A 128,968-nucleotide genomic window follows, 5' to 3' on the forward strand; every position below is an offset into this window, starting at 1 on the left:
TGATTTCCCGTGTCTGGTGTGGTTTCATGGAAATTCCCTTACAAAAGTTAGCTTACTGGGGGCGTGCCCTCGAAGGGGACTGTGGGACCCCAGACCCCCGGCCACCATGAAGTAAGCAGCTTTGCTCCTCCAGTGCTCCCTCCTGATGCCAGTGGTGAAAATAAATCAGGATTGGGTCCCTTTCCCCCAATGTTGAAGATTGAACACCCAAGAAATGATGAAGCAAGAGCAAAAAGTGTTATTTAAAAGATAGAATAGAGAGGGAGAGAGGGAGGGAGGGAGAGAGAGACAGAGAGAAAGAGATAGAGACAGAGAGACTTCTCCAGAGAGGAGGGAGTGGGGTGTCCTGCCCCTTTTATAGATTTTAGATTTCCTTTCTTCTCATGCCCCCTCCTCCTCTTCTCTTGCCTAGGTGACCAAAAGGTGGAGTGACCAAGAGTGGGAAAGGAGCCCTCCAGAGGTACAGGCAGGAAGGGAGTCACCCAGAAGGTATTTCATTAACTCCTTGCTGGAAGGAACAATTCCCGGGAGGCAGGTGACCTTGGCAACAGGTTGGAGGAAGGGGAAGTGCTCTGGAGGCATTAGCATTTTATTTCCTTTTGAATCAGCCCTCATCTTCCTGACCCAATCATTCATTATCTACACTGACTGTCCTTTGGACCTGGTCTCACTCCTATGATGTTCCGCCTGGCTACCAAACCCAAACATGATAGAACTGAACCAGGGAAACCTCTGAAACCATGAACCCAAATAAATCTTTCCTTCTTTTAAGTTGATGTTTCTCAGGTATTTTGTCACAGCAATGAAAGCTACCACACATGCTTCTTGAGCCACTATCTACCTGACCTAAACACCCCAGGCAACCAGGTGATCACTCAGGTATCCCAGATATACTAAAATTGTTCAAACTAGCCAATTCTAGGCCTGGCTCACCTGAGTTTCTTATGGAAAGCATCAAAAAAGGTCTTATTGTACTCTTCCATCTCCTGTATCCTGGAGGAGCCTAGTACTTCCTCATGTACTGAAAGAATGGACATTTTTTTTAAGCTGTCTGTTTTATCTCAACTCCCTAAGGTCTCCCTCCCAGTGACGGGAACAAAGCCCTTAAAGCTGTTCCAGGAATCAGCCCCAAACAGGGAGTAAAAGGGTAAATTGAGCCAGATAGCCAGATAGTGCTCAAACGGTAGGATTACCAGAAACTATTGACCAGAATCTACGCCCTGTTGTAAAACATTGTGAAACATGTTGTATGTTATCAGCAAATCCAGACCCCCTTTGAAATTTCCTGGCAGCTTTGTTCCCCTTTTCCCTTTCATGTGCGACCCCTCCCGATGTGTGGTTTCTGCCTTTATAAACCTACAAGATTTTCTGCTAGGGACTCGACTCCTCGAGTTGGGTCCCAGCGCGCTGGAATAAACACCTCTTGTGGTTTGCATCAAGTGATGCCTCCTGCGGTTGATTGGGGTTGCCGTCGATCCATGGGACAGAGTTGGGGTTTCCTTTTTGGCGGCCTTACAGTTGACAGCCCTGACCCTTCAGCTGGGCCTTGGCAGTTGTCTGGTGGGAGAGGGTGGGACATTTTCTGAACATGTATCCTATGAAGAGTCAGAAAGCGTGACTGACTGTCTAGTCCATGGATGACCTCAGTCGGTTTTGCCTCCAATCATCTTCTCCCATGCCCCAGGTCACCCTGCTTCTTTATTCTATAAATAGGCCTAAGCCCTGAGGCAGATTTGAGCCTCACCTTCTTGAGTATCTTCTGTTTTTTTCCTTTGGTGATGTTAGGATTGAATCCAGGGCCTCGCACAGGCTAGGCAAGTGCTCTACCACTGAGCTATACCCCAAGGTCTCCTTTATTTATTGTTATTTTCTATTTTGAGACAAGGTCTCACTAAACTGTTAAAGCTGGCCTCAAGCTTGTGATCTTCCTGCCTCAGCCTCCTGAGTAGCTGGGATCACAGTTGTGTGCTACCACATCCTGCTGGTCAGTATCTTGATCAAACTTTTTCTATTCCATGCATCGGTTTCAATGGCTGATAGGCTGCTACGTATTGGGCACAAACATCCAATCCATATTGCGCCCTGCACACTGGAGTTGCTGGGTCCCTCACCAGACTGGGCATCTCAGGGTCCTGTGCTTTTTCAGGGTCCTGTGCTTTTTCAGGGTCCTGTGCTTTTTGTGCCATAGGTAATATTCAGGCATTTTAGCTGTACGTAATGGGAGAAATAAGGAAATTACTGATACCACTGTTGACTGGTGACGAGTTATGCTCCCTCTAATGTTGAAGTTTGAACACTAGAGAAGTACATCAAAGCAAGCATATGAAGCAGGTTTCATTTAAAAGTAGTAATAATACAGACTTCTCCCGGGAGGGAGAAGGGGGCCATGACTGATGTTCTAAGGTCACCAAAGTGAGCACACCCTACATCTTTTATAGGTTAAAAGTCTCTTTTGTTCTCCAGTTCTCTCCCCCTTATCTCTCCTTCCCGCCTACTTGACTAGGCCTGGTTTTGCATAAAGTAAGAAGACATGGGCAGGGGGAGGGCCAAGGTGATTCAGGCAGGCAAGGGCCCAGGGGACATTAATTAGCAGCTCCATGCTTGCAGTCCTTGATGAAGGCAGGTAAATTTGGTGATCAATGGGCTCCGGAGATCCTTGACATTCCATTCTCCCAGGGGCAGCCTCCAACTTCCAGAGACCGAGGGCTTCATGGCTTCATTTCCTCCATTTGACCCAATCCCCTATTTCTACACTAACTACCTGTCCCCAATTCTGGCTTCATTACTACAACTCACCCATTATCAAACGGATAATTTGAATAGCTGTATAATTATTAAAGACACTCAATTTATACTTTTTCTTTTTTTTTTTGTACTAGAGCTTGGACCCAGAGGTGCTTAACCACCGAGTCACATTTCCAGTCCTTTTGAATATCTTATTTAGAGACAGAGTCTTATTGAGTTGCTTAGTACCTTACTGTTGCTAAGGCTGGCTTTGAACTCATGATTCTCCTGCCTCAGCCTCCCGAGCTGCTGGTGTTATAGGTATGTGCCACCATGCCCTGCTCAATTCATGATTTAAAACCTTTTAAAAAGGAAAAATTCTAGGCCAGATATTTCATTGGAAACTTCTACTAAATGTTTATTTATTTACTTTTTTGGTACAGGAGATTAAACCCAATGTCTAAACCACTAAGTCACATTCCCAGCCCTTTTTTATTTGTTTTATTTAGAAACAGGGTCTCACTAAGTTCTCGGGGCCTAACTAATTGCTGACGATGATCTGGAATTTGCAATCCTCCTGCCTCAGCCTCCTGAGTTACTGGGATTACAGGCATGCGCCCCTGTGCCCGGCTCTACCACATATCTAAAGAATCAACACCAATCACATACAATTTCTTCCACAACAGAAACACTAATTTTACGAAGATAGTATTGTAAGGCCCCCAAAAAGGAAACCCCAACTCTGTCCCATGGATCGACGGCAACCCCAATCAACCGCAGGAGGCGTCACTTGATGCAAACCGCAAGAGGCTTTTATTCCAGCGCGCTGGGACCCAACTTGAGGAGGAGTCGAGGAGTCGAGTCCCTAGCAGAAAATCTTGCAGGTTTATAAAGGCAGAGACCACACATCGGGGAGGGGTCGCACATGAAAGGGAAAAGGGGAACAAAGCTGCCCGGAAATTTCAAAGGGGGTCTGGGTTTGCTGATAACATACAACATGTTTCACAATGTTTTACAACAGGGTGTAGATTCTGGTGTCTTAACTGCCTGAATACTATCTTGCTCCAATTACTCTTTTACTCTCTGTTTGGGGCTGTTTCCTGGAACAGCCTTAAGGGCTTTGTTCCCATTACTGGGAGGGAAACCTTAGGGAGTTGAGATAAAACAGACAGCTTAAAAAAAAATGTCCATTCTTTCAGTATCATCCTAATGCCAGAACCAAAGTACAACAACCAAAAAGCTATAGACCAATAAGCATCTCTCATAAGTAGAGATGCAAAAATTCTTAACAAAATATTAACAAATAGAATTCAACAATATATATATTTTTAATTATATGCTATGACCAAGTAGAGTTGATCACAGGAATGTAAGACTGGTTTAACACATGAAAATCAGTCAGTGTAAATCCACCATATTAACATGAAGAATCACATCATGATGTCAATTGATGAGAATAAAACTTTTAGTAAAATTCAACATCCATTAATGATAAAAACTCACAAAAAACAAAAATAGCAGGGAACCTCTTCAACATGATAAAGAATATCTACAAAACAACCCTACAGATAACATTCTACCTCATAGTGAAAAACAATGATTTCCCTTTAAAATCAAGGTACAAGGAAAAGATGTTAGCTCTCATGAGTCCTTTTCAACATAGTGCTGAAGATCCTCTGCCGTGTAAAAGGCAAGAAAAGGAAACGAAAGGCACACAGATCACATAAGTCGGAAAGGAAGAAATGAGGGGCTGGCTGTGTGGTGCAGCGCTTGCCTACTGCTCGGTTGAATCCCAGCCCTGGGGGAAAGGAAATGAAACTCCCTGTTTGAAGAGGGTGTGATTGATTTTATATGTAGAAACTTTATTTCTATGTGCTAGCCATGAATCTGTAAATATCAAAACTAGAATACAAATCTAGCACAGGGCCACACACCTGTAATCCCAGCTACTCAGGAGGCCGAGGCAGGAGGATGGCAATTTTGAAGCCAGCCTCCGCAACTTGGTGAGTGGTCCATCTCATGCTTTTGAAAGAATGGACATTTTTTTAAGCTGTCTGTTTTATCTCAACTCCCTAAGGTTTCCCTCCCAGTGACGGGAACAAAGCCCTTAAAGCTGTTCCAGGAAACAGCCCCAAACAGAGAGTAAAAGAGTACTTGGAACAAGATAGTATTCGGGCAGTTAAGACACCAGAATCTACACCCTGTTGTAAAACATTGTGAAACATTTTGTCAGCAAACCCAGACCCCCTTTGAAATTTCCCGGCAGCTTTGTTCCCCCTTTTCCCCCTTTCATGTGCGACCCCTCCCGATGTGTGGTCTCTGCCTTTATAAACCTACAAGATTTTTTGCTCGGGACTCGACTCCTGGACTCCTGGACTCCTGCGTGAGTCACGAGTTGGGTCCCAGCGCCTGGAATAAACACCTCTTGCGGTTTGCATCAAGTGACGCCTCCTGCGGTTGATTGGGGTTGCCGTCGATCCATGGGACAGAGTTGGGGTTTCCTTTTTGGGGGCCTTACACTTTGAAAATAGCCCTGGCTGCTCTGCTCTGAGGCTTAATTTAAAAGAGACATGCTTTCTCTCTCCGTTCTCCCTCTTCCACTCTCTACAGGATCAGGGAGACAGGGTTACCTTTTCTTCCCCACTGCAGGCCTAGTTATCTGTCCTTGAACACACACCCACCACAGGAAAGGGCCAGCTATCTCCCCAATTCCCAGGTGAATCACAGTCCCCTACAGGGAACACAAGGACTGTACCCTTTGAATATCTTCTTTGAAAAAACCGTCATTCTCTCTGGGACAGGCAGAATCACAGCCTCTGGGACAGGAGTTTCCTGTGATTCTCATTTGCTAGCAAAGCAACAGAACTTCTTTTTCCTTTTTCTCTAAACCTCATTCTTATTATTGAATTGGCATGAATTGGCATAGGGTATAAGACCCTGTCTCAAAATAAATTAAAAGAACTGGGGATGTAGCTCGGTATAAAAGGAGCCCTGGGTTTAATTCCTATCACTACCCAAAGAAAGTGTTATGGTTTGGATGTGAGGTGTCCCCCAAAAGCTCACATGTGAGACAAGGCAAGAAGGTTCAGAGGAGCAATGATAGGGTTGTAAGAGTCTTAACCCAATCAGTCATTTAATCTGCTGCTGGGGATTAGCTGAGTGGCAATTGAAGTGGTGGGTGTGGCTGGAGGAGGTGGGAATTGGGATGTGGTTTGGGGTATATATTTGCATCTGGCCTGTGCAGTCTCTCACTCTGCTTCCTGATGTGATCTGCATCCCTCTGCCACACTCTTCTGCCATGATATTCAGGGTCACCTGGAACCCTGAGGAACAGAGCCAGTCTTCCGTGGACTAAGACCTCAGAAACGGTGAGCCCTCAGATAAAGTTTTCCTTCTTTCAAATTGTTCTGGTCAAATCCTTTGGTCACAGCAGCGAAAAAGCTGACTGAATCAGAAAGAAAGTTGGTTCTAGAAAAAAGAAAACAAAAACAAAAACACTTCACTCTTAAAATGCTTAAGTACAGGTGGACCTGGTGGCATGTACCCATAGTCCCAGTGAGGGGAGAGGACGAGACAGGAGGCTCACTTGAGCCGAGGAGTTGAAGGCTTTGTTTTGGTATACTGATCAGGTATCTGCGCTAAGTTTCGTCAATTTTGTGATCTCCCAGGAGACAGGAACCTTCAAGCAGCCTAAGGAAGGGTGAACTGGCTCAGTTGGAAATTGAAAAAGTCAAATATCCTGTGCTTATCAGTAGTGGGCTTGCACCTGTGAATAGGCATTGTGTTCCAACCTAGGCAACATAGCCACAACCATCTTTTAAAACAAACAAACAAAAAAAACCCTTAGGTACAAATCTAACAAAACATGTACAGGACTTGGATGCTAAAAACTATACAATATTAGCTGGGCACAGTGGTGCATAGTGTATTCCCAGTGACTGGGGAGGCTGAGGCAGGAGGATCGAAAGTTTAAAGCCTGTCTCAATATAAAAATATAAAGAGGGCTGGGGATGTGGCTTGGTGCTCAAGCACCCCTGGATTCAATCCCCGGTACAAAAACAAAACAAAACAACACTACAAAATACTGAGAAAAGAAATCAAAGATGAGTTAAATAAATGAAGACATACTACATTGATGGATGGAAAAACTTCATGTAATAAAAATGCCAATTCTTCCCAAATGGATGTATGGGTATAATGCAGTTCCTATCAAAATGCCAGCCAGATTAGACAGGGACAAGATCATTCTAAAATGTATGTAAAAAAGGCAAAGAAACTAAAATAGCTAAAGCAATTTTGGAAAAAAAAAAAAAAAGTAGGAGCAATCAGTTTACTTGATTTCAAAACTTATAATAAAGCTACAGGAATCAAGACTGTCTGGTATTGGTGGAGAAACAGATGCTTAGATCAACAGAACATAACACAGAACCTGAAATAAACCCACATAAGCATGCCCCACTGATTGAGTAAAAGTAATTCAACAGAAAAAATCACCTCTTCAACTGATGGTACCAGATACGTGTACATCCACAGGCAAAAAGAAAAAAAAATACGCACACACATCTTTGCCTGTGTCTCGTGCCTTAGGGAAAAATTCACTCAAAAGGATGGTGAAATTAAATGTAAAACGTAAGACTATAAAACTTTAAGAAGAAGACCTAAGGAGAAAAATCTTCAGAATCTAGAGCAAGGAAAGACTTGGAACCCAAAGCTCAGTTTGTGAAAGGAAAAATTAATTGGTGTGTTCATCTCCTGGGGCTCCCATAACCAAGTACCACCATCTGGATGGCTTCAAACAACAGCAATCTATTTTCTGGCTGTTTTGGAGTCTCACATCTGACATCAGGTGTCAGCAGGGTCACACTCCCTCTGAAGACTCTAGGAAGAGTCCTCTGCTTCTTGCAGTTCCTGGCAGTTGCTCAGAGTTCTAGGTTCCCCAGGCTTGCTGACATGGCTCCAATCTCTGCCTTTATCTCCCTTCTGGGTGTTTCTGTATCTTTGTGTCTCCTGAGTCTCTGTGTTCATAGACCGACAACATCCAAGGGATTAGGGCCCATCATAATCCTCTGACTTTCTCTTAACTTGATTATTCCTACAAAGACACTGCTTCCCAAATAAGGTCATATTCATAGGTACTGAAAGAATGGACATTTTTTTAAGCTGTCTGTCTTATCTCAACTCCCTAAGGTCTCCCTCCCAGTAATGGGAACGAAGTCCTTAAAGCTGTTCCAGGAAACAGCCCCAAACAGAGAGTAAAAGAGTAAATTGAGCCTGATAGGCAGATAGTGCTCAAACAGTAGGATTACCAGAAACTATTGACCAGAATCTACGCCCTGTTGTAAAACATTGTGAAACATGTTGTATGTTATCAGCAAACCCAGACCCCCTTTGAAATTTCCTGGCAGCTTTTTTCCCCATTTTTCCTTTTTTATCCCCCCCCCCCTTTTCCCCTTTCATGTGCGACCCCTCCCGATGTGTGGTTTCTGCCTTTATAAACCTACAAGATGTTCTGCTAGGGACTCGACTCCTCGAGTTGGGTCCCAGGGCGCTGGAATAAACACCTCTTGCGGTTTGCATCAAGTGACGCCTCCTGCGGTTGATTGGGGTTGCAGTCGATCCATGGGACAGAGTTGGGGTTTCCTTTTTGGGGGCCTTACAGTACCAGGGGTTAAGACTTCAACATATCTTTGAGGGGTCAGGGGGACACAATTCAATCCACAGTTAGACCTCTAAAACTTTTGATCTGTGAAATACCCTATTAAGAAAAAAGACAAGCTATGGAATAGGAGAAAAATCTTTGCAAGCTACATAATCAACAAAAGACTAGAACCTAAAATAAAGAACTCTCACAAATCAATGATAAAAAGTCCCAAACAATCCAATTAGAAAATGAGTAAAAATCATCAAGAGTTATACAGTTGGCAAACAAACACATCCAAAGGTGCTGTGATGATTAATTTTATGAGGACTGAAAGTTCAAGGCAAGACTGGGTGACTTAGGGAGCCACGTCTTGATGGATGGATGATGGATAGATGAGGCAGGGGAGGTAGTTCAATGGTAGTCAATGGTAGTGACTCTGGGTTCAGTCCCCAGCACTACAAAAACACACCCAAAGGATGGCCTCTAACCCAGAATGGCAATCCTGAGGGTAGGGATCTGAAACCACTTCCTCCCACGATAGGTAGCTCATGGGTTCGCACACAGGGTGACAAGGGCAATTATGCAATGATTCACCCTTTACGGCTCCAAGACAAGCTTCCAGGGGCCAGTTGACATTGTCCTTCAGTCCAGAATCCATCTGTCTAGGACGTAATGACAGATTCTTCCTCCAAGGCTCCAACTCCTATTACCCTATCATCATTAGCACAACAGCAGCACAAAGAATCTGATCCACGTCTGGCTCCCGCCGTGGAGGGCTGTCTCTCTGGTGTTCCCACCCTGAATCCCCACACTTGCCTGTTTCTGAAGTGGTTCACGCCCCGCTCCGGGGATCAGGGGCAATGATTTCTAAATTGCATGGGTTGGAGGGAAGTGGTGATGAGAAGGTTGACATATTCAGTTTAATTAATATTGAAGGCACAGGAGCCAAGCGAGGTGGTGCACACCTGTAATCCTAGAAGCTCAGGAGGCTGAGGCAGGAGGATCACATGTTCAAACCCAGCCTCAGCAATTTATTGAGGTCCTAAGCAAATCAGCGAGACTCTGTCTCTAAATAAAATATTAAAAAGGGGCTGGAGCTGTGGCTCAGTGGTTGAGTGCCCCTGGGTTTAATCCCTAATACAAAAAAAAAAAAAAAAAAAAATTGAAGAACAGCTAAATTTTGCCAACGTGTTACGTACAAATGAACAAAATGTATTAGTATTTTAATATAACATGACATGCTACTGTATGCTTTTTCTTTCTCTATTTTTTTGGTACTGGGGATTAAACCCAGGGGGGCTCTACCACTGAGCTACATCCCCAGCCATTTTTATTTTTTCTTTTCAGATAGGATCTTCCTAAATTTCTCAGGCTGGCTTTGAACTTGCAGTCCTCCTGCCTTAGTCTCCAGGTCACTGGGATAGTAGGAATGTCCCACAGTGCCTGGATTCCTTCTTTTTGTGCTGCTGAGGATCAAACCCAGGTTCTCATAATGCCAAGCACACACACTACCACTGTGCTACATCCCAAGATGCCATGTTAATATAATGTTAATATGTATATACACACATTAAAAGTTCAGGCTTTTAACTGTGATTAAACACATTGGAATTCATCTATGTGGAACATTTCAACCCTTCTGCCTCAAAGGAGGGTTGATTAGACGATTGAAGATAACATTCTTGGTAAACTCAGATCTCAAGGCAGAGATCTGAGTTGGAGATAACAAAGTTTTGAAGTCTACAAGCAGATTTGGAGACCCAAATGCTTAGTCCCCAGGAAGATATTTGCTTTGCGATATGGGAAGAATAGTTGGGACCAACACTGCTCTGCCCCTCCGTGATGACCACACCTTCCTCCTCCCAGGCAGAAGGCTGGTCATGCTGGGAGAAGCAGAGGGCCTTGGGTCAGGACTCTGAGGCTGAGTATTCTGGTGGGAGGCCTCTCTGGCCCTTTGCTGGCATTGCCTGGCAGTTCGTGTCTTGGCTGTCTCAGGTGGCAAGGGTGTTGTCCTGGCCACACAAGTCCCCTGCGTATTATCTAGGATGTACATTACCTGCTGGAACGCCGAGTCCTCATTGCCTGGTCCTCGGTTTTGCCCATTTTCAATCCATCCTTGTATACGGAGGAGCTGTGGTCAGGCCTGTCACCCTTCTGAGGTTGAAAACTTATCACATACACTTAGAGCCAGCAGATAACCCTGTCTTTTTTTTTTTTTTACTTTTTCTTTTTGGGTACTAGGGATTGAACACAGGGGTGCTAAATCACTGAGCCACATCCCCAGCCCTTTTTTATATTTTATTTTAAGATATGGTCTTGATAAGTTACTTAGGGCCTTGCTAAATTGCTGAAGCTGGCTTTGAACTTGCAAGCCTACTGCCTCAGTCTCCCAAGCCACTGGGATTACAGGCGTGGGCCACCGTGTCCAGCTTGTTCTGTTCTTTCTTAATAGCTTTTTTGGAAATAAAATTCATGTACTATACAATTGGCTATTTAAACTATTCAATGGCTTTTAGGATATTTGCATAGTCATGTGTCCATAGTCACAATTTTAGAACAATTTTACTATCCCCCAAAGAAGCCCTGTACCCCTTAGCCATCACCTCTCCATCTCCTAATCCTTCAGTCATAGGCAACTAATCTACTTTTTTTGGTACCTGGGATTGAACCCGGGGTGCTTAACCACTGAGTCACATCCCCAGCCCTTTTTTTGTATTTTATTTAGAGACAGGGTCTTGCTGAGTTGCTTAGAATCTGTCTAAGTTGCTGAGACTGGCTTTGAACTCACAATTCTCCTGTCTCAACCTCCCAAGCCACTGGGATTATAGGCTTGTGCCACTGTGCCCAGCACAACTAATCTACTTTGTCTCTATAAATAACTTATAATCTATGAACACTGGATGCTTCTTATTGTTTTCTGTGGTCCTAGGAATCAAAACCAAGGCCTTGCATATACTAGCAAGTGCTCTACTACTTAGGTATATCCTCAGCTCCTGGGATGCTTTTTAAACTTATTTAGAAATGCAGTTGATTTTTCTTTTTCCTTCTTTATTTCCTTCCTCCCTTTCACTCTCCCTCCCTCCTTCCTTCTTTTTTTTTTTTTTTTTTTTGTGGTGCTGGGGATTGAACCCAGGGCCTAACATATGCCAGGCACTGAGTTATATCCTCAGCTCAGAAATGCAATTGATTTTTGTATATAGATCTTATATCCTCCAACTGTGCTGAACTCGTTATAATAGTTTTTTAGTGACTTCCTTAGAATCAAATGGCCTGCTCCCTCTTTCCCCAGTACTGGGGATTGAACTCAGAGGTGTTCTACCACTGAGCTACATCCCTAGGACTTTTTGAGACACAGTATAAGTTGAGGGTGTTACTGAGGGTGTTGCTAAATTGACGCAGCCCTCAAACTTGCAACTCTCCTGCCTCAGCCTCCCCAGTAGCTGGGATTATAGGCATGTGCCATCACATCTGGCTTTTTTCGTCAGCTTTTTTGCTGCTGTGACTAAAAGACCTGACCAGAACAACTGTAGAGGAGGAAAAGTTTATTTGGGGGCTCATGATTTCCGAGGTCTTAGACCATAGAAGACTGGCTCCATTCCTCCGGGCTCAAGGCAAGGCTAAGCATCATGGCTAAAGGGTGTAGCAGAGGGAAGCAGCTCACACCAGGATCAGAAAACAGAGAATGCACTTGCCAGATATAAATATATACCCCATGGTTATGCCCCCAATGAATCACTTCCTCCAGCCACACCCCACCTGCCTCCAGTCACCACACAATTAATCCCATCAGAGATGGATTGACTGATTAGGTTAAGGCTATGACCCAATCACTTCTCCAGACCTTCTTGCACTGTCTTATAGGTGAGCTTTTGGGGAACACCACATCTAAACTGTAACTCTATCTTATCCTTTTCATGAGCACTCCATCAGTTCAAAATTCTGTCCTCAAATGTTTACTTACTACAACAGGCTTTTATGTGGTCTCCCATATTTCTTTTTCTTTTTCTTTTTTTCCCAAAAAGCATTCTATATTTTTATTCAAACTAAAAAGCTTCTTCTCAGCAAAAGAAACAATTAATTATGTGAAGAAAGAGCCTACAGATTGGGAGAAAATCTTCATCACATGTACCTCAGATAAAGCGTTAATCTCTGTGATATATAAGGAACTCAAAACACACACACACACACACACACACACAAAAACCCAGTCAACAAATGGGCTGAGGAACTGAACAGACACTTCACAGAAGAAATACAATCCATGAACAAACATATGCAAAAATGCTCAACATCAATTACAGAAATTCCCATATTTCAAAATTAACTCTAAATTCTCTAGATAGCACCAGATTTATTTTAGTTTATCCTACAAACTTTACTGAACATTTTCGATTGTTTCCTGCTCTATGATGAAACTTCTTCATACATGTAGTTCTATATAGAACTTATTTTGATTATTAATATAACTTATTTTGGTTGTTATTATTATCATTTTGATACTGGGGATTGAATCCAGGGGTGACTTACCACTGAGGTACATCCCCAACCCTTTTTATTTTTTATTTTGAAACAGGGTCTTACTAAGTCACTGAGACTGGCTTTGAATCTGGTATCCTTCCTCAACCTCCCAAGTAGTTGGGATTATAGGCATGTGCCATAGAGGCTGGCTAGAACTTTTTCTGATCCTGGACAGAATTCCTTAAGAGTGGGTAAAGAGAGCTTAAATCCTCCAATGTTCTGATATTCAAGGACCTTCATAGGTCCTATATCTTAATAAGCCCACATGACCCAGAATTTCCATAACAAGTCCTGCATTCATTTATGATAGTGGTTGAACCTTTACGGTCTTCTAGGGAGCATTTTGACAATAAAAACAGATCTTGTCTCTGTCCTTCGGCCTTTATAATGAAGTGGGGGGTGGGGCACGAAGACACAAGAAAACAAACCCATACTAATATAATTACAAAAGTGATCAGTGTGACGAGGATGTAAGTGAAAGAGAATTTAGCCAATATACCAACAATGTAGTCACGTGTAGTCAGGGGAGGTATCTTTTAGGAGGTGACATTTAAAAGCAGTTATTTGTCTACTTTGCAGAAAATTACTGGCATGGTTCAGAGGTGGAGGTGAGCCCAGGGGCAGGAATGTAGCCAGGTCGGTGACCAGATGCTCAAAAGGAACATCTTCATTTGAAACAAATCTGCAAAGGGGGATCCCAGTGCAGCCTGGAGCTTATTCTCCGCTCACAGCCTAGGGAAGTTACAGGAGAGTGAAGGGGGTGGGGGTGCTCAGTCGCCATTGTCATTCTTTGTGGTTGTCTCTGTTTCGTGTGAATGAGGTGTTCCTTAAGATTCCAGTCCCAGACAGCGATTCTTCTTACAGGGTATTGTCTGGGGTTTAGGTCAGGTTGACCATTGTTCTAGGTCAGAGTGACCACGGGGCAACGTGTTCTAAGGTGCCATTTTGTGTTTCAAAATGGCACTGCCTCAGTCAAGTCCTCCTTCACAGAGGCCAGTTCAGCAGCTTGGCAAGGCCCTAAGCAACTTAGTGAGACTCTGTCTCAAAATAGAAAATAAAAAGGGCTGGGTGGGGATGTGGCTCAGCGCTCCTGGGGTCATCCTTAGTAAACACAACAGCACCATCTTGCATATGTAGACTTTCTGTCTCCACTAGGTGCCTATGCCTGCAGGGAGTCCATTTGTCCATTTGATTGTTCAGACAGGGAATGGAGAGGCTGCTGGTTTCGCTTCATTCAGCAGTGCAGCCGCAGCGATGGTTTAGAGTTCTGAGGGAAGTCTGGAGGTAAACGGCACAGTGACTTGGGAATGCCAGGGTCAAGGCATTAAGCTGTGGTATGAACACAGTGGTCTGTTTGGTGCCTTGAGTATCCAGAGCCCTTGCTGCTCTGCCACTGTGACTTATTTTTAAAACAGACAGGTTTCTTTTTCTTCTCTCTCCTCCCTGTCCCTAATCTTGGGGGAAACAGAGTTACCTTTCTTCATCCTAGGCAGTTATCTGCCCTTGAACACTCACCCACCACAGTAATAAAGTAATTCAGACTTGGGGACTGCACCGGATCTCAGAAATGACCATCACCCAAATTAACAGGAGAATTACAGCTCTGGCCAGAGAACAGGTGGAATGTAGCCTTTGACTCACCTCTTCCAAAGTTCCGTCCCCCTTGACGGGCAGAATCACAGCTTCAGAAACGCAGGAGTCACCTGTTTCTCTTTTGGTTGTGAAGGAATAAAACTACTTTTTCCTTGTTCTCAAAACCCTGTTGTCGTTATTGGATTGGTGTCAGGGACAAGGGCAGAGCTTTTGGGAACAAAATGACTGTGGAGAGAGGCTGCTTCTTTTTATTTTGTGGTGCTGGGGAATGAACCTAGCTAGGCGTGTGCTAGGCAAGTGTTCCCGCACTGAGCTATACCTCTAGCCCCAAGAGGGGTCCACTTGAGAAACAGGGATTCTGGGAGGAGAGGAGACCCCTCTGCCCTTGTCGTTCTGCTGCTACTGAACTTCCAAGGAGAGAGTGTTGCCGAAAGCTCGGTCCTTGTCCCCAGTGCCAAGCCAATAACAAGGACATGGTTTTGAGAAAAAGGGAAAAAGTTTCATTGCTTTGCTAGCAAAGGAGAAACCCAGGGGACTCCTGTCCCAGAGGCTGTGGTTGTGCTCATCATGGGGAACGGGGGCTACGTTCCGCATGTTCTCTGTTGTAGTAATTCACTAGTGAATTTGGGAGATAGTCATTTCTGAGATCTTTGGGTGGATTACTTCATTCCTGTGGTGGTTGTGTGCTCAAGGACAGATAAGCCTGCCTAAAATGGGGAGGAAAGGTGATCCTGTTTTCACGAAAAGCAAGGAGGAGTCAATGAGAATAATTTTGGTCCAAATCAATTGGCTTTTATTTGATGCTAATCACACAAGTATTATAATTATCTTAACTCTAATCACACCAATATCACACATTACTTAATCACTAAATTAGATTACTCTCAGCCCCGAGGAAGCAAGGCTCACTCCTTACTGAGACCCGTTCCTAAGGTCCACTCCTATGCGACGTGTCTCAAGTCGAAGGGCAGCGACTCCCAGGGACCAGTCAGGAGAGCCCAGGAGATCTTGCTGGGGAGCTCCCTTCGGCCGGAGTCCTGACCAGCAAGGATGGTTGCAAGGCGAAGGAGGACAGCGAGTCAAGGCCAGCACGCCCAGCAGAGATGTCTTTGGCTGTGTAGTCAAAGCTGGATACACCCGGGCAACAACACTGTCCTGGAAGATGAGGGCGAGGCAGCTGCGAGGTCACCTCCATAGGAACTCACCTCCATAGGAACGTCGGTCACGGTCGGGACGACGGATGTTCCAGCAGGCCAACACGAGCAAGTCAGTGAGTCTCCTCCAGACTTGGTGCAGCACTGGCGTTATCGATGTCAGTTGGAGACTGGGCAAGGCTCGGTCATCAGTCATAAATCCTTCTTATCAAATTCTGCCAGCCGGTCTTGGTCAGGAGGAGTCAGTCATGTGTCTGTCTTACTTGGGACAATGTCAGTCTTATCTTGGGGTAACATTACATCATTACATCATCAAGCACACAGCACTCAAGTTCTTTTTTTTACAAGTTATACAGAATACACATCACACAAAATGTCACACATTTAATTTGCTCCTTACACCCTGAGATTAGGGAGGAGCAGGGACAGAGGAAGAGAAACATGTCCATTTTAAAAAATAAGTTGCAGTGGCAGAGCAGCAAGGGATACATAAAGTGGACCACTGTCACAAGAGGACAGTGACTGGCTGGAGCAGAAAGGAAAAAATAATTCTCCCTCTACCCTTTCTGAGATTTTAGTTGGGTTGGACCTCTATAACAAAAGATAGGATAACAGAAGAAAAACATAATTTTAAGAACACCTCATGAACACATGGTAGATAACCGAGAGAAATGAGTAAATCTCAAGAGCTGATCTCAAAAAGGTGGTTTTTAACTTCAGACTTAAATACTATTCTTTCCCAAAGAATGAAGGGTGTGGGGGAGACTGTCCACCCTCTATTATCAATGTCCAAACGCATTCTACTCTTCATAGTACAGAGGGAGACCCCCTTAGGAATGGAGATTTTATTTATGGATGTGCATCTCTCTCTCTAGTGGGCATGGAACCCAAGGGCACTTTGCCACCCAGCTATGTCCCCAGCCCTTTTTATTTTGAGGCAGGGTCTCACCCAGTTGCAGAGGCTGGCCTTGAACTTGTGATCCTCCTGCCTCAGCCTCCTGAGTAGCTGGGATTACAGGCGTGCACCACCATTCCTGACACAGAATCTCCGTTTGTATTGGAGATTTTTATAATTTTTATTTAACAAAGGTAATGGCCAGATCCCCAAACAGGAACAGGGTAAGCCAGCATTAAGAGGAAGTCCCCTTTGCTTGAATCCTTGTAAGTCAAGTCTCTGAAGCAGCTGTTTCCTCTTTCTTTATCCTTTTCCACCTGGATCTACTCATTGACCACACTGCAGAGTGGAGCCATCTGAACCTCTCCATTCTTGGGGTTACTGGATTCTTCGCTCAGATAAACTGAATTTTGTCTGAAGTTTCTCTTTTATCGGGGAGAATGTTTAATATGGGGTTCAGTGATCAAGGTTTCCTGGGAAGCAAGTTGGAAGCGGAGGGTCCTCACACCCTAGTGTTTGGTTGGCATGGTGAGAGGAAGGGTCAGAGGCCAGGGGGCTGGGGCTGGGATTGGGGGACCTCTCTGGAGGATACCTGAGATTGCTTCCCCTGGAAAACTAATTTTACCTGGAGAAGCCATCTGTGACCCTAAAGGGACTTCAGTAGTTTTTAACAAACCAGTTCTCTCCCCAGGCTATCGTGTACCTGGGAAGACACAGCAGAGCGCAGAAACAAAGGGTGACAGTGTGATGGAGGGTGGAAGAGGCTTTCTCACCAATTTTAATCTCCTCTAGTCCCAGTGAGCCAGGCAGACACCTGGAGAGGCTCCAGGTTGCGCTGGGTGTGCTCATTTAGGGTCAGGCCCTCCCTTTCCCTTGGGCCCTCCTTCCCACTTCCCCTTTTTGGTCCCACTACTGACCAGTCAGGCAGGCTGTAGTCACAGGAGCCTGGATGATGGCCATAAACCCCACGCCTCCTCCATTATCGAGGGTTAAGGAAAAATATGGAGTTAAGTTTAAGGAAGCCTTTCAGCAAGAAAGAGGTTCTAGAACCTAGCAGCATTCTGAACCAAAGTTGGCTTAGAATGCCCCACCCTGCTCAATGTGCAAGTTATATTTATAGCCAGAGATAAAAGGAAGTGACATCCACCAGCCACCTGATTCGCTGGGGCCATATTCACCTTGCATGGGCATGGTGTGGCAGCTGTGAGTGGCTGAAACTCGAAGGCCATGATTGGCGGTGTCAGGGAACCACGCCGGACACGGGAAATCACATAAGGGAGTTTATTAAGCAAACAGTGTCTCCCTGCAGGGTAAGAGAGGAAATGCGAGGAAAAGAGAAAGGAAAAGAAAGGGCACGCGCTAGAGAGAGTGGAAAGCCAGGAGGATAGAGAAAAGTGAGGAGGACAGACAGAAGGAAGGGAAAAGATGGCGGGGAAGCTATGGTAAACAGTTGAATTCCGCTGGGCTAACAGGGGACCAATATCTGAGAAGGATATTTGCAAGCTGACCGATGAACCAATAGCTAGCTAGGATGTTCCCAGATTGACAAGTGGTTGGGAGGCGGGGAAAATGGCTGCACCTGATGGGCGGGGGAGCAGCTTTACATTACAGGTGGAGACTCGGTTGCTTGGTTACATGAGTATACGCTCAGGTTAGATGATAAGCCCTTTATACATTACGATGTGTGGAGACTGCTTTGGGCAACACTCTGTAACCCAAGTGTAGAGACAGATCTAGGCCATACAACTTGGTATAAAAGAAGTGTGAATTGTGGCTTTGAGAGTGCTAGCTCCGGCACCTCTTCACCACCAGCACAGGAAAGCTGCCTCTGGACCAGGTCAGCACAGTCTTACCAGCATTCCCAGGTTAGGACTGTCTGAGCCTCCTCTCTATAAATCTGTAGCTGTGGGCGGGAGTGGGAGCACGAACCTCAGTCATATTGAAGGCCAATATATTACTACTCTTAAGTGTGAGAACCTTGAGTGGTCCCAGTTCAGTGACCCTTACACCACTGCAAGGGAGCAGGCTCCCTGACCAGTTCAGGGATGACCCCTGCAGTTACCAGAGAGAGGATCCTTGTTTACAAGGTGGACCATCAAGCTCATCCACTGTTTAACCTGTTTTCTGTTGCTATTAAAAATAAATAAATTAATTAAAAATGGAAAAATAAGAGAGACTAGCTAAAACAATCCTTAGCAAGAAGACTGAAGCAGGAGGCATCGTAACAGCAGACCTTAAGCTATACTTACAGAGCAATAGTAACAAAAACAGCATGTTATTGGCACCAAAATAGACATGTAGACCAATGGTACAGAATAAAAAACAGACAAACCTGCATAAATATGGTTATCTCATATAACCCAAGCAGACATTGGAGAAAAGATAGCCTATTCAACAAATGGTGCTGGGAGAATTGGAAATGAATATGTAGCAAAATGAAATTAAAGCTCTATCGCTCATCCTGTACAAAAATCAACTCAAAGTGGATCAGAGATTTAGGCACCAGAATATAGACCCTGTGCCTAACAGAAGAAAAAGTAGGCCTGAATCTTCATCATGTGGGCCTAGGACCTGACTTCCTTAACAAGACTCCTCAAGCAGAAGAAGTAGTTAAGAATCAATAAATGGGATGGATTCAGAAAAGCTTCTTCTCAGCAAAGGAAACAATCAGTAACGTGAAGAGAGCCTACAGATTGGGAGAAAATCTTTACCACATGTACCTCAGACAGAGCACTAATCTCCAGGATACATAAAGAACTCAAAAAACTTAACACCAAAAAAAGAAAAAACCAAAAACAAAAAAAAAAAAAACTCCACAAATAACCCAATCAATAAATGGGTAAGGAACTGAACAGACATTTCACAGAAGGAACACAAACCATCAACAAACATGAAAAAATGTTGATCTCTAGCAATCAGAGAAATGCAAATCAAAACTAAGATTTCATCTCACTCAGAATGGCAATTATCAAGAATACAAGCAATAATAAGTGTTGGCAAGTATGTGGGTAAAAAGGTATACTCATACATTGCTGCTGGGACTGCAGATTGGTGCAGCCACTCTGGAAAGCAGTATGGAGATTCCTCAGAAAACTTGGAATGGAACCACCATTTGACCCAGCTATCCCACTCCTCAACTTATACCCAAAAGACTTAAAATCAGCATACTACAGTGATACGGCCACATAAATGTTATAGCTGCTCAATTCACAATAGCTAGACTATGGAACCAACCTAGATGCCCTTCAACAGATGAATGGATAAAGAAAATGTGGTACATATACACAATGGAATATTACTCAGTCTTAAAGAATGAAATTGTGGCATTTGCAGGTAAATGGATGGAGCTGGAGAATATCATGCTAAGTGAAATAAGCCAATCCCCAAAACCCAAAGGCTGAATGTTCTTTCTGATAAACTGATGCTGATCCATTGGGGTGGGGGTAGGGAAGAATGAATGAACTTTGGATTGTGCAGAATGGAGTGAGTTGAAGGGAGGGGGTGTTGGGGTGGGAAAAATGGTGGAATGAGAGGGACGTTATTACCCTATATACATGTATGATTACACTACTGGTGTGACTCAGCACAATGTACAGCCAGATGAATGAGCTGTGCTCCATTTGCGTACAATGTGTCGAAATGCAGTCTAATGTCATGTATAACCAATTAGAACGAATTAAAAAAAAAAAAAAACAAACCTGAGGCTGCATATTAAAAAAAAAAAAAAAAAAAAAAAAAAAGCAGCAGCTTCTTTAGTTCGGTTTTAGAGGTTGAGAGCCCAAATAGGATGGTACAAATCCCTGGTCGAGTCACATCATGGAGGATTGTGTCATGGTCCATACACACGAGAGAGATCACACAGTGAGACAAAAGGGCCAGTCTGGCTTTTTTTTTTTTTTTTTTTTTTTTTGGTACCAGGGATTGAACCCAGAGGCATTAACCACGGAGTCACACCCCCTTTTTAATATGTTGTTAAGAGACAGAGTTTTCCTGAGTTGCTTAGGGTCTTGCCAAGTTGCTGAGACTGGCTTTGAACTCACAATCCTCCTGTGTCAGCCTCCAAAGGTGCTGGGATTACAGGCATGTGCCACTGTGCCCAGCAGTCTGACCTTTTTTTTTTTTAATTTATAGCCACCTGTTTTTTAAATAACCACATCTCTTGAGAACTATCCAGGGTCCTATGAGAATCCTTTCCCCTTAATCCCTTCCAGGTTAATGCTTCCAATGACCTAATGACTTCTGTGGAGGCCTTACCTCTTAAAGCTCCTCCTCCTGTGAGTTACATTGCTACACTGAGGACCAAGCTTCCAACACATAAATCTTTATAGGACACAAACCATAGTATTTGCCCACAGGTTAGCCAATGCAAAAAATGAGTCATGTGCTTTGGTATACACTGGAACCATACTGAATACTTTCTATTGTGCTGAAGAGTTCCATAATAAATGTAACTAATTGATAAGGACCTTGAATGTAGGTTTCCAGTTATGCCAAGGCCAGTTGGTGAAAATATTCCTTGGAAATACTTGGTTAATAATATACTACTGTCCTTTTTAGGTCTACCCCTCCCCCTAGGCCTTTGATGACTTCCTCCTTCCCCTCCTACATTACAAGGGTGTTCTTGCAGGAAGGGGATCCTTCCCTTGTTAGTAGTGATGTAGAGCAGAGGAGGCTGGACATCCCAGGAATTAGCAGGAAGCAGGTTTATTGGCTGCAGTGATCCAGGCTCGAGGCTTGTTCCTGAAAATTTCTCTGGACCCGAAGTCTGGAAATTCTTGGAACTTTATACCCAGTCATGGGGGTGGGGTGGGGTGGGACTTGGAGGTTTACATTTTAGCAGGAGTCTACATAAAAGTATACATATATTTTTGAGTTCACAGAAAGGGCTTTTTGTCCCATTTTTAAGAATAGTCAGAGGTTTTGTAAGTTTTACCACAAAAGCAGAAGCAACATCAAGTCTGTGGCCAAACGGCTTTTGCAAGACAGAGCAAATTAGTCCTCAGAAAAAAATAGGAAGTCCTAAAGACATTGAGTTTTTTTTTTTTTTTTCCAGAAATTTTTGCTAATATTCTGAATAATTACAGTAGGGTCTCTGGAGAAGTTTAATTAAGATTCTTTGGTGGAGGAGGAGGTGCCAGTACCATAGGACTCCAGGAACCCCAAGTTAAAAGAGATAAAGGTCAAGACTGTTAGTCAATTTGGATTTAATCAGTTTACCATGGGAAGAAAAATATATGTAGGCCCTCTGGTTCAATCTACAAAGTGGAGTGTGGTTGAAATCTGTTAAAAAAAAATTAACTATATATTTGAGTTTCTGGAGACACTTGTTTAGCAAGTTGGAGGGGAGCAGAATCAATGTGGATCAGTACTCATAGAATATCTTGGATTCCATTTTTCCAATTTTTTATTTTGAAGTTTCAGGTCTCCAGAAAAACTGGAAAAGATTATACAAAGAACAATCATATGTCCACAACTAGCTTCATCAATTGTTAATATTTTGCTAATTTACTTTCTTTCCATATGAAATATGTTTCTGAGACATCTGAAAGCAACTTGTAGCCATCAGGATTCTTTAAATGAATCAGAAGCATTCTCTTAAAGACATTTTTATAAGTCGTAGCAAAAAACTGAAAATTTTAATGATTTGATATTCCTCAATATATACAAAGTTCCCCAATTATCCCTGAAATCTCATAGATTTTTTTTTCCTCAACCCAGAGCTAGCTCAAAGGTCAGTTGATGGATTACTTCTGGTCTCCTTTTCCTGGACCAATTCCCTAGCTTTTTTTTTTTTTTTGTGGTGCTGGGCTTCGCCAATTTCCTCTGGGTTCTTGTCTTGCAAATTTTGAAGACTAAAATCCATGAAAGGCATAGAAGAATAAATGGAACATGATTTATTTAAGCAAGACGATACAGAATTCCTGCCATGCGGGAGGGGGGCCTGATATCAGAAAAACCATTTTGGTGTGTATACTAGTTTATGGTTCTGGGCAGAGCATGGAGCAAAGCTATATAAGATAGGTATTGTAAAGGCGTCCTGGCTACCATCTGGGTTCACTTCCATCCTTTCTGGGACCCATTCTCCTTCCAGCTGGGCTCACCCCCTTTGTTTTCTACCTCTGGGACAAAGGAGTTGGCTGGTGTTCCCACAGGTGAGCCTCAAGGTCTTCTACAGTTGAAATAGGCCTTGATGGTGCTCATGAATATGTCTAGCCTCCAGGTGTGGTTGAATGGGGCCTATTATCTTGACTGCCTGGTCATTTTACTATCTATTATTTTATTTTCATTCAGTAACTTTTTGAAAAGCTCACTCTAATTGTTTTACAGTGTTCCTCGGTCTGGGTTTGTCTGATATTTATCACCCACTTTGATTATCAGATTCACTTAAAACACCTTTTGGCAGGTATATATGTGATATTGATACTGCCATTTAATGGTGAGGAGTCCTACTTCCTCAGGTGTTGAAGTATAACGCCAGAGAAGCATGCCAAGGCAAGTGCAGAGTAGAAAGTAAGAAGCTTTATTAGAGAAAAGTAATAGCAGACTTCTCCCGGGTGGAAGAAGGGGACCCAAAGGCGGAATCCATTGGATTGAGCAAATCTTGTCCTTTTTATAGGTTTTATTCTCCCGTTCTTTCCCCCTTATCTCTTTCCTTGCCTAAGCGATTAGGCCCGGTTTTGCATAAAGTGAGATGGGATGGGCAGTGGGAGGGCCAAGGTGATTCAGGCAGGTAAGGACCCAGGGGGCATTAATTAGCATCTCCTTGCTTGTAGTCCCTGACAAGGGCAGGTGAATGGTTATCAATGGGCTCTGCAGGTCCTTGACATTCCATTCTCCCAGGGCAGTCTCCAACTTCCAGAGGCAGATGGCTTTCATGGACCCATTTCCTCCACCTGACTGATCCCCTATTTCTACACTAACTGCCTGTCCCCAATTCTGGCTTCAATATCAAAACTCAATTTAAAGCTGGTGGCCGTGGTACGTGGCTGTAATTTCAGTTATTCAGGAGGCTGAAGCAGGAGGATGATAGGAAGGTGGAAGCCAGCCTCAGCAATTTAGTGAGACCCTGTGTGAAAGTAAGAAAATAAAGGATTGGGAATTTAGCTCAGAGGTCAAGTGTTCCTCAGTTCAATTCCCAGTATTAAAAAAAAAAAGGGGGGGGGGTTTGATGGGGATGTAGCTCAGCGGTAAAGCACCCTTGAGTTAACTTGCCAATACCAGAAAAAACTAAACTATAAACAACCCCCCAAAACCAACTTGGACAATCAGAGCTCAAGAGTGTGGCCCTTTCTGATGCCAATTTATGTGATGTTTCTGGCCTGTGCAATCTTGAAGCCTTCCACTATTACCATAACTAGAGGTAAAATTTAAAACAGGGTTTGGGAGTGTGGGAAGAAAATTGGGCAACCTATTTGACGCTGGAGATAGTTTTGTTAGTGGTGGGGGAGCATCTGCTACTGGCATCTAGTGAATAGAGGCCAAGAATTTTGTCAAATGTCCTACAATTTAGAGGAGGACAATCATCCTCTAAAAGGAATTATCCAGCCCCAAATGTCGATGTGCCGTGGTGGAAACCCCAGGGGTTTTGCCAATGACAAGTAAGTATTCCAACCAGCAGACTCCGCAGGCTCAGCCTTCTTCCCATCCCTTTTTGTCACGCTCTGCTCTGAAACATCAAATACACAAATGAAAGCTAATCATTTCTCAATACTCACCTACTGGTTATATCTCTGTATTGAAATTAGCCCTCTAGTTGGCCTGTGAACATCCTGTGCCTGCCAAGTATGTCATCTGAGACCCGCACTTTAATTTATTTGAGTAGGCACATATCAATCTTTTTTGGGAAAAAAAAAGTGCCAGTAAAATCCCAAAGAGCACTGCTAACTTACAATTGTGCTGCAGTGTACAAAGTGCTTTCCAATAACGTGTCCTGTAATATGAGCTGACAACAATTTGGGAGGCGGTTTATTATGATGCGGCTGAGCTGTCGCACTCGAGGAACCAAGTCCGAACCAAGTCGGTCACTGGGCTCCAAGGCACCAGGCTAAGGGAGGGAAGAAGGGAGAGAAGAGCGCTAGACTGGATTCAGATCCGGATTCAGACTCTAATTCCTGCGCTCCGCCTCGCCAGAATAAAAACCCTCTGACGCTTCCTCTCTCCTTCCTCCTGCACACAACCAAGAAATTGCTCGAAAGGCATCTTAATTGAAACTGCAGTCAAATGGGTTCACGTGCAATCGTGGGAATTTTCGGCTCCTATCCTCGTGAGGAGATTTGGGTGAGTTCTGCAACAGGGGCTGGAAACAGATTTCTGGCCTTGTAGAAGCCACATTCCATCCCCACCCAACCTGGTCCAGGCTTAATAGATAAGGCAGTGGGGTGAGTTGTAACGCCGCTGGCACAGCCTCTCCGCAGTGCGGTGGTGGAGAAAGGCTGTCTTCAGGGAAGTCGCGGGAAGCAGATGCCCTTCTTTTAAAGGGCTCGCATTCTGCGGCCCTGAAGCGAGACGTCGGACCTAAGCTGTGGTGTACAGCTTTGTTCAGGGCTCACCTGAAGTGCGCGGCGGCGACACACGACCTTTCAAGCTGCATCCATCTTTCCGGAGTGCAAGCCTCGGAAGGACCGGCTGCTGACGTCCCAGGACAAAGCGGGCCGGTCATTTCTTTTCAAGCCCTCCTACTTTTCAGCCCTCCTACTGCGCGAAAACGAAAGGCTCCTTAGACTTCCTGCTTTCCGGAAGAAGCCGCGCCCCCGCGGGCTCCAAGGGTCTCTTTTCCGACCGCCGCCTATTCCCGCGTGCACCTGGTCTGCCGGCCGGCGCCCCGCCTTCCAGGTGAGCTCCGTCAGGCTCCGCCCCCCGCTCCGGCCCGGCCCCACCTCGCGCCTGCGTAGTGCGGCCGACGGCACGGGCGCCGGGGCGGCGCGGCCGTCGCAGTTCGGCGGCCGCAGTGCGCGTGCGCCGTGGCGGCCGGGGGGCGGGCGGCGGCCGCGGCGAGGAGCGGGGGCGGGGAGGCGCCGTCTGGCTCGGGCTGGGCCGGCGGGAGCGCGAGCAAGCCACGGCGGACCCGCGGGGCCCGCGGACGGCGGCCTCGGCGGCCGGCAGGTGAGGAGTGCGGGGCGGGCGTGGGCTGTGAGGGGAGCGGGAGCCGACGCAGCAGTGGCCGGGACTCAGGTGAGCGCGGCCCGCGGGCCCGGGGCGCATTGTCCGCGGGCGGTGCCCCTCAGCGCCCCCTGCTGGCCGGGCGCGGCGGGCTGGGCCTGGGGCGGGCGCGCGCTCCTTTGTTCGTTGCCCCCACCCGTCCCTGTCGCCCCCGCCAACATGGCGGCTGCCCCCGGCCCGGCCCGGTCCCCGGCCCCTTCGCGCGCGCTTTGTTCGGAGCTGGGCGGGGGGCGGGGGCGGCCGCCTGCGGCAGCGCGGGCGGGGGAGCGTTGCATAACCCCGGCCGGCTGGGGGAGGGGCGTGGCGCGACCCCCGCGGGCGGCTGGCTGGCTCTGGGGATGCGGGCTCGTCCCGGCCGCCCCTCGAGGCGGGGGTCGCGGCTGGCCGCTGCGGCGCCTTCCGGAGACTGCCCGCTCCGGAGACACCCCCGCCCGGTGCGTGGTGGCGGGGGGCGCGGTACCCCATCCTGCGTGACCTTGGGTGTGCGCGCAGGAATGCGCCCGGATGGTTGTGCGGGGCCGGGACTGCGCAGCGCGCGGGGTCGCGGTCCGCCGCGGCTTCCTGCACCGCTGGTGCGTCCTCAGCATCGGGGGCTTCGTCGGAGCCATGGCTTCAGTCCGCGTCGTTTCATGCGCATCTCGAAGTTTGTTTACGCAATTGTTTTTCTATTGATTTGCTGCTTATAATTTGTGAATTGCAGTCCGGGTGTTGGGGAGGATTTTCCATCCATGTTGAGTGTTTGTACCCTGGTAAAACGGTTCGTTTGGTTATTTAGCCTGTGCATCGGAACGCAGTACCAGGTACGTTTAAGTGTCTTGAAGGATTTCACCGTGTAACGTGACTTGAGCCAAAGACGAGACCCATTCCGAAATGCGAATGCCTCAGTAACTTTCTTATGTTCGAATTTTCTGGAAGGAACTGTATGCAGTCTGAAAGGATTGATGGAGAGTACAGTAATTGCTTTCAGCATAGCTTTTGTGAGGCGTTAAATATGGAACTTAAACTTAGGGGTTATACCTGGACATCGTGAGCACTCGTGAACACTCTTAGAGGTTGTGAAATTTTGGAAAGATGTGAAATGAGGCGGCTTCTGTCAGCCTCTCTCCCCCTCTTCAGCTTTAATGAGCAAACACCAAAAAAATTGTAACTAGTAATTTACAGAACGCTCATTATCAGATTTGATAATTACATATTCAGATTGCACAATATGTTTATGTCAGAATTGTGGGTAGTGGGTATTAGTTTCTTATGAGAAAGTGAAATTTATTTTTAATCTTTTAAATAGTAGTTAATGTTAAAATGATTTTGAAATGGATCATGCAAAAGGGTCAGTGTGTGCTTTCAATTTATCTCTTTATGCTTAATTAAAGAAAAACCTGTTTTCATCGATTTACAGAATTTCCCTGGTAAATCCACCTTCAATGTCCAAGGAAAATTGGTTCTAGGACTCCCTCAGATACCATAATCTGATGCTTAGTTTTCTTATATAAGTCTAGTGTTTACATGTAGTTCATGCATATTGCAATTCTTACATATATTTTAAATCACTTCTAGATTACTCGTAAAAACTAATACAGGGAAAATGCTATGTAAATAATTGTATTTAGGCAATAAGGACAAGAAGAAAAAGCATGTACAGGTTTAATACACACTTTCCCCCCCCAGGTATTTTCTGTTAGATTCCTTGAATCTCTGGATGTGCAGATAACTGGAAAACTGGACTGTTCTATTTTAGATGGTGCCTTTAATTGCCAATTCAGAACAAAATAACAGAATAGGATATCAATAACTTAAATTTGGAACCAGTGTTGCTTAAGGTGGCATTCTTTGTGAAGCTAGTTCTCCCAGATGCTATAGGAAAAAGAAGATTCCTTGATCAGTTGAATTTGGGAAACACTGGTATATTCTTTACTTCTTAGTGTCACAATTCATGTTACCATATTGGAGGCTCTGAGGAGCTCTGTCTTGTAGTGTTTTCCTTAGTAGGCCCCAGAACCCTTTGTTACCAGTGGGACATCTGTGAATACCCATGAAATCCAGTAGACGAATATTCCCTGGAACAGCCTTTGTGAAATGGGGGTCATGGTTATTATCAAAGAACAAATTTACAATAGTTTAAAAATCTTAATTGACTCTGTGATTCCAGAATCTGGCAACACTTCATTCTGTGGAATAGAACGTGTTCCCATAAGATGAGTAGAAGGAGCTGGTTTTATTTTATGGTCTGTTTCTTACTTCTGTTGCTCTGGCTGGTCATCAAATAATGATGAGGTTTTTGCTTACCCTCTTCATTTTGTGGGTAGTATCTTAAATTTGGCTCTTACATTGATGGGAAAGTTACAGGGTTTTTCTTGTACTAGGAATTGAACCCAGAGGTACTTTCCCACAGAGCTACATCCCCAGCCCTTCTTATTTATAAGGCAGAGTGTCACTAAGTTGCTTAGAGCTTGCTAAGGCTGGCTTTGAATTGATTATCCTCCTGCCTCAGCCTCCTGAGCTTCTGGGATTGCAGAGGTGCCGCGCCATGTACCTGCAGAGTTCCTGGTTTTTAGTTGGAGGAAGTTTAATTATAGTGTTTTTACTTTTCAATAGCTAATCAGATTGCACACACTGTTACAACTTCTTAATTTGTTAGAATCTTTTTTCTTTTTTTTTAAAAAAAAGTCTTACTGGTCCATGGTAGTACTGAATAGTAGGTTTCATGGTGGCACATTTGTACATGCATGTAACATAGTGTATGAACAGTTTCACTCCTCACTACCTCTCTTTACCCTGGTGTCCTCCTTCCCTCTGATCCTCTTCCTCTACCCTAATCGTCTACCTTCTGCTTTCATGATGATGTCTTTTTTCCCCTGTAACTTCCACATATCAGAGAAAATATTCGATACTTGTCTTTGAGTCTGGCTTATTTCACTTAACTTGTTGTTCTTTAGGTTCATCCATGTTGTAAATGACAGGATATTTTTCCCCTTTTTTATGGTTGAATAAAATCCCATTGTGTATATATACTACATTTTCTTTGTCCAGTCATTTGGTGAAGGACACCTAGGCAATTCTGTATTGTGTTGTGATGAACATGGGTACACACTTATCACTAAAGTATGCTGATTAAATGGTAAATACTGAGGAATGGTACAGTTGGGTCGTAAGGAAGCTCCTTTTATTTTTTTTGAGGAACTACCGTATTGATTTCCATAGTGGCCATACTAATTTACATTAAGAAATCTTCCCCCACTCATTTATAGTTGTTGGTAGTCCTGATGATTGCCATTCTGGCTGGAGTTACGTGAAATCTCAGTGTAGGTCTGGTGTTAGGTGGCATATTCCCCGCCCCTCCCCCCCACCCCCTCCCAATTGAACCTGGGAGTCCTCTACCTCTGCTACATCCTTTTTAAATTTTGAAACGGGGACCCTGCAGATTATAGAAGAAAAAGTAGGTCCAAATCTTCACCTTGTTGGTCTAGGACCAGACTTCCTTAACAGGACTCCCATAGCACAAGAAATAAAAGCTAGAATCAACCACTGGGATAGATTCAAACTAAAAAGCTTTCTCTCAGCAAAGGAAACTATCAGCAATGCGAAGAAAGAGCCTACAGAGTGGGAGAATATCTTTGCCAATCATACTTCAGATAGAGCACTAATCTCCAGAATCTATAAAGAACTCAAAAAACTCTACTCCAAGAATTCAAACAGTCCAGTCAACAAATGGGCTAAGGAAATGAATAGACACTTCACAGAAGAAGATCTACAAGCAATCAACAAACATATGGAAAAATGTTCAACATCTCTAGTAATAAGAGAAATGCAAATCAAAACCACCCTAAGGTTCCATCTCACCCCAATTAGAATGGCGATTATCAAGAATACGAGCAACAACAGGTGTTGGCGAGGATGTGGGGAGAAAGGTACACTCATACACTGCTGGTGGGGCTGCAAATTAGTGCAGCCACTATGGAAAGCAGTGTGGAGATTCCTTAGAAAACTTGGAATGGAACCACCATTTGACCCAGCTATCCCACTCCTTGGCCTATACCCAAAGGACTTAAAATCTGCATACTACAGAAATACAGCCACATCAATGTTCATAGCTGCTCAATTCACAATAGCCAGACTGTGGAACCAACCTAGATGCCCTTCAATTGATGAGTGGATAAAGAAACTGTGGTATATATATACTATGGAATATTACTCAGCCATAAAGAATGATAAAATTATGACATTTGCAGGCAAATGGATGAAATTGGAGAATATCATGCTAAGTGAGATAAGCCAATCTCAAAAAGCCAAAGGACGAATGATATCGCTAATAAGTGGAGGTTGACACATAATGGGGGGGAGGGAAGGGTTAGAGTTAGGGTTAGGGAGGGGGGCAAGTATGGAGGAAGGAACTACTGTGTAGAGGGTTAAGAGGGGTGGGAGGGGTGGGGGGAAGGGAAAAAAATAACAGAATGAATCAAACAACATTGCTCTATGTAAATTTATGATTACACAAATGGTATGCCTTTACGCCATGTACAAACAGAGAAACAACATGTATCCCATTTGTTTACAATAAAAAAAAAAAAAAAATTTTTTTTGAAACGGGGGCCTTCCTGAGTTGCTGAGACTGGCTTTGTGTTTGTGGTCCTCCTATATCATCCTCCCAGTCACTGGGATTACAGGCTTGCCCCACCTGCTGGCTCAGTGTAGCTTTGATTTGCATTTCCCTGATTTTCCTAAAGGTTTTGAGCATTTTTTCAGGTAATTGTTGGGCTTTTGTATTATTGTTGAGAAGAGTGTGTTCAGTTCATTTGTCCATTTATTGAATAGATTGTTTTTTGGTGTTGAGTTTTTTGAGTTCTTTATGTATTCTGGATATTAACCCTCTGAAGAGTAGCTGGCAAAGACTTTCTCTTATTCTGTAGACTGTCTCTTTAGGCTGTTAATTGTTTAGTATCTTTTTAGACATACATGAAAAGAATACTGTCTTTCTGGAGAAGTAGATGTGGATTATTTAAAAGTTGAAAATAATGCCTTCAGGCATTTTTGGTATACCTGTTAGCAACCTCAATTTGCTGAGAAGTATATAAATATAAATTTATTAGATATTTAATTAAATGTGTGTTCTCTTTTCCTAAATGAGAAATTGGAGGAAGAGAATTTTGCCCAGTTATTTGGTTGAGTTTGAAAGACATGGTATTATGAAAAGAATGTAGGCTCTGAGTTGGCTTGGCTCCATCGTTTAAGTCAGGACCCTCTGGGTTGAAATCGAGGTTCACTCTTTTCTTGTCCAAAGCCACACAACCAATTATCATGTAACCTTTTTAAAATTCAATTTCTTAGCTGCAAAGTGAGATGAAACCTGTTCTGTAAGATTATAATGAGAATTAAATGAAAGGTAGTCATAGAATTCTCAGTAGAGTTTCTGAAATACAATAACTGGTTCTAGTAAATGTTGACTTCCTTCCCCTTTCCACTTTCCAACTTCTGAGGGTGGTGTGCCTGGCCCAGTGGCAGAGTGCTTGCTTAGTATGCGCAAGGCCCTGAGTTCAATCCCCGGCCCCTCAAAAAAAAAAAAAAAGAATAAAGCAGACCCAACTTTGAGGTACTCATTAGCTCATTAGTTTTTTTTTTTTTTTTTTTTTTAAAGTTTGCTTTTGGGGTCTGGGTTTTGGCTCAGAGGTAGAACACTTGCCTAGCCTGTGTGAGGCACTGGTCTCAATTCTCAGCACCACATATAAATAAATAAAATAAAGGTCCATCAACAACTAGACTATATATTTTAAAAAATATATAGTGCTTTTTAAATTTTAAACTATCTTGTTTTCTTTCTACAAGTCCTATTTTGACTTAAGTACGTAAGTGGACGTGCCTTTACAATTGGATGAGGAAGATATGCATGCGTGCAATGAGGAAAGTTTTTGCTCAAGTGGGGGAAAAGTGGGTGTTCTACTAGGTCAAGGATATTAGAGTAGAAGAGGAAAGACGGCCAGCAGGAAGGGGTGGTGGAGCAGAAGCATGAGAAGGGAATTGAAGAAACTGTCCAGGATTTGTGTCTCAACTAAAAGATAGTTATCACCTGGTCCCTGTCAATTATCTTTTACTCCTTCTGTGTGTTTATCACTCTTGTGGAATGGACTTGCCTCATCAGGTGTAACCTTAAATGCTGTGATTTAGTAGGGCTCCTGACATGTAAATGTACAGTGGACACTGATGATGATGATGATGTTAAACTGTTAACACCACTAGGAGTTTCATATGGCTGGTTTGTTTAGGGATGAATTTGGGGCCACATTTTAAATTTCACATTTCACATGAATGCAGTGAGAGTTGATTTTTTTGGTCTGAAGTAGGCCATTGAAGGCTCCTTGGGCCAGGACTGGACCTCCGTTAGAGCACTGTGGAAGGGGGGTTTAATGAACTGCCAGTGAGGACCTCTAATCTGAAGAGTAGTCAGGGACACAGGTGAAGTCATTTGAGGCAAAGTGGGAAGTTGATTCAGTATTAGGTTCAACGTGTGATCCAGTGGAGCTGGATGTTATTTGAATGTTGAGAGAGTAAATGAAGAATCTAGTAAGGCATTTAAAAAATTGTGTTTTTAGATTGTAATAGTCTTTATTAAAAAGGCAGAACTTTAAAAATCTAGATTATATTTGTTTGTGGTTAAATTGTTCAGGATGCTTGTAGTTATACCCTTATAATTTAGGTTTACTACATTTAGTATTTGAATCTGTGTGCAAATAATGTTACTAATCATACATATCTGAATTACTATTAATACCTGCATTTGGGTCCTGATGCAGGTGATGAGAAGAAAGAATATTCGTTTTCCTGCTTACAAGATTATTTGTAGCCAAAGGGTTTGAATCGTTTTCCTTTTTTGAGATGCTGGGATTTGAACCCAGGTATGCTTTATTTGCCACTGAGCTACATCCCCAGCCCTTTTTATTTTTTGAGACAGAATCTTACTAAGTTGCTGAGACTGAATTCAAACTTGTGATCCTCCTGCCTCACCCTCTGGTGGAACTGGAATTACAGGCGTGTGCCACCATGCCTGGCATTGAGTTGCTTTCTTTCTTTTGATGATCATTGTAGACACATGGGTTTGTAGGTAACCAATGTATTTTAATCAAATAGTCATTCTTTTTCCTCAGCTTGTCACAACTACAGTATGTCCAGGTCCTTTCAAGCTACTTCCCTTTCCTTTGACATGATACATGAATTTTTGAAGTTTTTCTTCAAAGTTTCTCTGATTTGAAATGTCCAAGGTAAACATTGTGCTTTTCCTGTCAAATATCTATGATCTGTTTCAGCTCTTCTCATTGGGGAGTGTAATTTAGATACCAGAGTGTGGGCTTTCTGCATGCTCACTTCTGCTAGGATGTCCCTACTTATATTGGACAGACTTGGGAAGTATTCATTTTGATTTTGTACTTTGAGTTTTTTTCCTCCAACACTGAAAATTTGCATTCTTGTAATATTGATACAATTACTTTATCCTATGGTGTGGATCTTATAGTTTGAAAATAACACTAATGACACTGAAGCAACTGTAGGTTTAATTTGGCTGCAGGTTTTTAAAATTTTTAATTTTTGCAGTGTTGGAGATTGAACCTAGGGCCTAGAGCATGCTAGGTAAGCACTCTACCACTGACCTGTATCCCAGCTCTTTCTAGTTTTGGAACACTGTCTCCCTGAGTTCTCTCTTCTGTCTCTAGAGATCCTCCTGCTTCAGCCTCCTGAGTAGCTGGGATTATAGGCATGTACCTGGCTGGTTATAATTCTTATTGTTCTAAAACATATGCACCATATAAGGATGTATAATTGTATTCCAAATTATAATGCTGTTTGAAAATATTTTCTTTTAGGTCATTTTATCAGTTTGATAATCAGTTTAGTTTATTTGCATGAAATCCTTAATTTCTAAGGACAGCTTTGATTATTAACTGTATTTTTTCACTATGTAAAATGTTTACATGAACTTTTGTGTAATTTGAAAATCAGAACTGTTCTAAGTTCAGTCTCTTTCCCATTCTATCCCTTCATCAGACCCCTCCTGCTCCAGTTATAGCAGGATTTTGGTTTCCAAATAAGAGCAATATATATTTTTATTTCCCTTTCTTATACCATAGATAGCACACGTGGTTATTCTTAATACCGTTGGCCCTGTATATCCTTGAGTTGTGCATCTAGTGATTCAGCCAACCACCATCTGAAAATACTCAAAAATATTGCATCTGTACTGTGCCAGTGTAGATTTTTTTTCTTGACATTTCCTAAATAGTGCACTATAACAACCATGTACATATCATTTACATTGTATTAGGTATTATAAGTAGAGGTGATTTAAATTGTACGGTAGATTTGCTTAGGTTATATGCAAGTACGACCCATTTTTATATGAGGGAACTGAACTTCTGAGGATTTTGGTATCTGTGAGGATGGGTGTTGGAACCGATTCCCCGCGTGTATGGAGGGATGAGTATTCTGGTGATCATTTTTCAGTTCAGCTGCCACCTTTTGTGCTTACAACTCATTTACTAATGATGAGCATTTGGGATGTTTATGTTCTGTTGCTGTTATAAATACTTGCTGCAATGAATTAACCTTGTGCATATATTGTTTATTTTTTGGTAGTGCTGGGGATTGAACCCAGGGTCTTTGTGCATGCGAGACAAGCGCCGTATGTCAGAACTATATCTCCAGCCTGCATATGTTGTTTTGTATTCATGCAGGTATAACTAGCTTTAAGATAGTAAAGTTGTTGAATAAAAGGTAAATACATGTGTAATTTATTGCTGTCAGATTACATTTTAAGAAAGTCAATTAGATCATGTCAATAATCGCTTCCCATTGTTTTGAGAAATTTATAATGTGGCCTTAGTGGTATAAGGGGTGGCCCCCTTAATTCTGGAGGGTATGTTCCAAGACCCCCAGTGGATTCCTGAAACTGCAGATAGTCTATATTATATATGTAATATGGTCTATAATACATACATTTTTTCCTATTGTGCAAACCTATGATAAAATTTAATAGAGTGCACATAATCATTCCTTATTTGCAGTAAATGTCTTGATGTCACTCATTTCAGGGAATCTGTTGGCTAAAGTCTTCGTATAGGCTCAGTGTTTTCTGGCACGGGTTGCCATCAGTCAGAGTACATTTTCTGTTTGTCTTCCACTCACAAGTTTGATGCCTTTTCCATCTGATTGCACCGTGGCTGTAACTTGTAGGTTGAGGTACTGGAGAACTAGAATCAATTTTTTTTCCTTCTTGTACAATTTCACGGATAAATTCATTTTTACTCTAGATCTTGACCACATTAGCATACAGTTTTTTCTTAAGTCTAGATCTACTCTCAGTAAAGGAAACATTTTATGGCTTCTCTTTTGTATATCTGAATTGCCACTATCACTTTTTGCATTTTGTGGCCAATACGTAAAGTAAGAGTTATTTGAACACAGGTACCAGACAACGGGCCAGTAATATACAGTGTGGTCGTATTAGACAAAGGTATAATTGTGCCATGGGCAGGACAAAGCAGGATGGCACGAGATTTCATCACATTCAGAACAGTGCAATTTAAAACTTACGAATTATTTATTTCTGGAATTTTCCACTTAATATTTTCAAACCATGGTTTCCTGTGGGTAACCAAATCTGTGGAAAGTGGTACCATGGGTAAAGGGGGACCACTGTGTATCATTCCCTTTGGTTGCATCCCCATCCTGTCCAGCATTTTCTTTGCTTTCTTTGTTCCAGCTGTACGAGGACTTTAGTCTTCTGTGCCCACTAGTCTTTCTTTGCTAGTGATCTTGGCACTTGTTCTTTTCCTCTGCCTGGAATGCTTTTCTTTGTTTTGAAAAATTATTCCTAGGAAGTCTTTCTTAAAAGAGTTTGGCTTAAGCATCACTTTTTCATGAAATTTCTTTTTGTGTAAATAGAAGTGAAGAGATTAGTCTCCATTTAGTCTATCACCTGCTATAGTAACCATCAGTTTTTTTTTTCCTTGACTTCCGCGTCAATGGAAATAACCATATGATTCTTATCCTAAAGTCTGTTGATATGATGGATTACGTTTTTTGATTTACGAATGTTGAACCATCCTTGCATTCCAGGGATGAACCCCACTTGATCGTGGTGCACAATTTTTTAATATGTTTTTGGATACGGTTTGCCAATATTTTGTTAAGAATCTTTGCATCTATATTCATCAAGGATCTTGGTCTAAAATTTTCTTTCCTTGATGTGTCTTTTCCTGGTTTGGGTATGAGGGTGATACTAGCTTCTTAGAATGAGTTTGGTAGGGTACCCTCCTTTTCTATTTCCTGGAATACTTTAAGAAGTATTGGAATGAGTTCTTCTTTGAAGGTCTTGTGGAACTCGGCTGAGAATCCGTCTGGTCCTGGGCTTTTCTTGGATGGTAGATTTCTAATGGCTTCTTCTATTTCATTGCTTGATATTGATCTGTTTAAATCGTGTATGTCCTCCTGGTTCAGTTTGGGAGGAGCATATGTCTCTAGAAATTTATCAGTGTCTTCGGTACTTTCTATTTTGTTGGAATACAGATTTTTTCAAAGTAGCTTCTCATTATGTTCTGTATCTCAGTGGTGTCTGTCGTGATATTTCCTTTTGCATTATGTATTTTAGTAATTTGAGTCTTCTCCTTTGTTAGCATGGCTAAGGGTTTGTCTATTTTGTTTACTTTCTCAAAGAACCAACTTTTTGTTTTGTCAATTTTTTGAATAGTTTCTTTTGTTTCAATTTCATCGATTTTAGCCCTGATTTTAATTATTTCCTGTCTTCTACTACTTTTGCTGTTATTCTGTTCTTCTTTTTCTAGGGCTTTGAGCTGTGATGTTAGGTCATTTAGTTGTTCACTTTTCATTCTTTTCTGGAATGCGCTCCATGCAATGAATTTTCCTCTTAGTACCACTTTCATAGTGTCCCAGAGATTTTGATATGTTGTATCATCATTCTCATTGACCTCTAAGAATTTTTTAATCTCCTCCCTGATGTGCTTTGTTATCCATGTTTCATTAAATAGCATATTATTTAGTCTCCAAGTGTTGGAGTAATTTCCCTTTTTTATTTTGTCATTGATTTCTACTCTCAGTCCATTATGATCTGATAGAACACAAGACAGTATCTCTATTTTTTTTTGCCTTTCCTAAGGGCTGCTTTGTGGCATAACATATGGTCTATTTTCGAGAAGGTTCCATGTGCTGCTGAGAAGAAAGTGTATCCGCTCATTGATGGACGGAATATTCTATATATGTCTATTAAGTCTAGGTTATTGATTGTGTTATTGAGTTCTATGGTTTCTTTGGTTGGATTTTGTTTGGAAGATCTATCTAGTGGTGACAGCGGTGCGTTAAAGTAGCCCAGAATTATTGTTGTGGTCTATGTGATTCTTGAAATTGAGAAGGATTTGTTTGATGTACAGGGATGCACCCTTGTTTGGGGCATAAATATTTACTATTGTTATGTCTTCCTGATTTATGGTTCCCTTAAGCAGTATGAAATGTCCTTCTTTATCCCTTCTGACTAACTTTGGCTTGAAGTCCACTTTATCTGATATAAGGATGGAAACCCCCGCTTTTTTACTGAGTCCATGTGTGTGGTACGTTTTTTCCCATCATTTCACCTTTAGTCTGTGAATGTCTTTTTCTATGAGATGAGTCTCTTGCAGGCAGCATATTGTTGGGTCTTTCTTTTTAATCCATTCCGCCAGTCTATGTCTTTTTTTTTTTTTTTTTTTGGTACTGGGGATTGAACTCAGGGCCTTGTGATTGGGAGGCAAGCACTCTACCAGCTGAGCTATCTCCCCAGCCCACTCTATGTCTTTTGATTGATGAGTTTAGGCCATTAACGTTCAGGGTTATTATTGAGAAATAATTTGTATTCCCAGTCATTTGACTTATTTTTGGTTTTTAAGTTGGCTTAGTTTCTCCTTTGAGTGCTTTTTCTCTAAGGTAGTTCCTCCCTTTGCTGACCTCCATTGTTGTTTTTCATTTCCTCCTCATGGAATATTTTGTTGAGAACATTCTGTAGTGCAGGCTTTCTATTCGTAAATTCTTTTAACTTTTGTTTATCATGGAAGGATTTTATTTCATCTTCAAATCTGAAGGTTAGTTTTGCTGGGTATAGGATTCTTGGTTGACAACCATGTTCTTTCAGAGCTTGAAATATGTTGGTCCAGGCCCTTCTAGCTTTTAGAGTCTGGGTTGAGAAGTCTTCTGCTATCCGTATTGGTCTCCCTCTATATGTAATCTGATGCTTTTCTCTCGCGGCCTTCAAAATCCTATCTTTATTTTGAATGTTAGGCATTTTCATTATAATGTGTCTTGGTATGGTGGATCTGTTGTGATTCTGTGCTTTTGGTGTTCTGTAAGCCTCTTGTATTTGATTTTCCATTTCATTCTTCAAGTTTGGGAAATTTTCTGATATTATTTCATTGAATAGGTTGTTCATTCCTTTGGTTTGTATCTCTGTGCCTTCCTCAATCCCAATAATTCTTAAATTTGGTCTTTTCATGATGTCCCATAGTTCTTGGAGATTCTGCTCATGATTTCTTACCATCTTCTCTGTTTGGACAACTTTATTTTCAAGATTAAATATTTTGTCTTCATTGTCTGAGGTTCTGTCTTCTAAGTGGTCTAATCTGTTGGTGATGCTTTCCATTGAGTTTTTTATTTGGTTTATTGTCTCCTTTATTTCAAGGATTTCCGTTTTTTTTTTTTTTTTTTTTTTTTTTTGAGAATCTCTATCTCTTCGTTGAAATGATCTTTTGCTTCCTGCAGGTGCTCTTTCAGCTTATTGGTATTATCATTCATTGCCTGCATTTGCTCTCTTATCTCATCCTTTGCTTCGCGAATCATCTTAATCATGTATAATCTGAAGTCCTTTTCTGACATTTCTTCTAGCATACTGTCATTGGATTCTATTACTATAGAATCTAGATTTGTTTGGATCATTTTCTTCCCTGTTTTTTCATGTTGTTCATGTATCTTCCCCTCTAGCAGTGCAGATCTGGGGTATTGCAGATTTCCCCCTATAGGCTTATAGTGGCCCTATAGGTTTCCAAAACCTTTTCTTTAAGGGGAGATCAATATTAGCAGTGCCCAAATCAGACACTATGCAGTCCTAGACCAAATAGCCCCTATGGGGACAATAAGAAAATTGTTATAATAAACAAAGTGAGTTCAAATATTATCTTCGGTAAAACAAACAGATTTGCAATAAAGTCTGCAGTTTCTAATGGAGGACAAAGAGGATGCAGAGGAATGTAGAATGTGGCTGTTAATGGGATAAGAAAAGAATATACTGAAGTTCTAGAAAATAGAAAGGGTGAGAGTGTAATCAAAAGAAATTGGATGTTAGCATGCAAAAAAGGGAGAAAGAGACTCTGAGGGAACAGGTAAACAAAAGGAAAAGAGAGCAAGAAAAGTAAAGATATAAAAACTTAAATTTTTTTAAAAAGGAGGAAAAAGAAAATCTACTGTATAGCAGTCATATACTAATGAAACCTCCCAGTGTTCAGTAGCCTGATGCATGAGAAGTACCTGACAATGAGCTTCAAGCCTCCAGCAGGTGTCTCAGGATGGGATTTACCCCACCCAAAGATCGGAGCTATCGCTTCCAGGATTATGCAAGGTGGCCGCTCTGGCTTTGAAATGTGTTGGCAAATGGGGAGCTGCAGCTCAGCGGGTGGACGTGGTCAGCTGGAGGTCCTGGAGACGGGATGCAGTTGGTCCAGCAGGGGTCCCGGAGGTCGGGTGTGTTTGGTGTGGTTGCGGGATCCTGGAAGCTGGGTGCAATCAGTCGGTCTGGGGTCCCGGTGATAGGGCGCAGTCAGTTGGTCTGGGGGTCCTGGCAGCAGGGAGCAGTCAGTCGATGTGAGGGTCCCAGAGGCAGGGAGTGATGGGTCGGGCTGAGGGATCCTGGAGATGGGGCTCAGTCAGTCCGGTCAGGGGTCCTACGGGGCCTGGTTGTTGTCTCAAAATGGCGGCAGCCACGTATAACCAAACCTGCAGGTACTGTAACAGTGAACTTCCAGGCAGCAGCAGGCAGCTGGTGCTCCACTGGCATTTGGCGATCAGTTTGCTGACTGTTGTCGGATGATTGGGAGGTGAACCTTGAGCGTTGGGTGATCGATAGGAGTAAGGCAGGCGATGGACAGGCGAGAGGCAGGCAAATGGCGAATGATAGACCTCCTTGACTTCCTTGTAGTCAAGTCCTCCTAGTGCTTTTCAAAATTAATATTGCATTGGTTTATGAAATAAATTAATTTTAGTTTTTCCAAAAAGTTTCAATTCCATGAAAGCACAGACTGTTTTTGCCCATAATTACTAGACCTTTAGTGAGGTAACACTCCAAATGATTGTATAGTTTTACCACTATATAGACGGGATCCTTGGGTGGTATTTGTGGAAACAGATCGTAAGGGTGTGGAATAATTGTGTAACATAACATGGAGCAGTATATTGGTAAGTGTACAGTAAGTAGAGATTTTGTATTCAGTGTGTTAAGTTGAAGGATCAGAAAGAACCTAAGCAACTTTGTTGGTTGACTGAAAACGTAAACCAAAATGTGACCTGTACTAAATGAAGTTGAGATGCCGTGATTACCTTGGTATACTATAGAAGTAAAAGGGATCCAAAAATTAGAGAAATTGGCATATTAAGGGTGAATTTATCACTGAACACACCTACTCACCCAACCTAGGGTGATTTGGAGCTCATGCCTTAGATTGTGACATTAAGAGAGAGATGTGTGAGGAGAGCACCAGTGCCTTTGGGCTTTGTGGTCACTCTTCAAAAGTCCGAAATAACTGTGGGAATTGCTGCCATTGAACTGGTGTCCTTAAATGCACTGGGGGCAATTGTACATGCGGTTACAGGGGCCCAGGGCCCCACCTGATTAACAAAGATGAGGATGAAGGAGCTAAAGCAGTAATCAAACAATCTGGCCTATGGTAATGGCAGGTTGATCGTAGTATTCCTTTAACTGAAATAAAGGAATAGTATACTGAAGCCTTAGTTGATGTAAATAGAAAAACTCTAGATCTAGTTAGCCGAATTTTCACTTAAATGGTCAGAACAAGAGACTTTGGCCCTAAATTTGCAGACTGAATTCACAAACTGACAGTGAAGCAGGCCAGACTCCTCACAGAAAAAATGTTTTTTTCCCCTCCTTTCTAGAGTGTTTGAAGGTGGGGTGGGGAAAATGCAGTCTATTACTAGGGTTATTTCATCATTTGTGTCCTCACTATTCCCATCTTTGCCTGTTTCTTATCCATAGGGGTCAAAGATTTTTCAATAATACTGCTATTGATAACAGTATAGTATAAATGCATCAGAATTTTTTCTGGTGGTTCAAGATAACATTGCTTTCTGACTATATTTCTTTATGAAAACTAATAATGTGTGTGGTTTTGCATATTGTTACTGAACCCAAGGTTAGAAACTCATTCCACAGAAAAACCAATGTCTGAAAGATAAGTGTTGGGGAGAAAGGCATTATTACAGCAGCCAAACAGTGGAGAATTGTTGGGGTACTGTGGTAATCCCAGAGATTCATGAGGCTGAGGCAGGAGGATTGCAAGTTCCAGGCCAGCCTCACCAACTTAGTAAGGCCCTAAGCAACTTAGTGAGACCCTGTCTCAAAAAAGGCTGGGGATGTGGCTCAGTGGTAAAGCTCCCTGGGGTCAATCCCCAGGAAACCTTCCACCCCACCAAATGGAGAAGTGGGAGCTTTTGCTTTCTAATCAACTTCTCAGCTGTTCCAACAAGTTAAAAGAGTTATAGAATAGGAATAATGAGTGAGAGGACTATTCATGCCTGGATGTCTTTGGAGGAACTCTGGTGCCTCCTCTTTTTACTCCTTTGATAGTATTGATGTTTCCTTTCATGGCGACTTGCAGGTGCCTTTAGCCTTGAAAGAGAGAGAGAGACTAAGCAAGTCTAGGTCAGTGTTAGAACTACCAAGGTGCTGCAAGAAATCAAACACATGCTTGGAAGTGGGTGGACAAGGCAGACTTTACTTCTGCCAGAAGGGTATGCTACAGAACCTGGCTAGCAAGCGCTTGGGTGGGCAGGCACCTCTTTTATCCCTAATGCAGCACTCCCCTTTACCCTGATTGGCGGAGCTTGGGGTTACAGTCGACTCGACTGGCTAATTTTGAAATTGGAGCAGGCAAAGGGAAGGGCTATAATTAAAATAGCTACAGTTGAATCTTACATCCCAAGTAAGGCTAAATATTATATTCTGAAAATGGACCTCCAAACTTTCTTTTTCTCACAGTCAGGTTAACCCTATGTTATAGTTTTGGATAAACACTTCTCAAGAGGCATAATATGAAGATGGATGCCAAGCATCCTCATCTTGTCCAGTCTCCCATAGAACATGTGCCAGGCCTCGGTGAGGAGGAGTTCGTTTTCAGCATGGATTGCTTTCTGGTTCCTGGAAAATAACCTGGGTAGCTGTTGTCACGATGGCCCACACAGCAGCACTGTTACATATAAAAAAAGCTAGCTGGAAGACTAGCTTCAGAATTAGTGACTTTTAAGTCAACTAAGAAAAGTAAATAAAAGGTTAATTTAGTTTCCCCCCCCCCCCCCCAGGAACAATATCAGGTGCTTCACAGAACTTCCAAGACCAAGTTTTTGCATCTTTCAAATGCAGTGAATAATACATTGATGATAGTTTTATAAATTTCATTTTCTGAGTTGTCAACTTGGTAGTCTGTGGCTTCAGGTTACACTAAGGCCAAGTCAGAAAAGCTTTGAGTTGGGAGTTAGGACAAGAAGAAGAGACACAATCACACAGTACAACAAATAATGCAGGAGTCAAATCCAGGGATGTTGCAGAGGCCATGACAATACGAAAGTCATTGTTTAATGACAGTGTCATATTTCAGTTGGTTAGCTCAAGGGAAGGATTGTTTTTGTTTAAGGATAAAGGAAATTTGAAAAGTTTTAAGGTGAGGGAAAGAGCGGAAAAGGAGCAACTAAATAAAACAACATTCTGCTTTGGGACTTAAACAGTGCTCCCTCTCAAGTCTACATGTCATTTTTATTTACCAGAGAAATGACCTTACTGTGCCTAACCAGATTGCTGTTTTTGGTGGTAAGAAATACTGTGAGTAGTCTGGATAGGCACAGTGGGTGGCAGCGAGCGGGTTGGGAGGCTTTTGTTTGTGCTTATCCCGGGGCCTGCTCTCCTTACAAGGTGCTAGGTCTCTGCGCTGGTGGTATGCTCTCATTTTCTCCTTCTCTGTAAATGTTTATTGACCCAGTATTGCCTTCATTTTGGATCTACCTGTGTTTTTCCTCCTGAAAACTTTTGAAGTATAGCTGGGGATGATGTTAATTAAAATTGCTGTACAAAGTATTTGATAAACTCTTTCAAAAAACAGAATATAGACTCCATTGTCTTTGGTGTGCAGCATGCTAACACCCCTCCCCTCATCTTTGGATAGACAGGTACTAATGCTGGTAGCATTGTTAAGTGTCATTTTCTTCTTCTTCTTCTTTTTTTTTTTTTTTTTAAATGGTGCTGGGAATAGAACCCATGGCCTTGTGCTTGCAAGACAAGCACTTCACCAACTGAGCTATCTCCCCAGCCCCCATTTTCTTATTCTTTAGATTGAGTTTTTAAATACTTTGCTCCATTTTGGTAAATGACTGTTTTTGAAGATTAATGTTTGTGAGATTGTTTTTGTTCTAAAAGTGATCCACGAGTAAGTGCAGCTAATGTTTAATTAAAAGCATTCTGTGTAGAGATCTAATGCAGTATTTGCAGTGGTCTCTCTTGAACCTTCTGAAATTTTTTAGAAAGAAACAATGTTTAAACACCTTTAAAGCACTTATTTGATTACTGTCTTTGTTAAGTAAGGTCTGTTGAATCATCTTTTTTATTTCGAATTCATCTCTGACTTAATGCTGTTGGTCATGGGTTATTTTTTAATTGTCTTATCCTGGTATTTAACCTTTTTGAGGTTTTTCTTTTAAATTGATTCAGCAAAAGATAAAAGTAATTCTGTGTACTTTTCATTCATGATTACTCATCACCACCTTCAAAATATTAGTCCATAAAGTAAGTTTCACCTAAATTATGTAGTCTTTAAATAGATGACATATTGTTCGTGGGACTATAATTTAGTAACCTTTTTGGAGGATGGTTCCACTGAACTTAAACAGAATTTAAAATACATATACACTGCTGACTCAGTTCCACTGCTTGAAGTTTACTATATATAAATCTGCATAGGTATACAAATAAGTGTAAGGTTTTTCATCATACTAGTGTTTGTGATAATGAAAAATTAGAAACAATTGTTCATTAATGGAGTTAAGGGAAAATAAATGATCATGTCCATATAACAGAATGTTCTGCCACTTTTGAAGTTAGGCATGGTGGCATGTGCCTGTAATCTCAGCTACTCTGGTGGCTGAGGAAGTAGACCACAAATTCAAGGCCACACTGGGGCAGCATAGCCAGAAGTGGTCTACAAGGAAAAAGAAAGGGTGATAGGGAATTTGCTGCATGAGAAACTTTATCTTTTGATAAGAGAAGCAGGTTGTAGAACTGTGTGCTCTTGGTGTTAGATTCATCACAGTCTTAACAGTTACGGAGGAAGCAAGGGGGAAGGGAGGTATTGGGTAAAATGGTAAGGATGCATTGTGTGATCAGCTCGAAATAACGTCTTACACTTTGAGTTAATAGCGTTTGTCCCTTTGGTTTGAGCACTTTTGACTTCTCAAGAGTTTTCCCTCCTTGTCCCCTTTTGATATTTTTATTGTTAAGTATAGAAGTAGTTGTAGAATTCTGGTTTTGACAGACATCAGCTGTCAACTACCACCCATTTCATCTTGAGTGTCATCCATTGGTTCCATGTGATTGTATTTTGTTTCATTATGTATGACTGTAGGGTAGTTATTTTGTTTTCCTGTTGATAAATATTGGATTAGTTCAGGTTTTCCCAGGAACAAGAGGATAGCAAGTTGAGGTTAGATTGGCATTTATGGGGGCCATGAGACCCACACAGGTCTGATGGTTGTGAAAGAGGAAAAGGGAATCTCAGGAAAAGTCTTAGGACTATAGTGCATTTCCAGGGCAGTTGAGGCAAGGAGTCCTTTAGCCTTTTGCCATTGAGAGGAGTGCCTTGTTCTGCAGGAATGGGCCTACTTTAGTCATTGACAGAAAAGCTCCTGTGGAACGGGTGGGACCAGAGGGGAACCAGTGATGGATTCAGAGCAGAGCCTCTTAAGTCTTTTAGTTAAGCTCCTCATGGTAGGTGATCTGTGAGACTCGTTTTTATGTTGTCATGGGCTAAAGTGAGTGGTATTGACATAAACATTTATATTCTTAATTCTTGCCAGGTTTTCTGTTGGATAAATTGAGGAATGAAATTGCTGGATCATATATTATGCCAGCGACAAGTACTAGTCGATGAAACAAACTTTTTGAGAGTGGTTATACTAATTTTTCTTTCCACTGCAGTGGATATTCTTGTGGCTCTATATCCTTATTGATAACGTGATATTGTTAATCTTTCCAATTTTAGTCATTCCAGCTCTTATGTATCTTATTGTGGTTCCTACCTTCTAAGTTAGGTGTGGCTGTGTGATTTGCTTTGGTCAATGAATGTGAGCAGGAGAGACTTGTCACCCAAACTTTAAGAGCAGTGGTGATATATATATACAATGGAATATTACTCAGCCATAAAGAATGATACAATTATGACATTTGCAGGCAAATGGATGAAATTGGAGAATATCATGCTAAGTGAGATAGGCCGATCTCAAAAAGCCAAAGGACGAATGATATCGCTGATAAGTGGAGGATGACACATAATGGGGGGGAGGGAAGGGTTAGAGTTAGGGTTAGGGAGGGGGGCAAGTATGGAGGAAGGAACTACTGTATAGAGGGTAAAGAGGGGTGGGAGGGGTGGGGGGAAGGGAAAAAATAACAGAATGAATCAAACAACATTGCTCTATGTAAATCTATGATTACACAAATGGTATGCCTTTACGCCATGTACAAACAGAGAAACAACATGTATCCCATTTGTTTACAATAAAAAAAAAAAAAAAAAAAAAAAAAAGAGCAGTGGTGATATTTGCCACGTCCCCTTCCTCCTGCCAGAGTGATTCTGTTTGCAAATGATCCTACCATCAGGGAACAATGGTGGAGAAAAGGAGGAGAGAGGGGAGGGAAAGGGAAGGAAGCGGGGCAGAGCAGGATGTGTGTGTGTGTTTGTGTGTGTCTGTGTCTGTCCATCTTAAGCAATTAAGATTTCTGAAGTTCTTCATAGTCAGCGAACTTATTAAGTTATCTTGATAAGTATTTTTTTCCTTCTCTCTTGTGCTGGGAATTGACTTGGCAGGACTAGGCAAGCACTTGTACCACTAAGCTATGCCCACAGCCCCCTTTTCTTAAGTAGACTTTATTTTCTTAGAGAAGTTTTAAGTTCATAGCAAAATCGAGCATGAAGTTCAGGAGTTCCCATATATCTTCTATCCCAACACCTACATAGCCTTTGGTATCAACATTTCCACCAGAGGGGTACATTTGTTATGGTTGATAAACTTACACTGATACTTCCTTATTACCTGCGGTCCATAGTTTATTAGAGTTCATTCTTTGCTTCTGTTTACATAGTTTACATTCCTTGGCTTCTGACAAATACAAAGTGACATGTACCTGCTGTTATTGTAGTTGTATCCTTTGTGTTCTACCATTTTTCTGAGTTCTGTCAATTCCATCATAGTAAAAACAACCAAAACAAAACAAAACAAAAAACACGTAAACCTACAAAACTTTTGGAAGCTTATGGCCCAGCGTATGTGCAGTTTTTGTTTTGTGATGCTAGAGATTGGACCCAGAGTTTTCTACATGCTAGGCAAGTACTCTGTACAACTGTTAAGGTTTGATTCTGGAATGTCTTCAAAGGCTCATGTGTTGAAGTCTTGGTCCCCAGTGCAGCAATGTACAGAAGTAGGGATTTTGGGAAGTGATTGGACTATAAGGGCTCTGGTCTCATTGAGGGATTTGTAATTTGAATAAACTGTTGGGAGGTGGTAGAAAATGCAGGAGGTAGGACCTACTTGGAGGAGGTGGGTCACTGAGGACTTCTTGCCCTGGAAAGGACATAACTTGTCCCTGGGCCCCTTTTGATCTTGCGCTTTCTGGCCGTCCTGAAATGAGCAGATCTGTTTTCAGTACCATTTCCGCCATGATGTTCTGCCTTACTATAGTCCCATAAAAATGGAACCAACCAATCATGGACTGAAACTTTGAAACTGTGAACCAAAATAAATTTGGCCTTCTTTAAGTTGTTTTTCTCAGGTATTTGTCAGAAAGACAAAAAGGTGACTAAAACAACCAGTGTGCAGCTTTTAAAGTGTTCTGTGTGGTTGGAAAGAATGTGTTTCTACATTTGTTGGGTACAGTGCTTTGCTAATTCAAGTTGATTAATCATGTTAAATTGTTATAGCCTCCCCTCCCCCTTTTCTCATGGTTTGGCCTGTTGGTTCTATTGGTTACTGAGATAGATGTGTTAATGCAGTTTGAGTATCTCTTACCTAAAATGGCTTGGACCCACCCTGAACTTTGGAATATTTGCACATATGTAATGGATGATGGGACCTAAGTCCAAGTATGAAATTCATTTGTTTTACTTACCTTAATCACATAGCCTGAAGGTGATTTTGTGCAATATTTGCCATCATTTTGTGCTTTAAATAGTTTCATGGTGTGGGATTTTCCACTGTGGCATCATGTTAGCACTCAAAATATTCAGATTTTTGAGTGGTTTTTATTTTGCATTTTCTGATTAGAGAAGTGTAAACTGTATTCTGGTTTTGTATTTGTTTTTTCCTTAGTTCTGATAATTTTTACTTTATGTCTTTTTAGGATATGTTATTTGCACACATATTTAGAGTTGTGTATTTTCCTCATTATTTGAGTCTTTTAAAATCTTATTAAATGTTCTTTAAGGCAAAAGTATTACAGGTAAAATATCAACTTGATATTAATGTTGCAATACCATTTGCTTATTATTTTCAGGGTGTATCTTTTTTATCCTTTATTTTGTCTATATGCTTAGTTGTGAATGATTCTATTAGCACCATACAGTAGGATATTAAAAACCTTGTCAGTTATTATGATTGGAACATTTGCTCTGTCTGACACAGTTGAGTTTAAATATGCCAATGAGTGCATTTTACTTATTCCTGTCTTATATACTTTTCCTGTTTATTTTGCCACCTTTTGGATGTTTTTTATTTAGTGTAGTTTTTGTGTGTTAACTTGGAAGTTATTTAAAATGTCTGCTTGACTTAATCAAAGATCTAATGTTATTTGACCCTTTCTCTTCCCGGACACTTAAACTCCATTTACTTCATTTTTACTTAAATGTCATAATTTGCAATTTTAAATCTGAGAATTTTAAAACATTAATTGGTACAGTCAATGCTTATTTAGATTTACCCACAAAATTTACCCTTTTCATTGATTTTCATTCCTGGTTGTAACTTAATCCTCCATCTTGGCACATTTTCCTTCTGCCCTAAGAAGAAACATCTTTAATGTTTCTCACCTGTTGTGTGACTGCTAATAGTGAATCCTCTGGGTGTGTATTAGTCTAAAAACATTCTAAAAATATTAGAAGTTATCTTTCTTTTTGAAAGATGTGTGTGTGTGTGTGCGCATGTGTATGTATATAGGATTGAACCAAGAGGCGCTTCACACTGAGCCACAAATCCAGGCCCCACCCCTTTATTTTGAGACAGGTTCTCACTAAGTGGCTGAGGTTGACCTGGAACTTGGGTCCTCCTGCCTTAGCCTTCCTCCTTTCTAGTTTCTGGGGTTTCAGGTGTGTGCCACCATGTCTGGCTTCATGTCCTGCTTGAGTGGTATTTTTGATGTATATAGAATTCTAAGTTGACAGTTTGCTTCCAGGGTGTTGGAAGAAGTTATTGAATCTTATCTTCAGCTTCTGTTGTTTTCTGAGAAGTATACTGTTAGTTTAATATTTGCTCCCATGAATGTAATCCCTTCATTACTACAGGCTTCTATGGATTTTTCTTTCTTTCTTTCTTTCTTTTCTTTTTTTTTTCTTGGTAATGGGATTGAACCCTGGGTTGCTTAACCACTGAGCCACATCCGCAGCCCTTCTTTATATTTTATTTAGAGACAGGGTCTCACTATGTTGACAAGGCTGGCTTTGAGCTTGTGATCCTCCTGCCTCAGCTTCCCAAGCTGTTGGGATTACAGGTGTACATCACTGCGCCTGGCTGGTTTTTCTGTTTTTGATTTTTTCGGTGGTTTTACTATCAGTTTTCTAGGGGTGTGTGTGCTGGGAATTCTTGGGTCTCCATGAGTCCATAGAGAATTGTTCTTTCATAAATTTTGAAGCTGTTCTTTTCAGGAGTTTCTGCTGTCTCCCTCCCCCACCTCTATTCTGAGACTTCATTTAAATCCTGTTAAACATTTCTCAGTCTCTCACCAACTTCTTACTTCTATCTGAATATTTTTTTCTGCTCTCAGTTTGGTCACTAATTTTTAACAAGATTAACCTGTTGTTAGTCTTGCCCATTCAATTTTTTTTTTTTTAACTTATGAAATATCTGATGTTTTGATTTTTTTTCTTCCCAAGTTTTCAGTCTTACATCTCTTTGAACATAGTAATTATAGCTACTCTTTTCATTTAATAATTATGTTTATTGGGGCTGGTTTGTAGCTTAGTGGTAAAATGCTGGCTTAGCATGTGTGAGGCCCTGGGATTGATCCCCCAGCACTGTAAAAACAAGCAAGCAAACAACAAAAAATATGTGACATTCTCTTAGTATGATTTTGCAACTCTAATCCTGGCAGTCCTGTGGCTTTTTTTTTTTGTTTCTGATTTGTTGCTTTTGCTGGGTTTTGTTCATTTTATCTCCTTCTTGGACCAGTTTGTATGTGTGCACATCTAGTAGATTATACTTTAAATATTGCTTGAGTAATTTGGGGTGTAGGATTATATTCCCAGGGAAGATTCATGCTTGCTTCTGGCAGGCATCTGAGGTACTGGGAATGCCGGGGTCCCTTCAGTTCAGTTGTGGGGATGAAGATGAGTTTATGTCATGCTTAGAGCCTGGCAGCTTCCCTCTTCCCCTCACTCCTTAAGGGCAGTAGTGCAGAATTCCGGCTCAAGGAGACATGGGTTTCCCAGTGCTCCTCTACCGCCCTCCCCTTGGTAGCCCCTGTATTCCAGCCCTTGACTCCTAACTTTGCTAAAACTGTGAGTCTCTCAGCAGCCCTTTAACACTTGGCAGTTACTCCTCACAAGGATGAAAGTGGTTTTAGCTGTAGGATTTCCCTTCCTAGATCCTGCCTCTGGTGCTATAAGAACTGTCTTTCAAGTTCTTCGATGTCTTCAGACTTGTTCAACTTTTTATCATGCAAGTTTTCATTCATATATGAGTAAATAGTGCAAAAGAACCCTCTGTGTTTCTTTGATACAACTCCAGTAGTCTTTGAATAGCTTCCTTGCTTTGGATATGACAAGATGTTCCAAGCTCCTGTGACCAGGAATTAGTCATTTCTCCTAGAAACTCTGGTTCCTAATAGGTTTTGCTAGAGGTGTCTGTTTAAATTTTATTTTGATTTTGTGACTATTAGGATTACTAGTCCATTATTACCAGGAGTTGGCCATTCTTTTTGATGATGCTTGTAGGTGGCCTTCACAAACCCATTAAGGACCTGGAGGGATTGTTGTCCATGGCTTTAGACAGAGGTTGTGCTATGGACCTTCTGGCCAATCCAGTGAAACCTGCAGATACTGTTTAGAATGTTTCTGAACATGATGAATAAACTACACAGGCTCACAAAGGAAACCAACTGTATTAAAAAGTTATAAAAATATTACTGTGTAATGTACTGTAACTACTTTGGTAACATGTGACAACAATATATGGGCCACAGCATATAGTTAACATATAGGTAGTTCAAGTTTTGTTTTTTATGGGATTAAAATGAAGGTTTTGATGTGTATTTGGGAAAAAAAAATGTATTTTGAAGTGGTCTGTAGCTTGTTTTCTTTTACATCCTGATTACCAAATATTGCCAACAGGGGAGCATTGATAGACATGTGTGCCATTGTAGTGCAGTTCATGGTTTTGTTTTGTTTTTTCTTTTTTGGTACCAGGGATTGAACCCAGGGTTGCTTAGTCACTGAGCCACATCCCCAGCCCTTTTTGTATTGTATTTAGAGACAGTCTTACTCAGTTGCTTAGGGCCTTGGTAAATTGCTGAGTCCGGCTGGCTTTTGAACTCCTGATCCTCCTGCCTCAGCCTCCTCTGCCCCTGGGATTACAGGGGTGCCACCACACCGAGCTGTGTAGTGCAGTTCTTAATTAACCACCGTGAATGAGGTCGAACTTAACAGGTTTCTGTAAGATTGACCTCACTTCATACAGCAACTACAAACTGGGAGGCTCCCAAGTTACCTGTATTTCAGACAAGCTCACTACCAATTTTGAGGTTTCTGTGACCATTCTGAAGTTTGATCATGCACTTAGAAAAAATTACAGAATTCCAAAGAGTACAATATTTATGATTATAGTTTTTAAATTATAAAAGGTTACAAATTATGTCTAAAGAAGAAATGTGTAGGGCAAGACCTGTGAGGGTCCAAATGTGCAGTGCTATTCCCTTCTTTTGAGTCAGTTTTGACCCTCCTGAACCATCCACATGTGACTGCCTCATACTGAGTATTGTCAGTCAGAAGAGCCCACCGGAGTCTCTGTGTCCATAGTTTTTATTGATCTCATTTTTCAGCATAATTGATTGAATCATCTGCCAGAACTTGAACTCAGTCTCTAACTCTTGTCACTGGACCTTGGATTGCTTGCATGAGGCTCAAAGCCCATCTGCTGATCACATGGTTGGTCTTTTTAGTGTGGCCAGCCCTTCTTTTGAGTCATCTTGTTAGCAGAAACTATCTGGGGGCTCATCTTGAATTAGAGACACTCTCATGTTGTCCTCAGGACATTTTAATGATTTAGAGGGTCCTTCCCAGGAACTGGGACAGAGGCCAATTCAGTCTTTTTGTTATACTTATTCTACTTTCATAGTGGTGGCTAAGGACCAGGCCTGGAGTAGCACTTGTGCTGTGCCTAAGTGCCTAATGAGAAACTGGTCTCTCTGTCATAGTGGCAGGTCTAAATAACTGTCAACTTAGAAGTATTTGGTGAATTTGGGATATTTTGAGATCTGCAGCAGATGCCAGTGGGTTGTTCTATTGTTGAGAAAGTTAGAGATACTGCTGAAGGTATTGTATGTTGTTGCTTACCCTCATGGTGGAAATAAGGAAGTGCCTTGTTTTAGAAAGAGGGTAGGGAAAATGTAGAGATTATCTCCCATCCAAATCCATGGTCCTTGTGGATTTTGTCCGTGCCTAAGGGCATCTTTATTGAAAGTTAGTTATTAGATATTTAGTGGTTTAGACTGTTTAATGATTTTGTTTTTATTGATAGGAGAGTTTCAGCTTTGCAGACCTTTAGTATGATAGCACCTTTCAAGGTCCTTAAATAGCTGAACTCTGTAATTATGCTGTTTAGAACTGATTCCTCCCCTTCCTTGTGCTGTTCCTCTTTCCTCTTTTTTCTTCAGGTTGAACCTAGGGGCACTTTACCACTGAGCTTCACCCCCAGTCTTTTTTGAGACAGGGTTTTGCTAATAGGACTTGGAATCCTCCTGCCTCAGTCTCTGGGATTACAGGCAGGCACCAGCACACAGCTCCTGGTAGTTTCTTCTGTTCATAGTTATAAAATTTAAAACCACTGAACACCCCCCCCCCCCCCCCCCCCCCCGGCTCCCGGCTCCCGGCTCCCGGCTCCTGTGTACTATAGATTTAACCCAGGGATGCTTTACCACTGAGCTTTATTTTTTAATTTGAGATAGGTTCTCACTAAGTTGCCTAGGACCTCACTAAGTTCCTGAGGCTGGCCTTGTTGAACTTTGCCATCCTCCTGCTTCAGTCTCCCAAGCGCCTGGGATTACATGTGTGCGCCAGTGGGCCTGGCTCCTTTCTCTTTTTAAGATGTGGAATCTTGCTGTGTTGCCATGTTGGCCCTGAACTCCTGAACTCACATGTGTCTTTTTGCCTGCTGAGAGTAATTATCTTTTTATGGTGAAAAATCTCAAGCATATAAAAAAGTTGATATAGGCACTTGAATATCAATCTATCCATCATCCAGATTTAGGAATTGCAAATACTTTACTATCTTAAACCTGTTTTTAATGTCTTAAGGAATAAATTAAATATTTGTAAGCACGTTAAACATGGTACTTCCTTCCTCAGATTTTTCCCCCATAATTTTAGAATGAAATTTTCTACCCATAGAAAAGTTGAATCTGTAGCTGACCCATCAGAATTCATTTACTGACATTTGGCTGTACTAACAGTTTTGTTTGTTGATCCACTTGAAAATTGCCTTAAGTTATAGACATTATGACACTTTTTGGGGGTTGGGGTGCTTAACCACTGAGCAACATTCCAGATCTCTTTTTTTTTTAATTTTTATTTTGAGACAGGGCCTTGCTGAGTTACTGATGCTGGCCTCAAACTTGCCATCCTCCTGCCTCAGCCTCCTGAGTCGCTGGAATTACAGGCATGTGCCATCATATCACGCTACACTTTTGGGAGGGAGGTACTGGGGATTGAACTCAAGGGCACTCAAAGCATTGAGCCACATCCCCAGTCCTATTTTGTATCTCATTTAGAGATAGAGTCTCACTGAGTTGCTTAGTGCCTCACCAAGATCCTGAGGCTGCCTTTGAATTCATGATCCTCCTGCCTCAGCCTCTCAAGCTGCTGGGATTACAGGCATACACCACCTCGCCAGGTCATACTACACTTATTCAAATAAGGATATTCTTGTAACGTCATGGCATAGTCTTTTTTTTTTTTTTTTTTTTAAATCTGATATCTAGGCCTGTATTCAGATTTTAGCTATATGCCTCCTTCCATGTAAATATGGAAGTAATATACATTACTTATGTATATTATGTGGTAATATACATTTCTCACTGTTGAAAAGAAAAAAAATTGTTTTTCTCTGTGAAATTATTTTCTTTTTATAGAGCTGGGGATTGAACCCAGGGCCTCACACATGCCAGGCAAGTTCTTTTTTTCTTTTATTCAACCCAGAATAGACTATGACCCAGTACATGGGAGATTTTTCAAAACCAGCTAGTTCTCTGTTTCTCTGCAGACACCAACTAGTTTTCCTACAGTTAAACTGAAATTGACACTGTCTGACACTGAAGCTTTGTCTCTCACAATACTGCCTCATTGCTGTGCCACTCGCAGGTCTTATGTTTCTTATCCACTGGCTGTAAATTGAAAGTTTCAGTGGTTCTTCCCTTGAGTTTAATAATTTGCTGAAATGGCTCACAACTCAGGTTGCTTAACTAGAGTTCAGGTCTATTACAAACGACACATCTCAGGGTGGACAGTAGAGTTTCATAGGTCTGGAGGAGTAGCCTGGAGCTCCTACCTCTTCTCCAGGTACCTCCATGCGCTCACACACTGGAAAGCTCTTGGAACTCATTATTTAGGGATTTTTATGGAGGTCTTCTTTGGAATACTTGACCACATCATTGACCATTTATGTGGCTCACTCTTTACCTCTTACCGCTCCCTGGAGGTTGCAGTTGGGGCTTGAAAGTTCCAAACCTCTAATTCTGATGGTTGGTTCCCCTGGAAACCCATCTCTCATCCTGAGGCCATCCAGGTATTCTTAGCCAGTCATCCCTTTAGCAAAAAGACAATCACTTCTGTATTCTAGGGTCATAGGAGCTGTGTGCCAGGAAATGAGAGGAAGACTAAAATGTGTTTTTCTTATATCACAGATGTTTTTACCCATTATGACATTAGGTATTTTTTCTTCTTCCTTTTTTGGGGGTGAAGTACTACAGATCGAACTGGGATGCTTTATCACTGAGTTACATCCCCGGCCCTTTTTGTTTTGAGACAGGGTCTGTCTCTAAATTGCAGAGGCTGACTTGAAACTTGGAATCTTCCTGCCTCAGCCTCCTGAGTCACTGGGATTAAAGGCATGTACCACTGTACTGTTTGTGACGTCAGTTTTGACAACTTGTTGGAAGCATACATTTCAGTTTCTACTTGACTATTTGGCTATTAGTACTTTTGTATACTTTTCCATTAGTGATCTTAGTGTTAAATTTTAGAATTTAGTATTTTTGCTTAAGCAGTTATAGAAATATTTTTTCTTTATATAAATAGCATTGTTTGGTGATAGCAGGTAGCAGCTGGTATTTTGGTGTATAGCTTCTGCTTCTTGGTGATTACTGCTTTTATGTTTGAAATTTTGAAATATTCATTCCTTAATCTTTTTGGAGACACAGTACATTGTTATTTATTTTGTGGTACCCTATCATTTATGGAAACAATCTTTAAATAGGAAATTTGTTAAAGCAGTGCTACTTGCAGTCTTTGTGACCTTTACCAAATTATTATAAGTTCTGTACTGCTGCAGTCTTTGTGACCTTTACCAAATTATTATAAGTTCTGTACTGCTGTTTTAAAATTTCCAAAATAGTATAGTAATAGTGTATGCCTTTGTAGTATGGTGTTTGTGAGGAAGATAATGAATTAGAAGTAAAGCAACTTGTTTAACAGGTAGTGAATGTTCAGTAAACATTTTTATGGTAAGTAGTGTGAACATTTTGTGATCTCCTTTGAGAGAATAGTAGAAGGAGAATTTCAAGTTTCAGAATTTAAGTTTATGACACATTTGTAAGATTATATAGCAGTTACAAGCCTGGATATTTAGTTACACTTATAAAGATGTATTTAATGAAGGAATATCCAGAATCTTTTCCCCCTTATCTTTTTATTAAGAAAAATTTGGAACTGAAGTACAAGTTCAAAGGACACTAGTGAACATTAATATGCTCTTTACCTAGATTGAAAAATAACCATATTTTGCTGTATTCATTTTATCCCTTGTGCGTGATGCATTTTCAGTCTCTGGATCGTTTGATATTAACTTATAAACAATCATGAGTCTGCTTCTCTAGAAGTTTCTTATACGTTTCCTGAGAATAATTATTCTCATGAATAGCCATGGTATTCATTGTTTTTAAAAAGTTTAATAGTTCCATAACATCCAATATTCAGTCTGTACTGAAATTTCCCCAATTGTCTTAAACATATTTTCTAGCCCCCCTCTCCCCCCGCAACCCAGAACCATCTGTTTAGGATTTATTTATTGCGTGGAATTGTTTTGCCTCTTTCTCTTAGAGTGTATGTCTACCTTTTCTTTGACATTGAGTTTTTGAAGAGTATGGCTCATTGATCATGTGCAGTCTCCTTTCTGAATTTTTCTGTTTGGTCACGGTGTTTGACTTGCTCCTATGTTGCCTGTTTCCTATAAACTGGAAGTTAAACTTGAGTAGATTAGGTAAACCCCTCATTTTTGTGCATTACTAAAGATTGAACACAGGGGCACTCTACCCCTGAGCTACATCTCCAGTCCTTTTTATTGTTTATTTTAATAGAAACAGGGTGGCACTAAGTTGCTGAGGTCGACCTCAAGCTTGGATCTGGGTCCTTCTGTCTAGTCTCCTGAGTTGCTGGAATTACGGTATGCACCACCGTGCCTGACTTGGGAAGACATTTTTGACAAGAGCACTTTATAAGTGATACGGTGTTTTGCATCACATCCAGAAGTGGATAAAGTGAGGTTGACTTGCTATTTTAGTGGTGTTAAATTGTTGGATTTCCCCATGATGACAGACCAGTCTTCAACAAATTGTAAAGCAGTACTTTCCTCTTTACAGTTAACAGGTAACCTGTTTCAACCTTTTTAGCAAATGATTTTTTTTATCTATTAGTGATCTCTCAGAATACAGATTTTTCTCTATCTCTCGCTCGCTCTCTAGGTGAACCCAGACCTTCACATTGCTAAGTATTCCTCCATTACTGAACTATACCCCAGAACTGGGTCTATCCTTTTTATAACCTTGACCCCATTTTCCATAACACTTTTCTCCTAGCAACAAGATATTTCTATCAGTGTTTTAAATTTCTTTTTTAAAAATTTCCTTCACTTTTTCTTATTTACTAAGCCACTTAATAGAATAACAAAGTGAAGGTGGAGTGTGTATCATTTCAGAAAACTGGAACAAATTTAGTTAAACTGTTTTCAGTCAAAGGAGGATGGGATTTGTTTTAGCAAAGCTAATTTGTCATATTTTTTAGAGCATTATTATATGGCAACTATTGAAACAAAACCAGGGTTTCATTAGTTAGCACTATGCAGTATTTTCCTTTTGATTTGTCTTTGCATTTCTTTTTAGTTTTTAACAGGAGTTGGGATAAGATGAGACAATTTAAGTGTTTATTAGTTGTTAGCTCAAGAATGGGTAAGTTATTTTGCATTCTTACATTGTTTAAAAAGTCCCCTTGTTTCTTTCCCCCCACTGCAGTTCTTCCTTCAACTTCTTAAAAGTTTGTTAACCAAGTTCAACTTGTAAATTTTAATGAAGTGGAAAGATAGAGAAAATATTGCCAAGATAAGCTTAAATCTGCCAGTGAAAAGGGTGCACACTTTAGAGCATTAGTTAAGTGAAAAATTCCATGCCATTTAAGTTAGTATAAATTCATATTTGTGTAGATTAAATTTTTCCTTAATCTTTTAAGTAGTTTTGGAAAGAGGAGTAGAGAAAGAGGGTGGAGCCATGGGATGTCTGTGACAACATTTATTGTAAGCTGCTGAGAATGTTCTAGTGGTTAAGAGAGAGATACGCAGAGGGCAAGGATGGGATTGGGTAAAAACTGACGGGGAGTTTTACATTGCTCAGGACAGTTATCTGTACTACAGGAGCAAAGGGCACTTCGGGGGTGGGATGGTGTGAAGTTCTCTTTTGCTTGCTGTTTTCCTAGAAGATAGCAAGCCTGTCTTCTGAGGTCATGAGTAGTATTGCTGAATGTGCCCTGAGATTACAACCTGATAAATTTGAAGTTAAATTTTGTATGTTTCTCATCTGTATTTAGTGTTCTAGTTCTTTAGCACAACAGAAAGGGAGTTGGGTTGAGACTTTTGCACATAACAGTAAAGGAGAGGAAGGGTGGGGAAAACGAGGGAGCAGCCATTGTGGTTGGACCATCCCTGAAATCTTAGCCAGCGATGGGTCAGTTAGTTCCTGAAGGACATAATAGGACAATGAAGAAATGATAAAACTACGACCTGGTTGTATTAAAATTTAGCAATCAAGAAATAGCTGAAATAAAAGGGTTATAAAACTGTTATAGATGTTAGCCAAAAATAAAAGATTGGGTCTGTGACACATTCTCTTAAGGTACAAGCATCATTGCCATATAGCATTTGAAAAAAGTCCTCTAGATCCAAGAGGCCAGGGTATTTTATAACGAAAATAAAAGAACTGGAAGCTGGACATGATATGATGATGCTCACTAGTCTGGAGACTGAGGCAGGAGAATTGCAGGTTTGAGGCCAACCTCAACAACTTAGGCCCTGTCTCATAATAAATAAAAGGGACTGAGGATGTAGCTCAGTGATGTAGAACCTTGTCTTTGCTTGCGTGAGGCCCTGGGCTTGATCCCAAGTACTGTGGGCCCCCCCAAAGAAAAAGTTCTGGGGTTGTGGCTCAGTGGTTAAATGTGTCTGGGTTCAGTCACCAGTACCAAAAGAAAGAAGATTTGTGGAAAAGAAGTGTAAGTTGCTTCATTGTGGTTACATAGGCTATAAATACTAAGGACTGGGTCATGATGACAAGAAGTGAGTGAAGTCCTAGAATAGGAGGACCTTCCATAAGGAGAAGGTCCACTTGTTGCTTCTTGGCTGGTTCTACAAGTAGAATGCTACCTTTCCTTGATGGCTGATCTTCAACACAAAGGAAGGGAATGTGGAAAAGACGCTACTCCCTCCATGCTATGTTGGTTTAGCCCAAATCTGTCAGTGTAAAATAAACTCTTAACTCTTCCTTCCCTCCATCCTCTGGTCTATAACTTAATTTAGAACATCTCAAAATTCTGTCAGTTGCATCAGAGAATTGTTGGAGTGGTAGTATTAGTGTAAGAAATCTGGAGTGATCAGGTGGTTTTGAGTGTGGGATGCTTGAGATAAAATTTTGGAGGTATTAACAGTTATTGGTGATAAAAGGTCTAAGTTGTGACTGACTGGTAATAGTTGGCTTGTGTGGTAGGTAGTTTGAAATGATAATGTCTAAGAACCTAGGGGATAGGTATTGAAAAGATCATGTGTTTGGATGATGGGGTTGCCAAGAATATTGATGAATTTTGGTGGAAAGGAAGTAAACCAATACCATAGTCTTCCATAAAGGTGTGCAGATGATCAGGAGATTAATAGTTAGAAGATTAATAAAAAGGGATAGCTGTCAGTACTAGTGTATGGGATGTGATGGGTTTCCAAATGGAGTTTTGGGTAGGAGAACTTGTGTAACAATATGTAGTGAGAAATACAAGCAGATACCAGTGGAGGGAACTGTGAATGGGGAAGGTTTTTGGTGGCAGGAAGCAGCACTTTGCTGAAGATGGTCTTTGCCTTCTGGAGAGATGTGGGCAGGCAGGGAGAAGAGAGAGAAAATCTAATTGGATATGTCACTATGGGAAAGAGTTAAATGAAGAACGCTTAGGCTGCATAAGGTAAATGAGCTATGTGAGATTTGGTGTGGGCAGGTAGGTAGGCTAGTGGGGGAAGGTGGGTAACCTGCCAGTTGTCCTGGTATCTTTCATCATAGGCCTGGTTTCTTTGAGTAGGATGGGAGGCAGACTGGGTATTGCTTCCCAGTGAGACCATCTGAAGCACTGGAAAACTTGCTTAAACTACAACTGAAAGGCGTTACCTACAGAATAGGTGCTTTTCTCAGTACTTTATATTGTTGTTACACACACACACTTTTTTTTCCGCTTATTTGTTTGCTGTTTCCTCCTTTACCCTAAGCTTCTAATAGTAGGGACTCTGAACAATTTTGGAACAAATTAATTATAAAATCATTGATTTTTAAATCTCTGTTCCTTAAATAATAAAAACAATTTATGTAATTTTGAGATTTTACTTATTATTTTTGAGATGGTTTTGCCATGTTGACCAGGCTGGCCTTGAACTCCTGGGCTCAAAGTGATAGCATCTTCATATGTAGGATTATAGTCTGCTCTACCACGTCTGCATAGTTGAGAATTTTTACCTTAAAAATTTAATTGCCTTCTCTCCCTTCATCAGACATCTTAACTATTTTAATGATTTTGTTATATTTTAGTCTTTTAGATGATTAAGCTTTCCCTTCAGTTCTTAAATTGGACAGAAATTGTGAACAGTGAACATAAATTGTAATGTAAAGACTAAAACATGAGAACCAAACATCTTTAGTGAAATTTGTAGTGGATTTTTTAATGCTCTCTGAGAATTTATATGGAAGAGTGTTACACTGGGTGGATTATAAATTCCTGGAACCAGATTTGTTTAAATGATAAAGCTGTGTGCATAAAATGACTTAACATTGGCATGGGTGAGAAAGTTTCTGGACCCTTCCTCTGGTTTCTGGAAACTTGGGAGCAAAAGGGAAATAGTGAAGTTTTTGTTGGTGAGAATTCTTTCTCCTGTCCAAGGCCACTGGCCTACTCATCTTTCACCTGACTGTGCCTTCCTCAGTGACCACACATCCCTGTTGCCCTCCCCGTTGTCTGGGCATTGTGTCCAATCCGGAAGAAGGGCCTGCCAGTCTAAACTCTCTGAAATCCCAGCATTCACCCTTAAGTACTTTCTACCAGCAAAATGCGTTAGGATGGTGAGGAAGTGTGTCACCTGATCTGACTAACTACTTTTGTGTCTTGGGATTATCCTAGACTTTCTTTTAAAGGATCAGTTGCCTTGTTTTTGTTCTACTTTGTCCTGTGCTAGGAACTCAGGTCTTAGGAAACAAATGAATTGCTTTTGGAGAGAAGTGCATTTTAGCTATAACATATTTAAATTTTAGGTTGTCTTTAAATGGCTCACTAGGCATTTTGCTGCTCTGATGATTGGTCTAGTAATTAACTATTTCACTGTTTTACAGAGTACTTGTGATTCCTCACATTTTTGCTGAGCTTGTAAAAGAGGCACTTGGATGGTGGATTAACAAGAAAAGTGACATTTTGTGGAAAGTTTTCAATTGGAGAATATTGAATTTTCACCCTAGTCTAGCAGCTCTGCTGCTCACATAAATACAGATGAATGAAGACCCCATTCGGAAAGACACCTGGCCAGCGGTCCAGAGCTGATGCAGGTAAGCATTGCAGCTCTGCATGTATTCTAGTGTAATAAACTTTCAAAGACAGATGCAAAATTGAGGAGTACTTTTACATAATACCTAGTGGTTTGCTGTTCTTGAAGCATTGTGATTTCCTGAATTTTATGTACATAGGTGAAAAAACAGCTTTAGTTTCTTTTCAGGAAGGGATTTCACTAAATTTTTTTCTGCATGACCTAGCAAATTATAAATATGTGTCAGTTCAGCACATAACTTGGAAATACATGTTATTATTAAAACCTAGGAGATTCTTGTTGAAAGAAGGTGTAGCCTTAGGTGAGTATTAGAGTTAATGAAATTAGGATATTGAGCAACTTTAAGGTAGGTGAAAAACTTGAGTTTTTTAGTGTGCTTATTTGAAGGAAGTATACTGGTATGAAAATAAAATGAATATTTAAGAGTAATTACAGGGCTGGGGAGATAGTCCGTAAAGTGGTTGCCTTGCAAGCACAGGGCCCAGGGTTAGATCCCCAGAACCACACACACACACACAAAAAAAGTAATTACATCAATTTTTATTTCTGTGGAACACAGGTAGTACAACAGAAGTTTGGACCCTGCTTGGTTTTTACTCCCTCACCCCCCAACAAAAATAAAATCTTATAGAACTACACTATAAAATAGGTAAATGATACTTTCTTTGGTACTTCATTGGCTCTGCCTTTTGGTATCTCTGCTGATCACATAATCTTAGACAACTGAATTGACTTCTCAACCTCCTGTCTCCAGGTATGTTATTTATTTTAAATAAGCACCCCTTACCTTTTTAATTTTAACTTCTTTTAAAAGCTAATACTGATTTTTAATGTTCAGTATTTATCAGTAAGATTTATTTGGAATACTGGTGACTGATCTGTAAGTCATCTGAGACTTTTTTTGGTGATGCTGGAGATTGAATCCAGGGTTGTTCTACCACTGAGCTGTATCCCTTACCCCTATTTATTTTGAGACAGGTTATCCCTAAATTCCTAAGACTGTCCTTGGACTTGGGATCATCATCTCGGCTCCCCCAGCTGCTGGGATTACAGGCATTTGTCGTTGTGCCTGGCCATCTGAGAAATTTAGAATCCCTGTTCTCTTTTACTAGCTGTGTAAACACTGATGTGATGTGTTTAAGTTTTCTTGAGACTTAGTTTTTCTCATCTAAAATATGAGACTATTTTAAGGACTAAATGAGATACTGTGTATCAGGTGTTTCACTTGGTGCCTGGAACATTTAGTAGTATTGATCATTATGTTTATAATAAAATATTTTTATTTTATTAAATGGAAAAAAAGTGCTGTCAGGCTTTTATTCGTGAGTATAGCCTCCCAGTTAGTTCTCTTGAAATAATGACTTATTTCCCTAGTTTTTTTTTTTTTTTTTATATACACCATTCCAAAATCAAACTTTTTAAAAATAGTTTCCTCTAAGGAGGAAAGCTGGCTGATAATAGTGATGTGTACAATGGTAGAAGGAACTGAAGTTGTTTTTATATATGTAAAGCAGGGAGTTAATTCTAACGAGTACTTTGATTTCTCTTTTCTTCAGTATTTCCTATAGCATAGGGCCAAAAACTCTGTAAATTCTATTTGACCCTTTAAGATATTTTAGCACGAGAGAGCATGGGGTTATTCTTTTTTCACTGTGTCTTTAAAGAGATAGTGTGTGGGAGGGGAACAAAGTACTCCCCCCTCCCATTCTCATATATAGTTAATATAATAGAGCATCTCTGGTCACCACAATGTGGAACGGAGGGTTTCTCTCCACCAGCAACCAAGCAGTTTTGCAGTAGACTCCAGCTGGATATCCTCCACTTATTCAGTTTTTATTCTACCTGGATATAATGTGAGAACTGGCTATAAATTTTGCTTTCCCATGATCCCATTTGCTACAGCCGCTCATAGAACTCAGGGAAACACTTATATTTACTTGTTTACTGTGAGAGATAGGAACAGAGGATAAGATGAAGCCCTCTGTAGGATGCACCACCCTGCTGACACCGCCAGGTGTTAGTCAGTTGGGAGGCTTTCCACACGCACATCTGTTGGGTTTTTATGAAGGTTTTATTACGTAGACATGATTTATTACATCACTGACTGCTGGTGATCCAAGTAGCCTTCAGTCTTTTCCCCTCCTGGGAGAGTAGAAGGTGGGACTGAAAGTTTAACCCTGTTTCTGCTGTGGTCTTTTCAGTGGCTAGCCTCCATCCTGAAGCCTAACCACCAACCATCTCAACATACAAAAGACACACATGTCACATTAAGCTCTCCCTGTTCCAGGAGTTATGTATCTGGAGGTAGGGGTGGAAACAGATACGTATTTCAAAATAGCACAGTACTATACTGTTTCACAAACAGTAATGACTTCCTGATCACTATTGTTGATAAAATTGTTTTATTCATTCTTCCTTTTAACAGAAATGCTATGCTGCTTTTAAATCCCTCCATTAATTACTGATGTGACCATGTGCAAAAGGGTCTATTTTATACCAAATAAGGAGAAACCTGATAGGCATTCCATAATTGGTATGGTGGCTAAACTAAAAGGCTTATAACAAAATGCAGAAGGTATTCTATAGATAACATTTTTAACTGATTTTAGGTTTTTACCTTAAAAGTTTACAAATATGAGTGTGCACAAAGTTCTCTTGATCACCAATATTGAATGTTTTGTATTGGCTTCTCTTGAGGAATTTGGCTCCGTAACATAACATCAACTTCTTGTACTAACCTCCTAATAACATTTTAACCATATAAATGTGGACTGTTGAGCCAAGTAATGCAGTGTAATTTCTTTTTTTTGGGTACATTTTGTTTTTCTTGGGAGTTTGATTGCTTTTTTCTTTTAAAATTTTTAAACTTTGAGTATGATTTTCTGCATAGTCAGATGTGATAACTCATCGTTTTTTTCCTAGAACCTTTTTGTTCTTTTCAGTTGTTTGTTCTCTGCACCTCATGTGACATTGTCAAGTTAGGAATTTTCTTTCTTTCTTTTTTTTTTTTTTGGCGGTACTGGAGATCGAACTCAGGGCAAGCACTTTACCAGCTGAGCTATCTCCCCAGCCCTTTCTTCTTTTTAATGTTGAATTCTCCTGTTTCCTGCTTGCTGTGTCTTAACCTTTTTTGATGTGTATTCTTGTACAAGCCAAGAGTAGACAGTGAATGAGTAGACTGTTGAAGTTACAAATGACATTTGTGATGATTCATATTCTCTATTGTAATTGTCTATAGTAACATTTTTCAAAAATGCTCATAGAAGATCATTTTTTGAGACTTCATGTTGACATTTTTTTTTTTTCAGTTCTTATACTTAATCCTTTGGGGAAAAGTCTAGGTTGAAAGTACTTTTCAGTTATCTTCAAAACATTGCTATATTTGTTGTCTTTGGGGTTCTCTTGATGCTAGTTAGGAAAGTTGGGTGTCATTTTTATTTCTCATCATTTGTATGTGTGTAATTAATATCTTCCTGTTCTGGGAATTTTTTGAAAATTTCCCTTTTTTTTTTTTTTTATTGTAAACAAATGGGATACATGTTGTTTCTCTGTTTGTACATGGCGTAAAGGCATACCATTTGTGTAATCATAAATTTACATAGAGCAATGTTGTTTGATTCATTCTGTTATTTTTTTCCCTTCCCCCCCACCCCTCCCACCCCTCTTTACCCTCTATACAGTAGTTCCTTCCTCCATACTTGCCCCCCTCCCTAACCCTAACTCTAACCCTTGAAAATTTCCCTTTTATGTCTTCTGGAACTCTATGGTAATGTATTTAAGTGAAGTGTTTTTAATTTTTCAGGTTTTCAGTCTATAGATTCATACTGCAATTGTGGAATTTTGTTTCTTTGATCTCCAGTGGCGGGGTGGGGGGGGGCTTTGGAATACATGCTATGTGTTTGTTGAATCTTTAGGTTGGTTCTTTTTTCCTTTTCCACTCATTTCATCATCTTTCTAGGGGCAGTTATTGACTTTTATTTTCCGGTCTTTTTCTTTGACTCTGAATCATCATTTTAAATATGTAGGATCTCTTTAAATTTTCATACTTATTTCATAGATGCATATCACTTACATTTCTGTGGCTATAAATTACACTTTTGAAGTCTTTCTGAACTCCTGTGGCTACTTAGGAGTTTCTTAGTTTGTTTTGCTATTAGCTTCTGTGTTTGGCCTGGAAAGTTTCCTTAAATCTCTTATGGTCTTATTCTTATCCTCTAGCAAGGCACTAGGTTGTTGGATGGGAAGCTGTGTGAGAGAAGTGATCCTTGTGGCCTGGTAGGCTTTACTTAAATTATTGGGGACTTCATGGTCTCTTTATTTATGGGTGTTTTGTATAGAGATGGATTTTCAGGTTTCCTCCATTTCAGATTTCTCGATCTCTCCCTTAAAGTTATATCGTCATATTCCTTCAACACTTTTTTTTTTTTTAAACTACCCCTGTGACCACTGCCTGTCACACAAAGCTGAGCTTATTACTAAATTGACTGAAAACAGGAGGGAGTGTATCACCTTGACTTTCAAAAAAGGAATAATAGTTGTGGGAAGGATTGAGTCATAGGTTTGTAGTTATCAGAGTTGGTGTGAGTGGGGATCGATTAGAATTTCTAGTCTAAATGAGTTGCTGGATTGGGCATTGGTCTCTATCTTTGGAACATCTGAGTTTATACAAAGTTCAGTTAAACAGTTGGTCTTATTTTGGAACATGTATGTGAATGAGTCACTTTTAAAACAGTTTTGGGTGGTTTTTTCTGTTGTGCATTATGGTTTAGTGTAGTTCAGCCCTTTTTTGCTGTACTGAGGATCGAACCTAGTGCCTCACTCATGCTATGCGAGTGCTTTACAAATGAGCTATGTCCCCAGCCCCAGTTTAACTTTATGTCCCCAGCTCCAGATTAACTTTTTGGCTCATAGAATAGCAGCTCATCTTGTAAATCATGGTTCTCGTTCTTCATTCAGCAAATAGATACAAGGACACTACCTAATAAAGGATTCTCTTTTCTGAAAGCCAGTGATTAATCTTAGATGATAGAACTCCACTTTTCAGTGACAGACTGATACCAGTGCCCAGTTAGTATATATGAGCTTTCTACTCTTCTGTTACTCAGTTTTCCTATTTCAACAGTTCGTATTGGTGATCACTCCTAAGCAGTGCATGGAGATCTTCCTCATTACTTTTTACGACTGAACAACACCCCGTTGTATGGTTGTACTATCTTATTCAGTAACCACTAATACTGGACATTTGGTGATGTCTGCTCTCTGCTCTTACAAACAGTAGCTGCTGTGAATAGTGTTGTCCATATATCTTGCCAGTGTGTCACTGGATAAATTTCTGGAAGTATAATTAAGTAAAAAAGTGCATATACAATTTTGTGAGAATCAACAGAATCACCTCTGTTGAGTCTTGGCATTTTGCTCTTCTAATAGCAACATGGAAAAGTTTTATTCCACACTGTCTTGCCTGTGGCAGATGTTGTCATATATTGAACTTTGTTTGTCTTATGGGTAAGAACTGGTGTCTTAATGTTGTTTCATGTGCTGAATATCTTGACAAGCCTGTTTGGCTTTCCATTTTCTGTTATCTTTTTTTGTCATTGTTATTACCCTGTTGTCTGTGCTATGGGTTATTTATCATCTTTTGTATGGAGTCAGGTACCTAAAGAGATTTCTTCCCTGAGTCCCTAGTCTCTTACTCCCATCTATATGGATGCCTGTATCAAACAGGTCATGCTGAAACCTCTGTACTTCTAGATTGGATCTGTCCCCCCACCCGCACCCACCCCTGGGATTCTATATGTTGGTGTTCTTTTTTTGTCTCTTAAACTGAGGGGCATCTTCCAGTAAATAACAAAGAAGATGTATGTTACATGGAAATTTTAGCCTGTGTGTGTGGAAATGTCTCTGTTCTCTGTTGATTCAGGGTTCAAAATCACTTTGCTTCAACTTTTTTTTAAAAATATTTTTAGCTATAGATGGACATAATATCTTTATTTTTTATGTGGTGCTGAGAATTGAACCCAGTGCCTCTTACATACTAGGCAAGTACACAGCCCCAGCCCACTTTGCCTCAACTTTGAAGGTACCATTTACCCTATTATCCTGATCTACTGTTGATGACAGGAGTAAGTCTAATGGTTTTTGAAACTTGTTTTGAGTGTGTAGAGGAATTACAAAGATGATACCTCATTCTTTAAGAATTTTTAAAAATGGATTTTTTTTAATAGCAGTTTTCAGTTCACAGCAAAATGGAGTGGAAAACAGGGTTCCTCTGTCTCTCTTGCCCTCTCAACAAGTGATAGGCTCCCCATCAACATTCTATACACAGTGGCACATTTATAATTGATGAACTTGCACTGATATTATCCATCCAGAGTTCACAGGATTATATTAGACTTCACTTTTTTTGTACCCAGGATTGAACCCAGGGGCGCTTAACCCCTGAGCCACACTCCCCACCCTTTTTGTATTTTCTGTAGAGACAGAGTTTTACTGAAGTGCTTAGGGCCTTGCTAAGTTGTTGAGGTTGACTTTGAACTCAAGATCCTCTTGCCTCAGTCTCTTGAGCTGCTGGGATTATAGGCGTTCATCATCACACCCAGCTAGGCTTTACTCTTCTTTGTGTGTATTTTGTGAGTTTGGACAAATGTTTAACCATCATTGTAGTATTGTACAGAGCAGTTTCACTGACCTAAAAACCCTTAGATCCCCCGTTGTTTGTCTCTCTCTTGCCTCATTAGCCATTGGCAACTGCTGGTTTGTTTGTTTATTTGTTGATTCTGGGGATCGAACCCAGAGGCACTTAAATACTGAGCCACATCCCCAGCCCTTTTTTTTTTATTTTGAGACAGGCTCTTGCTGAGTTGACTGAGGCAGCTTTGAACTTTCGATCTTCCTGCCTGTCTCCTGAGCTGCTGAGATAAGGTTACAGGTGTAGTACAGGTTACTACTTTCTAAAATCACACGTTATTTACAAATATTTTCTTTCAGTCCGAGACTTCTCACTTCTTGACAGTGTCATTGTCTTCAATTCTGTCAGTGTTTGATTGATGAATTTTAGTACTCTAATTAGGTTTATTATACATATGTAAGATTATTATTCTGACTTCTTGATTGACTTTTTTTTTTTTTTTTTTAATCATTTTTGAAATGTCCTTTTTGAGCTCTTAGAATAGTGTTTGTCCTGAAGTTAATTTGCCTACTAATAATTGGCTCTTCTTTTCCTAGCCTCTTAACTGGTACAGTTAAGACTTTTTCATTTAATATAATTGTCATAGTGTTTGAGGCTGAATGATACTTTTGCTGTGTGTTGTATATAGGTTTGCTCATTTTCCAGCCACCTTAAAGGTTTATTCCACTGCTTTCTGCCTTACACTGTTTTTGACAAGCAAATCTAGAACCACTATTACCTGTTTTCCCTACTTCATCCAAAATCTTTTACGACTTTTTCATTGCACTTGTTGACCATGTGCTTTGTCGCATCTGGAAAGCTTTCTTTCATTATTTTTTCCCCTTCCTCCTTTCTCTTCTTTCTTGGAGTCTAGTTGCCTATGTTGGTCCTGTGGCACTGCTCTTTGAACCTGTGTTCATCCCCTTGCCTCATTTTCTTTGCGTGCCATTTTGGGTAGCATGTATTGTTATGAAGTTCGGGTTTTTTTTTTTTTTTTTTTATGTGCAGGTCTATTTTGGTATTTGTCACAAGTAAGACACCTTGAAATAACATGTTGTTTTTAGATAGCATGTTGTGACCTCTGGTATTAATCATATACAGCGAATTTTTCACTTCAAATCATGTGTTTTTCACTAGTTTGATTTGTTTTCTTTATACATTTTTCTGTTTTAAGCGTGCTTTCCCTTAAGTATTTGAACATGTTTTTCTTTTTATGTCTTTGTTCATTTTGAATTTTACCTACCCGGTTGGTTATATGGCTATAGTCTACTACTTTTCTATAAGTCTGATAGGTTTTATTTATTTTGTGATGGTAGAGAATCATACCCAGGGCCTTGCATGTGCTAGGCAAGTACTCTACTGCTGAGCTATACCATTTGTTGGGGTGTTAGACATTTGAGACACTGCGTTGATGAACATTGGGATTTTGTTGATGTCCAATTTTAAAGAGTGTCGAAGTTTGTTTTGGCAAGTAGATGTTGAGTATGAGTAACCTGTGTTGTAGTCCTTACTGCAGACTTCTCAGGAAGGGGTCACCTTTTCTCTCTCTTTTTTTTTTTTTTAATTTAATTAATTAATTAATTAATTTTTATGAATTGCAAGTATTCAAGAGAGGGCTAGGTGAAATTTGAACGACTTTATTCTTTTGTGATTTCTCACAATTGTTCATGTGCACATTTGTTTTAACCAAAGACTTAAGTTTCCTCCCATCAGTGTCGTTTTGGACTTTTCTTCTGGGTAGTTTCCTTCTTGCCACAATCTGTTCCTCATTTTGAGCCACCATTTCTCCCTAACTGCAGTTTGACTCTCCCCTTGGCAAAACTGTGTTGTTCCCCTGGCTCCCCTTCATGTACTGTCATCCAGAAATTGCTCTCAGGAATGAATTCAGGGTCAGTGCAAGACTATATTGCTTTTGTTCTTTTGCTCTCAGGTCCTGTAGATCTTTGCTGCCCATCACCTCAGGGTCCTGTTTTCCAGCTCTTTATGACAGGAAGACAAGTTCTCTACCACTCATTGTCATTGTAATTTTGGCCATGGAACTCTGATGTTGTGTGTGGTGTTTTGTTTTTTGTTTTTTTTTTTTTTTTCTTTTTTTTGACTGACTTGTGAGTGGAGAACTGTTGCTTTTAACATGTTGTCTGCTCAGAATAAGTAAACAAACAACTTTCTTATACATTGACTGTTAATAATTTATCATCACTCTCTGTGGCAGTTATTCAGAAGTTAAGTTTTTTCCGAGTTCTAAAATTTTTTTTTAGTCTACTTTTCACTGATTGTTCCTCACCTCTTTCAGGCCATGCTGGAGTGTCTGCAAACATGATGAAGAAGAGGACATCTCACAAGTAAGACACCTTGAAATAACATGTTGTTTTTAGATAGCATGTTGTGACCTCTGGTTACATAGCAAGTGGGAGCCTCTCTTGTACGAGAGGGTTCATAGCTCACCTCACCTGATGCCTAATAGGTAACAGTTTCCCCCATCCCTTTCCTCTTTTTGGCCAGTCTGTCCCTGAGCAGTTAAAATCCTTCATGTCATGATCTTTCCCCCACCCAAGAACAGTAATGCTGAGAGTAACAGGCGCACAGTGATCTTCTCCCACGTCTCTCCTTGGTCAGGGATATGGGGTCCTGGTGCAAGGTTCTTCTCTGGTCTCAATGTGCTATTACACCAGAAGTTCCTTTTCACAGGAACTGTCTTATGCTGGAGTGCTGCCTAGCTTATTGTTTTATAACATTGTTAAATGAATTAAAAGCTTATAATCTGGATACTTCAATGTTCAAAGATACTTCAATAGCCATGTATTTAAAATGACAGATGTATTCTCAGCCCTGTAGTCTGTCAATGCTAGGTGACTGAGGCTGCTCTTTCCCCTGTGCCATGCACTGGTGACTCTTCTACTGTTAGGGTGCTGTTACCACTCTTAACACCCTGTCATGACTGAAAGTTGTCTTAGTTATAGATTATCTAATATGGGGAAAGCCCCCTTCACTCTGTTACCACCTGAGGCACTCATTATAGCAGTCATTTCTAAGTTATTTATGCCCCTTAGTCACCACGCTGAAGAGGGTGAGAGGCCTTTTGGTCATGAAAGGTCTGGATGAATTAGGGAGTGCCCTTTACTAATGGTTAATGCTCGAACAAGTTTCCCACTCATAATGAAAGCATGATGCATAATACAAATATTCATAATACTCAGCTTAAGAAATGACCTGGAAAGTAAAAATTTGTAAGTTAGATGAATTTACCTGTTTTCTTGAGGTTTAATAAACAGTGTTAATCAGATACCATTCTTTCACTCATTTCCTTCATGGTTTTACCATGTCAAATGATGTGATAATTTATGTGATGCGTCTGTCCTTATTAGGATGTCATTACCTTAAATGGTAAGCCATCTCTTGTCTCAACTAGAAGATAACAGTGAGAAAGATAAGCCATAAATATTAAGTGATGGGGGAAAAAAAGCAAGTGAAATGTCAACTTGTCAAATCTATTGTCAAAATGTCAAATGACAAGGCCAAAAGAGTTCATTCAAAATAGATTTCTGCCATTTAAAAGACTATGAAAATGTTAATGTGTATTTGTTTTAGCTGTTATTGCATGTTTTCAAATAATTATTTATGATTGATACTGTTACTTAGGATTTTAGGCATTCATGGATTTGAGCCCTTGGTGTGTTGTTATTGCATTTGTACAGGGGAGATTCCATATCTGGTACCTGTTTGTAAGGAATACTATGTACTCATTATCTCATAGGATAAGTTCCTCATTCCTCAAAAGCCTAAGAAATAAACATGTACCTTAAAACTTTTCAAAGTTCATGTACATAGCAACTGAAAGAATCTCATGTTCCACATTTCAGGGAACTTGATTTGGTGCTTTAACAGGCACACTTGTTTCAAAGACTAAAACACATCACTCTGTAACACAAGGGAGAAGTTATCAATCTTTTTCTGTTTTCTGTAATTTGGAAAGATGGGTAGAGGGTTAAAAAAAATTAAAAGTTAACCTATACAGTTCACAAATGATGGTTATTGATGTCGTCTGCGTGGAGTGAGTAGGGATGTGTGCATGGAGCTTTGGAGAGGCTGCCTGATGTCAGTGAACTTATTGAGCCTGGTCTTGGAGCCAACTGAGGTTTTCACAGGTTCCTTAATGTGTCTAGGGCTTACTTTACCCATGTGTGTTAGACCAGAATGATGAGGTTTTCAGCATAAATTTCTTTTTACAAATGAAAAATTTTTGGAAAGCAAATACCAAAAAGGAGAACTGGAGCTCCCATTTACTCCTGTCCCCCATTTCTTTTAGCTGTGATTTGAGGGGTTGCTTACCTCTTCCACCCTTTGTGTCTGGTGACATTGGGTTCCCATTGGTAACCCCTCCTGTTTCTTACCAGTGTGGAAGGACTAAGGAAGAGTCACAGAGCTATACTCAGAGCAATTACATCTGACCCTGTCAGGTGCTAGGAACACTCAGGAATTGGGTCTGGAGTACTGAGACCACAAGGAAATGTGATGATGTAGCTGGGGTATGGAGGATGTTCTGTTTGTTTTCGTTTTTGTTTAATTTATTCTTTTTGCAATGCTGTGGATCGAGCCCAGGGCCTTGTACATTTTAGACATTTTCAGCCCTTGATATTTTGTTTTCTAAATAAATAGAAATCAACTTGTGTGCTTCCTTTGGGCTGGGCACCTTGCTGTGTCTTGGAGACAAGTTGGTAGATACGCCTTTTTTGGGCTTTCCATGAAGTTATAAAAGCTGCCGCATTGAAAGTACATCTTGAAGGGGAAAATATAGTTATGAGTATCTAAGAATAAGTTATAGTGGTTCTTCATTTTCATTTTCAAATGTAAACACCCCACTCCCCCAATTTGAATAGGTGACTATTTTCCATTTGAATGTATTGGAAAGGGGTCTGTTTTTACATTTAGAAAGTAAACTAGGATTTACTAGTTCTTGTAGGAATTATGTTCCTTCCTTTTTTTTTTTTTTTTTTGTATTTTCATAACAATTTATTTTTTCATTGACAGAAATACTATCTACTGATAGAGAATGTGATTCAACTCCTTCCTCATTTCTGGTGTGGTCTCATGTAGTTTTCATGGTAACCCTGTTGAATAGGATCTATGAGTCTTTTATTACAGATGAGGAAACTGATACCCAGGGGCTTTAAGGAACTTATCCAAGTTACACAACCAGTCAGTGATTGGGCTAGGACTTAGAAATGGGACAATCTGATTCTAAAGCCTGTGTTACTAACTACCACACCATATTCACAGAGCTGTGTTCTTTTGGTCTCATTTGGAAAATGGGTTAATTTGGTTGTGAATATGAAGACTAGATAATGCTTGGTGCAGGTGTCTAAATGCACCATGGTTGTGTTAGGTAGCTTTTTGTTGCTGTGACACAAATACCTAACCTAAACAATTTAAAGGAGGAAAGATTTATTTGGCTCACAGTTTCAGAGGTTTCAGTTCATGGTTGATTGGTCCATTGCTTTGCACCTGAAGTGAGCAGAACATAATGGCAGAAGGGTGTGGAGAAGAAACTCTGATTAGCTCCTGGCAGCCAGGAAGCAGGGGTAAAGATTGGCGTCAGGGGGTATGGGGGAGAGAAAGAGTGAGAGAAACCATTCAGATTATTAATCCATCTAATGAATTAATCCACTGATGAGGTCAGATCCTTCATGTTCCAGTCCCTTCCCAAAGGTATCCCCTATGCACATTGCTCCATTGGGGACCAAGCCTTCAACATACGACCTTTGGGAACTATTCCAGATTCAAACTATAAAGGTGACGTTGACAGTCGTAAGTTTGTGAGAACATTTAATACTTTTATCACCTTGCAGTAACTCTTATTCATGCCATGAAGTCCTTCAGACATTTGAAAGTTTGCAGTAAACAACTCTGCCTGATGTTATCAGAGTGCACAATGTGTAGAGGAACCCACAGTGACTTGAATGGAAGAGACTTCTTTTTCTCCATCTTGTGTTTATGTTGTCACCTTAAACTGGGGAATGACAGCAGCATTAGAGAACTTTTATAAAATAACAGTTACCAGCAAAGCAGTTTTTTCCTCTCTGTATTTGCTGGCTTATATCTTGCAAAGAGACAATTATTTCAGTTTAGGCATTTTTTTTTTTTTTTCTTGTAAAACCTGCTGGAACTCTAAGTAAGGGAGTTACTTTTATATAACAATATGACTAGAGTGGAAAGCGCGTCAGTAATTAATCCATACACCAAAGTACATAGTGACAGGTTTTTATTGGTTTATAAATATTGTGATCATTGAAAAGTTAGTTTTACATGTATGATGTTCTTAAGTGGATAGAAACTGAAATGCATTTCAACATAGGATTTCTATTCTTGATGACAAAATAATTAGAATTTAAAACTTTAGTATTGAGCAGAATACATAAATGTCTCTTACAGTCTCAGTTTATCCTTTTAGAACATGAACACAGAAGTTAGTGTTTATTCCATAGTGCCCAAAGTGTGGTGTGGGGAAGCAGCAGAGCTTGTCACTTTAGAAGCTTGTTAGGAATTCCTGGACCCTGTATAGGCTGCCAGATGCAGAGCCTTTCTGGGCTCCTGTATGCTGGGAATCTTGAACAGGCTCTCCAAGTGACTCAGATGCAACTGGCCAAATTGTTACTGAAAGTGGTATCTCAGAAGTGTCGGAGAACTAAATTGAATTGTGATTGGAAATTAGTACCAAAATTATGTCAATCTAAAGTGGTTGCATTGCTGTATAATTGGTCACCACATACACACTACAAGAAAATAGCATCTTAGCTAATGCATTATCAGTTCATTCCTAATGATGCTGAGTTTCTTTTTATCACTTTACTTTTTTCTTGAATCATTTGTTTCCAGAGTTTCTAGAGATTCAGGAAAAAAACAGTATTTAATTTGTGAATTCTCTGTTTTTTTACTTGACTTGTTTCAATCATAACAGAGTATAGCCTTTCATTAATAACTGGAATCAGGTTGTCCTAGGTTAAATGGACATATCTTGGCATTTGTTTTATACTGTTGCCCTTCATGAGAGTTGTTATTAACTGCTTAATCGAGAGTTAATATTTTACTCTTTAAGAAACAGTTAGATTTAAATGCAAGTTATTTTAAATTGTTCTTACAGTTCTCTACTTGTGGTGATCTTAGATTGAATGATCCAGAGGACTGAAGGCTTTTTAAAAATTTTATTCCTCTTTCAGTCACTTGACATATTTCTGATAGTTTGCTATTTACTAGTTTAACTCATCTGTAAAAACTTTATTTTTTTTTTTTTAATTCTGTTTAGCAACTAGCAATTCATATACTTAATAAGAACTTGTTCAATATATCATTAACTTTATTATGAAAGATTTCAAATATATGTAAAAACAAAGTAACACATAATAAACCTTTCATTCCTTACGCAGCTTTAATAATTGTTGACATTTTAGACTGGGGGTGTAGTTGAATGTAGAACACTTGCCTACCATGTGCAAGGCCCTGGGTTCAATCACCAGCACCACAAAAAATAAAATATTGTCATTTCATCAAATAGATATTCTTCATATATCACTTGTTATTGAAGAAGTTGTAAGCCTGTTTTTAAGTAGATGCTGGTTGGAAGAAATTGTTTATTTATTAACTGACATATGCCTACCTTATTAATACTGAGCATGGCCTACTTTTTAAAAAACACCCATGCTCGTTAGCTTTGGCTGCTGACCAGCTTGTGCATTCAAGGCCCCATCAGGAAGCTTGACTCCTGATTTTAATAAATATTACATCAGTATTAATTACTACCCATGTTTACCTTCAGCTTTTGTTAGTGGAAAGACTATCTTTTCATATCTAAGTTGTTCTTTAAATGAAATGGGAAGAAATGTATCTGAATTAGATACACTTTAGTTCTTTTGGGACTAATGGAATGACATTCTAAAAGTAGACCTTTCCACCCCAAAAAGGTGATGGAAATAAAAAATTTCTAATACCATCGAAAGTCTTTTTTTCAACATATCTTTATGGATAATTGTGTGTAAAAATTTTGTGCTTTCTACATTTGTATGTTTTAAAAATGCCTTGTAAATTATTCTCTATGCATGAAATAGCTATGTAGTTATTTCATTATAGTGATATACTATAGACATAGTGTTACAGTGATATGCTACCAGTTTAATCAGTGGGGCTGTTTGAACATTTTTTAAGGTAAATGATTTTACTTTAATGCTAAGTGTTAAAATTATTCATTTAAATAAATTCTTCTTAGTGAAAAAATGATAAACATGACTGTTTCAGTCAGCTTTTTCATTGCTGTGACCAAAATACCTGCCAAGAACAATTTTAATGGAGGAAAAGTTTATTTTGGCTCATGATTTCAGAGGTTCAGTCCATGGTCAGCCAGTTCCATAGTTCTTGGCCCAAGGTGAGGCTGAATATCATGGTGGAAAAGCATGTTGGAGGAAAGAACCCAGGACATGGCAACAAGGAAGCAGAGGGAGCAGTGAACTTTTTTATTTTCCGTTTCCTCTGTTAGCTATATCTGTGCTCACATCCATTATTTTCTTTCAATAAACTAGATGTGGACTCACTGGGACATGAATACTGCAGATGGTAAGACTTTGTGGTTCGTGGGTGCGTTTTTTTTCCCCCCCCAGAAAATATGGTATTTGGGGATTGAACCCAGGGCCTCATGCATGCTAAGCAGGCACTCTACCATTGAGCTATATCTTCAGCTGTAGACAGTGTTGACTTAGAAAGACTCTGTCTCTTATATAAGCCAATAGAAAATGGTATCGCCAATATCAGGTTTTTTTATTCATAGAGAAAAGTCATAAAGTCATCCTATTAGCAGACCAAGACGCTGAAAATATTCTAGAATGTTTGAAGTACATGGAAAGAAGCTATATCAAAGTTGTACTCAAGGGTTGGGGGATGTAGTTCAGTGGAGAGAGTTTTCCCAGCATTCATTGAAGCCCTGGGTTAGATCCCTGAACTGAGGGGAGGTGGGAAATATGCTGAACTGAGGAATTCAAGTGCTTGGCCCCCCCCCCCCCCCCAAAAAAAAAAAAAAGAAAAATACCTCCAAAAAGTTAACATACAATGTTGATGCTAGACAACTGTCAGGATCAGACAGCAAAGGCTGCACAGCAGAATGACCTGGGCACAGTTACAGTCATTCATGGGTGAGAAAAAGATGAATTGACATTGGAATGGAAGGTGCTAACATCACCACCTTAACTGTGGAGTCACCTCTCACTTCCTGACTACTATGCATTTGCCTGGGTCATAGCTTCTCTTACCTGAAACTTCATGTGTTGCACAAAGGCCAGCGACTCTTGACATATATTGCAGCTACAAGTGGCACTCAGTCTTGACTTAAATTTACAAATATAAAGACCAGGAATCATCAGGTATCTAAGGAGCATTAAGATGATGAAAGAAAGTCACCAATTCTGACAGATGTACAAACCCAACAATCACCAAATTTGCAAAAAGAATCCAACACATAGGAGACCAACCTGAAGAGCATCTTCATAGAAGAATCAGTAAAAAAGGAAGATTCTCCTCACATATTGGAAAGCATGTTTATTAAAATCATTCAAGATTAGATGACAAGGAAACAGCTTGTTCTTAGAAATGAAAAATATCATATAAGATATGCAACAGATGGTCTGAAAATAGAGTTCTTAATTCAAGAACAACTAATCTGAGGATTTCTTCAAGATGAAAAGTGTGCAGATGCAGTTGAATCATGGAAGATTAATCTAGAAGTGCCAGCACTTGTCTAATCAGATCCTAAAGGGTGAAGGAGCAGAAAATTAAGAATAAATGTGGAAGAAAATGTCTCTAGACTGACCAGCTTCTGATGAGGGATAATTTAAAATATGTCAAAAATATGGTGTCATTTCACAGTCTAGGAACAAAGAAAATTCTACAATTTGATGAGAAAAACAGATTCTCCTTAAATGAACAAGGATCACATTGGCATCTAATATCTGTAACTAAGATTGTAGAAGAAATGAAATTTCTCAAAGTACTGAGAGGGAAAAGATTTTGAACCTTACTTATATATGCAGGCAGTTTAGAAATGAGGGCAAAATAAAATTTTGAGGCTTGCAAGAATCTCAGAATTTGAACTCTATCTGAAAGACTACCAGAGACTGAATCTAGAAAAACAAAAAGAAATATGACCACATAAGCAAAGAAATGACAAACAAAACAACAAAAACACTTACTTGCTAAATTATTTCTAACTGCAGCAGTGTAGCAGAATTAGAAATAACAACAATTTCCAAATAATAATTTGGAATAAAAGCCTGAACTTTTTAAGCAGTGCTGTAGAAGTAGTCATGTATGGCTTTAATTTTTCCTTCTTTCACTAAGGATTTTTGGTTGGTTTTAGAATTATTTTATTTGGGGAAGGAGCAGTATAGGTTTGGATTAATTGTATATTTTAGTAGATAAATCTAAGTTTTGGTATATTTGGAATAACTGCCAGAAAATTAGAAAAATGATAAATTGCTTACACAGGAAGCTTCATTTGCTATGAATGAACCTCATTTATTGTATCTACATAGATAAAAGAAGAAAGGGAAAAGAGGAAATGAAAACAAAGGCAAATTGAGAACAAAACAAAATGTGAAGAATAACACCATTAATAATTGTTTATCCCGTGAAAGTTAATGATTAAAATTCTCTTATTAAGAGAATGTAAGGAAATAAAGTTTACCCAAAAGGAAGAATTGTACATCTTTAAAATTAAAGGACACGGGAGGGTCTCTGAGGACGAACTCAGCTGCTTGTAGTGCTTGAAGGAAGGAGGAGACTTTATTCCCAGCCCAGGAGATGCTTGGCATGAAATTGACTTATTCTGAAATGTGATTAGAGACATCTGTCAAGAATTATCTGAAAGAACTGCAGATTCTCCTTGTGTAGGAAGGAAGCATGACTGAACTAGAAATGCCATTGCTACTGGCTAAGTTTCTTCTAGTTTTGTTGGAAATCAAAATGGTAGATTCATTTCTCTAAAGCTAGTAAAGAACTTTACTAGAAAAGATTTTCTTTTCATATTTCTCTGGGGAGAGAAAATGAAAAGGGAACCTTTCTCTGGGAATAAGTATGTGCACACATATGCGTGGGCGTTAAAGAATCAGCTTTGTGGTGGCCTGGCGAATCTGGAATCTGCAGGGCAGACCAGCAGAAAGAGCTGATGGTCACAAGACTCCATGTATCTCTGTGAAGACAGCACCCCACTTCCCCCCGCCCCACATGAGGCCTACCTACGTTATGAGAGTGATTTGCTTGCTCAGAGTATGTGGATTTAAATGTTAATTCCAGCTTTAAAACAAAACAAAAAAACCTTCACTGGTGCTTGACCAAATATTTGAGTACCGTAACATAGCCAGGTTGACACATAAAATTAACCAGCAACTGGTGAAGTGACTGTATCTGCTTATAATTTTGGTGGCAATGACGAAATGTCTGAATACTACCAAATGGTACATATTCTTTTAAAGCCTTTCCTTGGTGAAATCTGGGAACCTACCTTAGCCTTTGCTTTAATTGTGAAGAAAGCCTGGTCTTATAGAGGGAAATCACTGGGATGTTTTCCTAAAAATCAAAAGATACGTAATTGGTTGTTTATTTGAAGGGGAAAAAAAGATATTGCTGAAAAGGATTCCTGTATTCCAAAAAAAGAAATATAATCTTTACCAGCTGTTTTCTGAAGAAGCCAATTGGATATCATTGCCTGTTCCTAGAAATCACGAAAATCTATTTTCCTTTGGACCCAAGTGTTAGTAGTTACAAGTTACAGGCTCGATAGTGCTTTAATGATGCTTTCCCCCCCTTCTCTATTAAGTTTTGGATTAGTCTTTTTTTGGTTGCTGGGATTGAATGCAAATCTTTAATTATTTTTAAGGTGATATAGATTGATTGGTTCCTTTACTGTGAATATTGAATTCAGCTCTTTGCCCTCTTCTTTCTCTCTCCATCTAATATACTTTTATCTAAAGTTGAGTAGGAATCAGACCCCTTATTCTATAATTACAATTTCTTTCCTCCTATTTTATGAGAATTGTGTTAAATCTGTAATGTCAGAACAGCTGAAAATTACACCCTACAGTTGATCTTTGAAGAAAATGAGTTTGACCTGTGGATCCACACTATGCAAGGGTTTTTTGTGGGATTTTGGGGGGGGGGGGGATAAACTTCTAGATGAACCTTGGAGCCTAGAAATACTGAAAAAATTGGGGAAAAAGTTATGTCATGAAAATGTAAGATACATGTAGATTGACTATTTTATCACTTATAGTCAAATGTCTATTATTAGAAGGTAAAATTTATCAAAATTTATGATCACAAGCACTGAAAGAACATGCATGATTTGCAGGTGAGAGAAATGTGAATCAATGTAAAGATGTAGACTTAAATCATAACTGCATAAAAGAACTGTTGTACCCACTGTACCGTTGTTATAATTTCATAATCATCTTTTGTTGCTGTTGCCATGTGTACAAGTACGGTGAGCATCCACTTAAACTACCATTTAACATTTATCTCCACATGGGTAAGCAGTTCCTCTCTCCTAGGTGTCACTGAAAAAGTGACCTCTTACGGTTCCTGAACATTTCTCATTGTACATAGTACGTGTGCAAAATACATGTTGTTTATGTTACCAGTGAGGCTCTGGACAACAGCAGTAGGCTCTTAAGTGGAGACTTTTAACTGCACTAGGGGTTGGTGTCCTTATTCATCCCTGCGTTTTTCAAGGGCTAGTCCTATTCTTGTTCTTTTTCTTGTCCCCACCCTTTGTTCTGTAGATAAATACATCCATCCTTTGCTTTTATCAGTCCTGTGCTGAAGCTTCTCCATGAGCCCTTGATGATTTGAATCACAGGAACCTATAACTTCTTCAGGAAACATTTATGGGGACCGTGTTTCCACATTCTCACATGTCTGTAACAGTTTATCTCTGTGACTTTATATTATACTTGAAGGTTACCACACATTCTTAGATAATTGTTAAATCCTGGACTAGCAGCAGGGCCTCCCCCCTTGGTACTCTGTTGTCTTCTGGCACAAAGTGTTGCTGCCGAAATCCAGCTTTTCTTTACCTGACACGTGATACCCAAAAAGGGTGTTATTTTCTTTAAGATCCATTTACTGGGATATATGAGCATCATTCTTTATGGGCCCTATTTCCCAGGGCTTGTGTTTGTTGTTGAAGTGTTTTATTTCAGGAAAATTATCTTGGACTATGGTTTTCAGTATTCTTATGGCCCCCCCCCCCACTTTTTTTTTTTTTTTTAAGGTTTAGACACATCTATTAAAACAGATGTTGTGTGTCACCATCTCTTAACTTTTCATTTTTGCCCCATCTCCTTTTCATCATGCATTTTCCTTACAAGCTCCCATGGTGTTATATTTCTTTTCATATTTGTCTAGTTTAATCTTTATGTCTAAAATAATTTTTAAGTTGCTAGTTATTTCTTTACCTTGTCTGACTTTTCTCACATCGTGTCTTGTCTAGCTGTCTCATTTCTTGAACTTTTCCATTTTTGATATCTATTCCTATATTAGGATTCCCCAGAAAAATAGAACCAGTGAGAAATAGATAAAGGAGATTTATTATGTGATGTGGAGGCAAGTTGAGTTGTCCCATGGATGACAGCTTTTTGCGGGCTGGAGACCCAGGAAAAAGCTGAGGGTGTCTTTAGGTGCAAGTACAAAGGCCTGAGAAGCAGGGGTGGGGCGGGACGGGGCAGGCCTGGTGCACCTGAGTCCTGCTCTAGCAAGCAGACTGGGAGGAAAGGCGTGAATTCCTCCTTCCTTCCTTTTCCTTTCCTTCTGTTCAGGGTTTCAGCAGACTGGGTGAGGCCCACTTACACTGGTGAGGGCAGATCTTTATTCAGCCCTTGGATTCAAATACTAATCCCTTTTCAAACACCCTCACAGACACACACAGAAGCCCTGCTTACTAGGCACCCTGGGGCACTGTCAGGTGGACATTGACCACCACAGTTTTCCCTGTAGTGGCTTCTTTTGTTTGCTTAAGGCTAGATGGCATTTTTCATCCATTGCATGGACATGTTTTCCCGCTTGTCCCCATTGCCCATCAGAACATCAATCAAGGGTATTTGTTTCTTTCCTCCTTAAACTGTCTTGGTGTGTTGTGCATCCCTGATCCTTATGTCGGTGAGATTTTTAGGATGACTTCACTTGCTTCAGAGCTCTGAGGCTGCCTCTGCTATTTTCCTGTGACATATTTAAAATAAGTTCCCTCCCTGTAATTTTCTCTGTCTACTTCCTTCAGGAAGTAGGCCATTCCTCTGCCCTTTGCTCTCTTTTCCTCTGCCCTCTGCTCTCTTCTTGCTCGGTTGGGATTGGATTTTTAGTGGGCTGTCCTCAAGGCAAGGCTCTGCCTCCTTGAAAGAAAGGTGTGCTGGGTATTTCCAGACCCTGTGGGCAGAGGCAAGGTGGGGTGGTTTCCCAACCTAGCAGTCCTGCACTTAACCTTGTGACCCTTTTTCCAGGCTCCCAGCTTAGGCTCCATGCTGAGTTCTACTCCTCTTGAGGCAAGTACATCTCCTTGGCTCTGGTGTTTCCTCTCCTGTTGTTAAGAGGCCCCATTGGCCATCCCTCCAGGAAGACTGACTTGACTAAATTTATGTAACCAGTCCAGAATAAATTATTCCTACTTAGACTGTTCATAGATAGATATAGATAGATATGTAGATAGAGCTTTAAATATTATAACCTAAATAAATTTTTTTTTTTTAAACTTAACCTGTGTCTTGTACTAGTTTCTCTTATTCATGGTATACCAAATGAGTTTCATGCCTATAGACCTATGAGAAAAAATTCTTTTCCGCTCCCTTAACTTTCTCACTCTTGGCGTGTATTACCATCTATGTTAGGTTGATTTTGGCCTAAGCTTGTATCCAAGCCAATTCCTATCCCTTGTTATTGGCTTTCAGTTGCTAATAATCTAGAAACTGTAGTTTGATGTTGCATCAATAATTTTTAATATTGCATTGAGTATTTGTTATAAACTGAAGGGTGTAAGATTGTGTTTCTTAGAGAAGTAATAGTGGGTGGTAAAACACATTGATATAAGCCATCCTGGACTTGGATTTAAGTAAAAGTTAAATGTGTAGTTTATTCTTACTGTTGAAGCCAGTAGGAGCAGAATTATTAGGGCATTAAAATGGACAAAATTGAATAGTTATGAATTTCTTACATTTGAAATGAATTCATATTACATAAGAATATGAGTTTGTGGTGGTTGGCGTAATCTATTTCATGTGGTTAGCTCTTCCTTAAGTTGGATAGTGGGGGTTGATTGAATTAAAGGAAATGCAGAAACCTGTAAAACTGGTGCTTATGAGGGGGCCCATATTCCTATAGACAGGTAGTTTTTTTTCTGCCAGCATGTGGTTCAGGTGCCCAGCAAGTTCCTGTCACTAATGAATTGTGTTACATACTAGTTGCTGGAGGAGACCTCGCACCTTGGGTCACCTGAAGTGGGGCCGTGGCAGACAGGAGTTTGCACACACATTGGGGACTTCTGTAATAGAATTTGCTAATTAGTGGTTGTGTTGGATCTAGGCATGCATACTTGTGAGATAATACCTTGTGTGTGTGTGAATACAGAAAACATCGGAGCAGTGTGGGGCCAAGCAAGCCTGTGTCTCAGCCCCGGCGGAACATCGTAGGCTGCAGGATCCAGCATGGGTGGAGAGAGGGCAACGGCCCTGTAACCCAGTGGAAGGGAACCGTCCTGGACCAGGTGCCCGTGAATCCTTCTTTGTATCTTATAAAGTATGATGGATTTGACTGTGTTTACGGACTAGAACTTAATAAAGATGAAAGAGTTTCTGCGCTTGAAGTCCTACCTGATAGAGTTGGTAAGTTGCTTACTGTTTGTGCATTATTACTTTAAAAGTGATAATTGAGGTGCTGGGGTTGTGGTTCAGTGGCATGTGTTTGCCTAGCGGCACTGGGTTCGATCCCCAGCACCACATGAAAATAAGTAAAATAATGGTATTGTGCCCATCTATAACTTTAAAAAAAAATACTTAAAGTGGTAATTGAAATACATGTTTTTAAATTTTCTTATACATTGTTTGTATTTTAACTTTTATTGAAACTCAGGCATCTTTGGTGAGCATTTAAATCAGTCATCTAAAACCACAGAAGTTGATCCAAAGTTCTGGAACCACAGTTCAAGGAATTGTGAAGGATATAAATGTGTATCTTTCTTTGTGTATTATGTTAATTATGATATTGTTTGTACTTTAGGCCAGAATGTGAGCAGCCAAGATGTGAGCTTTACCCTCTGTTCTTTAGGGCTTGCTTGAACAAGGTTTGTGGAAGCAAATGACACTTTCTTTTTTTCATGTTATATGGTATTAGTTTTGCCTTGAAAATGTTCCTCAAGCCATAAGATCTAAGTTAAATAGTAATTATTGAATTTAGTAGGTTGAACACACCCAAGATAATGCTACTTTTTTGAGCTTATTTTGAACTTTTTTTTTAATCACAGTGATGCTGCGATTGCTTAAAATACTGGTTTATGCTTTAGAATTCTTTTTGAAAGTTTGTGCCATTAAAAAAAAAAAAACTTCAGCCAGTCTACACTTGGTGACTGGGAATTTTGGGGTCAAATTGTCAAGGGAAGAAACTAACCTAGTCCCCTCCCTTTGTTTTTCTTGAGACTGTGTCATTGTATTCTTGGGACAAGAGTTTCCCAACAAGTTAATAACTCTTCTGAGAAAAGTTTTCCAACATTTATATCAATTGTGCTAAATAATAATTAAGCATTTTTCTTTCTGACCCAGAATTTTAGTCTCCACCCTTTCTATGCAAGACTCGTAGGTCACTTGAACCACTCAATTCCTGCATGTTGCTGCATGACCGAGTCCTTTTCTCATCATATGTGTGTGTGGGGGGGTGGGGTGGGGGGGCACAAAAACAAAAAGCAAGGATCTCTGGTAGGATCAAGGGTTATGTAATATTGTTCTTTGTAGTTTTGGGTTATCCCATTCCTAATAGGAAACATGGACTGCTTCTGTAAGTGGTAAAGCAGTTAGAAAAGAGGAATATAAAAGTGACTCTGCAACTCAGCAAAATATAGGGTACCCAGTTTAGTTCATACCACTTGCTGTTGACTAGTCACTGCAATACTTGAGTTAAAAAAAATTTGCCTTTTATTTATACTCTGTGTAGGAAGAACCTAGTTTTCCCTAATTTGGTTCAGGCAGTTCATTGGACTGCAACTACAATACCCTTTTTCTTAAGCTAAAGGTGGAGAAAAAGAAAGCCTCTCAGTTGAAAAGGATGTAATGACAACAGTGGTTTCCAAGGCAAGGTCAAGGGACCCTTGGGGTTTCCTGAAACCCCTTCATGAGATTTGCAGTCAAAAATACTTTCATAATGTTAAGATGCAGTTTTCCCTCTAAGTCATTCTTTCACACTTGGTGTAGTGGAGTTTCCCACTGTCTCTTTGCAAGGTCTGTATAACTTAGCAGTCAGGCAGTGATCACTGTTACCAAATCACACGTTGGTAAAAGATCTGTTCAAAGGGCAAGACTGATAGTTTTTAAAAGTTGACAATTTTTAAATATTGTGGTATAAAGCACATAATACAGGGGCTGGAGTTGTAGCTCAGTGGTAGAGTGCTTGCCTAGCATATGTGAAGCCCTGGGTTCGAATCCTCAGCACCACATAAATTTAATAAATACATTAAATACAGGCATTGTGTCCATCTAAAACTGAAAGAAATTTTTTTTTAAAAATCACATAAAATTTGCTATCTTAACCATTTTTAAGTAACAGTATGTTCACATTGTTGTGAAACAGATCTTCAGAACTTGGTCATTTTGAAAATGTGAAACTTTATAGCTGTTAAATGACTCTACTTTTCTCCTTCCTTCCCCAGCCCCAGCTACCCACCATTCTCCTTTTTGGCTACTCTAGATATTGCATGTAAGTGGTATTATATAGGATTTGTCTTTTCTCTGACTGAGTGATTTCACTCAGCATAATGTACTCAAGGTTCATTCCTGTAGTAGTACATGACAGGATTCCCTTCCGTTTCAGCACTGAAAATAATACTGACGTAACACCTTTTGTTTATCCATTCACCCACTAATGGACTTTTGGGTTGCACCCACGTCTAGTAGCATGTAAAATTGTGAATAGCGCTGCTGTGAACTTGGTGTACAAATATCTCTTTAAATCCTCCTTTTGATTCTTGTGGTCATATGTGCAAAAAGTAGTATTGCCCAGTCATGTGGTTTTTCTATTTTAGATTTTCTAAGCAGAACTGCCATATTGTTTTTCTCCACAGTTGCACCATTTTACAAGCCCATTAACAGTGCAGAAGGGTTCCAGTTCTCCATCTCTGCCAGCATTTCCTCGCCCCCAGCATTTCCTTACTCATTGGGTGGGAGATATTACTTCATTGTGATTTGTAATTAATGAAGTTGAATAGCCCTGTTGACCTTCTCTTAGGGTCTGTTAGCCATTTGCATATCATGGTTGGAGAAATGTTTCAAGTCATTTGATCCTTTTATAATCTGGTTATTTGTTTTTTGTTGTTGAATTGTAGTTCTTTATATATTTTGGAGACAGGGTTTTAATGTGGGGAGTACGAACAGTTTATTGGTAAATGTTTCAGATTCTGTGTTGCAGTTAACATTTAGAAACTACAGCTTGTTGAATTTTGATATAGTTTCATAGAATCTCAAACTATCTAAATACAATTAGTATACTTTTTCTCAATAGCTTATCTTTGTGAAGCTGGATTTTATACATCATTTTAACAGATCATAATAGGTTGAATGGTGAAGTAGATATAAGAAACAAGTTGTACTTCTTAAAAGCTGAATGTTAAGAGATTTGCACAAAATGTAAAATTGTGCCCTTAGACTCTTTCGTTACAAGTAGTTATTTAAAATACACTGCTATGTAGGTATTTTAAAATATTTTGAAATTTGTAAGTTTTATTTTCTAAAGCAGTAAATATACAAATCCATACAAACATGCTGTTAAATGTTCTCAGTAATTTTTGAGAATATATAGGAGTTCTGAGAGTCATAATCTCAGATCTGTTGGCATGAAGAGCCTGACAGGTTTTGTTCTTTTTTTTGGTGTGGTGCAGAGGGGAATTCTGCATAATTTCTGTTACTGCGTATGTAAACAACACACTACCACGTGTATTTGAGTATCCTGATTAAATCAAATAGCAGAACGTTTATTAAGAAACTTAAATTTGTGTTCCTTTTGAGAGAGGTAGAAACCTGATGAATGAGTAAAATGGGAGTGCTGATCTGTTTTTAGATTGTGGTCTAAAATTTGAGGACTGGAGAAACCTTAAAGTTGAGAGGGTCTTCATAATTTACCCAGCATTAAAAAATACAGCCACTAGTTTTCCACCTACTTTTTTGTTTGGGTACTAGGGTTTGAACTCAGGGGTGCTTGCTGTACTGCTGAGCTGTATCCCCAGCTCCTTTTATTAATTTAATTTTTTCAGACAAGGGCTCACTAAGTTGCTTAGGACCTCCCTAAGTTGCTGAGGCTGGCCTTGAACTGGGAATCCTTCTGCCTCAGCCTCCCCAGTGGCTGGGATGTGGACCACTCTCCCTACTTATAAAAGCATCATAGAGTAGGGCTGTGTCTGTGCTATTGGGGAGGCCCGTGCTCCCAGTCTCCTGAGTGTCTGATGAAGGCCTGCTGTAGTGGCACCCCCTCCACCAATGCATCTTAATTAAACTTCTCCAGAGACCCTCACCCTGGTTGCTCTTGTTAACAAAGTATCAGTCACCATCTCTGCAGAAGGGCTTAGTGTGATTAGACACCCTATTTCCTGTTCTCTGCTCTGTCTTGCAAAAACTAAATTTAACTGCATACTTGATGTATACTCTGTAAAATCCCTGACTGTGTTAAGAAATAGGGCGAAGAGCACCTTTTGAGAACACACAGAAGAAAAATTACTTTTATGTAAAACCTCCAAGTCCCTCCTCCCACTGGATATAAAGTTCAAAGAATTTCCAAAATCTTTGTTCAGAGAACTTTAGGTGATAGCCCTCTCTGGACCAACTGCAGTCAATAAACCTGCTTCCTGAAAATGTCTTTGGTGTCCAGCCTCTTCTGTCCTACTTCACTACAACAAATATTAAGCTCCAAACTAGGTATTAGAAATGTAGGGGAAGGCCATTGCTTTCATGAGGATGTTCAGGCAGTAAACAAATAAAAAATAAGGTAACTAGATAATGGGGAATGTTGTTAAGAAATACAGCTGGGTAACATGACTAGGATTGGTGGGGTCATGGAGAGCTTCCCCAGAGGGAACATGATGCAGGGGTGTTCTGGGAAGAGGTGAACTTGTACAACTGGGAAGGGTTAGCAGGGTCATCTAGGAATAGTATGAGGTATGGACAGTGAGGAGGAAGATGGTAAATTGGAGGGCAGAGGCTAGATGACCCAGGCCAGGGGCCTTGGGGAGGATTGGTTGGTTGTCAAATTATGCAGGGAAGACATGGGGACATTTTAAATGGCCCAGTCTGATGTAAATGTCACAGCGATCACTGGTTGCTATGGAGAATACATTGTAGGGGCAAGAGTAAAAACTATGCTTTAACAGAAGATGGAAATAAGGTGGATGAGAAAAATCATCAGTTTCATTTAAAACAAAAAGAATCTCACACCTTGAATATGTTCATCTGTTTTAGTAAATGTTCTTGGGAGTTAATACAAAGGCGCAAGCAAGGTGAACTGTATACAAGAACTGTATTTTTGCAACTGTTCTAAGTCTGAAATCATCTCTTTAAAGTGACCATTAAGCAGTAACAACAAATACTTTATACTTTGAACAACTAAAAAATTCTGATTTAGGCACAGTGCTGAGAACAGAGGAGTCCAGAAAAAATAAAAGATTCAGTTACCTGATTTGGTCCAAAATACTTCCCATCACATTTGTCTCTGGGCTGTGGCTTTGTTTGATGGTTGTACTTCTGAAAGCCTCACTCTTGGTGGTATTATGTTTGCTAATGTATGGACAAAATTTCAGGTAACCTCATTTAATAAATTCAGTCTTTATAGTAAATAAACAGCAAAACACTTAGCCAAACCCTCCCTCTTTTTTTTTTCTTCAAATCCCCAGCAACATCTCGGATCAGCGATGCACACTTGGCAGACACAATGATTGGCAAAGCGGTGGAACATATGTTTGAGACAGAGGATGGCTCTAAAGATGAGTGGAGGGGAATGGTCTTGGCACGAGCACCTGTCATGAACACGTGGTTCTACATCACCTATGAGAAGGACCCTGTCTTGTACATGTACCAGCTGCTAGATGATTACAAAGAAGGCGACCTTCGCATCATGCCTGACTCCAGTGAGTATATGTTGACAACCTTTATTTTTGATGATTCAAAAAGAATTTGGAGTTTAACATCAGGTAATTAACTTGTTTTGCAGCTTTTTAAAAAAATTTTGACCATGTTGTTCTTTTAGTCACTTATAAACATAGGTAGTACAATTTCTCACCCTCTAGCCATGAATTGTAGATCAGAAAATGTTTGATAGTCACTTTTGTTTGGCCTTTGAAATAAAATGAAGGTTATTTTGAATTTAAGTTATTAACATTACTTTGTATTATTTCTTTTATTTAAAAATACATGAAGATGTAGGGAAGAGTAAAATAAATTCATACCACTCAGCTTGAACAACTCATTTCCAGTCTTGTTTTATCTTCTCCCCCAACTGAATTATTTTGAAACTAATTTGATCATTTTATCTTTACATATTTGACTTTAAAGAATACTAACTTCAGAAAACTGTTGAATTGGGGAACCTTTCAGTAACAACTAGATCACTGGGTCAGTATTTAGACTGACCATTAGCTATTTCCACAAGTGGTCACAGGAAATTAAATACCATGTGGGGAAAATAGAAAACATTGTAACCTGCTTTTATCAAAGCCTGGTTTTAAAAAGTTTATTGTGATATAATTTCTATACTTTATAGTTAACCCATTTACTGTAAAATACAGTGGCTTTTATGAATATCAGTGTATTCACAAATACCTGCAGTCTCACAGCAGTTTTAGAACATTTCCTTCACATTAAAAGGAACTTTGTATCTTTTAGCTCCTTTTCCCTTATCTCCCCCCACCCCTTCTTCACAGCAGTTCCTCACAGCATTAAACAACCAATAATTAGCTTTCTGTATAGATATTTTCCTGTCCTGAACTTTCTTGTTCATGGATTATGTAGCATAGGGGTCCTTTGTAACTAGCTTCTTTTTACTTAGCATGTTTCCAGGATTCATTACGTTACAACGTGTATTATTACTTCATTCCTTTCAGTGACCAAATATGATTCTTCTGTATGAATAATACCACATTTTATTTGTTTACCCATTGATGAACATTTGGGTTATTTCAACCTTTTGGTTATTATGAATGTTTATGCAAATATTTGTATACAAGTTTAGGTGTGGACACTTGTTTTCAGTTCACTTGGGAATGTACTGAGAAGTAGAATTGCTGGTTCATAATGGTAATGGTTTAATGGTAAACTGCCAGGCTGATTTTCAAAGAACTGTATTTTACACTCTTACTAGCAGTTTATGAGGGTTCTACTTTTTCCACATACTCACCAATGCTTGGCTTTACCTGGCAAGAAATGCTACTAGAGAGTATGAAGTGGTATCTTATTGTGGTTTTGATTAGTTTTTTTACTAATCAAAGATTAAAGATATCAAAGGGATCTTTTCATGTCCTCATTGGACATTGGGTATCTTCTTTGGTGAAATGTCTATTAAGATTTCCTGTGGGTGTCCCCCACCCTCTCTTTTTTATTTTGAGATGGGGTTTCCCTGAGTTTTTGAGGCTGCCTTTGAACTTGCAGTCTTCCTATCTGGGCTTCTTGTCATTTCACTGTGACTGGCCTCCTGCTGATTTTCAAGTTGTCTTATTACTAGGTTGTAAGTCAGCGTTCTAGATATAAGTCCTAAATCAGATACCTGTTTTGCAAATGCTTTCTCCCATACTTTTTGGTTGTCTTTTTTCATTTTCTTTGAGGCATTAAAGTTTTGAACTTTTGTGTCCAATTTATATTTATTTTCCCTTTACTTGGGGTGCTTTTGGGGTCATACTGAAGAATCTCTTGGTAAATCCAAGGTCATAAAGATCTACGCCTGAGTTTTCTTCTGAGAGTCTTATACCTTTTTACATTGTGAATTAATTTTTGTGTATGACCTGAGATAAAACAGTAATTCTTTTATATATTGTCTATCTGTCTGAGTACCATTTTTTGAAAACTTTCCCTTTTCCCATAGAATGGCTTTGACCTTGTTTTTCCTTGTTGAAGATCAGTTGCCCATGTATATTATTTCTGAACTCTCACCATTTGTTTGTCTGTTATGCAACTCCCACACTGTCTTGATTATGTTGCTTTGCAGTTAAAGTATGAAATCAGGAAGTGAGAGTCCTCTTAATTTATGCATTTCCAGGATTTCTTTGTCTATCTTGGGTCCCTTGCACTTTTGTCCAAGTTTTAAAATCTGCTCGTCAGTTTCTACAAAGAAGTCTGCTGATATCCCAAGAGGGGCTGTGTCAAATCTGTAGATAAGTTTGTGGAGTATTGCCATGTTAGTGGTGTTAACAAATCTTAATAAGCCTTCCAGTCTGTGAGCATGGATATTTTTCCATCTGTTGAGATATTTTACTTCTTTCATTAATGTTTTGTAATATTCTGAGTATAAGTTTTGCATGGCTTTTGTTAAACTTGCTCCTAAATATTATATTCTTTTTGTTTCTGTTGTGAGTGGAATTTTTTTCTTTTTCTGTTTTGGGGGGAGGGGTACTAGGAACTGAATCAGAGGCATTTTACCATTGAGTCACATCCCCACATCCCAGCTTTCTTTTCCCCCCGAGTCAGAGTCTCACTAAGTTGCTGAGGCTGACCTTTATGATGCTCTTGCCTCAGCCTCCTGAGTCCCTGGCATTACAGGCATATGCCACTCTGTCCAGTCTCTTATTATTATTATTTTTAATAAACCTATTTTAAATTTTTTCATATCCTTTCCTCTAAAACATGGATTCCTGGCCAAGGACAGAAGTGACTTATGGACACTCCTTAGGTTAGTGTATGATAGTTGTCTGTATTTCTTTTGTTTTTTCCTTAAGTTCTTCCTATGAAGAAATCAGTGACATTACACATCTGCTCATCTGACCTTGAATTTCTGCTTCTTAGATTTTTTTTAAAAAAATGTGCACTTGTTATAAAGGAATAATAGTAGATACTTCGAAATTAAATTTTCATTACAATATTCCCTAAAAATACTCCTCCACTTGTATGAAGTTCATTTTTAATATTTTTACAGTCAAAGCAAGTGCTCTTAACCTAAAAACAGGGCAGTTACCTTTCTAATTGCTTCTCGCCCTTTTCATTCCTTTCTCCAAATTTCTAAAGTTTTTGTGAGCAGCGTGGAAGTCCTTTTACCATTAGAAACCATGGTGATGCTCTGATATAAAGAATCCTGAAGTGGTCCTATCACTGCCTCAAGTCCCAGCCCTGTCACTGATAAAGTTTGCTTCGGCAGGTGTCCCTTGATTCTCTCAGTCACTGTGAAGTTTGTGTGCAATTATGTATTTGGAATTCTTTTTAAGACTCAAGTTCTGTGAAAGTATGGCTGCTGCTTGAGGGAAGAGAGTTTTGAAGTACAGATTTCAGCTTAGACACCTTTCTGTTTTCCTTTTTCAGAGAACTGAATATTTGCAGGTGTTGAATTTGTATTGTGTATAGCTTATTGATACCAGAGATCAGAAGAGCAGTTTTTGGAGTGTCATTTAGTGAGAAAATTTGTTGCAATTCAAACTACTGCTAATTAAATACATAAAATATCCAAACTAGACCTTGTGAAAACAAAATGGTGTGCTATTACTAAGCACACCAGTACAACACAGACTGCCTTGTGCAACTTGGATGTCTTGTCACCATACCTGAAGACCATCTGTTACTGTCAGGAAAGGAACCTTGAGTTATTCAGAACCTCTAAGGATTTTATTAGAATTGTAACTGCCTTGTATCACACACACCCCTTCTCTTTTTCACTGTATTTTTTGTTTTTGGTGGTGATGGTTTGCTGCTTATTTTTGTGTTTTCCTAAAGCTTGTAGGGCGTTTCATTTCCCTTGCACCCTTGTAGACAGTACAAACATCTAGACCATCCTTAGAGATTCTGTTATACTTGGCTTGGGGATAGAGTTCAGATAGCGCCTATTTTAAAAGTATGGGGCATTTTTAAATTTTAAAGTTGGTTAGGAAGATAATGTAAAATGTAAATTGAAGTTGAGATTCACAATAAAACCAATAATTATAGACATTTTAAATGTAAAAATAGCATGTTCTCAAGTAATCCCTATAGGAATTGTCTGCTTTGAAATGTTTAGAAGTTTCTGGAATTTTAAAGTAATTATAGCAATAATTTAACATGAGCCAGAATAATTTTGGGTTATCATTTAAAAAAAATTTATACATCAATCTAGTCAGGTCATTGACAAACCATTTTGTAGTGTTTTATTGCAATATAGCACATTTATTCATTACTATATCGACCTTGACTGCTTTCCTGTTGTAGTGGCAGAGTTAAAATGGTTGGGACAGAAACCATAAGACCCATCAATAAAAAGTTAGCTGACTGCTAGTCCAGATGATGATGATGAATTCAGGATACTTAAAAAATTTTTTAAATTGTTAAACATGAGTTGGTATCTAAAACTGATTTAAGTTTTTTTTTTGTTTTTTTTTTCCCCCTCTTTTCCTTTTCTTTCTTTGAATACAGATGACTCACCTCCAGCAGAAAGGGAACCAGGAGAAGTTGTGGACAGCCTGGTAGGCAAACAAGTGGAATATGCCAAAGAAGATGGCTCGAAAAGGACTGGCATGGTCATTCATCAAGTAGAAGCCAAACCATCCGTCTATTTCATCAAGTTTGATGATGATTTCCATATTTATGTCTACGATTTGGTGAAAACATCCTAGATGTCATCATGAACTTTGCCAAATTTGTGGAACTATTAAATGTATAATTTGTAGACATAAAGACTTGATTGCTTTCCAGTTTAATGAAAGCTTAAATGTCCCTGCGAACCCACAATCTCTGCCAGCAGAACTGGTTTTGTTCTGAATAGTACAGATTGATGTGAACACAAAGCATTTTGTGTAAGGAGGACTCCTTCTCTTGTAAGTCTGTCTGTCTGTTGGGAGGGGAGTTACAGGCAAGTTTGGTAAAAATTAAGCTAGTATCATAGTCATTTAAATCTGTAATAGATCCTAACCATTACCCCCTTCACTCTAACACTGTCTTATTCCGCTGCCACAATGCAAGCATAGTTTGGTATTTTTGTTACTGCCTTTTTTGAGATATATGTACCTATATCTACTTGTCTCTCTCTGTATCTGTGTGCCCATGTGTATAATATGTACACACACACAGAGGTGCACATGCACACACGCGCCACTGGCAGTCCTTTCCTTGTGGATTGGGATGAGGGGTGATACTGTTTTCTCCAGTTTAACAGGAGTTGTTGACTTAAGTCAGTCATATTTATGATATTCCTGCTCTTTATTTAAAATTAAATTGAGGCACAGGAAGCACATAGGGATGTTCAAGTTGTTTTGAAAGTCAGAAGTTCAGAGCACCTTTTCAATCTGGAGGCTTTAAACCATAAGTCCAGAAATGAATCATTTGTGAACAGTTAATGACCTACATTAGAATTTGGTAAACTGGTGAGAAATCTGGGTAAAAGGCTGCCTTTATTTCTAAGCTTTGTAAAAAAATTTTTGTTTACATTTTAATCATGAATATTTTAGCAAAGCCCAGGTCCTTGGTTCACATGGTATAATACAGGTGTGTTTTGGAAGGCATATTTGGTTTGTTATTTGTATACACCAGTAATCTTAAATTTAGTACATGGATTTAAAAGGCAACAGTACATCAGTGGTTTGTGAGTATGTGGTAAGTTCCTGGAAGAACAGTGTTTTTATATTAGAAGTGTAAGTTTTAAGGATGGCCTTGTTGCCTCCTATCAAGTTCTCTGGGACTTTCTAATTTTTATTACTATAATTGATGATGGTCAGAAGGCCTCTTCCCTGTCCCTTCCCTCCTGCTTTTCCCCCTCAAAAAATGTCTGGACAAATAACAGCTTAATCTCTTGACATCTTTTGTGGTGGTGTTTGTTCTTACTTCCAGGTGTGCTGTTAATGTGGGTTCATTCCCTTCATTGACCCCTCGGGGTTTGCATGTCAGTGATGTGTTACCGTAGAAGGCCCAGTCATCTGTGTTGGCTTGTGGGTGTAATAGCAGCCCTTCGCCACAGAGTCCTTTCATGGTTTATTCTTGCAAGGTTGTTTGACACTGAAATAGAATCACAAATGTGGTTGGTTGATCAGCCAGATGGCTACTCTCCCTTTGTTTTGAAAGAACCTGGTGACAGCCAGGAGAAGGCAGTATGCGAAACCAGTCTCTTGTGGAAACTTAACCTGTGGTTGGGGCAGAACCTACACATGCATGCTGTCAGCCAAACACCAGAGGTTTTTGAGGGTCCCGAATGATCTCTGTTGGGGCTGTTCTTGATGTTAGAAATCATTCCGTAGCCTCACAACGCATGGTTTGCTCGATGCCCGTTTTGGCCTTCACGAGGGCTTGTGCCTTGTGCTTCTGGATGGTAATGACCGCTCACCATGTGAACACAGTACCTCAGTTTTCTTCTCTCCCTGGCTGAGTTGCCCTGTGCTCAGGGCTTCACCACGGGCAGCCAGGGACAAGCTTCTCAAAGCATTGTGATACCCTAGTCATAGATGCTTTCTGTGCGTGTGTGAGCAGGTGTTGTCCTGCAGACGTGCTCTTTTTTTCCCCTGCATGTAAATCTCAAAGCTGAGCCTGGCTCCTGGAGCCCATACTGACATTTGTGGCACAAGTCCGCGAGTGTGTCCAGCACGCACAGACAGTGTGCAGAATATGGTGCAGTGACTTCAGGCCGGAAAATAAAGTTCCTTTTGAAGTATTATTCTGAGGGTTGGGTCAATTGAAACACTTCTAGCATTACCTAATGACTTGCATTGTGGTATTTTCTGCAAGCTGCTTTAGCGACTTTAATATACCCACAATCTCCCAGTCTCTAGAGGAATGCAACACGATGATAATGATGAAGATAATGTTTTTAATCATTGTTCCATTTGTTGCCTTTAGGGCTGAGGGAAGGGAAAGGGTCTTTTTGTTTGTTTGTTTTTTGGTTGTTTTTCCATTTTTTCCCCCATTTTTAAATTTTTTTAAATTTTTTTATTTTTGTGGCTTACACCACATTTAACGACTCTGTGACTAATTCTGCTCCCAAGCCCACTTATCTTGGGCTTCGTTTTAGGCTCATGTTTCAGATCTGCATGCATTGCTTGCATTTTTCTGGTATCTGAATGTTGGTTCCTTGTTCTAGGAATTCAACATTAATTTCCAAAATTTTCATGGGACTTGTGAAAACACAAGACATGACTATGTATAAAATTTATTGGCCTTTCTCATTTACCTGCTCTAGTATTGTGTTGTGTGTGCGTGCGTGTGTGATGTCAGGCTGCCACGTAAAACTTCAGAGAACCGTAAAAGCAGACCATCCTTTTTTGCATGCTCTATTCTAAGTAGAATGTTCAATGTAATAACTAAAATTGCATGTTAAAGATATTTAGGTTTTGTTTTCTTTCTTTATTTTTTTTTAATTTCAGTTTCCTGTATATTTGCTTACTGTGCTGTTCTAGTGGTTGTAGGATAAAAATGCACTGGTGAAGCAAATGTAGTGCCAACAGAAGGTGATTTTCCAGTTGTATATGTCATGCAGCATTTGAAGGGACTGTGCATTCTTTAAAAAATCACAGTTACTTCTAAACCAGATTTCATTTCTATTGTTTTATGTGCCAAACCCCGAAGTGCATTGGGCTTGAATCTCTGAACACTGTAGACCCATTTGAAGACTGTTCTGATTGTCACAAATTGTAGTGCCTGAAAACACTCTTAAACTGATTGTCTTAAAAAATGAAAGTTCTCCAAAGATAAAACAGGAACAATTATTATGACTAATTACGGTGGAAATGACTGTGGTTCCTTGGAAATGCTGCGCTCTTTGTATTTTCCATCATTAGTGCAGTTTGAATGAATGTGTATAGTTCAGAGGTCTTCGTGTTCACATTTTAAAACTAGGTAAATGACCTCATCATTCGAGCTTGAATTCATTTTTAATTTTAATTTTATTTTATACAATGTGTAGACAGTTCCCTGTTCTCTGCATTTAGAAGTATACACAATATAAATCTGTTAATTCTGTAAGTAATTTTTATAATTATGATGTAACTCTATCCTATCCTTAAAACATTTAAAATAAACCCTTTATGTGCAACTTCTGACTGTAAATTTTGTGCTCCTGAGCAAAATGTGATGTGTTAAAACTGCTTCTGAAAAATGTTTTTAAGTCAAATAATCTTTTTCAGCATGTGTAAATGTCAGATACGAATAGAAACAAAGAAATAGAAGTTTTGTTTGCTAACTTTCAATAATACTTGAAAGGGTGGGGGCAGTAATCAATATTGCAGTTATCTTAACTGTTAAATTTTAGGATTTAACAATAATAAATTTTTGGTTTATCAAAATTTTAAACAATTTTAAGTAGAATTAAATAATGTGTATTTTATACCATCACATCTATTTTTTCCTTTGAATATACCTTTATATTTAAATATCCATCAGTGAGACTCTGACAGTGAATAGTCTCAGTCCACAGTGCTAAGGATGAAGAAATGAAGGTGATATTAACACCTCTGTGTGTTCTGTATTTTATCTTGGTAGTTTTATACAGCAGGTCGAATGCAGAGTTTATGATGTGCACTTTACTTAGTTTCTTCTCTCCGCCCCAGTGTTTCCCAATTGACTCTATCCAAAGGACTACATGCCAGTTTAGGCCAAGTTAGGGAAGGTCACCTTTTCCCTGCTTTTAAAATAATGATTGATGCTTGGTGAGGGATAAATGTGAACCTAGGCTGCAGAACACCTACTTGGCTGGTATTGGTGAGGCAGCTCTCACCCAAACCACAGGAGCCTCTGAATCAGGTGGAGGACAGAGTCCACCTGGCCTGAGGGGCGAAGGCTGCAGGAGGGTCGAAGTTGTTGGGAGGCACAGATGCTCTCCTCAGTCTAGGTTCCCTAACCTTCCTTGCTGGGGGCAGATTGACTAATCTCATTGGTGTCTGTTGAAGGCACAGCTTAGTGTTTCCTAATAATGTTACCATTCTTAGTCTGAAGGGTGAAATTTGATGACTAGTATTTGTAAGCCAATAAATGAAGTCTGTGTTTATCACTCTCTGTGGGACAGTTGGAATGATGGAGCCTCTGTTTGAAGTTTCTGGTGCAGTGAAGCTCAGTGATGATAAAAGCATTTGGTGTTGATAAAGAATTAGTAAATACTTAAGGAGTACCTTACTGAGCATGTGCTACATATTTCATTGTTTAGGTTCTATTCAGCAAAGAAGATACCACTCTCCCCTGATTTACAGGTGAGGATTGGGCAGGGGCTAGAGGCTACTGCCCAGGATTACAGGGGCAATGAGAACTCCAGCCCTCGACCTTATGTACAGGAGCAGTGGGAACCTCAACCCTCGGCTTTATACCGTGAACTGCTCTCTGGATGCCTCATAGTTAGATGAGTTCAGTGGGGTGATTTGCGTAATCTACCATGTAATCACCACGAATAATGTTTTGTAACCCCATTTCATGAGTTGATTGCAAGAAAGGGTTTTATTTCCAAATTGAGCCTCATCAAGGGTTTTACGTCAGTCCTAGAATATAGGCGTCTGTTTATTGTATACTAAGAATTAGAACTGGTTCCAAAGTTATGAAGATACTACTTTGAATATATTATGAAATTAGTATCTTTATAAATCCTGAGTTTCTTAATACACAATCTTATTTTATAGTAATTGATTTGCTGTCTGTCATATAATTGTAAGTTTATGGGCTACAGAGCTTCAGAGAAGTGAGTGAGTCTTTATTTCTCTGGTCATACCTAGTCTCCATCTGTCCTTTAGTTTGGTTGTGATTGGTTTGGGTAAACCAAGTAACAGGTGGTCTTCGGATATTCTTTTGCCATCTAAGTTTGCCTAAAAATGTCATTGGCATTTGCCTAATTTTTAAGCCATGCAGTTGGCCATGGGGGATCCTCTCCCAGCATTGTCTGTCACAGTGCACTATTGTCATCATTTCCTTGCCCTTACTTTGAATTTATGCAAACTGGGGGAAAACCAAGAGCTTATGTATCATGTGAATCCCCTAAAATCCTTTATAAGATAGGCTGGTTGTATACAACTTTAGAGTACTGTTTTCGTGGTGAAAATGTTGAAGCTGATTATGAAAAGTTGTGAAAGAACAGAACATCCCTTTTGTTGTTGTTGTTGTTTTTGGAATTAAACCAAACTTTACACCTGAGTGGCAAAACTAGAGCTGTGTAATAAAGGAAAACTATTCATAATAATATACTCTAAAACAATTCGTGAAGTTCTTGGCTAGCAGGCATTCCTCTTCAACTAGTCATGAATTTACTTAGTGTTAGCCTAGTTTTTCCATGTCTATTTCTTAAATCTATAAATTTCTCTTTTACTGATGTCCAATTTTCACTTTCAGGTCTTTCTTATAATTTTTAAAATTATTTTGTTTATTTTTACAGATTACACTTTTATTCATTGTACACAAATGGGGTACATCATTTTGTTCCTGTGGTTGTGTGCGATGTAGATTCATAACATATATGTAATCATACATGTACATAGGGTAATGATGTCCGTCTCAGTCCACTGTTTTTCATACCTCCCTCCCGTAGAAAGCAGTGTGGAGATTCCTCAGAAAACTTGGAGTGGACCCACCTTTTGACCCAGTTATCCCACTCCTCCGTTTATACGCGGAGGACTTAAAATTAGCATACTATAGTAACACAGTCACATCAATGTTTATAGCAGAACCCCTTTTTAAAACCTCGGTGTTAACTTTTCAGCAACTCAGGATTAAACGTCAGCATTCTGAACCGTCTACATATATATACACTGAAGTTAGCTTTAAAGCTCTTTGCCTTGAACTTGTCTTTCCAGCTTTGTAAGAAATTTGATAGCTGCTTTCTACTTTCTTCCTTTCACACATGCTCAGGTGTGAAGGTCTCTGGCTTTCACTAGAAAAATGAGGAAAGTTCCTGATGACTGTTCAGAGGAAGGACATTGCAGTAGCTGTTCATAAAGTTCTTATCCTGTACTGTGCTTGCTTTGTGCTTTGTTTGGGGGGACCTGATTTTAACAAAATGCTGCTTAAAGTTTTCCTGTGATTCTGTGGTAAAATAGTTCTGACGACGTGTTTTTTCTTAATTTAACCTAAATCTGATAGCTCACACTAGGAAGGACAAAGTTGTGGTCATTTGCAGATTATTCCTGCAGAAGTGAAAAGTGTGTTCAATTCAAAAAAGGTCTGAGATGACAGACTAAACAATGTGTATCATACCAGGACTGGAATCATCTCTGAGTACCCTGCGGTGGATAGAGATTATTGGAGGTGGTATCAGCACATACGAAATGAGTATCTGTCTGTGGGTAAAAGTCACATCCTATTGCCTTGGGAGCCATAAGTTCATTATAAAAAATGACAACTCTAAAAAAGGCAGAAATGGCCCAGTCATCACTGGCTTGTATGTATGGCAGGGGTTGGTGATTATATCCTTAACGAGGGTCATGTTCAGATTAAACACTTGTGACACAGTCTAAAGAACTGTTTCAGTGTGAGCAGTCTGCATACCATATTCATTATCTCACGTTGCTGTAGCAGACGACCACAATGACAACTTGGACATCAGGTGTTTATTCTCTCGGCTCAAGTCTGGGAGGCTGAGATCCAGTTGGTTTCTTCTGAGGCCTCTTGGGGACTTGCGGATGGCCATCTTCTCCTTGTGTCCTCACATGATCATCCCTCTTTGCACATCTGTGCCCAAATCTCTTCTAAGAAATCTTGCTGTCAGAGCATGATTCTTGGCAGACATAAAATTTTTAATAGTACTACTAGTAGTCCATTTTGGTATAAAAGTGACTAGGGAAATAGGGTACTAAAAAGAGCTCTGAAGTCAGTAGCTGCTTCAGAGCACTGTCATGGTGCCATCTTGTGCAGATTGTCGAGCTTCTCTAACCTGTTTTCCTTGTCTGCAGAATGGGGTGCCTCTGGCCTTCCTCAGGTTCCCAGTGAAGTCTAGCAAGTGGGCTTGGCTCAACCCAGCCTGACAGGATGTGTCTCCACCGAGCATTCTGTCATTCAGGACGTGAAAGGTGCCAGTTCTGTCATTCAAGGCCTTTTTCACAGTCTGCTTTGATTTGCTGCTTGAGGTCATGCTTTCAGTTCCATGGTTTGGTTGTGGTATGATGTCAGTCAGAAGATAACCGCTTTTATAGTTTTTTTTAGAACACTGGCCTCTTGCAGCATACATAGAATTTTAATGAGCATTGTTGAGATCGAAAGAGTAGTGGGCTGTTTCACCTTGTCTGTTGTGACTGAGACGTAGACTACACTTCCAGCTCCCCAAGAAGAAGGTGCACATCTGCGTTGTGTGTGTGTTTTCACATTGTCGTGGCATTCAGAAACACCCAATTGATTCCGGAATGCTTTTGTAAAACGTGGTGCTGGAGTTTGCAGTGTGTGCTCACGGCCACGTGAGCAGTGACTCAAGTCACATGTCCCCTTTCAGAACGTGTTCCTGCAGTGAGGACCCTGTGCCCAGCAAAGTGTGCAGCGGCCAGGAGAGTCGCGTCACATCCTTCTCCCTTGTGCATTTTGGGCCTTACTTGCACTGGGTGTTTAATTACAACCTTTTCCTTTCTATAATAGGATCTGAAATTGATTGGAGAAGTTTTAAATTAGGTTTGACTTTCTTTTTTTTTTAAATACTTTTTTAAAATTTTATTAAAAATCATAAATTTACATAGGGCAATGTTGTTTGATTCATTTTGTTATTTTTTTCCCTTCCCCCCACCCCTCTTTTCCCTCTATACATTACTTTCTTCCTCATTCTTACCACCCTCCTTATCCCTAACCCTAAACCTAACCCTAACCCTAACACTAACCCCTCCTACCCTCCCCTCTCCCCCCCCCCCCATGTCTTCATCCGCTTATCAGCGAGATCATTCGTCCTTTAGTTTTTTGAGATTGGCTTATCTCACTCAGCATGATATCCTCCAATTTCATCCATTTGCCTGCGAATGCCATAATTTTGTCATTCCTCATGGCGGAGTAATATTCCATTGTATATATATATGCCACAGTTTCTTTATCCATTCATCAACTGAAGGGCATCTGGGTTGGTTCCACAGTCTGGCTATAGTGAATTGAGCAGCTGTGAACATTGATGTGGCTGTATCTCTGTAGTATGCTGATTTTAAGTCCTTTGGGTATAGGCCAAGAAGTGGGATAGCTGGGTCAAATGGTGAGGTTTGACTTTCTAAGGGAAAAAAATTGGCCTAATTGAAATTCACCTTAATTTTATTTTGTTCTTCGTTGTTTTCTAGTACTGGGGATTGAGCGTGGGGCATTCTACCACTGAGCTGCGTCTCCGGCCCTTTTAAAATTTTTCTTTTTTATTTCATTTTATTTTATTTAGGTACCAGGGATTGAGCCCAGGGGCTCTTAGCCACTGAGCCACATCTCCAGCCCTTTTTTGTATTTTATTTAGAGACAGGGTCTCGCCGAGTTGCTGAGGGCCTCAGCTGCTGAGCCAGAACTCCTGGCCATCTTGATTTTTTTTTTGTCATTCTGTCATTTGTTAATTTCTAAAATGGATTTGTAACTTTGGTCCTCACATTCCGAGTAAAGCTAGCTGCTTGAATTGTACCACTCACATAACTGTCAAGATTGAGAGTGGTTTGTTTCTAAGGCTGGGGTGTACTTGTAAAATTGCCCTGTTCCTCCATGTGGAGCTTTGTAAAATTGTAGAGGATGGGTGGCTGCAAAGCAGCCAGGTGGAGGACTCCAAAATTTGACCCTTCTGAAAAAGTGAAGTTAGTAGTTATTTTTCTCTAGGGCTAACAATTTAGGTAACTTTCCAGACCTGTAGTCTGGAGATTGTAACTGTAGGTCAGGGTTTAATTAGCTGCTTTAGAGTGGGATTTCAAATGTCAGTATCTTCCAGGTCTTTTTAAGTCCAAGGTGACCTAGCTTGTCTTTGTGTGTGTGTGTGGGGAGGGGGGGACGTGGGGGGCTACTAGGGATTGAACTCAAGGGCGCTTAACCACCGAACCACATCCCCAGCCTGTTTTTGTATTTTATCTTGAGATAGGGTCTTGCTGATTTGCTTAGGACCTCGATAAGTTGCCAAGGCTGACTTTGAACTTGAGATCCTCCTGCCTCAGCCTTCCGAGCTGCTGAGATTACAGGTGTGCGCTACTGTGCCCAGCAGCACCTAGTTTGGCTTTAATGCTCTTCAGGTAGTAGCAAAAATATTTATTTTCTTTAGTATATTTTCCAAAGGTTTACGTGGGCAAATAATTTTGTAAGCTACCTAAAAATCTATGAAACAAATGATATAGGTTGTTATTTTTCCTTTGAATGTTATCCATCATTTAATTAGGAATTCTTAGTCTGTCAGGTTCAAGATTGCTTTTACTAACCAGATAGATGTGGACTGATGTGGTATTGCCTCACCATTCCTCAGAGATGCAGTGAGCAGAAATGGTTTCTAAAATCGGTAGTCACAGTCATATATTTTAAACTTGCCTGTCAGTGAGGTTCTCTGGAATGTGGGATTTGGGAGAATTTGGGAGGTGCTGTGCTGGGGCAGCACTTGACCTTGCAGATAAGTTAACAAGGTCTGAGTTGAGAGTTAAGATCTGAAGGACAAGTCTTGGGCAGAGATTTTGGAATCTAGGATCTGTTATTTTATATCTGTGTGTCTTAGTTCTTTCCTTGTAGCATTTTTAAAAAAAATCTCGATGTCTAATTTCTTTATCTAAAATAATAATACATCCTAATTGTTCAGAAACATTTTGGAAAAATGAACTTTTTTGCATAATTTGTAAGAATCAATGAAAAACCCTCATTGCCTATAAAACCACTAAGATGGCTGGGCATGGTGGGTGGCACAACCCTGTACTCCCAGCCACTATGGGACTGAGACAGAGTGATCTCAAGTTTGAAGCCAACCTGGGCAACTTGGTAAGACTTGTCTCAGAGTGAAAAGTGACTGGGAGTGTAGCTCAGCCCTCGTGCCCTGCTGGGTTCAGTTCCCAGTGCTCCAAAAGAAACGGGGGAGCAGAGGGGCTCACATGCTCCTGTCTGTAGGTCACTGTTGTTCATTCCTAGTATGACTGTCACGAACTTGCCGCTGCCACCTGTTGGCCCAGGTACTTTCACTGTTGTGGATTCCTGAAAACCAATGGTGACATCAGACTTTAGACTGGGATGTTTGGACAATGCAGGCGTGTTTCCCTTGGCAGTGTGCCGCCCCCCCCCCCCCAGGGCTTGGTGGAGGAGCTCTGGTTTAAGGTTGCCTTTTAGGCCTTTGCATTCTTTGTGAATCTAAAGAGTGGTGTGGCTTTTAGGAACAGAAAAGTAAAATATCAGTCACAGCACATTCTCAGTTTACAGTCACAGTTCTCCCAGCTGGCTGTTATTGGATAGAAGGTTAATACTTTGAAATCCACCAAAGCTTTCTAAAAAGCCAACAAATGATACAAGTGCGCTTTCTGCCTTGGAGCAGGATCCCTTGACTGGTCCAGCAGTTCATCTGATGCTTCTCGGGTCCTGTGTGCACAGCCCTTCGGTTTATCACGAACAGAAAGGTGATGTTGCAGTTGCGGTTCACGTCTCATTACGGTCGGGAAAACACAAGAACTTGACTAGCTTCTAAGTCTTTCCTATTTAAAGTTTCTTAAAACTGTTCTGCACCTATTTCCTTACTTTTAAAGCAGCTCTAGGTACCTTGTGAGCTGAAACAGGAAGTGGTGCTGTGGTATGGTTTAGCTGGATGCCATGTTCAAGGAGATCTGACGAATTGCCCACTTAGACAAAACCCTTGCTCTTTTCTCTACTGCCCTGAAGAAAAGGCCAGTTGGAGCTTTCTGATGAGATTCTGTGGTATTTAACAGATTTTTTAAAAAAAAATTACATATTTTGAGGAGAGAAATTACTAAGATGAGACCAGTGAACCAGAGTATTTTATTGTTCTCTTTACGCTGTGGAAAGAATGCTAGTGTTGATAATTTTTATGCTGGTTTTGTTTTCAGAGTTGGTATTAGAGGCACTCATTACCCAACAGATTTATTCTGAGGCTAAATTATTATTTTTTTTTTCCAAGGAAAAGAAGGCTCTTTTATAACTAACCATGATATCACTTGTGAAAATCATCATGTCTATGAATTAAAGTGAAACTGACATACCTTTAAGGATCCATTTTAAGGGTCATGAAATACATAACTTTGTGCTTTTCTTTTTGTGATCTTTAAAGGCAAGATTTTTTCCTGTTTCATGAAGGATGTTTTCAGACTCGTCATCCTAGTTCGTTGTTTGAGAAGTGCTATCTAGAGAGTGACATGTGAAAACATGCTGGGTTTAAGTGAGTTGGGAGAAGAAAATCCCTGAAAAGGGAAATGTGTGACCACACTACATTGCTAAGAAGAGGAATAAGTTAATTCATACTGCGCCTGGGTACCTGTAAGCATTAAAATAAACGGATCCTCCTCTGGGCAAATTCACGTCAAGTTCAGCGGAAAGTCCAACTTCAAGTAGGTCTCCAGGTCAGGCGGTTGGTGGCACTGAGGTTGCGGTGCTGGTCCGATTGCCCCTGTGCCGCCTCTACGTGATATTCTCACCTAAGGCAGAGTTGTTTGTTAAGCCCTGCATTCCCATAATGTCATGATTGGCGTTAGCAGGCCACCTGGATGTTGTCATCCTCACCTGTGGAGAGCTCCATGACTCGGGGGATACACAAACCTGGTGACCAAGGAAGACTCTAGTCTCTGGTGCAGAAACACGGATCTTGACAGAATGCGTCCTGCTCAAAGCTGTTGTCTACCTGAAACCCCTGCTGCCACCCTCCCCTTGATGGCCCGAGGAGGAACCAGGAAGCCCTGAACTGGCGACAGTCAGATTCCTGCTGTTGGATGGTCAGGAGGACAGTGAAGAAAAGGGCCTCACAGGTGTGCAGGCAGAGGAACCACATCTGAATCCTGCATCGCCACATCACTCCGGGGGGATTTACCGCCTTGCAAATTGGCCCAGTGTAGGCTGGGGCCGTAGCTCAGTTGGTTGTGTTTGCCTAGCATGTGTGAGGCACTGGGTTCGGTCCTTGGCACCACATACAAATAAATAAATAAAGGTATTGTGTCTGTCTACAACTAAAAAATTATTTAAAACAAACAAAACCCTGTAAGAATCACATTAAAAAAAAAAATTGGCCCAGTGTGATCCCCAAAGAGGGTCCATCTTTGATCAAAGCTTCTGTCTTGACAGTTGGGGGCATTTTGTCTACAGTCAATACTTTTTAAAAAGGACATGAACTCAAGCCCTTCCAGAAAACTGACTTATCTTAGATTCTTAAAAGAGATGGCATTTCGTATGATTCTTTTTTTCTATCATTATCTGACATTGTACTTGTGATTCCCAGTTAGTTATATGTTCCTCTGGGGTAGATAGGGAGTGAGGATCCCAGAGACAGAAATGCATTGCACATTAATTTTGTTTATTACCAAAGATGGACAGTTTTAAGAATGATCAGTAAGAGTGCAAAACTGCTAGTGCTAGCCTGTCTTGACCAGTGTGAGAGTGGCGTGAGAACCAGCCTCCATGTCTGGGGGGTGTTGCTGGCAGTGCAGGTTCCTGGATGCGGTTTGTGTATCCCTCAGGCGTTCATGTATTGAAATGTAATCCCTGTTATGCGATATTAACAGGGTAAAAGCTTAAGTCCCACCATGGCGTTTACAGATTGGCTCTTTGGGAAGTGATTTGGATTTGATAAGGTCATCATGAGTGGAGACCCCATGATTGAGTGCTGTGGCTTTGTAAGAAGAGAGAGACCACAGGAGATGCACATGAGCTCCCTGTCACAGATCACCTTGGAACTCTGCCAGCAAGAAGGCCTTCACCAGATTTCAGCCCCTTGACCTTGGGACCAGAACTGTGAGCCAAAATCTAATTACATTATAAAATTATCCAGCCTCAGATATTTTGTTACAGTAATGCAGAATGAATTAATAACATGTTGGGCTATATGTGGTGTGAAAACTACAGTTTAAGAAGCATGAATGTGTTCTGTTGTGTATAACTAATTAGAACAAATAAAAAATTAAAAAAAAAAAAGCACTTGCCCCAGTCCTATGTAATTTTATGGGTGGAGACCTATCATCTCTCAAGTTTGTGACCCATCATCTTGGCTTAGGGATGGTTAATTCATAGAGGTGGGTTTTTTTTTTGTTTGTTTTTTTAATATGCAAGATTATCTCAGATAAGGAGAAAATGTTTCTTAAGACCTGAATCTTCCTGTTTTCAACCTCTGATTTTTATATCAATATAAGAAATCGTTTATTAAACGTTGTTACAACTGTGGAAACGGTTGAAGCTGTGAACTTAGAGTTCTGTGTGCGGGTCTTCTCTGAATCGGCAGATGGGGTGTTGCCTACACTCGCGTGAGTCAGGCTAGGCCAGTTCTGCCTCTGACCCCCTGCCAGGTGTTGCTGTGGGCCTTTGTCCACTGCGACTGTTTCCCATGGGGTAAACTTCTCGGGCTTCAGTGTCCAGGTGATGTTAGTTGCTTCATCAGAAATAAAGCTCGGTCACCCTCATTAGCTCTGTTTAGTTCTTGGAAGGATACAAAACAGTCCTGGGGGTAAAAAAAAGAAAAGAAAATTCCAAAGGACAGAGAAATACTTGGTACCAGAATGAGCTTGACTGTGGAAGAGAACCTGCTTATAACAAGAAACAGCCGCTTCCTTTTAGAAGTAGCTCATTGCACTTCATTTCTTGTGTGCTCCTGAGTTCTTTAGATGCCCCACATCACAGGAACAAAACAGCATCAGCCGTGATTCATTTGTGGTGTGCACTTGGGGTTTCTCCACACAGCAGCCTTAGCTGTAGGTGTCACAGAGTTCATGCTGTGGCGAAGAGGTGGGAATCTGATCTAGGAACCATCAGGATGGTGACATAGGCGCACGTGTCATAGTGTCTACTGAGACTTCTTGCAGTCTGATTACCGGCCTCTACTTCACAGTTTCAGCATAGAAAGTGCAATATGCTCGGGATCATTTTTCCAAGTGCGAGATGCAGAGCTTGATTTGGGTAGTTAACAGCCCCTTTGTTTTATATTAGGTTCCTTGTTACCTTCCTGGAAGGGTACTGGTAAATACTGATTTATCAGTAAATAATGACTACTAAGGACTGGAGTGAGAATGTGAACTAGTATCCAGGGGCAGCTTTGCTTTTAAATGCTGCCAAACATTTAAGGGAGAAGATAGGAAAGGGAGTTCTCTCTGCTGCTGTTTGGGTGAGTGTCCCCAAAGGTCTGTGTGAAAAGTTTGGTCCCCATGGTGGCACTAAACCTTGACTTGAATCTTCCCATGCAAAACCTCCAGGTTAAGTTTTGTATCAATTAAGAAATCTTTCTTTTTTTTTTTAATTGGTGCATTATATAATTTATTCACGATGGGGAATTCATTGTGCCATAGTTGTCCATTTGCATGATTTGATCAATCCCAAATTACCCTTCCCATAAATCTTTTTTTTTTTTTTTCAAACCAATATAGGAATTTTATTCAAAATGGTAGAATCTTTAGAGAGGCAGGGACTAGTGGGCATAACTTAGGTCATTGGGGTTGTGCACCCAAGGGATTGGTCTCTTCCTCCTCTAATTTCACTTCCTGGCTCATGAAGTGAGCAGTTTTTGCTCCACCATTTGCTCCCTTATCAGAGGCCCAAAGAAATGGGGCCATTTGATCTTGGACTGATCTTTTCTGATACATCAAGTATTTATAGTACCTCAGATATTTTGTCGTAGTAATGGAAGCTGAGTAATACACTTCGTTCTGTGAAGCCAGTATTACCATGGCACCAATGCCAGACAAAATAGCACCAGAAAACTACAGGCTGATATCCCCCAGAATATTAACAGAAAAAGACCATGAACAAATCCACTAACATATAGGAAGGGCCAATTGAGATTTGATGCCAGAAAACCAATCAGTGTGTTAATACACACTTAATAGAGGACAGAGGCATCAATCATTTCAAAAGATGGGGAAAGAGTTGTACAAAACCCAACACCCGTTCACGATAACTGAAAAACTCTGATATTGAGAAATTTGCTCAACCTGATGAAAGACATCCATAAAAAAATCTGCTAAGTTTCATAATAGTGATGAAATAACTATCTATAAAGGTCAGATGAACTATCTATCTATAAAGGTTAGGAACGAGTCCAGACTGGCCACCCACACCACATTTGACATTGCATTGTATTTAACCAGGGCATTCTAGTGAGAAGAAGGCATCAGAAAGGAAAACATGAAGTCATCTTTAGTTGCAGATGACACAGTTTTATACATAGAACTTCTTAAGGTCTCACACAATACAGCTAGTTCAACGAAGTTGGAAAGTACAAGCTCTCTATACAAACATCAATTGACTACGTAGTAAACTGAAAATGAAGCTAACCTGTACCTTCTACATTAGCATTAGAATTGAACAAAAGCACAAGATTTGTGCAATGAAAATCTACAGACTTTATATGTTCAGGGTTTGGAAGCCTCATGATTCAGGTAGAAATGCCTATCAAAAGCCCAGCAGGCTTCCCCCCCACCCCCAACCCCCAGCCCCCAGCCCCCAGCCCCCAGCCATTAGACTGAATTAGCAATTAAGGGAATGTAAAGAACATTGGCCAAAAGAATCTTTTTCTTTTTTGTGGTGCTGGGGATCGAACCCAGGGACTTGTGCTTGCAAGGCAAGCACCCTACTGACTGAGCTATCTCCACAGCCCAGGCCAAAAGAATCTTGACAAATAAGAGTACATTTGGGGAGCTTCCTGATTTCAAAATCTACTCTAAAGCTATAGATGTCAAGGCAATGTGGTACTGGTGTAAGGAGAAACACACAGACATGGATGTATAAAAACACGCATGTATGTGGAACAGTTGAGGGTTCTGATGCTGACTTACGCATTCGTGGTTAGCTTTTTTTCCTCATAGGTGCCAGGGCATTTCAGTGGGAAAAGATCGCCCTGTCAACAAATGAGGGCAGAGGAATTGACGATTCATGTGCCAATGGATTTAAACCTGTACACCTTCCACAAAAACTTAGAAGAAAGCTTAGGTGAGAATCTTCATGACTCTAGGTTAGGTATTTTCTGATGTGTGATATCAAAAGCATGATCTATGAAAAGTCGTTGGCAAACTGGGCTGCATAACATTTAAAAATGTGTATCATAAGCAGTAGTTAGGAAAAAGACTGGGAAGAAATACTTGCAAATCACATTGACAAAGGGTTTGTATACAGAATATGTGAAGAACTCTTCAAGAAACAACCCAAGCAGAAGTTGGCAAAGTATCTGAAAAGTCATTTTCTAAAGAAGATACAGATGGCCAGTAAACATGAAAAGATGCTCAACAACTTTATAGATAAATGCAAATTAAGATGAGATGCCTCTCCTCACCACCAGAATGACTCATCCAGGGGTAAGCAATAACAAGTGGTGAGGGTGTAGACAAGGGAGTTGGAGTTCTTTGGACAATGGTTTGGCAGTTTCTTTTAAGGTTACATATGCATTTGCCGTATGACCCTAGATTCCTAGGAATGTAACCATAAGAATTGAAATTCTCTACAGAAAACTTGTAAACCAAAATCTGTAAGCTATTATCTGTAGCTGTATCACACAATCCATGTAGGTCTTTGCATCCAGATTCATAGCCCCAAAGTGGAAAAAGCCCAAGTTTCCATCAGATGAGCTGTGACTGATAAACACAGGAAGGCGTAGCCATGCAATGGGATTCTGACAGACAAAAAGGACTGAAGTGCTGATACTAGTGTGGACGAGCCTAAAAAAAAAAAAAAAAGAAAAAGCTAGATGGAAAAGGCCACACATTCATGTGAAATGTCCTGAAGAGGAAGAACTATTGAGATTAAAAGATCAGTGGTAGTCTAGGACTAGGAGATGAAGGGTAATGGTACTGGCCTCCTTTTGGGGATGAGGGAAACATTTAAAGTCAGGGTGTGACCAGGCCTGGTGGTCATGCCTATGGTTATGGTTTAGATATGAGGTGTTCCCCAAAAGCTCACGTGTGAGACAAGGCAAGAAGGTTCAGAGGAGAGATGATTGGGTTGTGAGAGTCTTAACCCAGTGATTTAATCCCCCATAGTGTGTGGCTGGAGGAGGTGGGAATTGGGTGTGGCTTTGGGTATATATATTTGTATCTGGCTACTGGAGTCTCTCTCTTCTCCTCTGTCTCCACTTCCTGATGACATGAACTGCTTCCCTCTGCCACACTCTTCTGCCACGATGTTCAGCCTCACCTTGAACCCCGAGGAATGGAGCTGGCCTTCTATGAAGTAAGACCTCTGAAACCGTGAGCCCCCAAGTAAACTTTTCCTCCTCTATAATTGTGCTGGTCAGACCCTTTTAGTCACAGCAACAGAAAAACTGATTAAAACACCTATAATCCCAGGAGCTCAGGAGGCTGAGGCAAGAGGATTGCGAGTTCAAAGGTGGCCTCAGCATCTTAGTGAGGCCCTAAGCAACTTAGTGAGACTCTGTCTCTAAATAAATCATCAAAAAGGGCTGAGGATGTGACTTAGTGTTTAAGTGCCCTGGGTTCAATCCCCAGTATCTCTCCCCCCAAAATTGATGGTTGTACAACTTAACAAATACGCTAAAATTTTATGTCACCTATGTAAATCCCACCACAATAAAGCTGCTCTGAACTCCTGAGATGTGAATTCTAGGAAGGAAAGGGAAGGAGGGGCTGTGGTTCTGGCGCTCTGGGGTGGTGCCTTAGAATTTGCATTTTTAACAAGCTACCAGGTGGTGTTTGGCCTCCTGTCCTATAGAGCTGGGCCTTGTCTGGTAGGATGTGGGTGTGCCTTTGAGGGAATCCCCAGAGCCAGCCGTGATCCCGGCAAAGGTGGTGACCAGTGTCAGGGCTTCAGTCATGAAACCAGAGGTGTCTCTTTCTAGGAAAGTAGCTGTAGGGAACGCACAGGGAGCGTGACGGGTGGGTGGGGTGCTTGTCAGTCAGGAGCTCGAGCAGTGCTGCTTGTACCCCTGGAGCAAGGTGACCGGGCACAGCCACGGGTGCCCTCCGGGAGGCAGTGGGGTGCTGGCCTCTGGGCTGTGGCTGGGTGAGCAGGTCTGTGCTGGGAAGCACCTCCCGCCTGATGTTCCCTTCTGATGCCAGAGAGGTTCCACCCGAGGAGCTCAGGAGCGCTGAGCCTGCCCGCCGGCTGTCTTGAAGGGGGATGAGGCTGGTGAGATCGCAGAACAGCTGAAACCGCCGAAAGGAGTGCTCGGGCCAGACATGGCGGCGCACCCCTGTGATCCCAGCCACCAGGACCACGTGTGAAGCCAGCCTGGGAACTGAAACCCTGTGTCCAAAACTAAGGGCTGGGACGTAGGGATAGGGCCACCCTGGGTTTAGTCCCCAGTATCGCGAAATAAATGAAAACCCAAAGAATTTGAAAAGCACAACTGCCCAGCTAAGGGCAGATGGCTTGGGTGGCATTATGCCTGTGCAGCACCCCAGGTCTCCTGCAGGACTTGAGTAGACATCTTCCTGTGTGAATCAGCCCTGGCCAACTGACTTGAAAGATCACTCCCATTACTAATTTTTCTTAAAAAAAAAATTAATTAATTAAACAGTTTTATAAAACCCCACGGACCCACCAATATATGCTATTTCTGTTCTCCACTTTGTCACCTGACATCTCCAGCCAATAGGATATTTCAAAGCAACACAGACGTGATCTGGGGAAGATCCGCACAGAGACGCACAACAAGAATTTGCACACACTGGCCTTGGTGGCACAGCCTGTAATCCCAGTGACTCGGGAGGCTGAGGCAGGAGGATGGCAAGTTCAAAACCAGCCTCAGCAACTTAGTGAGACCCTGTCTCTAAATAAAATATAAAAAGGGACTGGGGTTGTGGCTCAGTGCTTGAGTGCCCCTGGGTTCAAAACCTGGTACCAATAAAAAAAAAAAAAAGGATTTGTACTTCACTTCAAAGTGGAGTCCGCAAGGCTCCTGATGGGGGCCCGTTCCTCACGGCAGTGGGCTGAGTTTTGGTGGAGGGACATTCTGGTGAGACCTTTCAAGACTGACAAGAGGGGACTTCTCAGACACAGCCTGGTGACCTGAGTCCACCTCACACACATTTAGTTCCCAAACTTGTCTGCAGCAGAAGCTACCAGGTAATGAGCTGTCGCGGCGAGAGCTTGAGTTCATGAACCCTGGGACGCCAGGTGTGTGCCACGGGCTTGATCAGTCTGTGTATGTTTCATGGTAGAAGATAAAGCCTCTCCAGCAGCCTTCTCCTCAGAACGAGGCCTTGTGCCTCCCACTCCACGGCGCGCTTTGGGACAGTGGGAAGGAGTTTCACGCTAACTGCACAGATTGGCACTTGCTTCTCACCCTCCAGCGTGGCTCGGATAAAGTGCTGGCGAGGACCTGACGGAACCGAAACCCAGGTATGTGACTGGCGGGAATGCAGAATGGTGCAGCTGCTGTGGAAAGGGCTCCGCACAAGGTCAGGTGCGGTGGCCGTATGACCCAGCGCGTCCCCCGAGGTGAGGTGAAAACACGTCCACACGAAAACTTGCAGCCCGATCCCCACCCGCCCCAAAGTAGAAAGGAGCCAGAAGTTGGTCGGCTGGTGGATGGGTGGACAGGGCGGCGTGTCCAGGCCTCGGCCTTCCGGAGAAAGGCCTGCAGATCTGCCGCCCCAGGCGCCACGCACGCGAGGTCGGAGGGCACGGCCCCGCTCAGGCGCACCGTCCAGAGCTGGCACATCTGGAGGGGACAGTGGTCGGGGGTATCCTGCCCTGGGGAAGGGCAGGTGGGGATGCGGAGTGACCCGTGCACAGGTCTGGACCTGCTCTGAAGGGCTAAGGGAACGTTCTGGAAATGCGGTGTCGGTAGCAACCTGTCACCTGCTGGAGCCCACGGTACCACACTGCAGAAGGTGAGAGGTGCACTCTGCCATCAGGGCTCTGCGCCTGAGGGCTCGCCGGCTCACCCGGCAGAGTGCGGCCAACCCCGGGCTGCTGCTGTGCTGTGGACGCGGTGACGGGACCTGTGTGCAAGGCCCGGGCCGCGCTGTCTGTCACGCCTGAGGGAGGCCACACTGTGACTCCACGTCTGAGGTGGGCCATGTGTCACTCCACGCGTGAGGTGGGCCATGTGTCACTCCACGTCTGAAGTGGTCATGCTGTCACTCCATGTCTGAGGTGGGCCATGTGTCACTCCATGCGTGAGGTGGGCCATGTGTCACTCCACGCGTGAGGTGGGCCATGTGTCACTCCACGTCTGAGGTGGCCATGCTGTCACTCCACGTGTGAGGTGGGCCATGTGTCACTCCACGTCTGAAGTGGCCATGTGTCACTCCACGTCTGAGGTGGCCATGTGTCACTCCGTGTCTGAGGTGGGCCATGCCGCCCTCCTGCCTCCGTTCCTTCTCCCAGGTTCCCATCGTCGGTTTGCCTGGCCATGCCAGGGCTTCCGGGCCCTTTCCCTACCCTCTGTTCCATCTGGGCACATGCTGAGCAGGACGTCCAGGCCCAGCTCGTCTCATGTCTGCTGAGGGGAGACAGATGTGCCAGGCAGGCACAGCAAGCTGTGACAGAGGTGCCGGGCCAGCCAGACACAGGCTGCAGGGCGGGAGCATGTTCTGAAACCTCCCTGGGGAGGTGACGTCCAGGGTGAGACTCTGATGGGCATTCCTGTGGCTGCAGGGCCACTCAGCTGGACTCTGAGCTGCACAGGACTGTCCCCTAATATCCTGACCAATTACTGAGAAACAGGGAGTCTGCTCACTGGGCACCTTAAGGCAACAGGAAGAGAATTTTACAAGATGCACGGAGACGTGTGACCTCAGGGGACGTCCACGTGCAGCGTGCTGCTGGCCGGCTGAAGCAGAGGGGGCCCGTGGGCGCCAGGCCCTGCGAGTCTGGCTTCCCTGGAAACCGCGGTGTGGAGACTGCCGCTCCTCTGAAGCCTGTGTCTGTATCTCATCTGTGTCTGCGTGGCAGGGGCTTCGGGCAGCCGCAGGCTGCTCCATCTTCAGTGCCGTCATTTCAGACCGCAAGAGCCTGACATTTGATGATTTCAGAAAATCGGTGTCTCCGTGAGTCAAAACAGCAGCCACTCGAAGAGTAGTGTCGTCCTCACAGTCAACTGCTGTCCTCTGGAGAGACGCCGCTACTCAGTGCCTGCGGCTGGTCTTGTCTGGCTCCGTCCTCCACCCGTTGAATGGCGAGAGGGCCCCACCAGCTACAGCCCCCTCCTCAGGCAGCCCAGCCCAGGGGGAGTAGGGGTGCGAAGTGTCAGCCGCACCACACCTGCCCTAACGTTCATACACTCCTACGGAAAATAAAAGATGCATTAATGTATTGTGTTACAATTAACGCTCATCAGCTACCCCTGTGACATGCAGAAACTGAAGGTCAGAAAGGTCAGCCTCTGGCAGAGGGCATTCAAGCAAGGATGAGGGTGTGTGCGTTAGCTCAAGGGGCAGAAGAAACAGCAGATGCAAAGGCCCAGGGCAACACAGCACAGTGCTGGTCTGTTAGGTGAGAGAATCTGCAGAATGAATGAGGGGAGGGCAGGGCCGGTGAAGTGTGACCTCACCAGTCACCTTAGGCATGGTATTTAATGTCACCTGCGGTGTCCTCAGGCAGGGATGGTGCGATGCCATGAGAGCCACACCTGCTGGTGTGCCCGTCTCTTCCTCCTCCTCCAACTCAGGCACACACGTGTGCACCCGGGTTTGGCAGCTGTTTTGACTCCAGCACACACACCTCTTGGTGCCAGCTTGCTCGTAAAGGTTCCCAGGTGCCTTGCGAGGTGGAGACATGGTCCACCTGGGAGAACCTTCTGTGCATCTGTGGCTTCCTCCAAGGGCAGTGCAAGGGTCCCGTTTGTGATTGAGTCCTATGGTGCTGGAAGCCATTCTCTGGTTCTTAGAGTAGCAGCCCAGCAGACACATCACTGCAAAGGAAGGAGAGCTGGTCTTCAGTGACCAACCTCTGGGAGCAAAAGAACCACTGAAGGATACTTGTCACACACTGGCAAAACCAAACATCAAGTGTAGGGGGGACGGGAGGACCCTGCCTCCGCTCTGGGTCTGTGTTGTGCGTGTGGCGTGGCGTGGGTGGTGTGTACCGTCTGTGAGGGTGTGTGGTGGGTACCTGGGGTGTGTAAGGAAAGGAGAGGGCGTTCAGGGAGGGCCGCTGTCTGCCCTCTGCTCTTGAGTCCTGAGCCATGCTGTCCCGGCACCCTCTTGACCAGGCTCCCTGTGAGCCGGTGGCTTCAGAGCCAGTGTGGAGGGCGTGGGTAGTGCCACCAGGAACCCGTGGGGATGCAGGGGGAGCTCCTGATTTTTCACGGAACAGTGGTTGATTTAGCAGGAAATGGTTTGATCCGTCAGTCCTGTCCTGATGGTCAGCAACCCGTGTGCCCCATCGCAGGGCAGGGGTCAGGCCTGGGGTTCCCCTTGAAGGCGTGTAGTGAGCACGTCAGGCCAGCCGGGTGCTTGACCCGAGCACCGCTGTCCATCTGCTCGTATGCTGGACCCGTGGACACACGGGTGTGGTTGAAGGCCAGCCCTGGCGAGGCCCAGCTCATCCCACACACCAGGGGGCTGTACCCGTGGGTGGACTCCCACAAACAGAACTTATGAACTGCACGGAACCCCAGAGCCTTTGGAGTAGCGGAGCCCGAGCAGAACTGGCCGACCTCAGAGGGGACCCTGAGGCTGGGCTCCCCTGCCACCCCGCCAGGGCCGAGGAGGAGCCCGGCCAGAGCTCCTGGACTGAGGCGCGTCGTGGCCCGCGCTCTGGGCTCAGCACCCAGAGGACACGTCAGGCCTAGAAGAGGGACGTGTGATACCCTGTGTGCAGCCTGATAAAGGGAGTAGCTGGCCGGTTCCTGGTCAACGAGGCGCTCACGGCAAGGGGGCTGCTGCCTTCCCTGGGGAGGTGGCCCAACCCCAGCACAGCAGAGCTTTACCCATGGAGGGCAGTCGCGCCCCGCGCCAGCCTCCAGGACAGCGTGTCCCATGAGAACAGGGCCTTGGTGGAACACCAGGGGCACCACCAGGGGCGAATCACGCGGGATGTTTGCTCCAGCAAGGAACAGACATGGGTAGTCCCCCACCACCGGAAGTCCACCAAGGGTGGTGACGGGGCAGCACATCAGGGTCGCCTGGGCCTTCCTCAGGAACTGACAGTGTCCACAACCTGATGACTGGCTGGTGCTGCTGTCACAGCCGACACAGCCACAGGTGGTGTTGCCCCAAGGAGGCCAGTCTGTGGTGCGTCTGCTGGGGAGGAGCAAGGCCCTGCCAGGGGAACAGATGCGTCTCTGCATGCATTCCTCCCTGCGCCGTTAGCAGGACGAAGGCACCTGGGCCTCTGACAGCTGGGCCTTCACACGGAGGACCGGACACACTCATGGGTCAGCGCAGTGACTCAATAGATCTCAAGCAGCGTGAGAGCAGCACACACACCCGCCCCAGAGGATCAAGGGAGATACGAGTGATTTAGGAGGCAGGGCAGATCATTATCACAAAGTTTACCATGCGCCTTTGCATTTGGGATCCATCAAAAATATATTTCTCATTGTGGGTCCTATTCCAAAAAGGTGTGAAAAGTACTCTCTTAGAGTAATCACTTTGCACAGGTCAGCCACAAATCATTGACTATATGTACCAATTTTTGGCCTTCGCTCATTCAGAGAATCGCACACCAAGGCATGTCTGCGTGCAGCGGGAGGCCACTGTCCAGCAGGCGTTCTGGTGTCTGGGTTCCAGGATAGAAATGATTTATTGGGATGATAAAATTATCCCAGCTACCTTGCTGCCTGTGGACCTGAGCTGTGTATGCAGGGACCTGCAATTGTGTGTGGCCCTGAGCCTGGGAACAGGGCTGATCTGAACTGAGAGGAACTCCAGAAGAAAGACTTGAGTGTAAAGTATGCATGACTAATCATTTGATATTGATCAGATGTTCGTGGTCCTAACTACTAACATTAGGGTTTTCTATGCACTCAGGATGCCAGCACGGAAGTATCTCTGTGTCCCAAAAAATGCATTGTTCAATGTGCCCCTTTTCCATTTGGAAGCCCCTGTAAGTGTCTGAAAGACCCTGGGTCGACCACAAAACCATGGGATTGTGCAGTGGTCCCAGCCAACAGCACTGGGCTGTTTTTGGAGCCTCACTAATTGAATGAAAGCCTGCCGTAGCATCTGCTTTCACGACATGCTGAAGAATAAGCCCACACAGGGCTTTTTTGTTAACTTCCATGTAGCATCCAGAGAAATGTGTCTGTATTTTTATCTCTGTGTGCTGTTATATGGTTTTCTTAAAAAAAAAAAAAAAAAATTATGGGATCAGTAGAGAAATTAATCAAATTCCCAAGGTGTGTTAAGGCCCCATAATGCTAGTGATTCTAAACGTAGAGGAGTCAGGGCAGTTTTCATAGTTAACGGTCACTGAGCCATTTTACAAACAGAAGAATGTGAAATTATACTAATGCATATGTAGTACATAGTAATTCGGTGTTCTTAGAAGAAAACATCATTTTAAGTCCACATGCGATATGCTATTTTTCAACAGGAATTAAAATAAAATAAAATCTGCATACATTACCCTGATGGTCAAAACAGGCATCTGTGTTCTTTTTAAATGTCCTTTGTTTGTTGGCCAAATGATTGAAAAAAATCCAGTTTACCCTTCTGTGTGAACACACTGTGGGCCTGCCCCACCAGGCTGCCAGTCGTCTGGCCTTGCATCCGGGTTACTGAAGCCCCTGCAGGTGTGGCTTCTCATTCATAGGGCCAGGTGGATTGTGAGCCAGTAAACTGCCAAGGATGGGGACAGAGGAACAAGCTAAAGGACACCCAGCGGTGGCCATAAGACAGATACACAGCGAGAAAGTCCTCATGGCCTCCACTATAATGATTGGGGGTCACTGTGAAGGAGATGGTTCCAAATGAAAAGAGATCTAAAAAACAAAACTACCAAAGAAAAAAAGGAAGAAAGAAAAGACTTTGGAGACGGAAGTCAAACATAACAAGTAGACCTTGTTTAAATCCTAATTTGAACAAATCAATTCTTAAAAACATTTTATTGACAGTTGGGGCCATTTGAATATGGACATTAGAATAATACAGTCAGATTATAGCTTAATTTTATTAGATGCGGTTGCAGTTTGTTTTGTTTTTTTCCGGCACCAGGGATTGGACCCAGGGACACTTAACCTCTAAACCACATCCCCACTCCTTTTTATTTTTTATTTTGGGACACCCGTCTCTCTTAAGTTGCTTAGGGCCTTGCTAAGTTGCTCAGGCTGGCTTTGAACTCGTGATCCTCCTGCCTCAGTCTCCCCAGCTTCTGCGATTATAGACATGCATCACTGGCAAGTTAGTTTTGTAAGAAGTACCTATGTGTGCAAAGAAACTGTGTCTGGGATTCATTTTAGAATGTTCCTGCAAAATGACACAGCAACACATGAGGGGGGGCCAGGATGGCACAGGGACAGATGCCTGAGGCTTTGCAGTGGTAACCTGGATCCCTGCGTTCTCTGCTTTGGGGCATGTTTGGAGATTTTCAAAATAACCTCAGCAACCACTTTTCTGTGGAATATCTGAAAAGCACTCTGCACACTCTTGGGACAGTCACAGAGGTGAAGAAGACACCTCCCCAGTGAAGGTTGAGGGGGCATCCTAGCTCCTAAGTCAGTCCCTGGCCACATGTCTCCTGGAGGGCTCTGTAGATTGGCACCAGGGTGAAGAGGAGGGGGGATAGCAGCGTGATGCCAGATGCAGCCAGACCCTAAATGCAGAGGTGCCCTGCTGGAGGAAGGGTCACATGGCCGGGCCGAGCCCTGTGTTCCCTGATGTCCTGGCAGAGTCCTCATCTGACTCATCTGGTTACTGGCTTTCTTCTGTTTCCTCCAATGGGCAGTAAATCAGGGGCTTGTTTCTTCCCAGATCCATTACCTGGTCCATTAGTCCACAAATTCTCTGCTCCGCCTGAGTCTTTGGGTGTCAGGACAAATGACAGGTATTTTTAGACTTGCAAAAACTCAGTGTGTGTCCAACCAAAGAACATTCTTAAAGAAGTACTCTCTCCCAGAAGAGAAAAGAATTGGGAAATAAGACCTCAAGATAGAAAAAGACTAAAAGAAAATAGGCAAAGAATCTAACTATGCAGATACATAAATCTACAAGAACGTCAATAATGGAAAATGAATTTTTCATAAGGGTGTTAAATAAAGACACTTAAAATTGAGATATATTTTAAGTAAAAACTAGAGTCACCCCTCTTTATTTGTAGGTTTCACATCTGTGGATTCAGCCAAATAAGATTGAAATATTCAGAAAACACTATCTATATTGAACATGTACAAACTCTTCTTTTCTTGCAGTGCTGGGATCAAACCCAGGGCCCTAGACTCTTGCACTGATCTACACGTGCCCCAGATATTTGTTTTTTTCCTTCCTCTTTTTCTCTAACCCATACAGTATAACAACGATTTATGTAACATTTGCATTATGTTAGGCATTATAAATCATCTAGAGATGATTTAAAGTATGTCAGAGAATATGCACAGGTTGTATGTAAATACTAGGTCATTTTATGCAAGAGACTTGGACATCCGAGGATTGGGGGTTCCGAGGCATCCTGGCAGCAATTCTCCATGGATCCTGAGGGATGACTGGAATGTGGAAATTATGTACGTATGTAATTATTTATAGTATGTGTGTAGGTAAGTTACACATTATATGTTATATATGTATATGAATTATATAAACGTATATATGTGTGTATTTTATACTGGGGATGGAACCCAGGGCTTTATACAGGCTGAGCATGCTCTCTACCACTGAGATAGAAATACCTCTTAGCCCCAGGATAGATATTTTCAACCATTTCAACGACATCCAAGAGTGTCATGTTTTGCAGGCTGTAAGGGAGAGGAGGGCTGTAAGGGAGCAGTTCCTCAGAGCTGCTTTAAGGGGAGCACTGCTATTTGATTTTTTTTTTTTTTTTTTTGGTACTGAGGATTGAACCCAGGGGCACTTCATCACTGAGCCACTCCCCAGCCCTTTTTTGTATTTTATTTAGAGACAGGGTCTCACTGAGTTGCTTAGGGCCTCACTAAGTTGCTGAGGCTGGATTTGAACTTGAGATCCTCCTGCCTCAGCCTCCCAAGCCACTGGGATTATCGGCATGCACCACCATGCCCAACTGCTATTTGATTTTTCACTCAAGCGTTGGAGAGATGTCCGTGTAACCTCCAACCTTAGGGAAGGGAGGTGGTCATGAGCAGAGCAGAGAGCCACACTTATGACATCCATTTATAAAAAAAAAAAAAAATATATATATATATATATATATATATATATACACACATACACATACTTGGGAACATACGTGAACTGTATTCAGATATTTGTAAGTAATATTGTTATTTTTATTGTTACTTGGGAATTATACTTATACTGTAGAATAAAGTATCTCAGTAATTTTTCTTAAATTGAAATAAAACTTTATAGTGCAAAAGAATAACATTTAATTTTTTTTTGCTGTGTTGTGGATCCAGCCCACGGCTCATTCGTGTGAGGCAAATGTTCTCCCACTGAGCCACATCCCAACGCACAAGAATGACAGTTTAAAAGTTTAATGAAGCCTGCAATTTTAGATCTGAAATAGTTTTAAATAATTTTGGATATTGAAATTAGAAATACTAGAATGAACTCAGGGTTTATTTTCTTTTTTTACAACATATGTATTTCCTAGCCTTGACCATGAAAATACCTAGAAGCAGTGAGAACCCTGTAGCAACGAGTACTTCGAATTTTCTCATGATTTGGTTGCTATATACCACATCTCTCTGAGAGACAGAGAACAAGAACTAGGACTCTCTGGAGAAATGGTTTCTGCCTGGTCCAGAAATACCCAAAACAAACCCAAGACACCTTTTTATGCAAAAAAAAAAAAAAACAATGTTTAAAAAAAAACATAGGAGTTAACTGGAAAGGGAGAATGACAATTTGAGCATTAGAAAGAAAAGCTGCCCCAATGGTTGACTGAAACACACCAAATTTATAAAAATTCACGTGTAGTAATTAAAAAAAATAATAAAACACATCAGTTCTCTTTCAAGATTGCTGCATGTCCCCTCATTTTGACAATAAAGAATCAAGTATTTATCCAGCTTTTTCTGCATGAACCACACATCAGGGAAACCATAGCAGAGGAGAGAAGGCTTCATCTTTATGGAAAAATTCCAGTGAGTTGTCCCAGGAAAATTCAGTGTCAAAGAGTCAGGCACGTCCAGGATTGCAGAGTGCAATTTTTTGAGGACTCGGTGGTCAAAAGCCTCGTGGGTCCCTGTGTCTTGGGTCGGAGGCAGTGGTCAGGACAAAAGCGACTTCAAGCCAGAACGTACCTGGTTTATATCAAGTGAATGTCAAAGACACCAGGCACATTCTTGGCACTGGGAGCCCAGGGTCGCCTTGTAATCTCCACATCAGCAGGTCAGTGGTTTTGTTTGTTTATAGGATGCTGGGAAACTCCACGGAGAAGTCAGACCTGGGTGACTCAGAAGCAGACACGGTGGTTATGACTCAAGGCAGCTGCCTTCGGGTCAAGCTGGATCCCTGCACGCAGCCACAGGCTGGATGGAGTTGGGAGGCCATAATGTCTCCGTAAGACAAAGTAGTGGATGGAGATAGACGTACTGCTGGGGATGGAACAGGGCCCCTCCCACCACACACACACACACACTCCCATATATGAGAGGAAACGTACAATACTTCTGGTTCCCTTTGCTTAATGTGATGGGCTCTCATTCCATCCATTCTCCAGCAAATGACATAATTTTGTTCTTCTTTATGACTGAATAAAACCCCACTGCATATTTGTCCATCTGTTGACGGACAGTTGGGCTGCTGCCGTCACTGGTTCCGAGCTGGTGATTGTGAACATGCTGTGCTAAACACGGGTGAGCATGCGTCCCCAGTGTATGCTGACTTTTAATTCTTTTGGATAAATACTCAGGAGGGGTACAGCTGGGGCACAGGCGAGTTCTACTTTTAGTTTTTTGAGGAGCCTTTGTACTGATTTCCACCGTCTGCCCTGCCACTGTGTATGTGACCTTCCTACCCTGAATTCTGCAGTGAGCCTGACTGGGACGCTCGCCCCACCTTTGCAGGGGCCGGGGGCTGATGGGGACTGGTCTCCCTCCGACCTTCACCACAGGGTTCTGGCTTATGTCCCAGCTGCCTACCCAGGACCAGGATCCCAAACAGCATCAGGACTCGGGGTGCAGCTCAGTGGTAGTGCTTGGGCAGCATGCACGAGGTCCTATGTTGAACCCCAGTACCGCAAAAAAATTGTTAGCTGCTGGAATGAGCAAGAGTCCAGTCAGCAGGGAGCTGCAGACGGCTGTTCCTGTGTTTTCGTGCTTTTTGCCCCTCCAGGGAACACTGTTTTCCCCTGGAGAGAAGCTCCTGCTGACACCCTGCATGTTTTCCAAAACAGGGACACCTCCTGGATGGAGTGCGTGCATGTGTCAGGGGAGGGCACAGGTTGGAAGAGGGGCCTGTGGAAAGAGGTGGAGGTTTCCTGCAGTGAGTTCGGAGTGAGGAGAAGGAAGATGGTGATGTAGTTCAGGGAAAGGCATTCCTGTGTTTTCCATCTGATCCTGTCTCCAGCTGCTAATTAGGGTGGTTTCATCTCTGAGATGCTCCCCAGAGGCCCTGTTGACTGTGCTTGGAGGCTGCTGCGAAATCTGTACGTTGTAAACGTGGCTCTGCTGGAGAGAGGACCCAGCGAGGCTGCAGCTCTGAGCAGAACTGAGGGTTCTGGAGACCCACTGGATTTGGATGTGTCCACCCCTGACACCCCAGGGACTCCCTTAGACTTGGAGCAACTGCAGCATTTAGAGCATCCTTCTGGTAAAAAGGCATTATCAGTGCTGTTTTTTTTTTTTTTTTTAAACACATACGTTTATAACAGCCATAATTTGGGGACAAAGCCATGTCAAATATTCTGCTGGCGTACGGGGTGCTGGCCTGCCCAAAGGTGAGGCAGCCACAGGGGTCCCTCCTGCACCCCATTCTTGTGATCACACCAAGATTTCAGAGGTGTGGCTCAGAGAACCAGGCATGAGTTTACTGAAGGGATAGGAAAAGGGAAAGGGGACACTCTCAAGGGAGAGAGTGGGTCCTCTCAGAAAAGGGTGGCATGCCCCTCCTTCCCCCAGGTTTTTTGGGAGTCCAAGGAAAATCTCCAGAGACCCTGCCCAGGTCTTCCTCTTGACTCTTGACTGACAGCAGGGTGACTTTAAAGACTTTGATGTTCCCACTGTGCATGGTAAAGGTCCAGGTAAAGAGACAACTCTAGGTCTCTTTGGCCCATGTTGACCAGTTCTAATTGGAACCTGTCCCTACAGATTTTATGGTTAGGGGGAATTATCCTTGTCTCCCCAAGTTTTGGGATCTGATTTGTGTATGGGTCACAAAAGTCCCTTTTTTGGGGTAGCTTGTGTTCTTCTTACCAATATTTCGGGCCTCCATTTCTCTTGCAGATAACATTATTTGTGGAAGAATATAACATATCCTATTGACTTAAGTCAGGCAGGGCTGCAGGTAAATTGCTTTAAAAAGGAAGGAAGGAGCTGGGCATGGTGGTGCACGCCTGTTATCCCAGTGGCTGGGGAGGCTGAGGCAGGAGGATCGAAAGTTTAAAGCCAGCCTCAGCAAAAAGCAAGGCCCTCAGCAACTCAGTGAGACCCTGTCTCTAAATAAAATACAAAATAGAGCTGAGGATGTGGCTCAATGGCCCAGTGCCCCTGGGTTCAATCCCCGGTACCCCCCAACCAGAAAAAAAAAAAAGAAAAAGAAAAAAGGAAGGAAGGAGGCAGGCAAGATGCCCGTGGGAGTCAGTTTATAGTTATTCCCTAAACTCCTGTTCCACCACTCCCAGCTGGACATCCGTCACCAGCATCTACAATATATGGGCGGTGCCTTGCAAATAAGGTTGAGTGTCTTCCAGAAGCACTACCTCAAGGCAGGAAGAAGGAGCGACTCAGGATCTCCCCACTCCAGTGCCTGGAAGGAGTAGGGCGGAGTTATGGAGCCCCGAACCAGGCAGCAGCTGAGAGAGGCCCAGCTGGCTTGTTTCTTCTCTTGGTCAGACACAGGTCTCTCCTCAGGTCCGATGCTTTGACCCACACATGGAGTTCGAGGCAGAGCGAGGCAAACATCTTCTTTGGGCTTTCCAGCCACTGCTTTATAGACTTCCACTTTTCTGAGCGGGGCCCAAAGCCATCCCACCCTCCAGGGTCCATCTGTCACCCTTTCACCTCTCTGGACCCTGCCATCCACCCTCTGTGGACACACAGGCTCACCCTGTGGCCTCACTGGGCCCTGAAATCCTGAAGTCCTGTCTATTCCAGAGGGAAACACATCCTCCCTCTCAGAGTGAGCTCTGCTGTCCTCTGGGGCCCAGTCCAGGATGCCCTCACATCCGAGGGGCCTAGGTGACCTGGGCTGGTGGCATCTCCTATCCTGGAGTCAGGAGCCGACTTGGAGTGGACCTAATTTAGAAGCAACCCCTGCCCCGAATGCAGTCCCCAAGATAGGCACTTGGGTGCAGACATATATTTGGGGCCATCTTGAGAAGAACAACCAGAGAAAGGGACAGTCAGGCCAGAGAGCAAGGAGTCCTCAAAGTGAAGTGAAAAAGGGAGGGAAGGGGCACGTGAAGGAGCGTCTCAGATGCAGGCGGGTGGCTCCCAGGAGGATATGGCCAGAAAGAAGGCTTTGGGAGGCAGCTCCCAGGAGGACCTCTGCCTGGGTGGCACATCCGTTTCTCACCTTTGAAGGTGACTCCTTCAGCTATGTCTTTGCTTTGTGTGGTTTTCCGAACCCCATCTTTATTTACAGTAAAAGCGCAAAGAAAGTTCCAGAAGAGACACATCTCCCTGGTGGGCTGCTGGAATGTTAGTACCTTCCCCGAGAGGCCTGTCTGGGAAGGGCGGGCGGCTCTCTCAGGCAAAATCACTCACCTTGGTCACGGGCCCTGTTCATTCAGAGCTGAAATGATATTCTTTAATGCTGACGCCATCTGGCTTCCTGGGTTAATCGCTTTGTGCGTGTGTTGACAGAGGCCGGTGGACCTGGTATTTTGTTTTTCTCTTTTCCTGAAGGTGTGTCATCAGGGGCTCTGGGTTTGCTCTGGGGTGAAGCCACTTGTTCTCACTGGAAGCTGCCTGGCCCTGGGCTTTTGCATGCCATGAACTTGGCCCTGGACTGGGTAACGCTTTCTGAGCTGAGGGAGTCCTTCCTTCCCAGTGGCCCCCTGCGGGTGGGGGCATTTGCCAGGCTGCCCTGCACCTCAGGGCGGAAGAGCCCTTATTATCTCTCCTAAAAGGTAGCAGGGGCTGGGGAGGGGGATGGAGCTCAGCGGTGCTCACCTACCATGTGTGAGGCCGTGGGTTCGATCCCCAGCGCTGCAAAAAATAAAAAAGCAACAAGTGACCAGAGTAGGAGAGGGAGAGGAACCTGGGTAAAAATTCTGATGAAAAGACAGAGCAAAGACAGCTCGCAAAATACAAATGCTGGTGGGTGTTAGATTCAGAAATAAAATTCAGAGGAAAGCCCTTCAGAGTCCCAGTGATTGGAATCTCCCCTCCCGCCACCACCGGACTGACTCATGACAACCCCCTTCTCGTACAGCTCCTTCTTTCTGCGGATTTCCTTCCTGGTGAGATTAAGTATTTGGCGATGGTTTAAACTGGAATGACAGGACATTTCAGGGCAGCGTGATGGGGTTGGGGGACCCCAGGGTCCACAGCCAGGGGCCTCAGCTACAAGCAACAGAGGTCTTCCTCCAGGTCACACAGGTGTGTGGGGGGACACACACTTGTGCACGCACATATCTTAGAAGGGTTGGCGAACTGGCTCCAGAGACGGGTGGTGACCCAGGGTGGGCCCTGCCCCTAAGGGAGCTCTGAAGGACACCTCCCCAGCCCCTGCAAGTGAGATTTCTTGTTATTGGGAGAGAGAAGCCCTTCTGGCAGAACCCATCACTGTGTGACCTGGGGCGGGGGAAACTGAGGCCTCCATGGGTGGTTGAGGCCCGACCTCCAGCCCCAGATGGACCACGTAGGGTGGTTGCATGCTAGGACACGTGTGTGTACATAACATAGTCCACACATCACACACACACACACACACATCTGCTAATCTTGGAACTGGATTTTAACTAAATCCTGGTTTAGGATTACCCAGGGTGGTGTTTTTCTGCCCTGGCAGCTCTCTGGTCAGGCTCAGCAGTTGATTTAATGGCCGTGGGCTTTGTTCTGAAACTGAAGGCCAGAGTGACCTGCTGCAGTCCTCAATCCCAGGATTGGCATGGTTTTGGGGGAGTATGACAAAGTGTGGGTGTTATCGGTCTTTGGATGCTGAGGAAAGAAAGAAAAAAACAGCAATAGCAAAGACCCTGAGCACCGGATAAGTACTGAAAGATACAGTCTGTCGAAACGTGCTCTGTGTTACAGTGAGAGGCATCTTTCCGGTGACCCGTGAGGTGTTTCTGAGAATTTTAAGTTTGTGTTTTACTGAGAGAGGAGTTGGTAACGAGCTGACTTTGCAGAGTGAACAGCTGTGGCCCGGCCAGTGTGCTTTCCCGCTGGACCTTCTGCTCCTGTTGTCCGTGTCCTGGTCAGCCTCTTGGCCTGTCCTCGTGCCCTGCGGTGCCTCTGTGCCTCTCTGCCTCTCTCCTGCAGTCCCTCCCCTGTGGGGTCCGACCAGCTCTGTCTCATCAGGCTCCAGGTGAGACGTGGTGGGGTGGACATGTCTCATCAGGCTCCAGGTGAGATGTGGTGGGTGGACATGTCTCATCAGGCTCCAGGTGAGACGTGGTGGGTGTACACCCACAGCCAGCACCGCCACCTTCTTACGGTGCCTCCCACAGCACACTGGCACCTTTTATACGTCATCACTTCCTGACATGGAGCTGCCTGAAAGTCAGCCCAGACCTACCCCATTTTTTCGGATACTACCCTGTGTGAAACTGGCCCCCTTCCACGTGAGTCCACTTGCATAGAAGGCTAACACCTCCACTTCCCCCACTTGCCCCTGACCACAATACCTTTGAACTATGGAACTAGCAAGATTGTTTTTCTGAAAATGTAATTTCTGAGAATGTGACTCTTTTTGTAGCCTGGTAATTTTCCGCTTATTATGAAACGTGTCTTGTGATTATGATGGCTTCTCCTGCCCCCCTTTTCTTTTGTGTTTTTTTTTTTTTTTTTTCCTTTATAATCCTGTCCCTACCCTAAATCAAGGTCGAGGGTTGCAGAACTGATCGGTCTCTGTGCTCTTGACCGCTGACTGGCAATAAAGCCTTTGTTTTCACTTCCAAAAGACCCAGAGATTTGCTTAGGAATTTGGGAATAGTGCCCTAACACTCTTGAGTTGCCCCTTTCCACCCGGCCAGGTGGTGTCCTAGGAGGCTCTACTCCGTCAGGATGTATGGGATGGATATGGTCAAGTGTGAATGAATGTGGCCTTTTATTGGCTTCCTGAGGCCATAGTTCTTAAAATGATAACCCAAGCACTTCCAAATGGTAGTTGATTATTTTGAAGGTTCCAGAAGAAGTTTCCAAGGCAGATTTGCAAATGTTTAGGAGCCAGAGGGTTTCTGCAGTCAGCGAACTGGGCAGAATCACTGGAACGAGTTGGACAGGGTGGGTGGTGGGTGCAGAGGGCTCTGCTCTCCGGGGCGTCTGTGCCACTCGGCGTGACTGGAGGCCTCAAGAGTAAATCCTCAGAGGAGCAGGAGAGTGGGGCAGCCCTGCCACTCACCGCTTGGGACAGTCACTGCTTCCCTTTTGTCTTTTCTCAGCACTGAGCCATCCTCCCAGCCCTGTTTAGTGACAGCTATCATTAAATAAAAAGACCGGAATCACAGAGCCCACTGGTGGACACGGAGCTG

General features: G+C 41.7%; 1 protein-coding gene and 1 long non-coding RNA gene across 2 annotated transcripts; one reads left to right on the forward strand and one right to left on the reverse strand.

The window, feature by feature from the left end:
• Window positions 1-23,025: 23,025 nt before the first annotated feature.
• LOC306643151 lies at window positions 23,026-25,357 on the reverse strand. Its single transcript, XR_013758823.1, has 2 exons — window positions 25,075-25,357; window positions 23,026-24,569 (listed from the first exon to the last, which is right to left on the reverse strand). It is a non-coding gene; the product is annotated as an uncharacterized lncRNA (long non-coding RNA).
• A 114-nt stretch (window positions 25,358-25,471) lies between these two features.
• SPIN1 (spindlin 1) lies at window positions 25,472-97,104 on the forward strand. Its single transcript, XM_079109074.1, is given in 7 exon segments — window positions 25,472-25,627; window positions 60,780-60,989; window positions 69,949-69,997; window positions 83,301-83,554; window positions 88,813-89,046; window positions 93,500-93,685; window positions 93,688-97,104. Coding segments are annotated over 6 exon segments (834 nt in total). The 5' UTR covers window positions 25,472-25,627; window positions 60,780-60,937; the 3' UTR covers window positions 93,747-97,104.
• The last annotated feature ends 31,864 nt before the right edge of the window (window positions 97,105-128,968 follow it).

Source organism: Sciurus vulgaris, assembly GCF_902686455.1.
Source record: "Sciurus vulgaris genome assembly, chromosome: 13".
Taxonomy (NCBI): domain Eukaryota; kingdom Metazoa; phylum Chordata; class Mammalia; order Rodentia; family Sciuridae; genus Sciurus; species Sciurus vulgaris.